This window comes from Chiloscyllium plagiosum, unplaced genomic scaffold, assembly GCF_037043375.1.
Source record: "Chiloscyllium plagiosum isolate Xiang-an unplaced genomic scaffold, Cpla_swu_hap1 HiC_scaffold_39, whole genome shotgun sequence".
NCBI lineage: Eukaryota > Metazoa > Chordata > Chondrichthyes > Orectolobiformes > Hemiscylliidae > Chiloscyllium > Chiloscyllium plagiosum.
This window is the reverse complement of record NW_028270177.1, coordinates 16,091,353-16,212,908: the sequence shown is the minus strand read 5'-3', so window position 1 is coordinate 16,212,908 and position 121,556 is coordinate 16,091,353. Positions and strand designations below refer to the sequence as shown.

General features: G+C 42.8%; 1 protein-coding gene across 2 annotated transcripts; it reads left to right on the top strand.

Moving 5' to 3' along the window:
- The first annotated feature begins 1,490 nt into the window (after window positions 1-1,490).
- On the top strand, window positions 1,491-119,555 carry igdcc3 (immunoglobulin superfamily, DCC subclass, member 3). Of its 2 annotated transcripts, XM_043677044.2 has the most exons (14): window positions 1,491-1,627; window positions 8,340-8,645; window positions 63,446-63,590; window positions 64,986-65,116; window positions 77,145-77,282; window positions 85,646-85,804; window positions 97,410-97,575; window positions 105,229-105,476; window positions 107,808-107,972; window positions 108,744-108,932; window positions 109,628-109,735; window positions 111,706-111,844; window positions 112,410-112,620; window positions 113,880-119,555. In XM_043677044.2, exons 1-14 carry the CDS (start codon window positions 1,555-1,557, stop codon window positions 114,087-114,089), a joined length of 2,388 nt encoding a protein of 795 aa, XP_043532979.1. In that variant the 5' UTR covers window positions 1,491-1,554; the 3' UTR covers window positions 114,090-119,555. The 2 variants fall into 2 exon arrangements, with proteins under 2 accessions (XP_043532979.1, XP_087837368.1); XM_087981242.1 differs by lacking the exon at window positions 107,808-107,972.
- The last annotated feature ends 2,001 nt before the right edge of the window (window positions 119,556-121,556 follow it).

The following is a 121,556-nucleotide window of genomic DNA, read 5'->3' as shown; positions in this document are numbered from 1 at the left end:
TCTCTGAGCAATTAGGGACGGGCAATAAAAGCTGACGGAGACAGCGATGACTTCATCCTGTGAATGATTTTTTTCAAATTGGGATTGTTTGTTCTCTGAACAAATCCATTAGTAATAGCATGAGAGCAAGGGCAGAAAGCTGATTTATTGTAATAATATATACGATTCAATTTTATTTATAAGACAACATCACAAATCCTGTAAGTCCCATGTCCATCCTTTCATATAACCTGTGAAGACAGGGTTAATCGGAACTTTCAGAATTAGCATTGGAGATGTAGCCAATGAAGAAAGCAATTGCAGGGCTTTGGGGAAAAGGTGGGGGAAGTGGGCCAGCATGGGTATGACGGCCAAATGCCCCCCACCCCCATCCCGTTCAATCATTACAGAATTCTTTTTTCAGGCCCAGTACAAGTGTTTTAATAACAAGTAGCGGAATGCCGACAAATCCCTCTCCCAGGCACTGCCTTAAAATAGTCGTACAATTGAAATTCGCTGGTTGCCCCTCTAGATACTTCAAGTCACTGCTTCCGATATCGATGCGGATTTGAAAGTTCACAACATGCCCTGGAGGGGAATATCACAGCAAAAAGAGACATTTCGGAACACTGGGAGAACAGAATAAGGCTCATTAACACGCGTGGAACATCTTTTGTTTTTAATGGAGGTAATTGTGTTCCGCGGAGTTTGAAAAGTTCCATTCCGTGTGTAAAATACTCGGACTGTTGTCATAAGAAAGACCACAGCTTTACCCTTCAGTTGAGAGTTATCTTGATACTCCTGCCTTACAGTGTCTCAGAGAGAGATTTTTAAAACAAAGTAGACCACAACCTCCCTCTGGATTCATAGAAAACAATTTGCGTTTATATAACGCTTTATTCGGTCTACTTTTACATTCCAAAGTGCCAAGTACACATCACTAGACACATATACATACACTGGAGCTTGAAGACGTCGTTCTAATTGTAAATGCATCCTGACAAAACTGTAACTTTAAGCCTGCCTAATAACTTTCTGGGGTTTGGAAGTGGGGGTTGTGATGAATGAGAGACGATATCCTTCCTTCCTGCCCCGGGCACTCAGCCCGAGTTTGTGACCCTGGATGTCAAAGTGGCCCCGGGTGAAGTTGACTCTATCCACGGCAGAGCTCTGCGCTGTTTGTTCCCTTTCAGCCCTCGATATAAATAAAGAGCGGAGCTCGCTGACCTGTGGATTCAGGCGAGTGCACATGGGGAGCCCCGACAGTATGTATGTTTGTTTGTATGCATGCATGTGTATGAGAGAGAAAGAGAGAGCAGCTCTGTGGCCGGAGGCAGCAATAAGGTGACTGCAGTCCCCCCCCCCCCCCCGGATGGTGGCCTCTCTCCAGAGAGAGAGTGTGTTTGTGTGAGCGAGAGGGAGAGCGCGGGATGCTGACACGCTGTGATAGATGAGCATTGGACAACACGGCGTAAGCAGATCCACCCCCCTCCTCCTCCACACACACACACACCGTGTGCCCTGCACTATGACTGTCGGTGTGCTCCTGGCTTGAGGATTAAAGTGAGGACTGTAATGGCGTTGACGAGCTTGCCTATGCCCTGCTGCTGTTGCTGTATCCTGGGCTCCCTCCTGCTCGCACTCGGGGGTGAGTAGTCTTGGCTTTCCACAAAGTTGCATTCTCTGTTTTATTTTCCCATCTCTTCTTCCCCGCCCTCTCTACCCACCCCCACCCCCCAAAAAAACACAAACAAAACAAAAAGAAACCCCTCTTTTGTCTGCAGCCGCAAATTCGCCCAGTGACCTAAGGGGGCAAGTTGGCCGAACGAGGCTGGTGGAGACGGGTCAATCCCGAAAGTGCCTCCCCACCCTCGCCCCAAGCCAGGAGAAGCGAAATGTTTGTTTCCGCCTCTCTCTTTTACTCCCCCCCGTGTTTGACAGATGGAGGGTACACTTCCGAACCATCTGCTAGTTTTAAGATAGAGATACACCCACCGACACTCTCTCTCGGACCCCTGGGGCATGGGTCTCCTTCACTGGAATCACACTGCTCCCCCCCCCCCCCCCCCCCACCGGGCTAGGATCGGGGAAAGGGGCTGATCGACCGTGAGCAGTACCTGCAGACTCAGAGTGGGCTGGGTGATTTTTAACCTGGGAGGGAGGATCCCAAAGCGAGTCAGGGGGTCAAAAAAGACCCATGCAATTTGCTGCGGTATGGGCAGCATCTTCCCCCTCGGGGGGAGAGAGAAACCCACCAGAAAGTCTTTTGTTTAGTCGCTGCTGGGGTTTTTTTGGTCCCAGGGAGGGCTCATTTTTTGCTCCTTCCCCCTCCTCGTCCTACCAAAAGTGGAGGGTAGTGGGGGAGAGAAGAGTAGATCTGGTACAGAAAATGTAGGATAGAGTAGGCGCCTGTGATTGGAGCTGGGCGGAAAGTTGTTTAATGTGCAGGGAGGTGGGGGGTTTTGTTCAGGATGTGGCTGCGGTGAGAGGCAGCGTGTGTGTGTGAGTTGAAGGCTGTGTGTGTAAACAAGGAGGCATCTCCCAGCCCCTGAGCGTGGCTAAACACAGCAAACAGCCGCTGCAAGGGGCTGGTGTTGGGAATGAGAACCCAACCTCTCCCCATCACACACACACACCCTCCCACGCAACACCCCCCACGCAACGCACCCCCCCCCCCTCCCCCCCCTCCCCCATCCCCTCTGTCAAATAGCACCGGAATAACCTGGTTTCAAAACAGTTTTGAAAATAATGTTTTTCAAAAGATCTGAAAGACAATTCATTCCAGCAGGAACGCCCCTTCCAACCTGCTTTTAGGCTTTTTTAAAATTTAAAGTTGCTATGGATACATGTTTAGTTTAAAACCTCGGATCACCAACAACACGTCGGAAGTCTTGCCATTTCTGCATCTTGGTTGAACTTGTTTCATATTGCAATCAACTTTACTAGCCCGGCGTCGGACTGGTTTCCTGGTCCCGGGCAACTCCAGACCCTGGGGCCGTCAAAAGTTGGAGGAGGTCCCGAAGGGGAGGGAGGGATTCTGGAGGATGTGGGGGTGGGTGCAGGGGGAGGGGAGGAGGTGCAGTGATACAGGAGGTGGGGAAGGGGCAGGAATTCAGGAGGGAGAGTTTTGCACAAGCCTATGGAGAGAGTTGAAGGGGTGGGGGCGAGAATGGTGAGTTGGGTGGGGGAAGGTTGGTGAGTTGGGAGGTGGTGAGGGGAGGGGGAGGTGGTGAGGGGAGGGGGAAGTGGTGAGGGGAAGGGGAGGTTGGTGAGTTGGGGTGGTGAGGGGAGGGGGAGGTTGGTGAGTTGGGAGGTGGCGAGGGGAGGTGGGTGAGTTGGGAGGTGGCGAGGGGGGGGGATGGTGAGTTGGGGGTGGTGAGGGGAGGTTGGTGAGTTGGGGGTGGGTCAGGGAAGGGAGGTTGGTGAGTTAGTGTGAGGGGAGGTTCGTGAGTTGGGGGGTGGTGGGGGAGGTCGGTGAGTGGAGGGGGAGGCTGGTGAGTTGGGGGGAGGGGATGCTTGATGAGTTGAGGTGGGGTGGAGGAGGGGAGGTTGGTAAATTGGGGGTGAGGGGGGAGGGTTCGTGATCTGGGTGTGGGAGCTGATGAGCTGAGCTGAGGGGTTTCTGCAGCATCCAAACTGGACGATGTCAGTGAAAGCGCAGCTGCACCCTCAAGCGATTCGAGGGTTTCTTTTTTTAATTTAAAATTCTGGGAACCACCCTCAACTAAGCTGGGGGAGGGAGGAAGAAGGATATCAGCACAGCCCCCGCGGGAGGGCTGGAATCCAGGGAGGGGATGGAGGGGGAGACAGTAAAGTGCGTGGCCGGTGACCCTCTTTGTTAAAGCACATGGTGCCAGACCCTGCCTCACTCTCTCCTCAGTTCAACCCCTCAAACTCTAAACCCCACAGAGACACTGTCCCAACGATAGCACTGCCTCACCCACCAAGATCTTGCACTTAACATGGTCCAACTTTAAGTTTCTCAACTCTCCCTCGTCATTCTATCCAGTTGTTTAGTTTTGACCTGCCTGACGAGAACGGAGCCATCTGAACGTAGACAGAACACAGGAGCTGTATGCACTGCCGTGTTTCTCAAGCACTTTCTGCTCCTACATCTGCGCCTGCTCTAACGCTTGCTGTACAATTATGCAAGTTACCACACTTCAAAAGAATGCCATTGACTGTAAAACATTTTCGGGCATCCTGAGGTCAAGGAAGCTGCTGCTATGTAAATGAAAGTCTTCCTTTTGTTAATCACATAAATAAAATTCAGTGGGCAATGGTGACGTGCTGGGAGCAACCACTTTGTGGTCCATGGCCACTCTTATTTAATGTAAGTCTGCAGTGAACATGCATTGCTAATAAATCGAGTTTGTGATTGCAGTTCTTTGCAAAGAATCACTGCATATCACAGGGCCTCGGGAGCACACTGTGCTGAGAGCAACAATGGGAGAGCACTACGTTGATAATCTGGTATTACGTAAAACAGGCAAACAAAGGATATAACCAGCAAAAACAAAAGCAGAAAAACCCGTTAACACCCAGCAATTATTTTGATTTAAGAGTCCACACTCAAAATGTTAAGCACGCTGTTCTTTGCACAGATGTTACCTGACATACTGAGTGCTTCCAGCATTTTCTGTTTTTGGGTCAGACTTTCAGCTTTTGAAGATTTTTTAAATTTAAAGGATAGTGCATCTCAGTAAAGGACTATAGGATTGTCAGTCAGGGACAGTGTCCAACAGGAGTGCATGCATTATGTGTAAATCCTGATTTATTCACATTCATAACCCTGAAGTATGATCTGTTAAAGATAACAATGGGTCCTATTCTACACAGTATGAGAACTCTGCTTGTGAATGTGATTCAGACCTAAAGAGAGGTTTAGAGATCATTCCAAAGTGACCTGTGACACTAACAGAATCTCTTAATTGATCTACCTTTTTCACTGTCTTTTGGTTTCAAGCACATGCCTTGTTAAAGATGTTTTCTGGAGATTGTGACTTTCAACCTGGTTGTCATCTTTTGCCTTTGGGCATGAGGGGAAAGGAAGGCTTCCTGGGTTTAGGAGCTGTTGTGTTAAATTGAGCTGCACTTCATGAAGATTATTCTGGAGAAGTGCAGTATTATAATTTTAGAGCCTTGTCTAAATCTGGAGCCAGAAACAAAACTCAAACATTGCTCTTATTGTTTACAGGGAAGAGAGTCTGAGAATGTACAATCTAAAGCTGGATATTAATTTTTGGCATATTTTACTGCAGTGCTGAGGGTAAAGGATTCTTGAGTATCTGGCATCTTGATGCCTTCTGGAAAGAAAAGTGGCCCAGAATTTTAGAAAGGAACAAGTTGATCATGTAGGACTCATATTTCTTGTGCTAATATCTGGCATAGGTACTTCTGTGTGTGAGTTGTGGAGGCTGCTGTGTTAATGGAAGTCACATCCACCCTATGAATGGAGGAGGTGGTGGTGATGTTGAGGGTGACACAGGGATTGTAGGGGTTCTTTCTAAATGACACTTTAACAGAACAAATTAATGTATAAGTATAAATAGGTGTTCAAATGCACTCCAAAGCCTGCAAGGTAATATTTTAAAAATACTTGAGCATAAAAAGACTCAGGAGCAGCTTTTCCTAACACAGTAAGTTTGAATGGGACTTGAAAAGGAATCCATCCTATCAATGTTGCGAGATGGGTTCAGAGATTTGTATGTACACTAAATTTACTGTCCAATTATGATCAAGCAATGTATTACACTTCAGGTGTTAGAGGGCCTTGAGCAGCGTTAAGACAAATTTGCACATTGTGATATTAATTTCACACATTGGTGAATAATTGCCACCAGTGAACTAAAATTCGGATTTAATCAGATATGAGGGGTCAGGCCCAATTAGTTTAAATAACATTGTACATTTCAAAGCCAAACACTGTTAGTCATATTTGAGCCAATTGTCATTCACTGGAATAAAACAGTGTGGTTCCTGTTCTCAAATACTGTATTTAATGTAAAGTGAGGACTAGTAACTGAGACATTTAGAGTGCTTTATCATAGATCATTTTTCAGCACTAGTGTCCAGTTGAATGCAAACTCTGGGAAAGGTTGGCCTGCAACAATTGGAAAATTATTATACAGAAAATCAAGATTTTGTTTTGGTTAGCATGAGCCAAGTCACCTACTACACAAATGTATTACTTGAAAGCAGAAGCCATAACTCAGAGCAGGTGATGAGGAGGTCTTAAAATGAAGACAGCACTAATAACAGCCAAGAGGGAACATAATGCATGCTGCATAACTGTACATGAAATGGGAATGGTGAACTGGTTCAGAGGACAAAAGAGGACACAGGATCTGGATGCAACCAAATAGGAATGCATTTTATTTGACATCTCTCAGGTTGCTACGCTGAGAGATTCTACCCCAAAGGAAGTTTAGGGAAGCATATCCCAAGTGAAGCAGCCACAGTCACACAGAATTCGATACCATTTCCCTCATCTATAAGATTAAAATGGCCATGATGGATAAAGCCAGTATCAGTATTCTCAATGCTTACTGAATAATGCAATTTGTTTCAGAGAAACTCTTCTGTATTGTCCACCCTTTTCTTGCATTGCTGCCGTTGTACAGGTCAACTAGTTCTTCGCTTATTTTATTTGAACAATTTTATCTAAAATTTAAAGCTGATGGGGATTAGTGTAGATTAGACAGCATTAATGCTATGTGCGCAATTACCTGCAGAAAACTATCTTAATTGTCTTTACATGCTGTGTGAAAGTAGGCCCGCATAGATCCTCACTGTCTGATCCACCAAACTTTATTGTGAAAACCTCACTGTTAAAATAAAGCAAGTTGTTGAGTTTAAGCATTACACTGGAATGCTAGCTCTTACGTCAAAGGGATTTAAACATCAGGCATGTTGTACATATTGAAAGCAGCCCCTGAGATTCCAATTTCAACCAGTCGAAATGTGGAGACTGTTTTCTTTCTAAAGGAATGTTGAACAGATTAGATTTTGCTGACTTAATTGGAAGAGGAAGTTCTTCTTGTGCAAGCAGCAAGAATGAAAACTGCTGCTTAAGGCCAGCCTTTAGTTAACTATATGTTTATAAAAACTGCTGTAATTGAACAACATTAGGCATTGCCATCCAGGAATAGTTTCTTTCTCATCGATTGCCTGAGCACTTAACACAAGGAAAAATGAAACACAATTCTGTTATTTTACTCCATTGTATTTGGAAGGTGATGCACATTCATGATAAAACAATAAATTTTTGACATTTGTTGTTTTCAAATGTAACCAAATTTTAAATATGTATATGAGGCTTCCCAAGAATGTCAGCAGATGTCCGTATCCAGGCATCTGTTGGATTGCATGATATGTGTGGAAGCTGATAGGTAGTATGGATGTCTGAGAGTGTGTGTGTTTATCTATGACTGTCCATGTAAGATGATAGGGATGCATGATCCAAACTGCATTCAGCCTGAGAACATACCCCAGTATTTGCATAGGTAAGTGCTAGGTTTAGGTGCTGCATAGATTGCAGTCGCATTCTGCAAATTACTAGAATGTCTGCAGATACGCACATAATGTTATCTGCAATGTCCTGCATATGTTCTTAATTGTGCATATAATGGTCTACACTCCAATCATATATATGCAATTATTTGTGCAATGTTATCAAATGTGTGGTTGCAAATGAATAATTTTAATCTTGCAGATTCATGCAGGGTTCATCTGATGCAGAAAGGTGCAATCATATGTGGATACGTGGATGCATAGTTGTTGATGTGTAAAGTTACATTACATACAGTTCCTAGTTGTACCCTTACCCCTGTGTGTGTGTGTGTGTGTGTTTATACACATACAACTCCTTATAGTCTAGTTACAAGTACATGCCTGTTGTAGTGAAGTCAGTGAGGAAAAGATGTAAACTGTGAACAGTTGCTAGTATAAGATGAATGCTATGCAACATTCCCAGTGGCTCAATAGTTAATTACCTGAGCTGATGTGGGACTGAGTCATAATGGCCTCTCGTTTTCTGTCTAAAATGTTTTGAGTTAACTGACTTCTATCATAGAAACAGAAGGGTTGCTACAATTGGCTTTAGCCAGGTTCTGATGTAACCTGTGAAGATGGATTCAAAGTTTGTTTAGAGTTGTAAGGCTCCCTGTGTATACCTTAATGGCTACATCACACTGAATTGTTGATTTTATTGTGGATAGTATTCCTCTAAATCTGCAATGTTTATCTTTGGAAAAGTTCAGTGGATTTGTTGTTATTCAATATTGTCATTGAAACTAAACGTGTAAAAGAATTGAAATTGGGAATGATGCTATTATTTGTTTTGTTGTTTATATTTGTAGATTTAGGCCATTCTTCAGAATTGACGTTCACCCTGGAACCCAGTGATGTTGTGGCAGTTGAGGCACATCCTCTGAAACTGCACTGCCAAGTGGAAGGAATGCAGCCCATTAGCAAGTCGTGGAGGAAGAATGGCGTGCTGTTGTCTGATAGTGAACACATCTCGCTGCTCGCCAATGGATCACTCTACATCACAAAATTTCAGAAGCTGAGGGAGGATGGTTCCTCTGATGAGGGTGAATATGACTGCACAGCCCAGAACCACTTAGGATTACTGGTCAGCCGGAAGGCAAAAGTGCAAGTTGCAAGTAAGTGAACTAATGTTCCTCCTGAGAAGGGAGGATTACATCAGAACCTGGCAGCATTTTGGTAAGATAATTCGAGAAGCATAGGAATTTTGTTACTAGAACAGACATTTGAATTTCTGTCTCTGTCTTGATGCTAGATCCATCTGGCTTCCCTTCCCCACAATATCAGAATTATCCACACTATTCCCAAATTCACATTCTTTCTCAAATGTTCACTTAAGTTTTATTAATTCATTTAATTTGAGGTGATGATCTACTGATATTATCTCTAGACTATTAATCCAGAGACCCAGATAATGTTCTGGGGGCCCAGATTCAAATCCTGCTATGGCAGATAGTGAAATTTGAATTCAATAAAAATCTGGGATTGAGAATCTAATGATGACCATGAAACCATTGCTGATTGTTAGGAAAAACCCATCTAGTTCACTAAAGTCTTTTACGGAAGGAAACTGCCATCCTTACCTGGTCCAGCCTATACGTGGCTCAAGACCACATCAATGAGGTTGACTCTCATCGGCTCTCTGGATGAGTTAGGGATGGGGGAATAAATACTGACCGAGCCAGTGATATCCATGTCCCGTGAATGAATACATTAAAAATAAATTGACATCTGCAAATTGTTCACTAACCACGGCATGTGCTTCAGGTTCAGCCAATTATAGTAATAACTGGAGCTAAAGTGTAATTTCACTACAGTGTTGAGTATGGTGGTGTCCCCATAAGATTAGGAAACCACCTCTGGTCAGCAATGACATGTCTCAGGGGTGCAGTTGCAATGAGTAGGTTCCCCTCCCCCCCCCATCTTATCCCAGTTTCTAACTTCCAGCTCAGCACCATCCTCATGACCTGTTCTACCTGCCAATCTCCCATCCCACCTATCCACTCCACCTTCCCCTCTGACCTATCACCTCCATCCCCACCCCCATTCACCTATTGTACTCTTTGCTACCTTCTCCCCAGCTCCCCGGCCCCCAACTCTCCACCCTGGAGGCTCCCTGCCTCTATTCCTGATGAGGGGCTTTTGCCCGAAACATCGATTTTCCTGCTTCTCGGATGCTGCCTGACCTGCTGTGCTTTTCCAGCCCCACTCTGATCTAGAGTCAGGCACAATGGGCTGAATGGCCTCATTCTCTGCTGTAGTTACTCAGTGACTCGATAAGAATTGGGACCTAATACATGACAAGTCAGAAAATGTCAGAATCTCCCAAATGGGATGAAGCGTTCTTATTGAAGGAAACCATGTTCTGAATTGTATCACAGGGATTATTGGATTTCATCCCAATGTATAATAGAGGCAAAATATGTGTAACAGTCGTTATATGTCATAAAAGCCCATGTGGCTCACTAATTTCCTTTAGGGAAAGAAATCTGTCTTACCTGATATGCCTGCCCCATCAAGGAGGCTGGCTCTAAGGGCCATCTCTTAGCGATGGGCAATAGTTGCTGGATGGACCAGATGGCCACATTGCATGAACAAATTCTTTAAAAATGTCTCTGAAGGTCATGGAAAGGTTTTGCTTCCAATTAAAGCAGTTCCAGAGAAAATTTCACATGGTGCCACATGGTAAATTCTCATCAGAGGGATTGGTGCAAAAGTGCATTTGCACAGAAAGATGGAAAGTAGAATGGTTATGGGGGGTGGGTTTGGATTGGTGAGGCACATTTGAGGGAACTTGAAAGGGAGAAGCCATATATTATCTGTGTTTACAGGATTCAGAGCGGAGTGAACCTCCAGTATCTCCCCACGGCTCAGAAAGCTAACATGGTCTAAACAGGAAAAGCAAGAAAATTAAAGCTTGCAAAACAAAACAGTATCTGAATATTTTCTGGTAATCAATGAATAGTGAGAAGCTAGGGGCAGGAGGTCTCAAGTTTCAACGTCACGAACTGCTGATCTTTAGTCTGGATAGTGGTCTATGAGAGTGACCACTTTGAAGGTCATAATCAACTAGGAGAAGGTGAGAACTGCAGGCCCTGGAGATCAGATTTGAAGAATGTAGCGCTGGAAAAGCACAGCTGGTCAGGCAGCATCCAAGGAGCAGGAGAGTCAACGTTTTAGGCAAGAACTCTTCTTCAGAAGATGAAGGGCTTATGCCTGAAATGTTGATTCTCCTGCTCCTTGGATGCTGTCTGACCGGCTGTGCTTTCCCAGCACCGCACTGTTCAACTTTGAAGGTCATGTTGAGTGAGTTGGAAGCTGGCACCGTTTCTATAGCTCTTTGTGGCCTGTCGTTGATTTCATGTGGGACTGTATTGCTGTTGCAGTAGTATAGCCACTTTAAAGCCTTTTTAAAAGAAATTGGCCTGCCCTGACACTAGAGTGTGTAATTAATTTACTGAAAGACCCACTTTTGAATGGAATGAAACCTGTCAAGGTTACCATTAAACTGCTGGTTATTTAAACCTGACCTGAATTGAACAGGTCAGCCATTAGAAGCTGACCAGTGTATTGACTGCTTTTTGACCATTACTTCATTGGATTTATTGTGTTCTATTTGTGGAGACAAATTGGCTTAATTGCATTTTTCTATAAGAGCTCAGGTACTTCAATTCCCTGGGAATTGAATGGCCAAATTGCACTAGACTTGAACTGCTTGGATGGCAGTCATATGCTAATAGCCACCTGATATTAGGGTTACATGATGTGAATTATCACTGGGATGCAAGTTATCAATAGGTGATTACTTACTGGTTGTCTGAACCATTTGCTCAGAGTTAGATCTGGATAGAGTTCAGAACCTTGTCTTCGTTGGTTTCATTTCATTTTATTTGTTGCTCCTTGGTGCTTTTTCTTTTGGCTCCAAGTGCAATGTGTCATTTTAATAGATGCTTCCTTAGATCAATCCTCTTCCCTGACCAGGTGAAAACAATGACTGCAGATGCTGGAAACCAGATTCTGGATTAGTTGTGCTGGAAGAGCACAGCGGTTCAGGCAGCATCCGAGGAGCAGTAAAATCGACGTTTCGGGCAAAAGCCCTTCATCAGGAATAAAGGCAGAGAGCCTGAAGGGTGGAGAGATAAGCTGGAGGAGGGTGGGGGTGGGGAGAAAGTAGCATGGAGTACAATAGGTGAGTGGGGGAGGGGATGAAGGTGATAGGTCAGGGAGGAGGGTGGAGATGATAGGTGGAAAAGAAGATAGGCAGGTAGGACAAGTCATGGGGACAGTGCTGAGCTGGAAGTTTGGAACTAGGGTGAGGTGGGGGAGGGGGAAAAGAGGAAACTGTTGAAGTCCACATTGATGCCCTGGGGTTGAAGTGTTCCGAGGCGGAAGATGAGGCGTTCTTCCTCCAGGCATCTGGTGGTGAGGGAGCGGCGGTAAAGGAGGCCCAGGACCTCCATGTCCTCGGCAGAGTGGGAGGGGGAGTTGAACTGTTGGTCCACGGGGCGGTGTGGTTGATTGGTGCAGGTGTCCCAGAGATGTTCCCTAAAGTGCTCTGCTTGGAGGCGTCCAGTCTCCCCAATGTAGAGGAGATCGCATCGGGAGCAACGGATACAATAAATGATATTGGTGGAAGTGTAGGTAAAACTTTGATGAATGTGGAAGGCTCCTTTAGGGCCTTGGATGGAGGTGAGGGAGGAGGTGTGGGCGCAGGTTTTGCAATTATTTATAAAGCTGCATTCTGTCAATTACAAGCAGCACACAGGTCAGCCATCTCCTAGAGTAGTTGAGTGAAGGCAAGCCAGATGAAGCCAATGCATAGCTTAGCATAATGACTACCTCTTCATTTGTTTGCCTCCACTTGTTTCCTATTAACTGTAGATGGTATCCTAACTCTTCGCATTTCACTTGTTCCTTAATGAAAAATGAAGAATCTGCGGGTAACTCAGTTTCAATGCAGCAGAGTACAGCCAAGAAATAGCCAAGTTAACTGGGCAGCTCACTCAGCCACTGGGGAGCAGATTAGAAAAATATCTTGGAACAATACAATTTAGTGGACCCTTCAGTGTTCCCATATTCTAGGGAATCCAGATCCATATTCAATGATGCTGCACCCAGCTGCCTAGTTTGATTGATTATAGCTACATTAAGAACATCCTTGCTCTTTGTGGAGGGATACATTACTACGCAAACTAACTGCACTATGGTGCTGCCCTATTCCATCACTTTCTGTTTAATAAATTAAAGAGGAGGTCACAAGGAACTGTATCATGTTCAACACACTGAAGATAACATCTTAAACAGTTTCCAGAAAAGACCAAAGAGGTCGGCTCTTGCCCTGAAAACCCACGGGGAAAATAAATATGTAATCGAGATGCGGGCTTGCGGAAATATTACTATAAAGAGAAATGAACTTTGTGGGTAAATAACAGAGAGATGCCTTTGGAAAATCTCTGGACTAAGCAGAGTTGGAACAAAACTCAAAATTCACAAATTACTACAAAGGGCTTACACTCAGAAAAAAAATTGTTGGTGTTTAAAAAATATGATTGCGTCTTAACCCTTTATTACATCAGAAAGATAATGGCATCCTGACTGAAGCCAATAGACCTGATTGACTTTTTTGGGATAGACTTCGTAATCTGGAAATACAGATAATGGACAATTGTGATTCTGTGGTAAATCCTGAAATTACACTTTCTGTGTAAAGTCTTCAACGTTTGTTTCAAATGAAGACCTCAACTGAGATGACACGTGTTTTCTCACTTGGTAAAAGAGTTGCTTTAGACCTGCGGAAGGAGAGTAGCTCTTTGAAATGAAGTGACTATCTTGAACACCTATCTCCCATTCTATACAGAGCCTTGCGTATTTTGAGATGGAAATGTGTTGCTGGAGAAGCGCAGCAGGTCAGGCAGCATCTAGGGAACAGGAGAATCGACGTTTCGGGCATTAGCCCTTCTTCAGGAATCAGATTCCAATTGGGCCATTCCTGAAGAAGGGCTAATGCCCGAAACGTCGATTCTCCTGTTCCCTAGATGCTGCCTGACCTGCTGCGCTTCTCCAGCAACACATTTCCATCTCTGATCTCCAGCATCTGCAGACCTCATTTTCTCTTGTGTATTTTGAGACTATTTGTAATCTATTTCCCTTGGAGCTGGTTGGACAATCTACAATCTTGTGTAATTTGATGAAACCGTCAGTTCGGTTCGTAAATCACAATGTGACCTCTGAAACACTTTCCTGATGAAGACCATTGATTGTATCACTCAATAAGGTAGATTTATCACTTGCAAGATGACTGTCCTTCTGTCTGCCTTCATAAAGGACAGCAGGTCTTTTAGTGTTGCTGCTGATCTGTTCTGTTGCCTTGGCATTCTGAGTTGATAATGAACCTCTTCCTGATGGATGGTGAACATTTACTAAGCCCTAGTGACAATGTCTTGTAATTTCTTTCCATTCTTTCCATGTTCCCATTGGTACTTGTATCACTTGTGCCTTTATTTTCTGAAGGTTCATGGAAAATGGGAAAATGCGGTGGTTTGATGGACTTTCATTTCACTTATAATTCTTGTGAATTTTGAAATCAGATTCCAATTGGGCCTTACTGCTCTATGTTCTCAAGTTGTTCACCTGGTTTCCAATGATGACACATAAATTCTTAGGAACAGGAACTTTACAAAGCAAACTTTGATACCAAGCCAAAGAAATAAATATTATAGAAAACTGACCAGGTACTTGATCAAGGAGGCAAATATGAAAGAGCACCTGAACAGAGTAAAAAGGAACAGAGAGTCAGAGTTTTAAGGAGGGAATTTCAGTGTTTAGGGTAGAGGCAGCTGAGAGTACAGAAACTTTCAGAACTTTCAGAAAGTACAGAAGCTGAAAGCACAGGTGGTGCAATAACCATTGGGAATGCTTAAGAGGTTAGAATTCCAGGAGCTTAGAGTTTTTGGAGGGTTGTAGGGCTGGAGAAGGTGACAGAGGTAAGGAGGGATGACGCAATGAAATGATGTGCAAAGAAGGATGAGAATTTTAAATTTTAACCAATGTCTCGTCTGGAGTCAGTTAATGTTGGTGAGAACGGTAGTAATGTGGTGGCCTGGTGGTAATATCACTGGACTGTTAATCCAGAAACCCAGGTAATGTTTTGCGAACCCCGGTTTGAATCTCACCATGACAGATGGATTTTGAATTCAATAAAAATCTGGAATTAAGAGTTTAATGGTGACCTGTAATTCATTGCGATTGTTGGAAAAACCCATCTGGTTCACTAATGTCCTTTAGGAAAGGAAACTGCTGTCCTTACCTGACCTGACCTGCATGTGACTTCATGCCCAGTGAAATTTGGTTGACTCTTAAGTGCTGTCTGGGCAATCAATGATGCCCATATCCCATGAATGAATATAAAAAATGACAGCATGGCATTTGGTGCTAGTCAATTCCCCAGCCAGATTAAATGGTCATTCATCTTGTTTGCTGTTAGTAAGACCCTGTTGTCTATGAAATCATCAGTTACTATGTTTCCAAAGTGTTCTGAGGATGAGTAAAGTCTTATGTAAATGCAAGTTCTTACTTTCCAGTTGCTAATTAATCCCAGATTGTATGCCCATTAAGAATTTTATTGAATCAGTTTATTTTCCCTTGTTTCAAACCAATCCGGGTATAATCCCCGCATACACACACTGCCAACTTTCTGCGTGGGATCGTTATCTGAAGCAGTGCTTTGTTCTTGGGCGACTGGGGGGAATGTTGCTGGACGGTGTACCAGAATGAGATGAGGCAAGGTTTTCACACATCACATAGAGCTGCTGCTTTCCAATGTGTTGCTCCAGGCAATTGATAAGGGAGGCAAGGCTCATCGTTAGTTCAAGTGGGAAAACAAAACTGCCATGCAGATAGCTCTTGACCTAACGTAGGTGCTGCAAGGAGGGAACAATGCTGAGTTCCAGCTCTGACAGCACACAGCCAAGCAGCTTCTGAACAGAGGCCCCAGAAACAGAGAGAGCAGCAAATATACTGAGAACAAGAGTTCTCAGGCTGATAACTTTGGTTTATCAGCCCTAAGTTGTAGGTGTCTTCTGTCTGTAACCACCCAGGCGCCTGAGTGTTTAGGGAACTCTGTGTTTTGTAATTGTTCTGAAATTAGCAGCTGTAAAGGTTTCAGAAGACATGTGAGGCGATATTAATTATTTTTAACAAATCTGATATAATGGCAACTTCTATTTATATAAAGCACCTTCTTTTACATGATAAATCATATCAAGGCTATTCGCAAACAGTATATAACAAAATATGACACCCAGCTGCATCAGGAATTATGAGACCAGGTGACCAATATCTTGGTCAAAAGGTTCAGGGTTTGGGGAGTGTCTTAAATGGAGGAGGTGAGGTAAAGAGGGTGAGCAGAGATGTAGGGAGAGTATTGCAGAGTATAGGGCCAAGCTAAGTGAAGGCATGGTAACCAGTGTGGAGCCGTTGGGCTGAGAAGATTGCAAATATGAAGTGGAGATGGCCCGACCCTGGAGGGATTTCAAACTGAGGCCCACGAAGTGATGGTCCTGTTTGTGAACACAGAAAACAAAGTTTTGGTTTACAATACAAAGGGCAGTGAATTCAAACCTGGGTTTAAATCATTAGGGGCTGTGCACTGGCTGTTAAATGCAAAGAGAAAAAACAGAAGTCACCAAGACAGGATGACAAATGTCAGCACTAAGGACATATACCATTGAACAAGTAAATGCAGAATGTGTAAGGCCCTAAAGTGTTTTTAGAATCCATTGCTCTGTTGGTCACCTGAGGTGCTCCGTGTAAGTGGAAAGCAGTTGTCCAAAGTATAATAAATGAGTTGTTCTAATTGTTTTAATCTCTGGGATATCATCAATAATTTGGTGTGGCATGGAACATCAATTTTTTCAGTGGAGTGAAGGGAGGTGGTGACGGTAGTTTGCAAGTGATATGGTGTGTTGAGGGTAAATTGTGCCATGTGCTGTCAGAGCTCTGATACTGATAGGGTTTGAGATTGCTTTGGGTTTGTCTGTACTTACACTGAAACCTCAGTTGTAAAGAGAGAAATAGCTACCCTCCCAGTCAGAGGACAGCAAGGGCAGAAAGGTGACCCGAGTTCATTTGGTTGGTGAACGAGATCACATCCAAGATGTGGTTTCTTCTTTCCACTGTTATCTCTTTGAAGCCTTTTTTTTCTCTCATTTAGAGGCCCTCAACACGTTTCACTCAGTTTGTCCCTGGGAAGCTATTTATCATCTCAATATCCTTACAGGAATAACTGTGGTCCTTGTAGGTCATAAGAGCAGTCTCTGACATTGTTCTCTCACAATCCAGTCACTAAGCAACCATGCTGTAGGGGAATGGGTCTAATTATCACCTCAGAAGAGCCCTTCTGCTTAAACTGTCATTGGAATGATCTGAAGTGGTGCAATTTGCAGTTGGATTTTTAAAGCCATTTGGGTTGAAACGAATCCACCGATTGAAAGCTTAATGTGGACCAATATCCGCGTCTTTTCTGTCCAAGTGGCACCTAGCATCTGGTTTATTTTTAGAAAAGCATTGCTTAAAAAGGCAGACAAGATGGCAGAAAGCAAAATGTTTGGACCAGCCTCCTAAAAAGTGAAAGAGAAATTGTCTGTTTTTAGGGCTCTGACACCAATCTAAAACGCAGGCCTATTCATATTCAAATGTTGCCATTCAGAGAGAGAGAATAGGCTTCACGTTAAGGAGTATACAATACATGCAGAGGCCCAAACTGCTGTCTCTCATGTAATCCTCACAGATGTGGGTAATCTATTCTCCAGTAGCTAGTCTAAAACACACTGTTGGAATGCATTAATTGCGGCAGGCTGTTTATTCCACTGTTGTGATGAAGTTCAGGGAGTGGGTTGACGGTCCCACTGTCCCACATATTCAAAGGTTTTACGTTTTGGAGAAATCATAGGAAAGTGGGTGGTGGCAGGGGGAGGGGGGGTCTATAAATCTGTCTTGAGACTGAGTGAATCTCACACTTTTATTCTGCTATAAATTAGAGTCGGTCAGCTCCTGCGAGATTGCATCACTTAGCTAGCTGTTGTAGAATTAAACCATTAGATATAAGTAGCAAGGGTAAATTTACATTGGCCAGCGTTGGGCTGAGAATATAGTTCCTACATGTGGAAGGAAGGGTTGAAGAAGGTGTGATATCAGATGCCATCCTTTTCCTTTGATACACGCTGCATCTAGATTTTCAGGCTTTAATGTCACATGTAAAATATCATCAGTATCATTGGATGACTCGTTCATTTTGTTCAGCAACATTGTCCTTTTCCAAACTCCTGAGAGATGAGGCTGTACTGCATTTATCTGCAGGAAGAACACGACCATTTTCTGTTTAAACTTGTTAACATTGTCCCCTAGTAAAACGGCAACTCATTCACTCACTAACGCATTGGATAGCACGACTATTTCCTCACATAAGGAATACATCCAAGGGGTCATGTTGACATTATCAGCATCAAAGGGTCGACATTCCTCTGGGAACTGTGGAATTCCTTTCCTGGGGCTGGACAGCTCTTCACGGCAGGCTGCTGTGCTCCTGCAGGGATCTGGGTTTCTGTGGAGCAGCTCTGGATCACACGCCTGTCAAAGGCTGGCATCTCTTCAAAGTTCAGTGATGAATGGGTTTTCTTTGTCAGCCCTAAGAGCCTCCTATTATGCGCCTTTGATGTCACATTTTGCACTTGCTGCTGTCACCGAGCTGAATGACTAATTTTCACAGGTCAGCAGAGAGTGACAATAGGTTTCAGTGTGCGCGAAGAAATAGCTGGAATTGTGATGAAAAGTTAGTTGCATTTAAAATATGCAGGATGAGAGAGAAGTCTGACTTTTACACTTGCAGCTTCCACGTTTGCAAAGATTACCATCAACATCTTGAGTCTGAACCCGACTGATGAGTATTTCAGCCATTGATTTCAAGGAAAAAGTTGGGTGCAGTGAATTTTTCAAATACTTCTTGCGGGGTGGAGGGGGAAGCAGGAGTCTGTTTCTGACACTAACTTGATAACAATGAACAGGGGTTGATCTTTTTGTCAGGTTTGCTAATCAAATGGGTTTCGTGGGTCGCCGAGAATGGAGAAGTTTCCAGAACACTGGCATTGACCTGACCTGAAGTCTGGTTTTGCTGTCCACAGAGGCTGCTCACTCTGCTGAGTATTTCCAACATGTTCCCACTTCTATTTCAGATTTCCAGCGCATTCAGTATTTAGCTTGTACCTGGAAGTTGCAACATGTTTGTTGGGCAGCATCTTAGTATCAGTACTGCATTCATTTATGTAGTTTCAAAGCATTAAGAAATGCTCAGACAAATATTTCCCAGAGGGGTACTGGGGTTGGGGGTGGGGAGAAACAAATTGCTAAACTGAAGCAGGTGGTTACAGGAAGTTTGAGGGGAAAAAACTTGCAATGAGGTGGTTTCTGAGGTCGCTTTTGATGGAAAAGAGAGAGATAGATACAGATTTTAAATTTTTAGAGTAATTGTAGCAGAGTGTGTCTTAGGTTCTTGTGTGCGCGTTTGTTTATTGGTATTTTAAATGTGGTTCATTTGTTATTTACATACTACTCCATGTGTAGCCATATGTGAATTGATATATTCGCCATGGTATAGCTGGTATGTTGCATGGCGTTGGTTGTGATCTGCATGTGGCCATTAGTATATTGGAGTATGAAAGTGTGAGTATTGTGTTTATTAGGGTATATGTTTGTCTGTGTTTACAGTCTATGTTTTGCCTTCCTGAGAAACTAAAACAGTGCCTCTCCTCACTATAGTGCTGAAATTTACATTGTCTTTCTTAAAAATGTTAAAGAGAAAAGTGCATTAATGCTATGAATTATCAAGACAATTCAGCATGGCAGAACCTACTGATGTTTAAAGTGCTGTCCTGCCAGACTTGTTGTAATGTCATGGTAATTAAATGGTTGAGGGATGAGACATACAGAGCAATAATAAATCAGCTGTGATTAATGCTGTCTGCTGGATTATTTGATTTCAGTTGGGGCAACACATTTAGCTTCAGTCTACCTAGACAAATGAAGAGAACAAACCAGCCATTGTTTATTTTTTTTTAGTTTCCGTCCAGTGACCTCTTGTCGGGGTACCACATATTGGTCGAAAGACCATTTTGTGACTGTCCTTCTCGGAGTGGAGGTATGTGGTGTCAAAATCCTCCAGTGTGACATGTTGGCTCAGAACCATGTCAGTTCACCATGACAGATCCATTCTTCAGATGTTTGAGTAAGGATGGCCGACACTTCTCACAAACTATTAGTTGTGACTTGGTTTATAGCAATGTTCCCTTGAAGCCAGAGGTTGTTTCATCAGCCAAACACTTTCTGTGACTCATGTCTCCTGGCATGATCTATACTGCTACAATGTGTTGCCTTCCTACAGTTTGAACATAGAACATAGAACATTATAGCACAATATAGGCCCTTTGGCCCTCAATGTTGCACTGATTTGTGGAACCAATCTAAAGCCTATCTAACCTACAGTATTCCATTTTCATCCATATGTTTATCCAATGACCATTTAAATGCCCTTAAAGTTGGTGAGTCTACAACTGTTGCAGGCAGTGCGCCCAGACTACTCTGAGTAAAGAAACTACCTCAGACATCTGTCCTATATCTGTCACCCCTCAATTTAAAGCTACATCCCCTCATGCTAGCCATCACCATCCAAGAAAAAAGACTCTCACTGTCCACACTATCTCACCCTCTGATTATCTTATATGTCTCAATTAAGTCACCTTTCAAACTTCTTCTCTCTAACAAAAACAGCCTCAAGTCCCTCAGCCTTCCCTCATAAGATCTTCCCTCCAGACCAGGCAACATCCTAGTAAATCTCTTGCGAACCCTTTCCAAAGCTTCCACATCCTTCCTATAATGCGGTGACCAGAACTGTACACAATACTCCCAAGTGCGGCCGCACCAGAGTTTTGCACAGCTGGAGCATGACCTCTTGGCTCTGAAACTCAATCTCTCCACCAATAAAAGCTAACACACCGTATGCCTTCTTAACAGCCCTATCAACCTGGGTGGCAACTTTCAGGGATCTATCCACATGGACACAGAGATCTGTCTGCTCATCTACACTACCAAGAATCTTACCATTAGCCCAGTACTCTTTATTCGTGTTGCTCCTTCCAAAGTGAATCACCTCACACTTGTCCGCATTAAACCCCATTTGCCACCTCTCAGCCCAGCTCTGCAGCTTATCTATGTCCCTCATCAAGGTCATTTATAAAATGACAAGCAGCAGTGGCCATAAAACTGTCGGTTACGGTACCCCACTAGTAACTGAACTCCAGGATGAACATTTCCGATCAGCCACCACCCTCTGTCTTCTTTCAGCTAGCCAACTTCTGATCCAAACTGCTAAATCACTCCTACCGTGGGGAACCTTATCAAATGCCTTACTGAAATCCATATGCATCACACCAACAGCTTTACCCTTATCCACATATCTGGTCACCATTTTTGCATCTGTCATCTTCCTGGGGATAGTTTCTGTCACTGTGCTGCAGTGGGTGTTTCTAGGTCTGCTTTGGATTGGATCTCATATTGTGTTGAGGTTTGTATCCAACCCCTGTCTGTTTTCTGTGCAGGGGTTGGTATCATGTGATGGTCTGCAGATGGTACTGCACTTTGCTCTTTGTTAATGTGCTCGGAGCTGTTGTTAATTTGCTCATTTAGTGTTTTCAAATTTTAAAGGGTGATAGAATTTGTTGTCTCAGTAAAATGTCGACATGTCTGATAGGTATACACTTGGAACGTTATGGTGGGGGCGACTGCATATGGTCAAAGAAACAAAACAGCACCAACAGTGAAATGCCTGTACTGTCCAAGTGATTTGGAGAAATTAGACCTGAGACTTATGTTCTTTGATAGAAAGAACTATCCATTTTCTTCCAACATATCATCTACCATAGAGATCACTGTAAGAGGCAGCAATTTGTTGGATCATTTTAAGATTTCTTTGAAATTCCTTTTTTTTAAATTCAAGAAAAATATGGTGATTTGGTTTATTTTGGGCACCTGAACTTCTATTTTGTTTGGTGTGCGTACATTCATACATGAGATTTCTTGATTTAGGTTTCATATATTACAGACCTCTGATTGACAAGAGTTCATTTTTTATTCCTTCATGCTGTTAGAAACACTGGGAGAGGGATTTATGTGATATCCTCAGTTCACCTATCTGTCTTGTTGACTGTCCATCAATGCAAAGTTGTCACTTCAATAAAGTACAAATCACTGAATTTCTGCCAACTTTCCAGGTTGGGGACGTGGTTATTTAGTGAGGTCTGAGACCCAATATATAGTGTTCATAAATCTCACTATTCTGTAGCATGTGACAGAATCCTGTGATTACATTTTACCGTGGCTAAAAAACAGTTAAAATTCAATATAATGAAACTACTATGTGCAAAGTGTCATCTGCTATTGAACAACTTGTAAATTCCAATATATTAAAATATCCATTCTCAGTATGACACTTAGTTGAAATATTTCCTTGTAATTCTTTAATGTGATATTCTAATAGGATGTCTAATGTTAATCTGGTCACTGAACTGTAATGGCTGTTGGTAACCTGACCTCATGGCTTTATATTATCTTTTTTACCCCACGCAATTATGAAAAAATACTTCTGAAGAATACATTTATTGTAATTTTTGTTCTCAGCAACGAAAATGTCCTCTGTGCAAATTAAGACACCAGACAAGCAAGTGTAAGCAATGCCACAGGTGAGCCACTAGTGATGCAGTAAGAGTGCAATACACTACCTCAATCTGAGGGATGCCATTACCAATGTTAATGGTATTTGCTGCATGAATTTATTGCTTCAATAGATACTGTCAGTGTGTGGGTGTTGATTTTCAACTTGCCACATGGGCATAAAACTGGAATTACTGTTGGTAGAATATTAAAGGAGTCAGTTTGTTTGTATTTCCAATGATGTCAAGCAATACTAAAAATAAGCCCTCGTTCTCTGGTTGATAATCCACCCCTCTGCTTAAAACCTGCTGTAGTTTTGGGGTTCATTTTGGTTTTTCTCCTTTCAGTATTAGAGTCTGTCCAAGTGCTGCGGTCAGTGTGTTGAAAGAAGATGCCTCTCAATGTTGGGAATGGGTGCCTGCAATTTCTGTGCTGGGGGAATGATGCAAAATACTAAGAACCTCCATTAGTGCAGTGTTGTGCTAAAATCGCAACAAGGATTTGAGCGAGCTCTGTGGAAGCTCTGTAGTTGTATGAAGTATTCTGGTGTTGGACAAGCACAGTATCCATCTCTGTAGCGGGCAATGTCTCTTTTTTTTGTTGAGGATACAGTATTCCAATGAAGGATAGGCCCACTATACTTCATTTGATTTTTATTTAGTAGCTAAACAGTAGTGGGCAGTCAAGATATGGACAGAAATAAGAAGAAAATGTTGGAAGAATTCTTTCAGACTCTAAGTAACGAGGTGATAATGCTAGGTTGTAGCATCCAAACAAGGTAGATGAGGAGTCCATGTTCAGTGTTACAAAATCTCTTAACACTGTACCATTACTTGCATATCCTTAAGTGTCCTCTGATATTGCCCACTGTTAGTCGACAAATATTTTTCTGAGATGCAAGTGTCTCTCTGTCATTATTCTGACAGTTGACGTAACAAGATTTAATGGGAATTATTAGAAAAATGGTGGTAAATCTTGACATAAATGCCTGATTAAAGCTCATCATAACAGAGATTTATGGGCTGGGATTATATATTGATGGATTTACAATAACATAGCATCAGGAATTCTAAAGATTGAGAGAGTTTGCATTATTCTCTTATCATGTTCTAAAGGAAACATTCATGTTTGAACAACAGATCGACTTCTCCAGGTGCTTAAAGGCCAGAGAGTTAGACCAAAAACAGAAATGCGCCAGAGGTTGGGTATTATGGCTGAAACACATACATTTCTGCAAAGAGGAGCAATTGAGGGGTATGATAAAATGGTGGGTAGATGGGGTCAATATGTGGCTCTCATAAACTTTTTTTTATCTTCAGAAAAGTGTTGTTCCAAAAATGTTTGGTGCTTTATGTTGTTTTGTGGTAACTGTAGAATGGGAATGAATTATTTAGATGCAATGGGATTCAATAAAGTGGCAATGGTGGAGTGAGATTCTATATAACTAAATGAAATCACACCATGTGACTTCAGTTATAAATAAAAAATAAAGATTCATTTTTATTTTAACACTTCTCAAAATCATTGGATGTCTCCAAGTGCTTTACTGCCAATGAAGTGATTCTGAAATATATCTGTGGTTGTAATATATCTGAAATATATCTGTGGTTGTAATATATCTGAAATATATCCGTGATTGTAATGTAGGAAATGTGGCAGTCAGTATACTCACCACAAATTCTGACAGAAAAGGCAACGTGATAATGACCTGATAATTTTTTTTTAAGTAATGTTGGTTTGAGAGACAAATTTAAACCAGCACCCTGAGGATAAGCCCCACCTCCTTTTCCGATTAGTGTCGTGAAATGTCGAAAATCTACCCAAGCAGATAGGGATTTTTATTTTAGTATCTCATTGGAAAGGTGGCACCTCACAATAGTGCAGCATTCCCTCAATATTGTACTGAATGTCAGTCACGATTTTTGTGCTTTAGTTGAAGTGGAACTTGAACCTTGAACATTGAGAGTGCTCCACTGATTCATGGCTGATACCAAATGGCCATTTACAATATGGCTGCTCTTCTTCACTGCTCAAACACTGACCCTTGATGATTACTTGCAATGTACTGTGATTTTTATTTTCAAATTTGTGCAGAGCGAGAGGGCTGGTCCCAAATCTATGTTCAGAATGGGAATTGAATCCCTGGCTGTTGGCATTAATCTCATCTACACTTAGCAGACCAGCCAACTGAGCTAGCTGGCCTCCAGTCTAGCTGCAAGTAATAGATAAATTAATTTGTATAATGCAATTGAGTGTGTAATTAATAGGGATGGCATACTGGGATGCAATTTGTTTTGTATATCGGGCTGCTGAATGGAAATGTGCTCTTGACCAGTTTATTGTTGGAAGAAGAAACATGAAAATCACAGCCAATGATATCTCATTGTCTGATTAAATTTGAAGGAAAATGGGAACAGGAATAGACTATTGGGCCCCTCAAACCTTTTCCACCACTCTGAGACAAGACCTTAAATGGTGTCCGTGTGTATCTGTGATTTTGTATGTCCCACAAGGGACAGCCATCATATACTCCATGCTAACTTGATACTTCATGGAGATGATGTCACTCTATGATCCTGTAATAAATGTGTGGAAAGTGATATTGCCCTGGAGACTTGCTCAGGATGAAATCATTGTAATGTTGATTAAACCTCAAATAGAGAGTGCCTCCGTTTTAAAAAAAAAGGCCCATCATGCTACACTTCCTTAATGTGATGCATTGGAAAATGACTATTTTTGACCAATTATACACAGACAATATTTGGACAGTCCTGTTCTGACAGAAGTGTGATTTAAAAATAAATATCCAAAAAAAGATTGAATATACAAAGGAGCCATGATCAAAAGGTTAGTCACTGTAATTCCACAAGGGAATTTGGGAGATATTAAAATATGAACCTCGTTACCATGTGTAGTTGAGGAGAACAGCATTGAAGGGGAAGGTAGGTAAGTGTGTAAGGGAGGAAGGAGTTTAATGATATATTGATAGAGTAGATGAAACTAGATGGGAGAAGACTGTCATGGTGACAAAGTGCCACCATAGAGGAAGGTGTAATTTGCTACAATAACACAAAATTTCATTAAACATCCAGCTAGAAAGGCAACACGTTGCTTTTTGACTAGCTGCTTGGTGGTGTCTTCTGAAATATTATAGATTAATGCAGTCAGAGGAGTTAGAGTCCTTTTCAAGATTAGTAAGATACTGCAGATGCTGGAAATCTGAAACAAACAGATTGCTGGAGAAACTCAATGTCTGTCGGCTTTTGTGGAGAAAGGAAGAGAATTAATATTTTAAAATTGCTCCTTTTCAAGCTTGGTGAACTTTTTTTTAATGGGCTGGAAAACTGTTGCTCTTTGAGACATCCTGGTACTTGGTGGTTGCCTTCTCTCCAGGGACTGCCTTCCCGTTGTTGTCTGGTGAGTCATGGCTCTTTATGGAGTTAGTACGCTACCCATGATGAAGATATTGTGGCACCTATGTGATTGCTGTAAGTGGCACCACTGTACTGTGATTCAGGCCCAAAGTGAATTTGAGCTTTGTGTGTGTCTCTGTTTCTGCTGAGAATCACAGGCCCCTACAGTGTGGAAGAGGCTGTTCAACCCATTGAGTCTGCACTATCCCTCTGAAGAACATCCCACCCAAATCCAGCCCCTCACCCTATCTCCATAACCTTGCTTTCACCATGGACAGTCCACCCAGCCTTGCATGTCTTTGGACTGATAGAGGAAACCGGAGCACCTGGAGGAAACCCACGCAGACATGGAGAATGTGCGAACTCCATACAGTCACTGGAGGGTGAAATCAAACACGCAACCCTGCTGAGTAGTAGTGCTAACCACTGAGCCACGACGTCAATCATTTGCTCATTCAGAAGGTTACAAGGGAATAATTCTTCAGTGAGTCCCATACTTCTCTCAGCAGCTTATCCTGAGATTACATTGACATTGACATGACTGTGAAATTTATAGAAAAATAGCAGAAGTGTATGCGCATATTTCAGATTCAAAATCCCATTGTCAGAATTTTGATCAAATCTTATGTCAAAATTTAACATCGGAACAATTCGCATAATCATTTTGAATGAAAATTCTGCTTTTGAACAGTTGCCTGTTATGAAGGAGTTGCACCCAGTGGTGCTTAGATTTTACAAAGGAACACAGAGAATTCTCATCACACAGCTGAATCCCATGGACCAGATACGACTCCAGTGGAGAGTTTTTCCCGATACACATTGATTCCAGTTTTGCTAACGTCTCTTGATGCTATACTTTTGTTTATTACCATTTTTAAAATCATTTCATCAAAAGATTGTTTTACCAAGGTGGTGCAGAGTCTTCAGTGTAAAGCTGGATTCTGCCATCACAAGGTACAAGAACTGACATTTTACTTTGTCCAATCATGGCGTGTGGGCATCACTGGTTGGGCCAGCATTTATTGACCATCCCTAATTGCCCTCAAGAAGGTGGTGGTGTGAGGTGCTGCTTTGAATAGCTGCAGTCCATTTGGAGATATACCCACAAAACGGTCAGGGAGGGTGTTACAGGATTTTGACCCAGTGAAACTGAGCAAAAAATACTTCCATGTCAGGATGGTGAGGGGCTTGGAGATGAACTTGCAGGTGGTGGTCTTCCTGTGTATCTGCTGCCCTCGTCCTTCTAGATGGTAGCATTTGTGGGTTTAGTAGGTGTTGTTTATGGAACCTTGGTAAATTGTTACTGTACATCTTGTAGATAGTACACTCTACTGCAACTGAGCATCGGTGGTGAAGTGGGTAGACGTTTGAGGTGTCAAATGCATCGGTTGCTTTGTCCTGGCTGGTGTCAAACTTCTTGAGTGTTGTCGGAGCTGCACCCACCCAGGTTAGTGGGGAGTATTCCATCACACTCGTGACTTGCACCTTATAGATGGTGGACTGGCTTTGGGGAGTCAGGAGGTGAGTTACTTATGTAGGAGTTTTAGCCTCTGACCTGTTTATGTATCCACTGTTATTTATGTGGTTAGTCGTCGATTTCGGTTTCTGGTCAATGGTAACCCCCAAGGGTTGACAGCAGGGGATTCAGCAATGATGATACAATTGAATGTTAAATGGCTATCATTGGATTGTCTGATGTTGGAAATGGTCATTGCTTGGCACTTTTGTAGCAAGAATGTGACTTACCATTTATCAGTGTAAACCTGGATGTTGTCTAAGTCCTACTGCATTTGAGGAATCACAAATGGTGCTCGACATCGTGAGATCATCAATGAATATTCCCACTTTTTTTTTTTAGATATTTTTATTAGAAATTTAACATTTTTACAAGTTTACAAAAATAAACAAAACTCTCAGATATAAACATTGATATACAATTAGCTCAAATATAGAATATTCCAACTTCTAATCTTAGGAACTCCTGTAGAGATGTCCTGGAGCTGAGATGCCTGACTTCCAAAAACCACAACCATCTTCCCATGTACCAGATACAACTCCACCAGTGGAGAGTCTTTTCCGATACACATTGATTCCGGTTTTGCTAACCTCTCTTGATGCTATACTTGGTCAACTACAGCCTTGATGCTTTACTGAAGGTTGAGAGTAGACTGAGGTGGTAATTGTCTGTGCTGGATTTGGAGAAAGTGAGGACTGCAGATGCTGGAGATCAGAGTCAAAACATGTGGTGCTGGAAAAGCACAGCCAGTCAGGCAGCATCTGAAGAGCAGGAGAGTTGATGTTTTGAGCATAAGCTCTTCATCAGGAATGTGTTGGATTTGCTCTGTGTGTTTGTGTACTGGACATACCTGGACCATTGTCCACATTGTCAGGTAGATGCCAGTTCATAACTATAGAGCAATTTGGCTAAAGGTGTAACAATTCTGGACCACAAGTCTTCAGTACTATTGCTGGAATGGTGTCAGGGCCTATAGCCTTGGCTGTATTCAGTGCCAGAATCTCTGTCTTAATGTCATGTGGAGTGAAGACTGGCATCTGTGATGATCTGAAGACCACTGGCTGATGCTTCACCCTTTCATTTTGTCTTGATGTACTGGGGTTTCCCATGATTGAGCATGGGGATATTTGTGGAGTCACCTCCTCCAGTGAGTTGTTTAATTGTCCACCACCATTCAAGTTTGGTTGTGGTGCAACTGCGGAGCTTTAGATCTGATCCAATAGCTATGGGATCACCGTAGCTGTGTGTATCAGTTGCTGCTTATGCTGTATGGAATGCAAGTAGTCTGTTTGGTAGCCAAGTTCATGTCTCATTTTATGATACAACAGGTACTGCTCCTGGCATGCCCTCCTGCACTCTCAATTGAACTAGAGTTATTCCCTTGGCTTGATGGAAGTGGTAGAGTTGGGGATATGTTGGATCTTGAGGTTGCAGCTTGCACTGGAGTACAATTCAGCAGCTGCTGATGGCCCACAGCATGTTATGGATGTCCAGTTATGAGCTAAAGTCACCTACGAAGTCTGTTCTGTTTAGCGCAGTGTTGGGTGCCACATAACACATTGGGAGGGTGATCTCATTGTGAATGTGAGACTTTGACTCCACAAGAACTGTGTGGTGGTCATTCTCTTTGATGCTGTTATGTTCACACATGCTTTGGTTCACCTAACTTTGGTTGGCAGGAGGTTCTGAAATGGTAAGCCACAGTCCTGTTTGGACAAGGTGGGCCATAGTGGTATAATTGTGCCCAGAGTCATCATGGTGTCCTTGCAGATAACATAGTCTACTTGCCCTTTGTAACAGCTCTGCCTTTGACTTGATGTCCTTTTTTTGTATAATTCTCTGAAACAATTTGGGACTCTTATTGCCTTAAAGCATGAGATTGAATTGAATTGAATTGAATTAGCTTTATTGTCACATTTACTCAAACGAGTACAGTGAAAATTACAGTACATTGCCTCATACAGCACCAACGAAGTTACAAAGGTACAGTTTCTTTACTTACAAGATATTAGAAAATAGAGAAATAAAATGTCCAGCCTTGCAGAACTAAAAATCCAGAACAGCAATCTTCCCACCCACCTAGTGTACAGTCACCCTGACTCCAGACTGCGCTAGGCTTCAGTGTGAGGATCACGAGGCTGGGAGATCGCTCCAAACTGCCACTCTGGGCTGAGAAGACATTACGCCAGGGACTGTGCCACCTGGCAGGGATGGCGCCACGCAAGGTCACCACAAAGGCTGGAGGCTGCTGTGCTGTGCCATGCCATGCTGGGAGAGAAGACAACAAGAAACACCAGGAGGAAGAAGAAGAATGGTTGGAGTGGATGAGCGCTGGCTGAAGGGCCCTACTCCAGCTTCATCCTGGACCAGACGTCCAATGTATAGTTGTGGCCAAACTTTTGTCTGCTTCATCTGTTTGGACAACCTTCTGCAGGCACCTCAAATCTCTGGTGACCCTTGATTAATGGAGCCTTGACAAGTTCCACTTTGCCTGCTGGCAAGAAACGTGGTCCAAAAAACAACCACCTCTCGCAAGCTAGCATACCGAACATTGATAGGCTGGTCACGCGTGCATCGCTGTGCTGGGATGGACATGTCACTCAATAACTGGACACCGGACTCTCTGAAACAGCTGCTCTACTCAGAACTCAGTCATGGCAGCAGATTCCCGGGAACCCACGGAGAGATGTTTTCAGAGGCATGCAGAGGTGAAGTTGAGGTGTCAGAGGGCACACACACACACCTTCAAACAACCCATCTCCCCAACCCTTCCAGCACCACCGGCCCTGTGTGTGGGAGAGACTACATTGGACTGATCAGTCAGCTCCAAACCTATTGAAGTGGAGTGAAAGCTGGTCAAACTCAATCCTGGGGGACTGCCGAAGGGAAGATGGTAACCACCAGCTGTTGTTCGTCTTCACCAACAATAACAAATTGAGCCTTCCCAAATATTGGGCACTAATTTTCCATAGAAACATAGAAAATAGGAATAGGAGGAGGCTATTTGGCCCTTTTGAGCCTGCTATGCCATTCAGTGTGATCATGGCTGATCTTCCAAGTTCATTGCCTTGTCCCACTTTCTCCCCATACTCTTGGATCCCATTAACACTGAGATCTACATCTAACTCCTGTTTGAAAACATTCAAATATTTTTGCCTTAATGACTTTTTGTGGCAGAGAGTTCTGCAGGCTCCCCCCCCTCTCTGGGTCAGGCTGTCTTTTATTTCTTGGGCCACACAGAATCGCTGACCCCAGCTGGAGAAACAGTCGAGTTCAGTGCAGCTGGCCTTTAATAGCTGGCTGAAGATCTGCTCTCAGTCCTAATGACGGAAACCTTTCACAGCTGGTAAAGGGTCATCTTACCAGAGGTTACCCGACATTAGTCATGTCCCAGGCCCGGAGATGCCCAGGGTTGTAGTCAGGATGTTTGTGACTGAGGAGGTTGCTTTTGGACCACATTTCTTGTTACTGAGGGCCATCCCTCTCAAATAGATGAGACTGGCACTGTCCCTGGAAACTACGTGGAGGCTTGCACAGGATTTAAACAGGTCCATCAGTGTTGGAATAGAAGGCTTTCTGAAACGAATTTGAAGCCTGAGTCTGGTTGCAACAGAACCTGTGGGCTGTCCGTCCCAAGCAACTTGCCGGATTCATCCATTCGAGCAGTGAGGGCAGTCCTCAGAGGTGGCTTCTTTACACAGGGCACAGGAACAAAAGGAAAGGCCTGTCTGCATTTGAGGATTCTGAATAAACCCGTTATGGAATTACATAGCATCAACACCAGCCTGAGCGAAGGAAGCGTGTTTAGGGGAAAGGAATACTTAAAAAGGCAAAAAAAATCCGACATCAATAAAACAAATGCATTTTTACCGAGTTACTTTGGTTCTAATGGTGCCTGAATTTAATGAAGAATTTGAAGTATTTGTTTGAAACTTAATGCTCCAGAGGATCAGGTCAGATCAGGGGGCTGTAGAGAGAGTGGGATAGATCAGCGTCACTCTGCTGATTTTAGACCACCCTGATTAGCACAAACAGATGAATAAAAGCACGGAATTCCAGTTCGGTTTTCAAGGATCCTCTGGGGAATTCCTGAATAATAGAGAGTAAAGGTCACCAAAGGGTAGGACAGAATAAATCCTCCTGTTGGCTTCCTGCAGTCGTGTTAGCTTTGGTTTAAGGATCACAGAGGAATGCTGGGCCACAGCACAGTGGTCTTGTGCAGTTGTTAGAGAGGCACATCAATCCCAAGGGAGCTGTACCATCATCCTGAAGCGACCTGGGGTTGCTGCCAGTAGCAATGGGGCTATTCAAGATGGTGACAGGCAGCCTTTTAAGAGGCCCTGCCTTTTGAATTGTCGGCTGTTTCCCTTTCCTTTAGATGGAAGGTTCTTGCATTTAAGCTGAGACAGGTTAAAAATTAAGGCACGAAAGAGATTGCCAGGGTTTCACACTTTGTCAGGGTCTCGGAGAGGGTTCACACAGTCTGATTGTTTATGCCTCTGAATTTATGGGTAGCAAGCTGCAATTTCCTGTGAGCAATATGGCTTTCAGGGCAGCGCAGTTAGTACAGTGCTAAAGTAATGAAGCCATTGAGTTTAGTGCAGGCTTTGCCCTAAGGAGACAGGATTTCACAGACTATTAATCTGATGTGGGTGTAAAGCTCCTTTGAATGACATTAGGGAATTCACCACATTTTAATCCAGGTGTGAACTGCAGGGAGTGATTTTTAACCATTGTGTTTTGTGATTCGGTAGATTGCAAAATATTATGAAAGCTATCAAGGGTTCTGAGGGGCAGATGGGAAAGTGCGGCTGAGACCACCATGAGGTCAGCCATGATCTTGCTGAGTGGCAGAGCAAACTCAAGAGGGCCAAGTGATCATCTCCTGCTCCAAAGAGAGGCAAGTTAGCTTCACGCAGCACCTGATGGGCAACATTGCAAACAAGTTAAGGATGGTTAAAAATCATTCCCTGCAGTTCACGCCTGGACTAAATGAAGGGAACCCCACAAATGTAACTGAAATGGGCTTTACACCAACATTGGATTTCTGAAGATTTTTAAAATTGAGAACTTGCTGAAATGGCTACTGGGTAATCCTTCCCTTTCATGCCTTCCCTGTTTCTCGTTAACAAATTCAACTTTGAGCAGCATCTGGGAGCCCTCAGAGGCCCCTTTTTATCGCACTTTTCTTTTTAAAAATCATGAGAGAGCTAAAAGGCTCAGGAGGCGGGGATGGAAGTGGTGACCTCTCTCGCAGCAGCAGAGCAGGAGGTCACGGCCTTTCCTCTGAGATATTCTCTCATAGCCTGGGGGGAGGGCGACTTTGACCCCTGCTTAACCAAAAAGGCCAGAACTCTGTAACCATGGCGGTGACCTGGCCTTCACAGCTCCTCATTGTCATTGTGCAGCAGCTGAAAAACAAGTCTCAAACAGAATGAAGTTAAATGAAAGCATTTTGATGCATAACCAAGTCATTTGTGTGTGTGTATTTATTTGAGAGAACCCTGTGTGTGCGCATTTGCATGTGGGTGTTTGAGAATATGTGCGTATTTGGGAGTGTCTGTATACATGTGTGTGTTGAAATGCATTTCCATCCTCCTTGTAACAAATATTTTACCAGATTTAATGTAAATGGTTTTGGGAGAAGGAACTATTCAAACCTTAAGGGTAAGATGTTGTTTGGGGAATGTTTAATTACTGAAGTGCTTTTGTGAATTTGATGAAAAAGAGTATTCCACATTGCCATGTGTTTGAGAGATCTAAACACCTTCCGAACTTGTGAATCAAAGAAAGGATCATATCCTTATTTATGAATCTCTGTTGCTTTGATCTCGTGAAATTCTGTCCTGCAGAGGTTTCTGATCCCTGTGCTTAATTGTAACCAGTGTGACAATTTTATTTCTTTCCCCTAACATTACCTCCAGAGTCTGTTTTCTCCATTCTCCAGGGAGCAGCCTGGGTCATCAATACTCTCTTTCGCAGCCTGTTTCCTTTCGGGGCAGTCTATGTCATTACAACCTCCCCCTTACCACACATCATCCATCTGGAAGTGCACAATATCTAGGTCATTGAATTGAACCATCTGTTTCCTTCTTCCAGTCCCAGCTTGATATCTGAGGCACTTACTGATCCCAGCCTGGTACAGGAACATTTACCAGTCTGGCATGGGTGCTTTATAAATCCTAGTCTAGTGGAAAATGGCACCAGTTGAATTTGATATGATAACCTACTGGTATTTCAGTCCAGATCTGGCACTTGAACTGTGCAGCTGATTTGATCAATTCCAGTCCGATCAAGTCTGAACCAATTTAATTAATGAGATTAGAGCGGGGTGGGGGAGGGGTGGGGGGGGAGAGGGGGAGAGATCCTAATTAATAAGAGCTTATTTTGTTGTGGATGCTGTAGCAGCCTATTTCTGGGATTTGGTATTACAGAGAATCATTTATTTTGGCTCAACATTTTTTTTTGGTCTCTTGCTATTTCCAAAATGCCCTTATTATTTTGAATCATGAAGTTGATTAGCTTTGCTGGTTTCTTCTTGTCAGTACGACTTGTGTTCTGAGATTGCTCCCAAGTGGTCACTGATGCCAGACTTGGAGGGTGTGGGTCTGGGGCAAAGCAGAACAGGAAGCCCCCAAAAGAGTGCCAGGTGTTGGCGCCATTCTGGGGAGTGCCTGAACATAAGAACAGCTGTATCTTAAAACGAAGTGAGGCTCGGAGCTTACACTCTGCTCGCTGGTATTGTGATGTCTGACTGCATGTGAAAGGTTAGCAAACAAGATCTCCATCCCCCACACCCGTTCAAAAGACAAATCTTGTAGAAGGTGAGAACTTTTACAAAGAAACAGAAAAAAAAAATCCTGCAATTTATCAAAAAGAAAAGAGTTTTTTTTCCCCGTCCCAGCCATAGTCTCATCTGCTGCTTTCTAAACATTTGACTCCATGAATAGCAGCAGGACCCTTAAGGTCAAGTAAAGAGGCCCAGTCTTGGAATGTTTTCTCCGATTTTATATTTTGAGTTGCTTGACCTTGGCATTCTCATTCAGGGTAGTGAAAGGGGTTGGTGGGGTGGGGGGAGCGATGTCTTAGCAGTCTTCATCTCTAGATTGTTGTGACCAACACCACATGGAGGTACGTTTATTTACATATTTACAGAAAGGGATATTTGAAAAGACATGAGCAAGAGTTTTTTTTTTAAATTCTTTAGTGTAATTGGCAAAGCTGCTAATCACCACATTCTCAAGGGCATTAAGCGTGAGCTGAGCCACTGCAGTCTGTGTGGCATAGTTACACTCACTGTTAGAGAGGGAGTGCTGGGATTTTGACCCGGTGACACTAATGTATTGATGATCTGGCTCCAATGCAGGACAGTGTTTGGCTTGGACGGGAGATTGAAAATACTGGAGCTCTGTTGCTGCCCTTGTCCTTCGAGGTTGGAGGGTTTGTGAGGTGCTGTTGAAGGAGCACTGGTGAGCTGTTGCAGTGCACCTTGTAGTTGGTACCACACTGCTGCCAATGTGCATCGATGGTGGAGAGAGTGAATGTTGCAAGTGCTGGATGGGATGCCAATTAAATGGGGCGCTTTGTTCTGGATGGGGTTGAACGTGCCTGAGTGTTGTTGGAGCTGCTGCTGTGGAGATTGGTGATTTGCTGAGCTCACTGTCATACTTCTCCTATTCATTATTCTCCAGATGCCGCCCCCTAGTTCTTTAATCAGGTTGAATGGTGACACTCAGCAGTGAGGTACACAAGGAGAAAGATTAGATGTAATTTTGCATTCTGTTTCTGTAGCTCACTGGAATAGATTTTAATTGCAGCTTGCAAATAATTATTTTCGTCAAATAAGTTGTTTGAAATACATATGCATGTAAAAAGTGCTTTCACATCATTCCACTGTGCCCTATTATGTTGCATTACAGTTCTATAGTACACCTGTTATCACATTTTCACTCCTCTGTCATATGGTAACTACCCTGTTACATCAATAATATTGCACCAAATTATTCTTCTGTTACAATCATGTTCTATCACCCCTATTATACAGTACCAGTTATAGCCCTTGTATACTGCTGTCATTATGTTCCATTATACTGCTCCCATTATGCTGTCCCTGCTACATCCCTCGGGCAAAGGGTTGTTATGAATGGAAATTACTTGGTGTGGAGGTGGGCTGCTTACTGGTAGAGTCCCGCAGTGATTTCTGCTGGGAGCACTACTCTTTATCAAATGTATTAATGATGCAGATGAAGGTGTAGTGGGTATTGCTTGTGAGTTCATGGACATAAAAACCTTGGAATAGTTTGAGACCAAGTTGGATATTGTTTGAGTACTGTCAGCTTTTATTCTAAATGGATGAGCTAAATATGGCCCTCACCCTTACAAGGAATCTGTTAAACAGATGAGGAGCAAATAGAAAATATATTACCTCATTTTCTAAAGATATGTGAATGGTGAGTGTGTATAAGAAATTGTCATCTTGGAGGCAGAATTTAATGGTGTTGGTTAATTAAGAAAGAGGCAAAAACAGTTAGAAATTGAGCAATTTTTCAAACTCTTGGATTTAAAATCTTTGTTGGCTGTGATTATGTATCATGCATTTTAAAAAGATCACTACTCTGTTCTCGATAAGAGAAAAGTAAATTTGCATCTTCTACTTGAGTGGAGCTCTGTGTAATTAGCAAAGTACAGATTTTAGTTTCTCTGTCAATCTATTGTGTAATGACATTGCTTGGTGTAGCACTGAACAGTAAAGATTAACAAGCCTGATATCTCTGTCCCAGTCTATGTGGAATTTCTTTAGAACATAGGAACAGGAGTAGGCCATTCAACTCCTCGAACTTGTTCCACCATAGATCAAGGCTGATCCCTGACCACAGTCCATATATGTGCCTTTGGCCATTATCCCTTAATATCTTTGTTTAACAAAAAAAATCTATCCCAGATTTAAAACTAACAACTGATATAACATCCACAGCTGTTTGAGAAAGAGAATTCCAAACATCTACTACACTTTGTGTGTAAATGTGCTTCCGAACATCTCTCCTGGACAGTTTGGCTCTGGGTTTTAGGCTATGTCCCCTTGTTCTAGAATCACAAATCTGTGGAAATAGTTTGTCTTTATCCACTCTGTATTTTCCTGATAATTAATATCTCGGATTTGACCGGCATCCTAGAACAACGTGATGGGTAAGTTAACAGAGTGGCTGCTCCTGATTGATTGTTATGTAGTGATTCCACTGGAGTCTGAGAAGAGGTTAGAATTCAGTTGTGATGTTTTTTGTTATTGGAGAGCTCCTAGAGATAACTTTAATTTGCTGAGTGGGAAAAGCATGGGATTGGATAAAAGTTCTCTTTTACAACCTGCTCACTGACTTCAATTGAGAGCAACATTGAGAGGTTGCAAAACCAGCATTGTATCCAATCCTCCCAGCTTCCTGTGTTTGGGGGGGGGGGGGGTGGCACAGGGGATTGGGTGGAGATAGGGTTGGGGGAGGGGGATGATGTTAGTGTCTGATTCCTACCCTTCTCAAACATAAATGGCCAATTTCTAGAAAATTCTGGAAAGTTTTCTAGAATTTGGAGCTGGCCTGATGGAGGTTTATTGTTTTGCCTGGCTTCCTCTTCCAATATTCTGGATCAGTGGTGCTGGAAGAGCACAGCAGTTCAGGCAGCATCCAAGGAGCTTCGAAATCGACGTTTCGGGCAAAAGCCCTTCATCAGGAATAAAGGCAGTGAGCCTGAAGCATGGAGAGATAAACTAGGGGAGGGTGGGGGTGGGGAGAAAGTACCTGGGAGTTGCAGTGGGAGAGGGAGGAAAACTTCTTCAAGGCAGGCATCCTTGCAAGAGGATTCGCTGTCTTCCAATACACCCATTCAACCCAGGAGTTTCTCCTTCCTTTGGATCATTTTGGGGCAGGTTTATTGGGAAGTGATTGATGGCTTGGAGTCTTTCTACAGACTGTTGTACTCCAGGTACATCTCAATCACAGGTTATCAATGGGGAGAACATGATCCATTTACTTCTGGTGACTGACAATAGCACAAGATTGAGTGTCAGAAACAGAGTCTGGGTGACTACATCTGCATCGCCAACAAAGCAAGAGTCTAATGCGCATCCTAATTGCCGTTGAGAAAATGTTGGAGAGCCACTTATTTGAACTGCAAGTTGGTACATCTGCAGGGAGAAAATTTCATGACTTTGATCCTGTGATATGAAGGAACTCAATATAGTTCCAAGTCAGGATGCAGTGTGATCTAGATGGTATCGTGCAGTTGGTAGTGTTAGCTTGTGTCTGCTAGCCTTGTTCGTCTAGGTGCTGCAGGTTATGGGTTTGGAAGATCTATTTGAAAGAGGTTTTGGCGAGTTGTTACAATGCACCTTGAAGATTGTATGTAGTGCTGCCCTTGTTTGTGGTGATGGAGACTGTGAACATTTAAGGCTGTATCAGTTAGATGAACTGCTTTGTCCCAGATGTTGGTGAATTTCTTGAGTATTGTTGGAACTGCACTCATCCAGGTTACTGGGAATCAATCTGATGCACTCCTGAGCTGTGCCTTGTAAATGGTAGACTGGCTTTGAGGAAACAGGAGGTGAGTTAGTCAATGCAAAATTCCCACACTCTGGCCTGCTGTTGTAGCTATAGTATTTGTATGCTTGCTGTGAAGAAGAGTCATACTGGATTTGAAATGTTAACTGTGTTGAGTTTTTCCAGCATTCTCTGTGTTTGTTTCAGATTTTTAGCATCCACAGTATTTTTCTTTTATTTATATAGTTGGTGCTATTCCATTTCTGGTTAATAGTAATCCCCAGGATGTTACTCGTGGGGAATTAAGTTATGGTAATACCATTCATACCAAGGTAATGCATCTTCATCCTCAGATGGCTTAGGAAATTTGACATGACCATAAGGACCCTCACCAACTTTTGTAGATGCACCATTGAAAGCAATCTGCCTGAGTGCATAACAGCCTGGTACAGCAACGGCTCTTCCCAGGACTTTAAGAAACTACAGAAGGTTGTGTGCATAGCCCAGACCAGCACGGAAGCCAACCTCCCATCCATGGACTCTATTTACACCTCTTGTTGTAGCAGAAAGGCTGCTAATATCATCAAAGACCCACCCCATCCCAGTAATGCTCTCTTCTAATGCCTTCCATCAGGCAGAAGATACAGAAGCTTGAATGCAAACATTAACAGGTTCAAGAACAGCTTCTTCCCTGCTGTTTTTTGACTGCTGAATGGACCTTTCTAACTTCAAATAATGTTGATCTTGCTAATGATGATCTTGCTTTGTGCACCTCCTGTGCAGCCATAACCTTGTATTCCCCATGCTGTCTAAGCTCCCTATTATCTGTATGTCCATGTTTGCTGTAATCTGCCTGTACAGCTTGCAAAACAAAGCTTTTCATTGTACTTAGGTACATGTGACTCCAATAAATCAAATCAAATCAAATCAAAATGAATGTTGTGGGGAAATGGTTAAATTCTGTCTTGTTGGAGAATGGTCATTGCGTGACACTTATGTGGTGCAAATATTATTTGCCACTGGTCAGACCAAACTCAAATGTTATCCACGTTTTGCCAAAAGCAAACATGGACTGCTGCAGATCTAAGAACTGGTGATTGGGACTGAACACTATGCAATCATTCCTTCTGACATAAGTTAGTATAAAGTAAAAAGAGGGAATATGAAAGCAAAGTTTTGTAGTTTTGAGCCCATTATTTCCTTCGTTTAGATACAATTCCCTCTGTGCCCAATGAACAGTGAAATCATAAATATGTTCCTCATTAACATGCTTATGATTCTGTAACATGCAGTGCACAGAGGAAACCTTCCCCCTTTAGTTTTGTTTCCGTTAGCCACTGGGGAGAAGTTTAAAACATTCCTGAGCAGTAGCAGTTTAAGACGTTAAGACAGAGCAGAGGTCCATGTGTGTTTATTTTATTCTTAGCTCCTTTGCAAACCACCCTGACTCTTATAAATACCTAATCCCACCTGCCCCTCTGAAGAAAAATCAAGCAGCTCTCTTCCCTTTTATAAAGTCCTGCATTTCTCTCTCAATAGATATAGCTGTAATTCCCGTTAAAGCAGTTATTTGAGACCATTTCTGAGAGTTTGTTCCACCTCTATTAATCCTGTGTGAAAAGAAGTTTTCATTATTTTCTTACCTTGCCCGCCATTCGTGAATTTAATTCTGCCCACCCACTGTCCAAGTTAAAGAACAACTAACTATATAGCCTTCTCTTTACCTTTTAAGAATGGTGTTAATGAATGGGGTGTTATGGAAGATCATGTTAGCTGTGCCTCGTCTTCATCTTGCATATGGATAATGCTGCACTATCCAGTGAGGTCTGAGCAAGACATGTTTGACACCTAAACCTCAGTGATACCAGCATGGAGCAGTTCCGTGCTGTAAAACCACTAATCATCCAAACAAAGGACCTCATATTGGGCAAATGGTGTAATTACAGGGATTGCGATGACTGAATAATTGGTTATTTCAAATAATTAGTTAGGGGGCTTTTTATTTTGTTACTTTTTATGAAATTGGGACCATTCCTGTTCTGTTTGTGATGAAAATACGGCTGTTTCAGAAAACTTTTTAAAAGGATTAATTAGTGATATCTGCATCCCAGCCTTCGTTTAATTGAACCATGTTATTTCAAAGCACCGCCATCTTTCACAGAAACTTGTTAGTGGGTGAGATGTGTAATATATGCTGGCCTGAAAACGTACAAACTGCTAGACGAAGAAAGCATCAGATAAGAGGGAGCGTAGCAGATATGTCTTGGGTTTATACATTTAGGTTTTATGCTTGTGTAAGGCACATTGTCACTGCCAGACAACCTGACTAAACTACAATCATAGAATCCCAACAATGTGGAAGTGACCCATCGAGCCCACACTGACCCTCTTGAAGAATATCCCACCCAGACCTAGCCCCCTACACTATCCCTGTACCCCTGCATTTCCTGTGGCTAACCCACCAAGCTTCCACATTCCCTGCGGGCAATTTAGCATGGCAATCCACCTAACCTGCACATCTTTGGACTGTGGGAGGAAACCGGAGCACCTGGAGGAAACTCACGCAGACACTGGGAGAACAGTCACCCCTGGGTGGAATTGAACCGAGATTCCTGGTGCTGTGACGCAATAGTGCTAACCACTGAGCCACAGTGCGACCCAAGCTAATTGTGATGTTGGCTTACAAGAATATTTTTAAACGCTTGCTAAGCTGAACTCAGCAGAGCAATTAGTATCACAGAATGTCCATAGTCCTTGTGTCTGATGGGATTCTGTTGCCTTGTTCTATGGGACCTGCCTAGACAACAGTATCATATAGCCACAAAAACAGAAATTGCTGGAAAAGCTCAGCAGGTCTGGCAGCATCTGTGGAGAGAAATCAGAGTGACCATTTCAGCTACAGTGACCCTTCCTCAGAACTTCAGACCTGCTGAGCTTTTTCAGCAATTTCTGTTTTTGTTTTTAATTTCCAGCATCCTCAGTTCTTTCCGTTTTTATTTAGTGCCATATAGCTCACTAAAGAAACAATACAGCTTTCAGGAGCAATACACCAGTGTTCTGTCAATACGGGCTTCGGTGTCCCAGGGCATTAGAGATCCCATAACCTTGCCAGTGCAAGCCATCATGCAAGAGATGTTCAGTAGCTGAGTGTGCTGTAACCACAGACTTCCTGCTCATGGGGGGATTGGCTGATCATTTCAGATGTAACACTCCAAATTCTATCTAGGTAAAGGTAAAGTCACCAGGGACCATGACAGTGCTTGTTCATTGGAGAGAGATGACTGGCAGTAGCTTAAACCTGAGGGTTATCATGCATCAGCGAGGGGAGCGCTTGAGAAGGAGGTGCCTTCATGATAACCTCAGCAGGAGTGGGAATTGAACTGATACTGTTAGCATTACGCTGCATCACAAACCAGACAGACAGCCAACTGAGCTAACTAACCCCCAACTCTATCTACAGGAGAGCCTTTTATCCCGTAGCACTCTAGGTTCAGGTTCCTTCTGCAGTCAGTTACCAGTCAGCATTCTGTGTTGGGTTTCTGTACGGGACGGAATCAATTATATTATAACTTGATCTCACGAGTATGAAGGAGTCCACCACCAGCCTTGGGGAAGCTCTCTCATTCACCTATTGCTGAAAATGCCAACGCAAGAAGTTTTTTTTTTGAAAAAAGAACTTTATATACATACATAGTCACTAAAGCAGTTCAGCCCTGTCCAGTCTTTGCACATGGAGAACAAACAGGTACTGGAGTTTCACTTTCCTGACAGTTCCAACAAACAGACCTAAGGAATTTCTCACGTATGCAAGTTTTTTATTAATTTCAAAAATATGCTTTATTAATAAAAAAGCCTTTTTATTTATATACACGGTCACAAACGCAGTTTTTGGTTATTTGCAATAATAGAAAACAAGCAAACCTTGCAGTTTGACTCTATCCACCAAACAAATCCAAGGCCCCTCTCATCACTGCTTTTTTAAAAATTTCAAAAATGTTCTTTATTCATTAACAATATCTTAGTCACAAACACAGTTTGATTTTGGACGATGGCACATAAGAAAACATACTTATGCATACTTATTTTTGCTAGTGCAGCTTACATCCTTGAGGAGTGGAAAAGCTCTGCCCTGAATTCATCAGCCCTTTCTCTTTAACTCCTTTGAAACGTGGCGCCCGCTCTCCCCTTGCCAACTGCATGCATCCCTGAGTCGATTTCATAGCATTGGTGCTCAGAGTGAGGGGTCTTGGTGATTGAATCTTGCATCTCTGTGTCCTGCCATTGTTTTATTTCTCTGAACTGTACTTGTGGTTTTAGCTTTATTTCACAGTTGTAATAGATCCCATCGGTCTGAACTGTCTGTGTGTGTGGAATGAGCGAAGAAGTAGCTGTTTAAAAGTCGAGCAAGCTGTTTGCTTGAGGAAAGGATAGATCATCACCTGTGCTGCAGCTAAAATATGATGGATGAATAAAGTCGATAATGAACAAGTTATTGGATGTACCATCTACTTAATTAGAAAGGTCTAATTTACTGGGCTAGATTCATTAGTACACTCTCCCAGGTACAATGCAAGCCAAGGAGTCCAGGAGAATTCTCCCAGGAGTGAGACATTTAAATGAATCTGTGTGTGTCTGTGTGTGTGTATGTGTGTGTATCTGTGCAGATGTGGTTCCTTCTCTGTGATTTCCCCTGTGTTCCTGAAGTCAGCTGGTTGCTTAGGGGGCCTCTGGTGAGCTGCCTGACCTGGCGCCAGATGGCAAACCAAAGCCTGCGTGAGCCTCAAACCCGGGGCCCTGACATTTCCATTGTGCACTGTCACAAAAGAGAGCAGTTTGTCTTCTGTATCCAATTAATTCAGTGTTGGGAGAGTAACTGATAATCTCAGCGGTCGTGAGGCTGTTTAATTTGCTATCAACATGAAGGTTTTCAGAGCTGAGTAATGCATTAGTTACGTAAAACTATTTGTCGACCCCTGTATGGGTTTCAACTCAGTTATGATGTGTTGCCAGATTTAAAATTACTATTTTCACTGCATTAAAAAGGGCAGAATGCTTGGAGCGGGAACTGACTGTACCATACAAGCATGTATGTAATTTGCACTGTAAGTAGGGGTAGGGTTGAGAGATTTAATTTGCACCCATACAGAAATTAGCCGGAGGAGTTTGAGCTGTAATGAGAAACCATAGGCTTTTAAATTGTGCTCCTTGGACCCTGGGGGTCAGAGTGGGGGAAGGGTAAGGGTCAGTGACAATAACCCAGGGGAGTCTACCAGGTCGTGAGATTGCTCTGCTTTGTCCTATGATCTTTTGATATGTCTGGTTCTGTTTATACTGTATTGCCCTTTTCCAGTTGTTCTATGCATACATTCATTTAGTGTGACTTTATTTTGCGCAGCCAACAATGGGGCCATAACTCCATAAGTTAAGGCATGGATCTTGAGAAGTTTGATGTTTTTAATTAATTCTTTGTCTGCTGGGGATGGGACAAATGTGAATTGCGATTAAATGAAAGTAGTCACTTCACTTAAAAATAGGGAGGGATTCAGTGTGTACAAATGTGTTTGTAACCCCTTAAATAATGTTTTTCTTCCACTCTGAGATCACTCAATGTCTTTTGAAACTAAAGTTTTAAGATGTTGGTCCTGGTTTCACGCAGGGTTATGTTTTGGTGAGCCTGATAGTCTTCCATGAGCCCCTCAAAAAAGGGCTGGTGAGATTATGGAACTGTATAAAAGTATAGCCCACAGAGACCATTCAGCCCATTCTATCTGTGCTGGCCAGTGGGTGGGAAAACACGAGTAGGTGAGGGTTTACGTTTTGAGCATAAACCCTAATCATAATGGGCTGGATACATTATCAGAACTTTACCTGAAGTTCCACCCATACATGGCCAAATGAAAGAATGAGAGTAAGAACGGTAGCCAACATGTAAAGGTATGCCAAAATCACCTACTGGCATGTAAGTAGTAAGTGAACATAGTAAGAACATAAGAAGTAGGAGCAGGAATAGACCATCTGGCCCATCGAGCCAGCTCCGCCATTCAATAAAATCAGGGCCATCTTTATTGAGGACTCAGCTCCACTGACCACCTGCTCACCGTAACCTTAATTCTTTTACTGTTCATCTGTCTTTGACTTAAAAACATTCAATGAAGTAGCCTCAGTTGTTTCACTGGGCAGACAGTTCTACCAATTCACAACCCTCTGGGTGAAGAGGTTCCCCCTCAACTCAGTCCGAAATCTGCTCCCCAGTATTTTGAAGCTCTTCCCCCTTGTTTTGTGGGTGGTAATTGGTGCAGCGGGTTGTATTAAAGACAGAAGCTGAGGGTGAGGTTAGAGTACTAATACCAATATTCATCATCACCAGTAATCATTACAGGAGAGGAAACTGACTTGAAACTGATTTTGGGGCATTCTCACATATTGGCTGCCATCCTTATTTGCATTTCTTCAGCTGGCCATGTATGAGTGGAACTTCAGGTAAAGTTCTGATATGATACCCCATCCATTATGATTAGGGGCATATAAAAAACAACAGTAGTGGATGTGGGGCGATGGTCAGATCTCAGTTCTGACAATGTCAGATTGGGTTTTCAAGGTCAGAGGTCAATGGCTAATTCAAAGGATATTGAATGATGCCAACTGGACAAGTCACGTTTTAGGGTGTGGGACATTGTCAGATCCTGAGGATACTGGTCAGTGTTGAAAACTGTGCACCTGGTTGACATCAAAGCCCAAGAATCTAGTGACATAGTTTTGATATATTTGCGATTCTCATTGATCTCAAGAATGGAAGTGTAGTACAGACTTGCTTTTGTATAGCGCCTAAATTCATCACTTCAAGTCAACCCTAAGTATTGAAATGTAGTCAATCTTGTAGCATAAGTGGCCTCAGCGAGCTCCTGCAGACAGCAATGCAACAATCACCAGATAATCTGTTTGTGTGACCTGGATTTTGTTGCATCTGCCTGAGAGCTGTGGGGAGGTGAGGTGGGCCAAACTCCGTTTTTCGCAGCTCACTTGAAAGGTGGTAGTGCAGGACTCCCCTGAGCAGTGCAGTGCTGGGTCTGCCTGAATATTATGCCCCCCACCTCCAGTGAGGGGCAACCCCATTGTTGCGAGTGTCGTCCAGGTTCCCCCACCAGCGGCACTGAGACTGGCGTTGGCCCTTGTTTTAATCACAATTACAAGCCCTGCTACAACACATGGGAGATACTGCTGTTCAGCTTCCAGGCTTCTGTCTCAGATATGACTTTACGAGGCTGACACAGCACACGTTCAGTCAAAGGTTTGGTGATGGAGAAGATGATCTCTGAAATGCCTGGGATTACAGCTGGCCTGCCGCAGGACTGAGTTTTGAAACATGAATAATTTGGCAGGCTGCCAGGCACAGAGGAGGGGCAGAAGGGTGTGTGTGTGTGTGGGTGGGGGCTTTTCCCGTGCTGAGCTATTTACAAGTCTGAGGGCTTCTTTCAGCGTGACTCCGAAGTTGGCCCCGTTCCTGGAGAATGTCTGTTGATGTGACTCGGGTTTCCTTGGAGCGGAGCCAAGACTTTTCCAGCGAGAAGTTGCCGCTGCGGCTCCCAGCGGTGGGTTTGTGTGTGTGTGTGTCGGGGGGACAGTGTCACGGAGCGACTTGCTGTAGACCGAGCCAGGGAACTGCTTTCCAGGAAAACGCAGCCATCGGAATGACTAGAAGCACTGTAGCCTCAGCGAGTAGCCTCGAACGCAGCCCGTCCCCACCCCAGGCTGCTGCCAGCTCCATGGTCTCGCACTTGCTCCCTCACTCTCCCCCACCCCAAGCCCCTTGTATAGCCATCTCTGGGAATTTCTGCTCCCCCCCCCCCCCCCCCTCCCCGAACTTCAGTCCTACATTACGTGATCACTGCTAATCTTTCGTAGCCTTTTCGTAATCTCTACCTTGAAAACCAAAGACCACCAAGACTGTAGAATAAACATCATAGCAGTGCTCCATTAAGTTCATTTCGAGTTATTAGTGTTTCTCAACTGCTTCTCCCATTGGTTACTGGTTCGAGCAAAGCCAGAGGGAAGAGTCACTTACAGTGTAATTCTTTAGAAATTGGTGGGTATACTGGAGCTCGGTTTTGATGTGTACAAAGTTTTGTAACGTGAACGGAAAAAAAGTTTAAAAAAATGTTAATTTTCTTTTGGGTCGTTATTACTCGATGTAAAAATTTTGATGAGCACTCCACACTAACTGCCTCAGGATTTTTTCCCCAAAACTCTCCCCCTCCATATCGATGGTGCTGCATGGAAAACAAGAACTTTTGCTGAACTGAGCAATGTAACTGAGGCGCTCCCCAGGCAATCCCATTGGCTAAAGGACAGGCAGGTTACTCCCTGCTCCCCCGCCTTCCCAAGCGAGGGGTGTCAATGGACAAGAACCACCAGACTTGTATTGTAGCCTTGCTCCTGAGAGTGTAGCAGACACACTGCCTGACCCTACTCTGACCTCACACACTTATATACTTGGCTATGGAATTTCAAATAGGGGTTTGTGGTACTTCAGTGCCCTAGACTCCCACATGGACAATGTGTCTTATGTAGTTTTCAAGTCTGCTTCGGGCGGTGTGGGGGGTGGGAGGGTGGGTTGTGATGCAGTGGCAGTGTCCCTGCCTCTGGGCCACGAGGCTCTGGGTTCCAGTCCCTATTTGCTCCAGAGGTGTGTCCCACCAAGTCTGACTGGGTTGATTAAAAAGAAATCCAGTCTGCTTTCTGCTGTAGACCTGTGACATTTTGGGCTAGATTTTCCAAAGGGCGATCAGAGTGGGGGCCTGATCTGGGGGGAGATGTCAGTCCGGGCAATTGACATTTCTGTGACAGCTTGTAATTATCAATTGGATGGTGAAGGGGGTGGAAATGGGAAATCCTCTTGCCAGCAATTACTGGCACATTAGATTATTTAAGGAGTTTATTAAGAGGTTTGTCCAGTGCAGGTTGGAAGTTTTAAACTTTAAACTTGCTGAAACCTGAACAATCTGTTTATATTGGTGCATAGATGGCAAATTCACATTGGGATTGAAGGATGTTTCTTTTTCAATGTTCAAACTCCTTTCCAGTGATGTAGTTGTGCCAGTGTGAGCACTGGGCCTCCATTACTCCTTTTCACTCCATTGGGCGCTGTTGGTCCCTGTAAGGAGTTCCTAACTTTAGTGGACAAGGATAGCTGCAGCCACCAATAAGGCTGCCATCTGCCTTTGTCCTGGGTGCCAGGTTGGCTGCTGTCCCCTTCCAGAGGCACTCACCACTGTACTTGGGCAATGGTCCCACCAGCTGCCCAATGGCATTGAGAGTGCAGGGTAGACACTTGGAATTCATCTGGATTTTAAAATTCCTGATCCCATTTTGAAAATCTACCCCTTTATTCTGCAAGTAGTCCCACCAGTCATCTGCTCAGCAGTTCATACCAAGCTCTGCTCTTTATTATAATTTGGCTACTGCTAACCACATTTGCATCCCACATAATTTCCGTTTCAAAACTAAAACATTTTGCTTCTTCCTTTTAAATCTCCAATGTGAAAGCCACATCTAGGGCAAAAAAGTGCTACATGATTTGATGTCAAATTAGGAGGGCCATGCAAGAGAATATGCCAGGATTAGATGATTAGATTAGATTCCCTACAGTGTGGAAACAGGCCCTTCGGCCCAACAAGTCCACACCAACCCTCTGAAGAGTAACCCACCCAGACCCATTCCCCTACACCTACCTAACATTATGGACAATTTAGCATGGCCAATTCACCTGACCTGCACAGCTTTGGACTGTAGGAGGAAGCCAGAGCACCCGGAGGAAACCCACGCAGACACGGGGAGAATGTGCAAACTCCACAAAGACAGTTGCCCGAGGCGGGAGTTGAACCCGGTTCCTGGCGCTGTGAGGCGGCAGTGCTAACTGCTGAGTCACCATGCTGCCCTGAACAAATTATCTGTCAGGTTTCCAGCATCAAGATTAGATTCCCTACAGTGTGGAAACAGGCCCTTCGGCCCAACAAATCCATACCGACCCTCCGAAGAGTAACCCACCCAGACCCATTCCCCATATTCACCCCTGACTATGGGCAATTTAGCATGACCAATTCACCTGACCTGCACATGTTTTGGACTGTGGGAGGAAACTGGAGCACCCGGAGCATACCCATGCAGACAAGGGGAGAATGTGCAAACTTCACACAGTCAGTCACCCAAGGCAGGAATTGAACCCGGGTTCCTGGCGCTGTGAAGCAGTCGTGCTAACCACTGAGCCACCATGCTGCCTTAAATGTTCCCACACGCCACAGATAACATTTAAGTAATGCAGTCCATTCCTGTTTGTGAATGATAGTAGGGAATAAACAGGAGAAGACTCCATGGGTATCTCCATCCTCTGGGACTGGGGTGCCCACCATGTCGGTGACTTGTATTTGCACCCATGTTCAGCCAGAAATGCAGCCAAAAATACCAGGCCTCCTCGCATAAACCTGTCATATTCTCTGTGTCAATCTATGGCCTTTAATCCATCCCTTGCATCATGACAATAGTCCCTGTTGCCAACTTAGTGCCAACTCATGCCAATCCATGGAAACCACCCTTTGCCCTTATAAATAACGTGTCAAATCACCCAGTACTTCATGTGGACTAGCCTCATAACTCATGCTGAGATAAAATCATATCAACTTTCAATTTGTTTTATGAACACACTTATTCAGGAAAGAATTTAATTACCTAAAGGACATGAGATCTCTTCTAAATTGCTCCTCACTTAAAGATATTGTGGGATCATGTCCAAAGGTGTACCTGACTTCTCTAAAAGGGTACTGAGCTTTTTGAATTAATCCATAAAATTGGACCTGCTCCTATCCCATGTAAAGTTTAAAAAATCATACAATGCCGGGTTATAGTCCAACAGGCTTATTTGGAAGTACTTCTTCATCAAGTATCTAGTGGGGCAGGATCATCGGACACAGAATTGATAACAAAAGATCATAGTGTCATCCAACTGACGCAAGATATTAAACAAACCTAGATTGCTGTTAAGTCTTTTATCTTTTAGAAGGGGTTGCAGGTTTTGCTTCATTAATATGTAAATTCCAGAACTTGTTTTAAGTCGCATTCCTGAGGTAACTTAAGGTTTTATAAAAAAAAAGGTGAAATCTCAGCTCAGACAATGCGTTAATGGTATGAGGTTAGAGTCTGTATGTATTCCAATCTTGAGCCAGACCAGTTCTGTTTCCAAAATAGGAATTTATAAAATGTCACATGGATTGATTGCCTGCAGATTGTGTGTGTTTTTGAACAAAAAAGAATGTATCCGCAAATACAATTCGTGTGTGTGCCTGAGAGAGGGAGAGAGTCTGAGAGTTTGTGCGTGAGTGTGATGGAGTACAGTATATGCCTGTGAGAGGGTGCTCTGGGATTTCCATATTAATGAATCTGAACCTGCAACCCATTCTAAAAGATGAAAGACTTAACAGCAATCTAGGTTTGTTCAATATATAACATCAGTCGTATGACACTATGACCTTTTGCTATAAATTCTGTATCCTATGATCTTGCCCCATTGGCTACCTAACAAAGGAGCAGTGCTCCAAAAGCTTGTACTTTCAAATAAATTGGACTATAATCTGATATTGTGTGATTTGTAACTTTGTCCACCCCTGTTCAACACTGGGCACCTCCACATCAATAATCCAACGTAAATCTATGAATTTCAGACAGCCAGGTCACCAGGTTGTATAGAGGTGGAGTCAGCTGCTCATTTATTTGGGTAGCTACTTCTGTGAAATGCCCTGGCATTAAGTGCGACCCTTCCTTTTCTTTCCCCAACCCTGTGGAAAAAAAGGGGCAAGATTTCCCATTTTCACTGCACCTCATTTTTGCCATGACGGAAAATCTTGTCAACATTGCGAAAAATCTAGGTCATAGAAACCAAATGTTGTCCGAATGAATAATCAACATCAATTTCAAATCGAGAAACCAAAGAACCGTGGGTTACTGAAAATCTGAAACAAAAACAGAAATTGCTGGAGAGATTGAACAGGTCTGACTGCATCTGTAGAGAGAAAGTTAATGTTTCAAGTCTGGTGACCCTTCTTCAGAACTTTTTCCAATTCTTCAGATCCTTCTTCAGTTTCAAAATGGTTAGTCTTGCTTGATGTGCCTCATTGAGTTCTGAGCTAACAAGGAGAGTGGACAAAACTGTAGTTTTGGGACCACATAATGGACGAATGAATAAGGTCAGAGTATGTGGAGTCAGAGATAAGTAGCAGAATGGATAGCTGTCTGAGCAAAACCAGACACAAAGTTGTAGAGTCCCACAAAAATTAATATTGGAAGAAATCTCTTTTTCGCAACTGATATCAATAATTTAGGCTTCAGAATCAAAATCATAATTTATGAACAGCACCAAATTTAGATGATGGCAACAAATAACAAGAAGACTTAATATGTTTGGAGAATCAATATATAATTGGGTATTGAATTTCAGTACAGACAAGGCATTACATTTCAGTAAGGAAAATAAGGAGGTCACTTATTGCTTAGAAAATGACACAGTTCAATAAGGGCATAACATAAGCAAACCAAGTTTATTTTCAAAGCAATAGAATTAAAAAATAGAGAAGTTCTGCTGACCTCGCACTGACCTGCCCTTGGACCACACTTGGAGTACAGTGTGAATTTTGATTGCCATATTATAAAAGGATAGAGAGGCACCGGAGTGGGTGCAAAAAAGAATTTACAAGGATGATCTCAGAACTGTGAGCATGTGCCTAACAGGAAGGGATGGACAGGCCAGGATGCATTTCCATTCAAAAGAGAAGGCTCAAGGCTATTCTAAAAGAGGTCTTTACACTTATAAGAGGTCTTGGTTGGATAAGTACTGAGAGTGTGTTTCCAATTAAAGCAAAGGGCAAAGCTACAGGCCATCAAGTTAACATCAGTCAATAAAAATGCAAGAATACAGAAGAAACTTCTTCAACCAGAAAGTGGTGAGAAAGTGAAATGTGCAACTATAGGGAATGGTGGAAGTGAATATAATAGATGCATTTAAGGAGAAGCTGCATGAGGATGTAAGGGGGAAGAGTATTTCCTGAGTCAGGTGGGGAAGGATGTGACTAGACTTGAGTGGAACCTAAACACTGACATGACTTGGTTGGGCTGAATGGCCTTTGCTATTTCATATATCCTATATAATCCTGGTCTGTTCTTGATCAGTTTGCAAAGGTGGGTCAATGAGTGCAAGTGATGGAACATTGTTTGTGTCTGTCCTTCAGACCTTTAGCTGGAGAAAACTGCTGAGTGAGCTGCAGGGAAGAAAAAATACGAGGGAATATAAAAGTAGATGAAAATCGGCAAGATGTTGCTATGTGATTTCTAGGTAGTCTTGACAGAAATCCAATAGGACATCATGCATAAGCAGACTGGGATGTGATTCCTGTAAAAATGTATTGATTATTTGGATGGTGAAGGTGTACACAAAGACTTTATAATGAGCACAAAGCTTTTGCATTTTTTCAGACTTTTATCTCCGAGTACTATGGAGGGGAAGCTTAACACATATCCATTCTTGTGAAGTTTAATCCCAAAAAAGACCAGTTTCAGCCTTCTCTCCCAAGTGATATTTAGTTTGATCCTGTTTTTTCAAGCAGCTACTGTGTGAATCAATTTTACTTAGCTATTCCTTCTCGCCCCAGCCCCCACCACCAGCACTCTCTGGTCCTTCTCCCCAGTGAAACCTTAACTCTCTCCCATCTAGTTCATAGTTGATGTTACCTTAGTCTACAAATATACATGATTCTGAGGTGCTTGACAGGGTAGATACTGAGAGAATGTTTCCTGACTTAGGGGAATTATAGAACTGGAGGCACAGTTTAGATCTAAAGGGTCTCCAGTTTACGATGGAATTGAAAAGCAATGTCTTCTCTGAGAGTGTCACTAACCTTTGGAATTCTCTACATTAGAGAATTGTGGAGGCTGGGTCATTCATTGAATGTTCAACCCTGAGTTAGATGTTCCCTTTACAAGTGAGTTGAGGGTTCTGGGGGAGTAGACAGGAGAATGGAGTTCTGGCCACAATTTGATCAGACATCTTCTTGAAGACAAATGGTCTACACTTGCTCTTATTTCTTAGTGCTAGGTATAACCACATTTATAAGCATAACGGCAAAGTGTGTGGTACCTCTTCAAAAGAAGATTGTATTAACAGTCCAGCATTCATAATCCCTGTACAGGATTTGAAATGGATTCATCTGGCTCTGTAATCTCATTAAGACTCTCGTATCTGGGATAGATCAGAGAGTCTCTGAAGATCCATTAAGATTATGATCAGTAATACAATTAAAACTACTGTATTGTTTTTATGGGTTTTGCTAAATTGCTGTGTAGCATTGCTAAAGTAATAAATTTTGTTAGTTGTGCTCAGTAAGTTGAATGTTCTCTGAAAAGTACCTGTTATATCTATGTATATTAAAATTAATATTAACCTCAGAAGTGGTGAGCAGTCATTGAGACCACTGAGCTGGTGTGTTGTTGTGTAAGTGTGTCATGAGCTCTGGCATATATCAAAGTTTTAAATGAGAAATGGCATGTACTACAAAGTGCTTTTGCCTTGCCAAATCTGGGGAAGGTCAGAGCAAATATTGTGCTCAAGTTTGTGGCTGAAAGTGTATCATCTCTGAGGATTGGAGTATATTTAAGTGTAATGCAATGAAATGTGGATGGTATCTGAAAATATTACAGCAAGATACACCGGAGAGTTACTGTATAGTGAAGTATGTGGGATTTATTGAAAGACAGTAAAGTCAGTCTGTGAGGCTTATTGAACAGTTACATAAAAGTGTGTGGGATATTTTAGAGAGTGTTAAAGTGCTGTCTGCCCATTATGTTGAAGAGTGTCACTGAAGTAAGTGATATATTGAAAACTTACAATATTGCATATGAATTATATTGAATATACTACATAGAATATACATGAGTGGGTATAGTGAAATGGAGTATTGTTATAAAGTATGTAGGGTGCAGTACAGCCTTTAGAAAATAAGGAGCAGAAGTATTCAGTCTCTCCAGTCTGCTCTGCCATTTTACATGATCATGGCTGATCTCATCTCAGCCTCAACTCTGCTTTCCTGCACACTCTCCATAACTCTTCAACTCATTACTAATTAAACATCTGTCTATCTCCATCTTAAATTTACTCAAATGTCCCAGCTGCCTCCACATTCTGGGATCCTGAGTCCCACAGAGTCAAGGTCCTTTGACAGAAGTGATTTCTCCTCATCTCTGTTTTATATCTGCTACCCCTAATCCTAAATCTATGACCTATCTTCCAGATTGTTGCAAATGAGAACATAGCCTCTCTTCGTCTACTTTGTCAATTCCCTTTCGCATCTTATATACCTCAACTGGATCTTCACTCCTTCTTTGAAGCTTCAGAAATTAGGCCTGATCTGCTCAATCTCTTCTCATAAGACAGATCCTCATTTCTAAAATCAAAATCTCGTGAACTCTTCTGAACTGCCTCCAGTGCAACTATTGCCCTCCTCCATTAAGGGGATCAAAACTGTACGCAGTATTCCAGGTGTGATCTCACTAATGCCTGTATGGTTGCAGTAATACTACCCTACTTTCATATTCTACAATTTATACTCTGAGAAGATTATTTATGGTAGCTTTGTCATAATTTGATCTCTATCAGTAGATATTAAATGGGAGTGCAAGTTGCAGTTCAGTTAGTCATTACCATGAAACCCCTGTGATTTTCTACACATACAACTTGTTTCTCCATTCTAGTATGAAGAATTGAAGCTAGTTCAGATTGACCACTTGTTCCAGTTACAATTTAAATAATGGGTAGGCTCATATCGAAGCTCATTCGAGCAACATTGTCCATTGCGGCAAACAGGTAATGTGGTCTGATATTGAACAGCCTCTGATGAAGAATGATGTTAAGGCACAAATGCAGCTTTCTTTTAAGCTAGTGAGAGCCATAAGTATTGATGAGAATGTTTTTCAAGGATTTATTGTGCTGATTTAGTATTACCCAGACAGATTGAGGCAAATACATTTCCCTTCAACAAAACATAGATGTCCTTTTTGTTTTTGAATTGGAATAATTGTTGAATAGGTACCACTTTAATTTATTTTTGCTTTCTATAATTTTTTAGGGTTTGGGTCTTGTGACAAATCATGAACATCAAATTATTTTGAAACGTATCAATGAGAGAAAAACAAACTTGCATTTATGTAGTGACTTTCACAGCATCAGGATGTACTGAAATGTTTTAAAGCCAAATACGTAATTTTGAAAGACAGTTATTGTGAAGTAAATATGGTAAATAATTCATGAACAGCAAGCCCCAAATATTATGGAAGTAATTGGTTGAGGGATACATGTTGGTTACAACACCGGGAGACCTCTTCCACTCCACTTTAAATTGTGCCATCAGATTGATTACATTCAGTTGAGAAGGGATCACAGTTTAAGGTCCAATCGGAAAGTTAGTATCTCTAACTGCATCTGGACGCATCTTCCCACTCAAATGCGGGTACTGTAATGGAGCCAAGGCTGACAAGTTAATGAAGATGGTGAATCTTTCAATGACAAGGCATTTCACCTTGCACAGATTAGAGGAGCCAGAGGACATGACTTGCACCCAAAGGGAGATGCATTCCAAACTGAAATGTGGGTTCAGGTAGGATTTTACAGTTTGTAGCAGGGCAAAGCAGGGAGATTAGGGAACGCTGGATCACAGGGAATGCTCCCACCTTTGCGCCTGTCCCCAACACATCACTAGAGTGAACCAAGTGCCAGCCAGTCAATCAACAGCTGCCTGATGGGAAGGTGGCCAATTAGCATTGGGAGAAAAAGTTCCATCCTCCTCAACTGGGTGCCCCATCCTCCTCAACTGGGTGCCTGGGCTGGGATGTCAGGCGTGAGTGGGGTCAGTTCTTAATGAGAAGCTAGTTACAGTCAAACGAGATGAAGTCTTAATAACATTGAGCCACTGTGACCTGTGTGCATGGTCCCATTTGCTGGTTTTTTCATTCACCCATGTGATGCCTTCTCATGCTTGGGGTAAATCTCTCCCACCCTTCTTCCCCTTGTGACCTCTGCAAAATGGAGTGGGTGATTAGAAATTGGAGCCAAAAGGGTCTTTGGCCAAGCTCAATGGCTTGTTCAATTTTTTGTTTCAAAATGGCTGTGAGCTTCTGAATTGGGTGTCTGATTTTCACATTATCGAACTTGGAGATAGGAAGATTCACACCGAAACGTCGACATACCTGCTTCTCCGATGCTGTCTGACCTGCTGTGCTTTTCCAGCTCCACGTTTTATCGACTCCACATTATTGCAGATTGACAGAGTGATGTCAGTTTGATAACCTGATCTCACTATACTGTATTTTACATAAACACAGAGGATAGGCCAGCCGATTTGTAGCTGTAAACATTCAACCCAATATTTCATTGCTGAAGCAACACAGCAACCTGCATTGGGAGTCAGTCGGAGCAGCTCGCATTGATCAATTCAAACACAGACTTGATAGATTTCTTTCAGGAGATACTATTTTGGGATGCAGTTTCTGAGTAATTTGAGTGTGCTTTGTGGGGCATGCTTGAGAGGACCACGTGACTTTGGACCAATGGTTTCAAAGTTCACCACGACTGGAGTTTTCACACATTACGTCAATTGTGATCTAATTGATCAAGATTCATCCCTGATCAACAGCTGCGTTCACATTGCATCCTGCGGCTCCCTGGAAGGAAAACTAGATGAGCATTTTCTGAAGTCACCAAGAAATGTTTAAACCTATTTATTTGTACATCATCAAATCCTGAATCAGTAATTGGAAACAGACGGTTAGTATTAGAGTCATAGAGATGTACAGCACAGAAACAGACCCTTCGGTCCAACCCGTCCATGCCAACCAGATATCCCAACCCAATCTAGTCCCACCTGCCAGCACCTGGCCCGTATCCCCCCCAAAACCCTTCCTATTCATAGACCCATCCAGATGCCTCTTAAATGTTGTAATGGTACCAGCCTCCACCACATCCTCTGGCCCTGTTGCTGGTTGGAAGTCTGGGATTTGTGACATGGTTGTGATAGTTAGCAACGTCCATGCAGTCTCTCTGAAAGAGTTAACAATAGACCTTTCCTCATAAGTGTTAACTTTTCCTTTCTGATTTGCGTATCGACTTGTCTTTTAGACCACTTGGCATTTAAAATCTATTCTGATTCTGCTTCAGCCTTTGTATCCTGTAAGACATCCCACATTCTAACAACTCTGTGTGTGAAAAATATTCTTCTACTCTTGCTGAGAGATTGAAGAGGAAATTGTGATCATTCATCTTAGCTACTGCTTCCCTGCTGTTGGATGATCTTCAGGTTCTGATGCTAATGGCCCATAGCTTTATCCTGCGTTGCCTTCTGGTGCAAGGCCTTGCCAAGATACATATATAATCGTGTCAAATAATCTAGGTGTATTGAAAGTGGGAACCAAAAGTCTGACAAAATATAAAATCTGCAGAAACTCAGTAATCTGTACCCATTCATACAATATTTGACTGCAGTCAACATTGTAAAATTGCCAGTAAATTTTCACGGGCAACTCAAAACCAGAGTGGGTGATAAAAATGGTGTATGGCACTGTAAAGTGAGAGAATGGCTAGCTCTTGTATCCAATGTTTTCAGAACTTCCTTGGGTTACTTCCAAATAATGCATTAATAGGTTAAATTGATGCCATTGTACATTATCACCTTTCCCAAATCTGTGGTATGCTAATGACCAATTCTTTTGATACTATACTGTAACAGATTAAGTTAAAAATCACACAACACCAGGTTATAGTCCAACAGGTTTATTTGGAAGCACAGCTTTCGGAGCGCCGCTCCTTCGTCAGGTGGACTATAACCTGGTGTTGTGTGATTTTTAACTTTGCCCACCCTAGTCCAACACTGGCACCTCCAAGTCATGGGACCAGATTCAACAACTCTTAAAACCTTACTTGCATGGCAAAATCCCAGTTTTCCTCAATCTGCTCTATTGCTAAGGATCACAGTCTAAAGATGCTGGGTAGGCCTTTTCAGACAGAGATGAGGAGAAATTTCTTTACTCAGAGTATGGGGAACCTGTGGAATTCTCTGCCACAGAAAGTGGTAGAGGCCAGAACGTTGAATGTTTTCAAGGAGGAGTTAGCTATATTGCTGAAGGGGTCAAAGGATATGGGGCGAAAGCAGGAACAGGGGATTGAATTGGATGATCAACCAATCATATCAAATGATGGAGCTGGCTCAAAGGGCCGAATGGCCTACTCTCACTCCTAGTTTTAATGTTTTTATATTGCCACTTCCCAAAGGTCAACAATTCTCAACCTATGTGGTGCCATGAATATATCTATGTATTATTTCCATCTATCTATCCACCCTTTCAAATACATTACTTTTACGTTTTCTTTCTCCTCGGCCCTTATTATTCTTTCCCACGTTCACCGTTACAGTATCCTCAGTGAAGATTTAACTTAATTAAATGCAAATGTTGAAAAGACAGAATATATTACAGGAGACGTCACCGAGGTGTCAGTATCTCTCCGAGATCTGTGTTCCACGGCTGCTCCTCTGCGATGCTGTTTGAGGAATTCATGTTAATTTGATAGAGCAGTGAGCTGTTGTCGATTGCATCCTGGTCTAATTAGCTGTCAGCTTTCTCGCCCATGAATGGCAGATTGTTTCTGAGCATTGTTTTGCCTTTTATGGCTCCCCCATTGCAGAAGCTTAAAAATATTTCAGAACAGTTTTCAAGGAGACTTGCTCTTTGTATAGGGGCTGTTTTCACAACTGAAATGCTGACTGGGCCTGCTGTTCTGTCACTCTGCATATATTTCATTTAATGCCTTACTTCATCCATTAATTATCTCAGAACCTCCTGTGCCAACTGTTAGTGATCTATGAAGCACTGGAGATAGATGTCTGTTTCGATCAGTGTTACAAGATAGACAGGTGGTTCATTTCACCTCTACCATGAGTTTATTTTTCCTCCACCCTCTATCAAGAGATGACATCTCTCATTTATGTTGCTTAGGAAAGAGCTAGAGAATTTCATGTTTTGAAATCCAATGAGAAAGTGGCCAGTTCCAAGTAGCCATTGAGCAACAATTTTGAGTTCATTCAAATCCCCACACATTCATGTTACAGTTGCCCTTCGCACAGACCATGAGAAGACAATTTCCCTTTCACCACGGTTGCTTTATATCTTTACATCTGATTACTAGATCATAAATTCCTTTCAGTCTATATTGCCAAGTTTCTATATTTTCATCACAATGATTATTCAACTCAAATTTACACAGATGCAGTAGATAATCAGGAAAGCAAATGGAAAGTTGGCCCTTATTTCAAGGAGGTTAGAGTATACGAGTAGGGAAGCCTTACTGCAAGCGTAGCAGGTGCTGGTCAGACCATGTCTAGGAGACAGGTCATTTTGCTATAATGTGTGTTTTATCAGCACAAATTGGCTGTAACGTAATTGACAAATTGTGGACATTTTTGGATAATGCAAAATTTCTACTGAATGAGTATAGTGATTTTTCTATTAGTGATTTTGTTTAGCAGTTTTCCATAACGTGATTTTCTATAGCACGGAGGTGCAGAGCAACACATCTGTTGCATTATCGCAGAATGACCTGTACTGTGAGCAGTTTTGGTCCCTTTATTCAAGGAAAGATATCATTTCATTGGAGTCAGTTCAGAGAAGGTTCACTAGGATGATTCCCAATATGGATGGATTGTCTTATGAGCAAAGGCTAAACAGGTCGGGAGTGTACATACAGCAGTTGAGAAGAATGAGAGGGGATCTCATTGAAATGTAAAGGATTCTTTAGAGGGTTAACAAGGTGAATGCTGCAAAGATATTTCCTGTCAGTGGGAGGGTCTAGGACTAGAGGGCATAGTCTGAGAATTAAAGGGTGCCAATTTAAGACTGAGATGAGGAGAAATTTCTCCTCTCAGAGGGTTGAGGGTCTTTAGAATTTCTTGTCACAGAGAGCTGTGGGAGTGGAGTCCTTGTGATTATTTAAAGCCAAGGTAGATAGATTTTTGATCAGTCAGGAAATCAAGGGTTGTGGTGGAAAGGCAGGAAAGTGATTGTGTTGAATAGCAGAGGGGTCAAGGGGTCAAATGGCCTACTTGTGTACCTATTTCTTATGGTCTTAACACTATCGGCAGATCAGTCCTCTTCCTCCATGATGATTGTCTAAGGTCCATCTATACTCCGTTTCACTCAGAACCTTTTTGTAAATTGGCTTCAGTGCAGAGTGGACTGCATAGAAGCTGAAAAATGCCTGATTCTTTCAGACAAAGGCTGACGTTCATATAACTGATAGAGAAGTCTCAAGTTGCTTTTCCAAGGAGATGTAGGATGGAAGAGTTTGCATATATATATATATATATATATATATATATATCTGACATTCTTCACGTACAATGGATTGCTTTGAATTGTGGTCAATATGGCCATGAATGCTATTGAAGTTGATATTTTGCACGTAACAGTGTCAAATGAACAATGCTAAGATAAGGCGATGCTGGTTGAGAGAAGGACAGGGCATAGAGCATATAACAGTAGAGCACAATACAGGCACTTCAGCCCTCGATGCTACTCTAAGATCAGACGAAACTACATATCCTTCATTGTACTAACTTCCATGTGTCAATCCAAGAGTTGCTTAAATGTCCCTAATGGATCTGACTGTAGTACCATTGCTGGCAGTGAATTGCAAGCACCCACCACACTCCCTGTAAAGAACCTACCCCTGACATCTCACTTAAACCTTCCTCCAATCACCTTAAAATTGTGCCCCCTCGTGATCGCCATTTACACCCTTGGAAAAAAGTCTGTGGCTGTCCACTCTATCTGTGTCTCTCAACATCTTGTACACCTCTATCACATCACCTCTCATCCTTCTTCGCTCCAATGAGAAAAGCCCTAGCTCCCTTAACCTTTCTCCATAAGGCGACCAGAACTGCACACAATATTCCAAGTGCAGTCTAACCAGGGCAGCATAACCTCACAGCTCTTAAACTCAATCTTCCTGCTCATGAAAGCCAACACACCATACGCCTTCTTAACAACTGTCATCCTGGGTGATAACTTTGAGGGATCTATAGACATGAACCCCAAGATCCCTCTGTTCCTTGACACTGCCATCAGGTGACATTTCTGCTTGGCTTGAAATTATGCCTGGCAATTGTTCATATCCAGCTGAACCAGAAAGACTAGCTTAATGGCTCACCCCATGGATATCACTTTTGACAATGTAGCATTTCTGCTGTCGTATCTTGGGGATAACTTTACATAACCAGCTGATGGGGAAGAAGTTCCTAGCTGGAAAATATAAAACAAAACATCAGGTGTCTGCTGAACATGACTTTCCAATATTAATACACCATCATAACTTTGTGAACAGTGCATGGGTGAATGTGCTGACAACAGAATATAACCAGCAGCATCCACTAGCAAGATCATCTTGTGTGTTTGTAATACCCGTGCAGTTTTAGCCTACCACCTCCTTACTCTCAATCAGATAAAACACTTAGGCTGTGTTTCCTGACCATTCTGTAAAAAGGAGTTTAAGCGTGGATATTGACAGAAGTTGACAGTTGAAAATTGGGTCCTTAAAAGGATTCTGTAAGAAGTCAACGTGTTCCATATTGCTATTTGTTCCTCAAGTTGACCTTTCTTGGTCGGTACTGATGTGTCCTTAGTTTAGCCTTTCAAGGCCTTTCTTAAAATAATTATAATTCAATTTTACATTACATGACTGTTTACAGGGAGCCTTTGAAATTGTTTTTTGTTCAAATTAGGGGCTGATGTGGATATAATGCTGTTAGTTTAATAGAATTAGTCTTTCCGTTTATGCTGAATTCAATCAAAGGCTTGCGTTTTCACTTGCTGTTGGTGAACTGCCTTTCAGGATAGATCTTTATGCTGCAGGGCAACTAACATTTTCACCATTGATCTGCCAGCACACTCCCAATCATTAAATGCCCCAGGATAGAATAAAACATTCTCAACTATTCTATGTCTCAGATAGATTTAAACATTCCCAATCATTGCATCTCTCAGGAATGAGTTATAAAGATTCCTGATCATTCTGAATCCCAGGATAGCATTATAAATGTTCCCAATCATTGTGTCCCAGGATAGATTTAAACATTGCCAATCATTCAATATTCTAGTATTGGGTTATAAACATTACCAACCACAACTGTTCCAAAGACAAGGTCATGCACATTTCTTCAAGAGTATAAATGGAAGATGATACATGTTGGCTCCTACTGAGGACAGTAAGTCTATCAATCACATTTTGAGGCCATTACTACTTCAGCCATGCCACTTTGACTAGGTGCCCATTAGTCCCAAAGAGTTAGTACATTGGAGAGTTAAAGTGATAAATTGAGTGTGGTGTATATCAGATGACAATAGTGGGCAGTGTGTTGTATACCCAAAGGTTTTACAGTGAGTGCTATGCTTTGTTCCTTATAATAAATGATGTGTGTATGTTGTCTTCATATTGTCTTCCCCAATGTGGCTTAATGTCTCAAAGCCAGTGTTAATTATGCAATGTTTCCCAGTGTGTATTTTCTTTATCCCAATGCTATTTGATGTATTTTATCCCAAACCTAGAATTTCACAGTTAAAAATCACACAACACCAGGTTATAGTCCAACAGGTTTAATTGGAAGCACACTAGCTTTTGGAGCGACGCTCCTTCATCAGGTGATTGTGCCTGATGAAGGAGCATCACTGATGAAGGAGCGTCGTTCCGAAAGCTAGTGTGCTTCCAAGTAAACCTGTTGGACTATAACCTGGTGTTGTGTGATTTTTAACTTTGTACACCCAAGTCCAACAACGGCATCTCCAAATCATGACTAGAATTTCACAGTATTTTCCATCCGTACCCCAGTACTCCTGTGTGTAGTCTGCGCACAAACGTATTGAAATTTTTATCTGATTTGGAACTCTTATAATATCTCCATAACTCTGAGACCTTGCTAGTTAAAGTATTTAATTCTTTATTGCCTATACTTATTGTCACTGTAACTGTAAGGGTGCACCCTTAGCCATTCACTCGTAGATATGTCACTGCCAATTTGCTGCAGTGAGGTGCCTGCATCAAAGAAAAAGGAGAAAGAAAATTAGTGTTTTGCAAATATTTTTGATGAATTTAAACTAGGAGTTGTATTTTGCTGACTGCCTCACTCGAGATACTTGTCTGCCCTGCTCCAGGTCACCTCTACCCCACACCCTGGCACACTGACTCATTATTCCCCATCCCTAGCAGTGAGGGAACAAGGCAGCGAGTGGGGAGGAGGCAGTGATGGCTAAGGAGTGGGTCACCAGAGGGGCACTGAACAGAAAGGGGTGGTGGGGGGCGACTGAATTGACGAACAGGGAGTCCGGGAGGGGCTGGAATGCAAATGGAGCTCTAAGTAGGCAGGATGGGGTTTCTGAGGGGAGAAGGAGAGCAGAGTGACGGAGGCTAATGTACAGAGTCAGCTTCTGGTTATCGGTGATGCTGGCTGTGCCATCTTCCCCCAGAGCAGTGGCAGGAGAAGGTTTGCATTCTCCACTGGTTAGCCTTCACCATGGCAAGCAATAGGAGAGAGTTGCCATTGCTTTTTCAGTGAGTGTTTCATCTGAATTGGGCTGTTGCCGGCAGTAATGGACCTGGAGCAGGGAGGTTTGCGACTTATAAACCGCTCTCTTGCGATTCTCCAATTTTTTCAATGTCCGTGTCCTAATCTGTTGGAAATGATTGTTATTGAATGTTCAGTGAACCTGTATGTAAAGGTTGCCACTAATCACTGAACTGCAACTCTAAAGGCAGTTGCCATTATCTCATAGGTGTTTATAATCTTTGTAACTTTGATCGTCACTAACTTTTACTGCAGGGCCTCTGATAGGGAGAGTGAAGATTTTTACATGTTTTCGTTTGGGCTTTGTTGGCTGTGTCAGCATTTATTGCCCATCCCCAATTGCTCTTGATCTACGTATCTTGCTTCACAGAGCAGTTAACAGTCAATCACATTGCTGGCAGTCTGGACTCACATGGAGGCCAGACCAGGTAAAGATGGCACATTCATTTTCCCTCAAGAATATTAGTGAAGCAGATGGGTTTTTGTGTTATATGATCGTCATTAGTCTAACTTTTGATTCCAGATGTTTTAGAAATTGAATTGAGATTTTACCATCTGCCATGATGGGATTTGAACCCATGTTCACAAAACATGAACCTGAGATTCTGGATTACTATCCCAGTGATACTACCACTGCCACCTCCAGTGACCCTCTGAGACAGCTGTAACTGAACGTTGAGTGGCCATCCTTTCTGCTGTCTAGGCCCAGCGCTGTGGAATTTATTCCCTAAATCTCTCTGTAATCTTTTGAGACATTCTTTAATGCCTACTTGTTGAACAAGCATTCGGCCATCTGCCCTAATACTACCTTGGCCTTTAAACAGTCTTTTGAAGTGCCTTGAGACATTAAAGATGCTATAGAAATGTTACTTCTGTTGTATGATGGGCTTCCTGTTGAAAGGCTAATGTTGACATATGCTCTTTCAATGTATGAAGCATAAAAGGCATAGCCTGTGCATTCCCACTTTTCCTTAAGGTTTCTAATGGTGATGTTTTTCTTCATTTCCCCCCCAGCTCTGTCTCCATTTCATGTACAGCCCCAGTCGATGGTGGTGGAGGAAGGTGGTGTTGCCAGGTTTCAGTGCCAGATTCATGGTTTACCAGAGCCTTTGATCATGTGGCTGAAGAATCGCAGGGCTCTTGAGGCGAGTGATGACAGGTATTGTGCTTCCTAGACCTTGCTATCCCTGTTCCATCAGCAAGTTCTCATTTACTGCGATCAATCAGATGGACATTTTCTTATTTCTTTATAAATTTTGACCAAAAAATCAAAATAGGAACTTCACAATCCTCGAGAAAGAGTGCACATCCCTTCAGAAACTCAGTCATCCACTTAGAGTCTGAGCAGTCACTTCAGAATCCTACCATCCATTTATAGCTTAAATGCCTGAAGAAAATTGCATGGGTCTTCACAACTGGCAGGGTGCAAGGGCGCCATTTGTTGGAAGAAATTGTTACTACATCACCTTGTATTTGACTCTTCAAAGTGGAAATTATTCATAAATGTGAAAACTGAGTGGAGCAGTCTTCAAAGGACTTGTACCTCGTCAGGGAGAGCCTAGGCATCAAGTGGTCACCTAGTCTGAGATAGTGTGGAATGAGTCGCCTTAATATTAGGCAGGATAATATAGGACATGACATTGGGGTTGGAGATTGGAATGATCATTTGGACCTAACATCAATAGGAACCATTCAGCAACAGAAGGGACGAATCTTTGGTTTTACAGGGCACTGAAAATCCATTCCTTACTGTTTATTTTCCTCTTTGATGGGATGGGATGTATGAGGAGAGATTGACGAGGTTAGGATTATTTTCACTGGAGTTCAGACAAATGGAGGAGGGGGGCGAATCTCATAGAGATTTATAAAATTCTAACAGGAGTAGACAGGGTAAATGCAGGGAGGATGTTCCTAATGGTGGGTGTGTCCAAAACCACGTATCACAATCTGAGGATTCGGGGTGGACCATTTAGGACTGAGATGAGGAGACATTTCTTCACCCAAAGAGTGGTGAGCCTATGGAATTGATTAATACAGGAAGTAGTTGATGCCAAAACATTGAATGTATTCAGGAGGTGACTAGATATAGCACGTGGGGCAGATGGGGTCAAATGTTATGTGGAGAAGGCAGGATTAGGCTATGGAGTTGGGCGATCAGCCATGATCGTGATGAATGGCAGAGCAGGCTCGAAGGGCCGAATGGCTGTCTCCTGCTTCTATCTTCAATGTTTCTATGTGACCAGTTGCTCTTGAGAAGGTGGTGATGAGGTGCCTTCTTGAACTGCTGCAGTCCATATGCTGTGGGAACACTCGAAATGCTATTGGGGCAGGAATTCCAGGATGTTCATTCAGCGACTGTGAAGGGGCAGCCAATTTAATTCCAAGTCAGGATGGTGTGTGGCTTGGAGGGGAACTTGCAAGCAGTGGCATTCTCATATATCTGGTGTCTTTGTCCTTTTAGGAGGTAGAGGGTTTGGACAGGACAGACTCTCTCCACTTTAGAAAGAAAACTCAATCTCTCACTGTCCAACCAACTGCTGCCTTTATCTTTCAGATTCACCTTTCTGCCAACGGGGGTCCTTCAGATTACACGAGTGGGTGAAGAAGACAGTGGAATATACCAGTGTGTGGCAGCTAACACTGCTGACACAAGACATAGCGAAGAGGCCAGTCTCACTGTGTCAGGTTGGTGCTGTTTCTCTCCACGCAGAGTGCTCAGCGGAAAATGTAACTCATGCCGCCAACTGCAGAGACTCCTCCTTGTCTCTTGAACACAGGCAAGCAAAACTCTTCTGAGAAATGAAAGGAGTCGAAAAATGCATGTAGACCTGCCAAGTCTCAGGCACAGCTGGCAGAGGGACGTTGTGGTGCGGTCCATTGCTTGTGACTGCTTGACCACGGTCTGACACGGCCCAGAGCTTTGAGCTCTTCAGCACAGCTGGTGCTGTTTGCTGCTGTGACATTTGCATTTTTTGTGCGTGGCACCATTGCAAAGCAGTGTATACTCAGGACCCTTCAGACACAGGTTACAGTCGGGGGATGGCTTCTTTGTGAGCTACTTTTACAGGAGGATTCATATTGGTTCTGTCAGAATGCATCTCATCAAATCTGCACTTACCTAATTCCCTGGGGTATTTGATTTGAGAGTAGTGCTTAATTGTTTCTAATATTAGAATTTCAAAGATGAGTGCAGCGCATTACCAAGTCATTAATATTCATATTCTGGATTCTCTGCCTGGCCCAGCACAAACACCATGGTTCCACGTGGCTTAGAAAACTGTCGTCTTACATTCAGTATTACATGAAGACCCGCTTTCCACTGCTGAGGTTGTCAGAACAGAAGCAGCAGAAAACGAACTTTATAATCACTGGAGGAAAAGAGCAGTGAAATGGAAGCGGTCAGTACTGTATAACTGAATACTGCTCGGTGAGAACAGCACTCTCCCACACTCCTGTTACACAAGCTGGTGGTTTATCCTGTGCTCCTTCTCTCCTTTCCCCAGCTTTGCGATACCAACTGTGACCCATGAGTACTCCTCTCACACATCCCAGGGGATTTCATATTGACCTGCGCCTGCTGGTTCCTATAGCCAGCGACCAGTCCAACGTAAAATGGCCAAATGTTTCTAGATCAGGCAGTGATGAAGATGTATTTTTTCTGATGGGGTCTAAGTGCACACTGCTGGAATTGGGATGTACTGATGACCATGTAAGCTTGTTGGTTTTAGACACATTCCTTGGTCTTTGTTGTGACTTTACAAACCTTTGCAACGTTCAAGATGAACCTCATGACAGTCAGACCCCAATAAATTAGAACCTCCTCTCTGAGAATGGCTTGCATTTATATAGTGCCCTGCATGTCCATCAGGCATCTCAAAGTGCTTTACATCCAATGTGATACCCTTGACGTGCAGGCACTGTTCAAATGCAGGAAACACAGCTGCCAATGTGCACACAATATGGTCCCAAATCAGCAATGTAATAATGATCAGGTAATATATTTTTGTGATGGCTAGGATACTAGGGATTACTTTTCAGAATAATGTCATGGGATCTTCGATGCTCACCTGACAGTAAATAGGTCTCTCTCTCTTTTACACACACACACACACACACACACACACACACGCACACACACACGCACGCACGCACGCACGCGCACACACACACACACACACACACACACACCCCCCCCCCCCCCTTTGGTGCTGCCCGAACCCTTATACCCAGGTCTTTAGGTAGGACTTGAACTGAACACCCAGTACTATCCCCAGTTCTGATCGTCCTACTATAGGAAGGATATTAATAAGTTGGAAAGTGTTTAAGAGAGGTTTTCCAGGATGTTGGTAGGAACAGGGGGTTTGGGTTATAAGGAGAGGTTGGATAGGCTGGGTCTTTCTCCACTGGAGGTAAGAGGTTGAGAGGTGACCTTTATGAAGATTTATAAAATCATGAGGGACATGAATAAGGAGAATGTCAAGGGTCTTTTCCCTAGGGTGGGGGATTTCAAGACTGGAGGGCTTATTTGTAATGCGAGAGAAGAAGGATTTTAAAAAGACATGAGGGCAATCTTTTTTTACACAGAATGATTTGTGTTCGGAATGAACTTCCAGAGGAAGTGGCAGATGCGGGTACAGTTAAAACATTTAAAAATCATTTAGATAAAGTATGTGAATGTCTGAAGGGATATGGGCCAAACACAAGCAGGTGGGACTAGTTTGGTTTGGGATTATGGTCGGCATGGACTGATTGGACCGAAGGGTCTTTTTCCTTGCTGTATGTCTCTACGACATTGTGACTCCAAGGTAAGAGTGCTGCCCACTGAGCCGTAGCTGATATTAAACTTCAGCAGTAAACAGCAATGAGCTCTTATGGTGCAGGTTATATCTGAACTGAATCTTGAGATTGGGCAGATCCAAGATCTGTCAGCATCCACTTTTCAGCAGGACTGAGCAATGATTTGGAGTTAGGAGATTTCTTTCCCCTTTCTAGCTTAGTCTAAAGCTTTCCTCCATTTCCTCTGCCGAGGTCAGTGCATGCTACCAGTATTGTCTTTTAGTCTGCCGACCCTTTATGAGTAAAATACACCTTCCTCCTTGTTTTTGCATAGTGTCATAGAGTTATATAGCACAGAACAGACTCTTCAGTCCAACTCTTATGTACCAACCAGGTATCCTAAATTAATCTAGTCCCATTTGCCAGCATTTAGCCCATAACCCTCTAAACCCTTCCTATTCATGTGCCCATCCAGATATGTTTTAAATGTTGTAATTATACCCATCTCCACCATTTCCTCTGGCAGCTCATTCTATACACACAACACCCTGGGAAAAAAACCTTAGCTATTCACCCTATCCATGCCCACCATGATTTTATAAACCTCTATAAGATCACCCCTCAGCCTCTGGAGCTCCAGGGAAAATAACCCCAACATATTCAGTCTCCCTCTCTCTCTCTCTCTCTCTCTCTCTCTCTCTCACTCTCTCTCTGTCTCTCTCTCTCTCTCTCTCTCTCACTCTCTCTCTGTCTCTCTCTCTCTCTCTCGAGAAAACTCAAACCCTCCGATTGTGGCCACAACCTTGTAAAACTTTTCTGAACCCTTTCAAGTTTCACAACATTCTTCCTATAACAAGGAGACCAGATGTAAAAACATTATTCCAAAAGTGGTCTAACTAATGTCCTTTCCATGGCCTGGCTTGTCCCCATCTACAGCCCAACAATCCTTTGAAATTTGTGTGATCCACCAAATCTAACCTCTTCCACATCCACTGATTTAATCGCTCCCAACATTGATTTTATTTTCAGCTCTAACAAAACTTCAGCAGGTCTGGCAGCATCTGTGGAGAGAGAAGAACAGAGTCAATGTTTAGGTTGCTGAGCTCTCCTCAGAACTAGAAAGGTCATCATGTAGCCTCCTTCTGCACAGATATTGCCAGACATGTGACATGTGAGGTGCTGCATTTTGGGAAAGCAAACCTTAGCAGTACTTATACATTTAATGGTAAGGTCCTAGGGAGTGTTGCTGAACAAAGAGACCTTGGAGTGCAGGTTCATAGCTCCTTGAAAGTGGAGTCGCAGGTAGATAGGATAGTGAAGAAGGTGTTTGGTTTGCTTTCCATCATTGGTCAGAGTACTGAGTACAGGAGTTGGGAGGTCATGTTGCAGCTGTACAGGACATTGGTTAGGCCACTGTTGGAATAATGCGTGCAATTCTGGTCTCCTTCCTATCGGAAATATGTTGTGAAACTTGAAAAAAGGTTCAGAAAAGATTTACAAGGATGTTGCCAGGGTTGGAGGATTTGAGCTATAGGGAGAGGCTGAACAGGCTGAATAGGCTGGGGCTGTTTTCCCTGGAGCGTCGGAGGCTGAGGGGTGACCTTATAGGGGTTTATAAAATCATGAGGGGCATGGATAGGATAAATAGGCAAAGTATTTTCCCTGGGGTGGGGGAGTCCAGAACTCGAGGGCATAGGTTGAGGGTGAGAGGGGAAAGATATAAAAGAGACCTAAGGGACAACCTTTTCATGCAGAGGGTGGTATGTGTATGGAATGAGCTGCCAGAGGATGTGGTGGAGGCTGGTATAATTGCAGCATTTAAAAGGCATCTGGATGGTTATATGAATAGGAAGAGTTTGGAGGGTGGGGATATCTGGTCGGCATGGACAAGTTGGACCGAAGGGTCTGTTTCCATGCTGTACATCTCTATAACTTCCTGCATTTTCTGTTTCAATTTCACATCCACAGTGTTTTTCATTTGTGATATTCAGCTGCGTCAGCCCTAATATCTGGAATTCTCTTCAAGAAGGGGAGTAGGGATAACCCTAGTAACTATAGGCCGGTGAGTCTCACTTCTGTTGTGGGCAAAATCTTAGAGAGAATTGTAAGGGATAGGATTTATGAACATCTGGATAGGAATAATGTGATCAAGGATAGTCAGCATGGTTTTGTGAAGGGCAGGTCGTGCCTCACAAACCCTATTGAATTCTTTGAGAAGGTGACTAAGGAGGTGGATGAGGGGAAAGCGGTAGATGTGGTGTATATGGATTTTAGTAAGGCGTTTGATAAGATTCCCCATGGTAGACTACTGCAAAAAATACGGAGGTATGGCATTGAGGGTGAGTTGGAGGTTTGGATTAGGAGTTGGCTGGCTGGAAGAAGACAGAGGGTAGTAGTTGATGGCAAAGGTTCATCTTGGAGTGCTGTCACTAGCGGTGTTCCGCAAGGATCTGTTTTGGGACCATTGCTGTTTGTCATTTTTATAAATGACCTCGAGGAGGCGTTAGAAGGTTGGGTGAGCAAGTTTGCGGATGATACGAAAGTCGGAGGAGTTGTTGACAGTGAGGAAGGATGTGGCAGGTTACAGCGGGATATAGATAAGCTGCAGAACTGGGCAGAAAGGTGGCAAATGGAGTTCAATGTAGCTAAGTGTGAGGTGATTCACTTTGGTAAGAGTAATAAAAAGATGGGGTACTGGGCTAATGGTCAGATACTTGGTAGTGTGGATGAGCAGAGGGATCTTGGTGTCCATGTACACAGATCTTTGAAAGTTGCCACCCAGGTAAATAGTGCTGTGAAGAAGACATATGGCGTACTGGCTTTTATTGGTAGAGGAATTGAGTTCCGGAGTACTGAGGTCATGTTGCAGTTGTATAAGACTCTGGTGCGGCCGCATCTGGAGTATTGTGTGCAGTTTTGGTCGCCATACTATAGGAAGAATGTGGAGGCACTGGAACGGGTGCAGAGCAGGTTTACCAGGATGTTGCCTGGCATGGTAGAAAGATCGTATGAGGAAAGGCTGAGGCACTTGGGGTTGTTTTCATTGGAGAAAAGAAGGTTTAGGGGTGACTTGATAGAGGTGTACAAGATGATTAGGGGTTTAGATAGGGTCGACAGTGAGAATCCTTTTCCACGTATGGAGTCAGCTATTACAAGGTGGGCATAGCTTTAAATTAAGGGGGGGTAGGTATAGGACAGATGTTAGGGGTAGGTTCTTTACTCAGCGAGTCGTGAGTTCATGGAATGCCCTGCCAGTAGCAGTGGTGGACTCTCCCTCATTATGGGCATTTAAGCGGGCATTGGATAGGCATATGGAGGATAGTGGGCTAGTGTAGGTTAGGTGGGCTTGGATCGGCGCAACATCGAGGGACGAAGGGCCTGTACTGCGCTGTATTCTTCTATGTTCTATGTTCTAAATCTCCCTGTGCCCTCCGCCCACAAGATCACTGATTAAATTTCAGGTTGTGCACATCAGGCTCCTGGGAGGAGTCTTCGGGCATTTTGTTTTACTGTGTTAAAGGCAGCATGTAACTGTAACTTGTTGCTGAAATGAATTCGCCCAGTGTGGAGCAGGAAATCCCTGGGATCTTCCTTGGACAGGGTGATATTGAGCAGGGTATTTGTCAGCTCAGGTATCAGGGAAACACTACTCCAGCAGCAGAATGGAAGAGATCTGTCACAGCCAGTGAGCTGCAGCATCTACCAGTCTGTCCCTGAAAAGGTAACACTTCGCTCGTGTACTTGAGGCCAGATTCTGTTGTGTTCAGTCAGCCTATGAAACTGCATTTTATTGGAACGTACTTTTGAACTTTGTGTTGGATGAGCAACAATAACGAAAGCCCCAATGTTTCAATCAGCTGCTATTCGTCTGCAAGAATTCAGAGAAAAATGGATGAAGGTGGTATTGGCATTTATTATTCAAGCCTTACTTGTCAACCCCAGGAGCCTGTAGACTGAGTTAAACATGCTGACGTCTGCTTATTGTGCTCCCTAGGCTGTAGCACTTCAAGCGGCGTAAATAATTCAGATGATTCAATGGGCTTGACAACAATGTGATTTTAATTTACCCACGTGAAGATTCTACAGTTTCATTATTTTAAAGCGCCTACTGCAAATGTTAGCAACCACTTCCAATCATTACCTTCCTAGTGTTTGGTTAGATTGATTTGCAGTGTCTCAGATTTCATTTATCACACCTCCTGACTCCAGGAGGATGGGTGAGGCACCGTGTCCTGTATTTGCTGTTTGGCTTGGGTTTTTGAATGGGTTCAAGTTGTAGAGGGTGCCTGCTAGTAAGGCAATGAATCCGTATATCAACAGGTAGGGAAGGTGATGGCCCAGTGGTATTATCGCTGGACTGTCAATCCAGATAATGTCCCAGGGACCAGGGTTCAAATCCCACTATGGCAGATGATAGAATTTGAATTCAATGAAAATCTGGAATTAAGAGTCTAATGATAACCATGAATCCATTGCTAATTTTCAGAAAAACCCATCTGGCTCACTAATACCCTTTAGGCAGGGAAACTGCCATTCTTACCTGGTCTGGCCTACATGTGAGTCCAGACCCACAGCAATGTGGTTGACTGGATGTAAGTTTGCTCCCTGAGCTGGAAGGTTCATTTTCAGATGTTTCGTCACCATCCTAGGCAACATCATCAATGAGCCTCTGGTGAAGCCGGAGTTATGGTATTATGACTTGCTTTCTATTTATATTTTTAGATTTCCTTGGGTTGGTGATGTCATTTCCTGTGGTGATGTCATTTCCTGTGGTGATGTCATTTCCTGTTATTTTTCTCAGGGGGTGGTAAATGCGGTCCAAATCAATATGTTTGTTCATAGAGTTCCAATTAGAATGCCATTCTAGGAATTCTCGTGTGTGTCTCTATTTGGCTTGTCCTAGGATGGATGTGTTGTCCCAGTCGAAGTGGTGCCTTCCTCATCTGTATGTAAGGATACTAGTGAGAGAGGGTCGTGTCTTTTTGTGGCTAGTTGATGTTCATGTTTCCTGGTGGCTAGTTTTCTGCCTGTTTGTCCAATGTAGTGTTTGTTACAGTTCTTGCATAGTATTCTGTAAATGACATGAACATCAGGATACATGAGCATGACCAAATGACATCACTACAGGAAATGACATCACAACTCAAGGAAACCTAAAAACATAAATAGAAAGCAGGTCATAACACCAGTGCTTCACCGGAGGCTCACTGATGATGTTACTTAATATGGTGACAAAACATCTGAAAACAAACCTTCCCGCTCAGTGAGCAAACTGACATCCAGAACCTCAACCTGAGCTACTCGCTCATGTGGTTGACTCTTAATTGTCCTCTGGGTAATTAGGGATAGACAATGAATGCTGGCCCAGCCAGTGATGTCCCCATCCTGTGAATGAATAATTAACCAAAAAGATAGGTTTACTCCCACCAGGTGTTGGTAGGGCAATCCGAGGAAAGGAAAAGGTACGATAGGGAAGAGGGGCTGCTAGTTATTGTGAGTTCTGGGACCCTGACATAAGGACTGAATAGAGGAACGTGCCCTTGAGGTGTGGGGGGTGGTGGAGGAGGGAGATCATTAAATTCTACTCCTCCAAGTGTAGGACTGAGCGAGTGGTATATCATCAGAGATACTCATTTTCAAATGGGACATCAACTGTGAAACCCTCTCGCTTCCTCAACTGAATTTAATGGCTGCCATGACACTCTTTTATAGCTGTTCCCAAGATCTTGGTTTTTCAATCCCTCAATCACCAAACAAATTATCTGGTCAGGGACACGTAGGAGCATGCCTGATTATCTACTGCAGTACCACTTTCTCAGTCTATCTCCACATCCCTCAATGTCATTGCTCTCCAGAAATCTCTTGATCTCTGTCTTGCTGACGCTCAGTGACTAAGCTTCCACAGCCCTTGATTGAAGGAATTCCTTCTCGTCTCAGTCGTCAGTGGCCTGCCCCTTCTTACCTTGTGCGGGAGACTCACCGGCCTGAGAAAACTTCTTATTTTTTCCACGTCCTGTGAGAATTTTGTAAGTTGCAGTCTCTATTCATAAAGCAACCCTGCCATCCTAAAGGGTAATCTGATGAACTCAAGTTTATCTATCTTCTCATAAGGGGTCAAAGCTGTGTACACATAGTACTCTCAGTAAGGCCTCACCAAGGCTGTACACAACTGTAGCAAGACATTTGTGTTCAAAGTACTTGAGTACTCCTCTACTTAAATCCTCTTGTAATGAAGGACAACTGTGCATTTGCCTTCCCAATTTCCTCCTGCATTTGCATGCTACCTTTTAGTGACTCATGACAAGGACATGTAGGTCCCTTTGAACACCTGCATTTTCCAGCCTTTCTCCAGTTCAGAAAGATTGTAGCTTTCTGTTTTTGCTCCAAAGTATTCAAGTTGTATTCTGAAGGTTCCTTGCATCCACCTCACAAGTATTATAAAAGGATGTGATAACTGAACATTTAGAAATGAATGGTAAAATTAGGTAGAGTCAACATGGATTGACTCACCACTTAGGTTTTCACATTTAGAAAGACCATTGATCCCAATATCCAAATCATTTGATAAAGATTGTGAGCAGGTATGTACCTAGCATGAATTGTCGCAATTCTGCATTAGTAAAAACCTCTCATTCTCTATTTATTCTGCTGGTCTGCTTTCTTTGAACCAATTCTCCACCCAAAATAGTTTATTTTTCTCCAATCCCATGTGCTGTAATGTTATTTACTGAACTCCTGTATGAGATGTCTTCAAAAATCTTTTGAAAATCTAAATACACCACATCTGTAGGCACTCCTTTATCCAGGTTACAAACAATATCCTCAAAAACTCCTGAGTTTGAAAAAAACATGGCTTCCCTTTCATAAATCCAGGTTGACTCTACCTAATTTTACCATTCATTTCTAAATGTTTAGTTATCACATCCTTTTATAGTAGATTCTGACATTTTCTCCACTTCTGAAGTCAATCTAACAGGTCTGTAGTTCTGCTTCCTCCCTTCTTAAATAATGAAAACGCTGATGTTTGTGGGAGCTTGCTGTGTGAAAATTGGCAGCTATGTTTCCAAACTCACGAGCACATAACAAGTTTTAAAAAACCTTAAATAAAAACCAATAGAACTGCGGCTGCTGGAAATCAGAAACAAAAGCAGAAATTGCTGGAAAAGCAACTTTTTCCTAGCTATCGTCAGTTCTGAAGAAGGACCACTAGACCTGAAACATTAATTGTGATTTCTCTCCACAGATGCTGCCAGACCTGTTGAGCTTTTCCAGCAATTTCTGTTTTTGTTTAGAAAACACTTACTGGTTGTAAAGCATTTTAGATGTTCCTGAACTCATGAGAGTGTTACAGAAATGCAATTCCATCTTTATTTCGATGAGCCATATTACTGTGTTAGTCTGTGCTCCCTTAGCTTCTCAGAAACAAATGTATCGTGACCAGTTACCTTTTTTTTATTTCAAGAGAATGGTTTTCATAACCTGCTCCTCCCTTTTTTACTCCTTATGTTGCTGAGTTTTGGAATTTTAGGTTGTTTAGAATGAGTGTTGCAGCTGTTGGATAGAAAGTTGTTATTCTTGTGGTATAAGTGCACTTTGGGTTCAAACCAACTCCCTCTGTTCCCCTCCCTTCCTCACACAGGGCTGGATGACTAGTGCAGCAGTTTACCGTTTAACCATAGTAACTGGAAAATGATAAATGGAAATCTGACTTGCTGCATTCCTTCCAACTGATCAGAACTGAACATTCACCTTGAATTGTGAAGATTCAAGTGCCAGTCTTTTCGCCACCTGAAGCTCTTAGACATTTCTGCTGCCATAGCATTTTATTTTCAGACATCGACATTTGTGTCAAGTGATATAACATTGAGTTAACATCTTCTTGTTGAAGTATTGCTGAGGCCACTTCTAGAATACTGCGTAAGATTCTGATTGCCCTTCTGCGGGAAGTATGTTGTTACACTTGATACGGTGTGGAAAAGATTTATAAGGATGTTTCCGGGATTGGCGGGTTTGAGTTATAGAGAGAGGCTGGGGCTTTTTTCACTGGAGTTTCAGAGACTGACGGGTGAACTTAGAGATTTATAAAATCATGAGGAAGGTACAATTGCAATATTTAAAAGGCATCTAAATGGGTATATGAATACGAAGGGTGTAGAAAGACATGGGCCAAGTGCTGGCAAATGGGACGAGGTCAGATTGGCATGTCTGGTCAGTGTGGATGAGTCGGATTGATGGGTCTGTTCCGTGCTGTACAACGACTGAAGATGAAAACAGAATATTGGACCCAGTGCTCATCCTCATTCTTTGTTGATTTAATCTATGTTTACTGACTTAAACAGTATCAATGACCAATTCCTTTGTCAGAAGCTCCTCTTTGGCCAAGCACACGCAAAGAAGTAAACCCCTGAGAAGGGGTTTTGATTGTGAGCACACTGAGTAAATCTCTGTCATGGCTAAATTTGAGCATTCTCACCTTAAAGTCACAATGTTCTGAGTTCAATTCCCACTCTAAGACTTGAGGAAAACATCAAGGCAGTCATTTCAGTGCAATGCCAGGGGAGTACTTGGACCCAATCTCTTATATTGTGATAAAGGTTTATAAAATAAATACTATTATTGGGGAACTTAGACACAAAAGTGGCAGAAACATGGATTTCTGGTTGGAATTCTCTGATTTCTTTAAACTTGAACAGGGAGTTCAGATCAGCCTTTCCAAGAAAGCATGCAATGTAAGCTGTGACTAGGTAAGCTAACTGTTAAGATAATCACTGGGTAGTGCTTCTTTAAGCAGCCATGTTGCAGCTAAGAAGTACCATGTGCATTCACATCATCCTCCACTGTATAACCTCTGCTCTGGTTTAAATATGCCATGCATAGAACTCTGAAACCTGCATCAGAACAACTAAGATTAAAGTGAACATTGTTGCTGGGCTCTTTATTAAATGGAACATTGACGACCTATAGAGATAGATGGCTGGTAGCTCCAGGCAGGTTGAGTTCAGGAGAAAAGATCTATTCTGGTAGGAGGGCAGTTTTCAGTTTGTGGATGTCTTCAGGCCATCAGGGTGGAAAAGAAGTCTTAAAAACTGTTTTAGCAATTCAAGTAGACAGGGCTGGAAGAAGCCTTTTTCCTGGAGTTTGGTGATGAAAAATCAGTTAGCCTGCCTGTTTGTCTCTGGGAGAAACACAGAGAATCACATCTTGTGAATATGCAGAAAGTTGCCAATAGGAAGGTTTGTTACCATGTCAGTTGAGTAAGAAAGAAGAGTGAAATTTGGTGTGATACTTCACTGGAGATGAGTGTCTGTAAAGGATATTGCTGAGTAAAGAGGGTCAAATCTTTCTGGTTTACTGATCATTGTAAGGTATTTCTAAATTTATCTTAAATGAGTACACATATATGTAGCTTTGTTTTATTTATTTTCTTTTGTGTATTAAACTTGTGTTCTTTTTGTGAAAGGTACATTGGCAGATTCACACGAGTATGTTCAGTGACTGAATTCACATGGTAACCAAACTTCAAAGATTAAACTTACGATCTATCATTTTGGAATCTAACTTGTCCAATACTACCATCAGTTGAGATCATAAGAGACTGAAACATTGAAGTGAGGCATCAACTGTCTGCTCCAATGAAGAGAAAAGATCCCATCATGCTATTTCGAAGAAGAGCAGGAGAATTAACCATGGCATCCTCCCCAATAGAATCTCTTAACCAAAACCATAAAAATGGCTTAGATGTTCATTATGTTTGTGTTCGTGGGGTCTTGCTGAGCACAACTAGGCTGCTGCATTTCATGCATTAGTGATTACAGTTCAGAATTGGCTACAAAACCTTTGAGACATCACATGGTCCTGAAAAGATGCTATATAAATGCAGGTTTGTCTTTTTTTCCCTCTTTGCTTGTTACATATTGCCTTTTGATTCTTTCCTCAGGATCTCACTCAAATGTTTATAAGGAACCAACAATCCTGGTTGGCCCTGAGAACCTCACACTCACCGTGCACCAAACAGCCGTCCTGGAATGTGTTGCGACCGGAAACCCTCGTCCGATTGTATCCTGGAGCCGTCTCGGTGAGTTTGAGAACGTCAGTGATTCCGTGCTGGGGCCTTTTGGGGTTATGACTGAGGCATGCCTCTCTCTAGGGAATGGTTACATTCGGAGGAAGGTTTATCAAGAAACGCCACTGTCAATAAAACAAGATTTAATAGAAAGGGAGGAAAGAGAGGTGTAGAAACTCTGCCTCAGATTCTTGTGTTGGGATAGTGTCAGAATTGCCTGGGTAGCAGAAGAATCCCTCCTTCACTCTATTCTAGTACTGCGTGTGGAGAATGAATTTTTCATGTTGGATTACTTTGGGAAATACTTGATGATTTAATGTGTTAAGCAAAGGATGAGGGAGTATTGATATCAAACTCATCCCAACAGCAGCATTACGGTCACTAATTATCATGAATAATCATGTATTTGAACAATGTGATGGGAGACGAGAACCAAGTTCTTTGAAAGGACTGGATTAATAGTGAGTCATGTTTGTCTTTAACAGTCGTGCTTCATAATTAGACAAAGCTTACTGGAGTGTATCGTTAATTCCTTCCAGTCACACATGTAGTGATTGACCAGGCTCAGAAAGGGAGATCATGTGATTTAATGGTCACCTTTACAGACACACAGATTACCAACATTGCAGCATGTCAAGGTCAGAATATATTAGAGTTGGAGAACAGTGATGTGCCCCCATCAGTGTGCAATAGAATTACTTAGTTACAACCCACTGTGGATTGACCCTGAGCAGTGTAGTTGCCCAGGTGCATTCATGTCATGGTACCTATATCTTAGGTACATTGACCTTCAGTTATCTCTGCACTTGCTTATTAAACCTGTACCATCAGTGGATGTGCATTGATTATTTCCTCAATGTATCATCCTCAAGATATTTGTGGAAGTATCATTATATTGACGTCAATTTCTCGGCTTGTGTCCAGTTTTGTTGATATATTCCTTTCAGCATGAAATGGATCCTAATTGTCTTCACTGGAGCTCCAAGTCCAGGCCTCAGATGATAATGCAGTCCTTGAGGTTTTATTGAGACATAATGACAGTTCAGGAACATGCAGGACCAAAATAGAGTAATAGAAAATCCTCATCAACTTTCGGTGTTGGTTTACTTGTAATAACAAGCAACTTTATTTCTCATTGGAGAGTAGGATCCTCCAATCAACTGTCATTCTGGTCCTAGTCTTGTACTCTGTGATTTGACTCATACCTTACTCATTTCTGTCTCCAATATCAATGTACCACAAGCTGAGTGAATGAAGCATTTGATTTCCAGCATGAAGCATGAGCAGTCTTTATCAATGGTTTATTCTGGGCCGTAAGTCGCCAAATATTTCAGGATTTGTGAAATTGTGGTTCATACTCCACAGACCAATCCTGGACAGTGCAATTGTAATGCAAGAGGTACTATTCTATTTGCCTAATAAAAACTGGCAGAGTATAAAATAATCAACACTCAGTATGTGATTCACTACCTTCCACGCTTCAGGTCGTCAACCAACCGAGATACACTGATTGAGACACACAGGTCAGATTTTTACAATGCCGAAACACTGGGATAAACACACTAAGGCAGATGCACTCAGGCAGAAATACTGGAAGGTGTAGAGACTCAGAAGTATTGACCTTGTTATTTTATTCTGCCCCAGCACGCTATGATGCACTGGAGAGTGTTGAGGAAGGGAAGGGTTAATCCATCACATGTGCAAAACACAATCCTGAACCACTCTACATGGTGCTGTTTTTACATGAGTGTGTCTCATGGCGTTTGAGTGTCTTGCCCTTGAGAGGCAAGAGTCTTTATTAACATTTTTAAATCCGCTTTCTACATTGAAATGGGGAGCCCAGTTCAAAGTTCACTAAAGCTGCATTGGGGTCAGGAGACCCAGCAGTAACATGTGAAGAGGATAAATGCCAGCTCCACAACATAAATGCATGGTCCAGCACTCATTGCTGGCCAAGATGATCAAACATTGCAGGAAGATTCTAGAACCACCCTCTCACTCTACACTCTGTGGTCCAATGCCCTCTCTAACACACGGATCGACCTTAGCCATTCCGAGTGGCAGGAATTCCAAACTGCGTGTTTTTTTCCCTCCATGCCAGTTTGATTTTGTTGTAAAGCAGGAGGTAGATCCAGAGAATGATGGTGAGATCCTGCCCAAGATCTTTGGTAGATTCTTTCATTCTTTTCACTCTTCATGCCTCACTGTAAAGATCAGGACTATGCTGAGAATTATATACATTCCTTGCCTGTTGTGGTGATGAAGAGCTTCCAGTTCCTCAGCTCTGCTGGAGAAACAACTATGGTTTCTGTTTCTGTGCTTCAGAAATTGTTGTAAGCTTTGGAATTTACCAATAAATAAGATAACATCAAAATATTTAAAAGTAAAACTTTAGATCAGATCAGCTGAGACATGAAGGACTGGAGTTCAAACCCGGGATTCTGTTAATCCAACTACCGAAGAAATTTGTTAGAGGAAGATTTGAACTCAATCTTCTCATAGCTATTAACTGACAATGATAAATATGAACTGAACAATATTTTCCTAAACTTGGTTATCTCATGTGTTGATTGAAATTCGAATCTGATTCTTCAAGCTGATTTCTAATAAAATTGGGTTTCTAATAAAATTTTGTTCCCAAAATAATATTTCGGGCTGAGAGCTGTTAATGGTGCAGTACTAAATTAAAGGTTGCTGTAATGGTTGATGATGATATAGTTATAATGGGGACATTGAAGATATCATTATAGTGGAAGCACATTTATAATGTATAATGCTGTAATTGAATTGACTAAAATATGGTTCATATTATAATATGATTTTGTTTCTGTGCCACATCAGATTTATGTTTTCTATCTGGTCACTAATCTATACAGTTTTCCAAATGAAAGATCCTCCCTGAAGATTGTGATTTTTTGCAAGTGTAGGACAGGATGTATGGCATAAAGTACGCTATACAATATATGTGTGCATGTGTTCTATATTATATTTAATATTAAAAATGAGAATTTTGCATTTGTGGAATTACTATATAGTTGAGTTTGGAGATTCTTATAAGACAAGGCACTTGGTGATTTGCTTTGTCCTCTATCCTTTCACACTAATTCGTGAATCTGAAACCAGGCTAAACTGAAGACTGAAGAGGTTTGGTGTGAAGTGAGATGTGCAGTTTCCACATAGTTCATTCGACTTTGATCGGCAGCGCACGGCTGCACCACTGTGCCACAGATTTGCTTTAAACAGTTGGTCGTGCAACTGATGCTGGAGAAGGATTGCTATTGGATAGAGTAGGGAGAACATTTCTCACCGTTGCAACATTGGCTGGTTGCTTGAGTTTAGAATCAAGTCACATTCTTCTATAGTCTCGTGCCTCGTTGGTAACAATCGGTACGATTGTTAACCTCTGAGTGGTAGAGTTGCAAGTTCAAGACCTAGTGTAGGTTTTGCCTGATAATTGGCCTGTCACCTTGGTGCAGAGTTGAGGGATTTATGAATTACTGAAGATGCTGATTGTCAGGTAACATTTTAAAATAAAGGCATCTAGTCTTTGCTCAGGGAAATGTAAAGAGGCATTTGATAGGTTTATGAACATAATCTGTTTAATTTTCTTATGTCAATGCCATTCAAAAACAAACCAAGCAACCAGTTCATTTGCTGCCTCCATCGTGACAGTGACTGTACTTCCAAATACAACCCATCCATTGTAAAATCTGCTGTGGTGTTCAGAGGAGGCGCTACATGAATGCAAGTTTAATCCTTATTGCAGTTTATCACAAGTGGTGCTGATCTGGGAGTGATACTGAAACTAAGGTCAAGTCATTTAACCTGCAGTAGATTAGATTAGATTAGATTAGATTCCCTACAGTATGGAAACAGACCATTTGGCCCAACAAGTCCACACCAACCCTTTGAAGGGTAACCCACCCAGACTCATTCCCCTACTCTATATTTACCCCTGACTAATGCACCTAACACTATGGACAATTTAGCATGGCCAATTCACCTAACCTGCACAACTTTGGACTGTGGGAGGAAACCGGAGCACCCGGAGGGAACCCATGCAGGCATGGGGAGAATGTGCAAACTACACAGACAGTCGTCCAAGGCTGGAATCGAACCCAGGTCCCTGGCGCTTTGAGGCAGTAGTGCTAATCACTGAGCCACTATGCTGCCCATTGTGCATTATGCAAATACATAACATGCTTGATTGGGAGAGGCTGTTACCTGGCAGGAACAAAATGGGTTCAGGCCAAATGAGACTGAGACTGTTTCATTCCAATTTGGATTAAACTGACCCACTGAGTGGTAACTGGAGAAGAAGCTGTGGAACATTCCTCTTAGTGAGTTACTTGCTTGTGTGTTCAGCAACCAGATATTCAGCTTTAATGGAAATTGGATGTGCAAAGCACCTGGCCAGTAGGTTTGCATAAAGTTGGAGGGAGATTTCTGAGCTTTACCCAAGTTAAATGAATATAATTTCAATGTGGTGCATGTTATTGTTTGATAAAAGCAGGGGCAGTTGGCTGACCACATTCCAACCTTAGGAAACTTCAGTCCAATCGTATTCATAACATCTATCACTCCATTTGTTTCCAAGTGAGAATGAAAAAGGTTGCTGCGAAATGAGATATCAGTTCAACTGTACAGTCAAAATGATAACATGCACCATGCCCACAAGAACTATCTATTAGCTTGAGGGTTTAGGAGTAGATTTATTGCGTGCCTAATGATGGATTTCAGACTCGTCAGCATTAATCAACTTCACAAAGTTAAGGAAAGAACTTGCCTTTATGTAGTGCCTGTCACAGTCCCCTGACATCCCAAACCATGTTAAAACCAAATAAAGTACTTTTTGAAGTGTAGTCACTGTTATAGTATAGGAAACAGCAGCCATCAGGGCAGCACAGTGGCTCAGTGGTTAGCGCTGCTGCCCCACATTGTCAGGGATTCAGGTTTGATTCCAGCCTCGGCTGATTGTCTGAGAGCATGTCCTCCCCATGTCTGTGTGGGTTAGGGTAGATTTGCCATGCTAAATTGTCCATAGTGTCCAGAGTTGTGTAGGCTAGATGGATTAGCCATGGGAAGTGCAGGGCTGCAGGAATAGGGTTAGGGAGGTGGGTGGGATGTCTGGGTGGGCTCCTCAGAGGTGCAATGTGGATTTGATTGGCTGAATGGCCTCCTTTCACACTGTAAGGATTCTATGATTTCTGCACAGCAAGCCCCCAAAAACAACAAGGTAATAATGAGTAGAGTTTAGTGATATATGTTGAGGGATCAAATGTTGATTAGATTATTGGGGAGAACTACCCTGCTTTTCTTTATAATGGTGCTGTGGGATTTTTTACATTTACCTGAAAGAGTAGGAGGGACCTCTCACTTAACCTCTCATCCAAGAAGTAGCACGGGAGGCCCCTCAGGGTTGTGTGGTCAGTCCCCGGCTCTTCACCCTGCTGACACACATGACTGTGCAGCAATGCACAGGTCAGATCACATCATCAAATTCACTGATGACACGACTGTAGTGGGTCTCATCAGGAATGGCGAGTCAGCATACAGAGAGGAGGTGCAGTAGCTAACGGACTGGTGCAGAGCCAACAAACTGTCTCTGAACATGGACAAGACAAAAGGGATGGTCGTTGACTTCAGGAGGGCATGGAGCCAACACTCTCCCTTGGACATCGATGACTCCCCTGTGAAAATCGTGAAGAGTACCAACTTTCTTGGCGTCCACCTGGCAGAGAATCTCACCTGATCCCTCAACACCAGCTCGACAGCCAAGTAAGCCCAGCAGCGTCTCTACTTTCTGGGCAGGCTGAGGAAAGCCCACCTCCCACCCCCCATCCTCACCACATTCTACAGAGGGTTCATTGACAGTAGCCTGAGCTGCTGCATCGCTGCCTGGTTCGGGAATTGCACCATCTCGGATTGTAAGACCTTACAACGGATAGTGAGGGCAGCTAAGAAGATCATCAGGTCTCTCTTCCCTCCATTATAGAAATTTACACCACACACTGCATCCAAAAGGCTAAGAGACTTGTGGAAGACCCCTCACTCAGACTCTTCTCCCTCCTGCCGTCTGACAGAAAGTACTAGAGCATTCAGTCAGTCACAGCCAGACTGTGCAACAGTTTCTTCCCCCAAGCCATCAGGCTCTTAACACAGTAGGATTGGATTTGTTTCCATCTGAAATTCTTTGCGCGACTCAGAATTGCTGCTAGAACAATGTCTATTAATTATCATTCTCTTATTACACTGTAATTTGCGTGTTTTGCACTTTACGCCATCCTGTGTATGACCGAGTAGTTTGTGCTGTCCATGTAGCACCTTGGTCCTGGAGGAACACGATCTCGTTTTTACTGTATCAGTTGTCTATGGTAGAAATGACATAAAAAATACTACTCTACTCTCTCTGAGACTGCAGCACTCACTCAGTGTGGTACTGAAGTATCAGCCAAGATTTTACACTTAAGTTTCTGGGCACAGCCTGTACTGGGTCAGCCTCTCGATACTAAGGTGCTACCCACTGAAGCAAAGCTGGTGATTATGCTAAAAGAACAAAGAAAATTTATAGTCCAGGAACAAGCCCTTTGGCCCTCCAAACCCGAGCCAATCCAAATCTATTGTCTAAACCTGTCGCCCATTTCCTAAGCATCTGTATCCCTCTGCTCCCCACCTACTCATGCATCTGTCCAGACACATCTTAAATGAATCTACCGTGCCTGTCTCTACCACCTCTGCTGGCAACACATTCCAGACACCCACCATCCTCTGTGTGAAGTACTTACCGCGTGTATCCCCCTTAAACTTTTCACCTCTCACCTTGAAAGAGTGACCTCTCGTCATTGAATCCTTCACCCTGTGAAAAAGCTTATTTCTATCCACCCTGTCTATACCCTTCATGATTTTGTAAACCTCAATCAGGTCCCCCCTCAATCTCCTTTTTTCTAGTGAAAACAAATGTAACCTATTCAACCTCTCTTCATAGATAGCACCTTCCATACCAGGCAATATCCTCGTAAACCTTCTCTGCACCCTCTCCAAAGCATCCACATCCTTTTGGTAATGTGGCAACTGGAATTGTATTCTAAATGCGGCCGAACCAATGTCTTGTACAATTTTAACATGACTTGCCAGCTCTTGTACTCATTACTCCCTTCAATGAAGGCAAGCATACTATATGCCTTCTTGACCACCCTATCCACCTGTGCAGCCCCCTTCAGGGTACAATGGACCTGCACTCCCAGATCTCTCTGCCCATCAACTTTTCCCAAGGCTCTTCCGTTAATTGTATAATTCGCTTTAGAATTAGACTTGCCTAAATGCATTACCTCACATTTGTCTGGATTGAACTCCATCTGCCACTTTTCTGTCCAACTCTCCAGTCTATCTATATCCTCCTGTATTCTTTGACAGTCCCTTATGCTTTCTGCTACTCCACCAATCTTTGTGTCATCTGCAAACTTGCTGATCATACCAACAGTGCCCTCTTCCAGATCATTTATGTCACAAACAACAATAGGATAAACAACAGTGGCCCCAGTACTGACCCCTGTGGAACACCACTGGTCACCTTTCTCCATTTCGAGAAACTCCCTCAACTACTACTCTCTGTCTCCTGTTGCTCAACCAGTTCTTTATCCACCTAGCTAGAACACCCTGCACACCATGTGACTTCACTTTCTCTATTAGTTTACCATGGGAAACCTTATCAAATGTCTTACTAAAGTCCATGTATATGACATCAACAGCCCTTCCTTCATCTATCAACCTGGTCACTTCCTCAAAGAACTCTATTAAGTTGGTAAGGCATGATCTCCCCCACACAAAACCATTCTGTGAAAAGTGAAGCCACTGCTTGCAAATAGAAAAAGTAAAGGTTTTGTCAACTCCATTTTACCTAACTTCAAGCACAATGTAACAGCTCAAACCCACAGTCTCACTCTGTAAAAATCTGCATCCTTTGTTCCTCAGTCTTTAGAGAATTCTGATATAACCTGAACAGTTGAAACTCTCAGTCATGGATCCGAAACAGCGCAGAAGATACTTCCATAGTCTTCTTTTTGAAGCAAAAACACTGAACCATTCCATTGTAATGTTTGCACCTTTCATTTCTTCACATCTCTAGGTATTTCTTCTTCATCTAAGTTTTACCAGTGACAAAGTCATGGTCCCTTCTGTATAATAAGCCCAAATGTTTAATATCCAAACTATTTCCATCAAGTCAGCCTTGTATCAAAAATACAAATACAAAACTAATCCCTGCCTTTCTGTAATTCCATGCTGGATTTGCCAGCAAGGTTTTATGCAACAGATGGAACGGAATTGTTTTCCCACAAACTAAATTGCTGCTAATCTCTAAATATCTGTATCCACAGACGGCAGACCAATTGGTGTGGAGGGAATCCAAGTGCTGGGCACAGGAAATCTCATGATCTCTGATCTATCGGTGCAGCATTCTGGAGTGTATGTCTGTGCAGCTAACAAACCAGGGACCCGCGTGAGGCGTACTGCACAGGGCCGACTGGTGGTCCAAGGTAAGGTAGCAGGTTTCCTTGCAGGAGGTAGCAATAGGGATTGGCTCCTGCCATTTGACATGACTTGCGATAGAGAAACGTTTCTCACGTTGCCGAAATCTCACCACCGAGGTGTTTGTGGGTCACAAGTTCAGGAGGTGGGGGTGTGCCAGTTGAGATGGAATATTTCTTCAGCCGGACAGGGGCGAGCCTGTGGAATTCTCTACCGTAGAATGCGATTGCGTTCAGAACATTGAGTGTTTTCAATGTACACAAGAATGTAATTGTTGTGTTTAAAGGAATCAAAAGGAATGGGGAGAAGGCAGGACGAGTTGGATAATCAGCCACGATCATATTGAATGGTTGCCAAATGATTGGTGCAGCTACTATTTTCTGTGTTTCAATGTTCTATCTCCAGATGTGTTTTACCTGTGGCCATGTGACTTTGTGTACGGGAGGATGGGTTTTTATTAATTTGTTTCTCCCCCTTTAGCATTGTCGGCCTCCACAGGTTGTACACTATTCCTGGTGGACGAAGCCAACAGGAGACCAGTGCCGGGGCGGGGAGGCTGTGCACAATGGATTGGGTCATGAGCTTTCCAGTTTTGGGGTCAGTTGTCCCAAGCGCAAAGGTGGCCATCAAAATGGTCACTTGTGCGCATGGGACTGGCTGACTTGCTGATGTTTTTAACTCAAAGATACCCAGGCGATTGTCAGCTGACCGCTCGGTGGCACTTTACTGTAGCCCAGAGTTGTGAGCTCAGGGCCTAATGAATATGGTGACGTGTGGAAGGCACCAAACGATGCTTCTCACTGACCTCAGAATCCTCAGCGTTAAGAGGCGCAGACCAGGCTTAGGGAGGGAGTCCCCCACTACACAACAATAAACCACGTCCTTCTTATGGAACTTGGGAGATCATTCCTCCTGTTCCTGGCTCACCAAGTCATTTTAAATGTGCCACCTCGGTACCTTTTCTGGTGTGTCTACAGATAGCCCCTGGACTGAATTTTAACACTATGCCCATCCAGTTCCCCTCATGATAACGATTGGGGTCTGGTGTAGACCTTAATGACCCTGCTCCTTGGCGTGCTCTGAGACAGGGATGATCAATTCCATAAAAAAAAACAAAAGAATTGCAGTTGCTGGAAATCAGTAGCAAAACCAGAAATTACTGGCAAAACTCAGCAGGTCTGGCAGCATCTGTGGAGAGAAAGCAGAGTTCTGGATCCAGTGGCCCTTCTTCAGAACTGATAGAGGCTAGGAAAAAGTTGTGATTTGAAGGTGCATGTGTTGGACTGGGGTGGACAAAGTTAAAAATAACACAACACCTGGTTATAGTCCAACAGGTTTATTTGGAAGTGCTAGCTTTCGGAACACTGCTCCTTCGTCGGGTGGTTGTCCATAAAAGTTGGTTTTTATGCAGAAGGAAGACTGGGCTAAGGAGTAAACAACGAAAGGAGATGAAATCCAAAGAGAGAGAAGAGCAGTTGGATATATACAGGACCGGATAACAATCAGCCTGGGAGAATGAATAGTTGCTAATGGAGACTGTTAGTGGCTAACAATGGGTTGTTTGTAATAGTTGACCATGTGATAACAATGCCTTGTGTTTTGGGCAAATGTGCTCATGCCTTAAACATATTGAAATCGATTCAGAGACCAGATGGCTGCAGTGTCCCCAAGTGGAAAATGAGATGCTGTTCTTCCAGCTTGCGCTGAGCTTTGCTGGAGCACTATAGTGATCCTAGGCCAGAGATGTTGGCCAGGGAACAGGGTGGTGTTTTGAAGTTGCAGGCAACTGGAAGCTCAGGGTCTTTTTTGCGGACACATGGAAAGTGTTCTATGAAACAGTCACCCGGTCTACACCTCGTTTCTCCAGTGTAGACGAGACTACTTTGTGAGCAGTGTAGACTAGATTGACTGAAGTGTAGGTAAAGTGCTAGGAGGTGAGTTTGGGCCCTTGGGTACTGAGGAGAGATTAAGTAAATGGGCAAGTGTTATACCTTGCAATGGACAGTGCCATGGGGCTGTGGGGTATTGTTGGGAGTGAGGGAAGAATGGAACAAGGTGTCCTGGAGGGAATGGTTCTTACGGAAGGCGAACAAGGGAGAGGAGGGGAATATGTGTCTGATGGTGGCATCCTGTTGGAGGTGGATGCTGGTGGGATGGTATGTAAGCACAAGGGTGACGTTATCGCTGTTGCAGGAGGAAGAGAGGGGGAGTGAGGGCTGAAGTGTGGGAGATGGGTTGGACCTGGCTGAAGGTCCTGTCAACTGCAGTGCTGGGGGATCCTTGGTTGAGGAAGAAGGTGGACATTGTGGAGGCTATTTATCGTATCCATGCCCCTCATAATTTTATAAACCTCAATAAGGTCACCCCTCAGCCTCTGACACTCCAGGGAAAACAGCCCTAGCCTACTCAACCTCTCCCTGTAGTTCAAATCCTCCAATCCTGACAACATCCTTGTAAATCTTTTTTGAACCCTTTCAAGTTTCACAAAATCTTTCCAAAAGGAAGGAGACCCGAATTGCACACAGTATTCCAACAGTGGCCTAACCACTGTCCTGTACAGCCACAACATGACCTCCCAACTCCTGTACTCAATACTCTGCCAAATAAAGGAAAGCATAGCAAATGCCTTGTTCACTATCCTATCTTGGAAAAGGCCAGAGGGAGGGGTCCATGTGGAGGGTGAGTGTTGGAGATGGGCAAAGGGGTCTGTAGGATAGGGAGTTGTTTATGTTCAATTCAATTATGGCTAGCCATTTAGACCTCCCAAAACAGTAGGCAAGGTGTACATTACTCGTAGATTCAGGTAATGGTTAGCATTCCTTACAACTCTGTCTTGCTTTTGGGCTTCAGTGGACTGTAAGCCAATGCTCAGGTACATGTGGCTAGAGATATGAGCATTAAAACAGCCCTGAGGCTCCAACATCACAATGGCAGCAGTGTTGATCATTAATGCAGCGTAGCCCCAAGTAGTTCCATGTTCCCTGGTAAATCGAAGGGAATGGAAGCTGGCATTAATGATACAAAAGCTATATCTTCGGTAGATAGCATCAGCAGGCAGGGAAAGCAGAGTTTAAAATAAAGCCAGAGGATTAATCTTGATGTGATTGCATTCAATGATGTCAGCTACAGTTCTTGCCCTGGGGAGCCTGTGTTCTCAGCACTTTAATCACTCGACATCGACTGATTGTACACTGACCCCAAAATTTACAGCTCTGCCTTTACAGACTAATAGACCCGTGCCCCAGTGTGCATCACTGTGAGTTTACCATTAGTAATGAAGAGTGGATTTCTGTAAATGGGTCTCATGCTGGTCTTCACCAAGGGCTTTCCACCACCATTGACTGTGTAGACAAAAAGAATCTTTGTTGTTTTAAATACTCAATATTTCAAATTCTTTTGAGTTATCTAATTAATAGATATGTGTATTTTAATCACATGAATAATTAACGGCTATGAATAATTGAACCTCGTACATGAAGCATGGCAGAGACATTAATAATGCAGCTGCTTTACCTCTGCTGCTGTGCTGCTGGCTTTTGCTTTGTAATCTATAATATATAGATGTGTTTAATAAAGCGGGATTGCTTAAAGGGATTCAGGAGCAGCCCCTCTTACCTCCGAATGCCTGTTAAAGTGGTGCTGGAATCAAATGAAACTTGCTACTGACCAAAGCCCATTAGCATTGCCAAGCCCAAGGGGCAGTTTTCAAACAAATAGTGCTGTGATTAAACACAGACGGACATCACCTTGCTGGAGCAAAGCAGGTCACCACTCGGGCAGCATGGGGTGAAAACAGTCACAGCCTGACCCCCCCTTTCAATCTTCACCTTTGCATTTATAACTTTTCATGATGAGGACCGCATTCCATCCCTGGTTTAGCTAATGCTAACCATATACATGTTGGCAGAATATGGAAGATATTCTCTGATGGCAACACAATTGAAGCACACGGAGAACAGGGACTTGTGTCTCTTTAGTTCCATTAGTGGATCATCCTGCTGTGTGCCTCAGGAATACATGATCATGTGCCCAGTCACTCGGGGACAGTGCGTATTAGGGGCACCTTGGAACAAGACTAGATGGATCGTGATACATTACACAAAAATAAATTCCTTCAAGAAAACTTATCCAAACAAATTGGTCCTGGTACATTAGATTTGCATGGCATTGTAAGGGAGCGCTGTAATGATGGTGATGTGGGGGAGCTCTGACATGGATGTGGGGGAGCACTGTAATGACACGGACGTGGGGGAGCACTGTATTGACACGGACGTGGGGGAGCACTGTATTGACACGGACGTGGGGAAGCGCTGTAATGACACAGACGTGGGGAAGCGCTGGAATGACACGGATGTGGGGGAGCCCTGTAATGACATGGATGTGGGGTAGCCCTGTAATGACATGGATGTGGGGTAGCCCTGTAATGACACGGATGTGGGGTAGCCCTGTAATGACATGGATGTGGGGTAGCCCTGTAATGACACGGATGTGGGGTAGCCCTGTAATGACATGGATGTGGGGGAGCACTGTAATGACACGGATGTGGGGTAGCCCTGTAATGACATGGACGTGGGGTAGCCCTGTAATGACACGGATGTGGGGTAGCCCTGTAATGACATGGATATGGGGGTGCACTGTAATGACATGGACGTGGGGTAGCCCTGTAATGACACAGATGTGGGGTAGCCCTGTAATGACATGGATGTGGGGTAGCCCTGTAATGACACGGATGTGGGGTAGCCCTGTAATGACATGGATGTGGGGTAGCCCTGTAATGACACGGATGTGGGGTAGCCCTGTAATGACATGGATATGGGGGTGCACTGTAATGACATGGACGTGGGGTAGCCCTGTAGTGACACAGATGTGAGGGAGCCCTGTAATGACATGGATGTGGGGGAGCACTGTAATAACACAGATGTGGGGGAGCCCGGTAATGACACAGACGTGGGGGGGAAGTGCTGGAATGACACAGACACGGGAGAGTGCTGTAATGACACAGATGTGGGGAAGCGCTGTAATGACATGGATGTGGGGGAATGCTGTAGTGACACGGATGTGGGGTAGCCCTGTAATGACATGGATGTGAGGGAGCTCACTGTAATGACGGTGATGTGGGGGAGCGCTGTAATGACGGTGACGCGGGGGAGCGCTGTAATGACGGTGACGTGGGGGAGCGCTGTAATGACGGTGACGCGGGGGAGCGCTGTAATGACGGTGACGTGGGGGAGCGCTGTAATGACGGTGATGCGGGGAAGTGCTGTAATGACGGTGACGCGGGGTAGTGCTGTAATGACGGTGACGCGGGGGAGTGCTGTAATGTAATGGAGTCTGGATAGTAGGGAAATGGCTGAGAACCTAAACAGTTACATTCAACTTATCTTCATGGGTGAAGATATAAAGTATCTGTTGGAAATAATAGGCACCCATTGAAGTTGCAAAATGGAGGAAATTGAAGTAATTGGTGTTAGTAAAGAGCTTGAACTCAAAGTTCCCTGATTGAAAATTTCCTGGACCGGATCAGCTTCATCTTAGATTGTTGAAAGAGGTGAATATAGACATTTGGATACATTAGTGGTTATCTGTCAAAATTTCTAACTTCAGGAGAGAATGTTGTGGATTGGAATGGAGAAATGTATGCTTCCAGGTTTTCAAGGGGGAAGAGGGAGCATGGTGAACTACAGACCTGTTGGTTTAATGTCAGTGATTGGGCAAATGTTATAATCCATTATAAAGGGTGTTATCGCCAGAACATTTAATAAAAAATGGTTAAATCAGTCAGAATCAAAGTGGATTTATCAAAGGGAAATCATGTTTGATGAAAGTGACTCGGTTTTTTGAGGATTGTAGCATTGATAAAGGAAAACCATTGTATGTGATATATTTAGATTTTCAAATGGTTTTAGATAAGGTCCCGAACAAGAAATTAGTAAATAACATTGGAGTGCATAAGACTGGAATACAGTTGTATGGATGGAGAATGGTTGACAGACAGAAAGCAGAGTGTAGGAACAAATAGATAACTCTCAGCGTGACAGGCTATTACTACTAAGATACTGCAACGATTAGTACAGGGTTTATACCTGTTCACAATCTAGATCATCAATTTGGTTTTAAGGATCAATTGGGAACTTATTGAAATGTATCATATTATGATATAATAATAATAATAATAATATAATAGATAAGATAGAAGCAAGAAAGTTGTTTCCATTGGCAGGTGAAGCTAGAGCTGTTAGAAAGGCATAGCCTCAAAATAAGAGTGAGCAGATTAATGTCTGAGTTGGAGAGGAATTCCCTGCCCAGTGAAGCAGTTGAGGCGACCTCGTCAAATGTTTTTAATGCAAAGATAGATTTTTGAACAGTAAAAAATTAGGGGTTATGGTCTGCAGGCGGGTAAGTAGGGCTGAGTCCACAAAAACATCAGCCATGATCTTATTGAATGGCGGAGCACGTTTGACGAGCCAGATGGCCTACCCCTGCTCCTATTGCTTACGTTCTTCTGTCTCGCCAAACTTTCTGAAAAGACCAGACCGGTGGGAGCTACATTGTGAGGAAGGTACAAGGAGGCTCCAAGAGGACTTATAAGCTGAGTGAATGGGTCAGAAAATAGCAAAGTATAAAGTGAATTAAGTGTGCTTTTATTAATATTGGTGGTGTCAAGAGAATGCGGTAATGATGGCAGGAGTGTGGTAATGACAGTGGCGCTGCGAGAGTGCGGTAATAATAGTAATGTGTAGGAATTTATTTTGGATGTCTCACCACTCACCCGGATCAAAGTTCTTTCCCTATTACAGCAGCTATGGATCTTGGAGTGGGCTTGTCTAATGTCAATTGTCAGAAACTGTGGGATGAATTTAATAATGTTCTCACTCTAAAAGTAAGCCTGAAGTGACACGCAACGTGTCACCATATTCTTTGTTTCTTTTGCATTGCATCACCTTCCAGTTTTACTACCCCATTAACCCATGGGAGCTGGATCCACTATCATGGACCTACAGCCAATATGGAGACGTGGTGTGTTAATATCGTATGGACAGCGCCGTTGGGAGCAAGTTGACAGAAAATAAAAGCTCGAGTGGAACTCAGCGGTTTTTCTAAGAGCCGTGACCACACACATTTACTTGTTCCTCCTGCAGCTAACTCTGAAGAATACAGATGTTGGAATCTGTGCATGTCAGTAGGATTGGTTTCTGATGACAACATGCGTTTTATTAATAATTCTGTTAAGCAGTATGTGTTCAGTACACTGAAGTCAGTGAAGAAAAGGTCATGCTGGGTCTGAAGGATGCAAACAAAAAAGAAATGAATGAAAATAGGACTTGGCAAGTTGCCAGGGTAGCATGGCCTATTTCTGTAAAAGTGAAAATTGCTTGGAGTAGGAGCTGGCTGGAGACTGTCGACAGCAGCACCTTGTAATTTTGCTCAAAGTGCCCTTAATTCCCTTTTGAATTGTTTTAAGCTGTTTGCCAGATGAACCACTGTATTGGGTTTGAATCTGGAGAGAGGATAAATGACAAAGGAAGCCAGAGGAGAACAGGCATCTCCTTCCCTTTGCAAAGAGGTGAAAGATGTCAGTGTGTTTGGAAAAGAGTGGGACACGAGGAAGAATGTGTTTGTAGATAGAAGAGGGCAAGAGTGTCAATGAAATGTTAGCCATAGAAATGCAGATCTCTTTAAATATAAAGCAGAGCAGCTTGAGTGTTGGTTGAGAACAGTGATGCTCTTTGGACTTTGTATGTGAGTGAGATCCAGCCCCAGAAGGGAGTAGGCCTCTGAGCAGGGAAAGGTGGAAACGAATGTGTGCGCTAAACTATAAGTTTACAACAAAACCCCTGCAAATCTCTGAAATTCTTTTCCTACCGAGTTCAACATGTGGATCTCGGTCTATTAAACATCAAGTACTTTTGAGTTGGTAAATGTGCATCTGAGAAAGGAAGGGCTGAGAGAAACTGTGGAAAGGGGGCAAATTAGAAGTGATAAATGGTTGTGTCAGGAAAAAGGTGATATGTAGTTATAGATGTCTAATCCTCTCAAGAGAGAAGGGCAACATGTGTATGGGAAAAGGAGGACTATGAATGAGAAAAGGAGCGAATGAGATCATGTCAGTGGATGGAGGTTGATCAGGTAATGATATGAGGGAAAGAGCTTATATCAAGTATTAATGACTTTTGCCAATGCAGCATCTCATGGGCACAGTGTGAGCTCACCAGAGCCTTGGACTGAATAGCAGTCCCAATGGTTGAGGATTAAAATGACATTTGTAAGGATCTCTAAGTGGGGATGTGGAAGGACTGGAAGGGAGTACCAATGTAGAAGATCCTTCCTCAGATACAAACCCCAGAGAAGATATTCTGCAGAGGTAAGGTTGAGGCAAGTCCACATTGGTTCCATAGCCAAGAGAGCAGATTGTGGAGACAGCCTGAATTTCCCTTGCAGACTCCATTTCTGTTGTGTGTGTCTGAAGCTGACAAACTCTCTGGGGTGAGGACAGTGTGTGGAATCCACTGATGCTTGGTGAGAGCTCACAAAAAGGGAGATACATGAAGAGCTGTGACAGATTGTTGGGTAAAGAGAACCAGGCATGGCCAATTTCATGATTTGGTGCATGACCTGCTTTACCAGGTAAGGAATGTGCCAGCCAACTATTGACATAACATCCCATTCACACACTGTGTAAACATGCTCGCCATCAATGTCCAGGACACTGTGCAGCACCTCCCACAAGCCTAGTCCTTCTGTGAATTGTCATTCCATTTCCTGGAGGACAATCTTACATGAGTGGATATCAAATTTGAGTTTGTCACGTTTGTGAAACCCAGAGGTTCAATGCTGGTCAAATAGAGTCCAGGTGTGTACTTTTCACGTCGGAGTTTTAATCTACTCAGATTTTGCAAACTCCAATAACGCCGATAGCTTCCTTTTCAGATATTTTCCAAATCACCCTGTCTAGGTATGTTATCATAGATCTCTGGAGTAGAACCTTAAGCCAAGGTCTCCTGGCTCAGAGGAACGGACAGTATCACTGTACCACAAGATGCACTAATCTTCTCACATCCCCTCCCCCATCCCCATTATGTATTCCCAATCAAATGCTCACCCAACTATTCTTCAATTAAGAAATAATCCTCCCCCTAGCTCCATTTGGTTTCCAGTATCCCTGTCAGACCTGCGTGGATTATAACAAGTGTACAGTGACATTGCTTAGTGCTTTGGTCAGACCATGTCTTGAAAATTGAGCTTAGTTCTGATGATCAAAACAGAAGCAACAACCCAGATCTTGACAATGTCGTGAAGAAGAACAGAAAGTCTTATTTCTCATGGCAAAGGGTGGAATAATGAGGAAATATTTCAAAAAATCCAACTTTTCAGCTTTGAAGATGTCAGAGGAGTCCTTTTGGAAATATCAGGTATTCAGGAGATTGGAAATACGTAACTGGAAGGACTGATTCGAGTTAAACAACAAGGACAGAACAAGGAAAGGTAAAGGACATATTAGAATGGGTGTCCCAAAGCATTTCTTCATACAGAGTGATTAATAATTAAATGGTCTCAAATTGACTGGTTAAGGTTAATATTAATGCAAAAAGCAGTGGGGTGTGGGACTGTAGGTTTCCATATGTTCCTGGAAGAGAGTTAATTGGTTCCCTGATTGTGTCGTCATTCGGTTTCAAGAAACACCCATATGACCTGGAAGTCACCATGTGGTAGAATAGTAAAACAGCAAAGGGTAAATAGAAGGCTAATTGTATTGTTGTCTGTGTTTTCTATTTGGCAGTTTAAAAATTTAGAGCATCCTGAGAATTCGGACAAAAGGGGAAAAACAAGATAATCTCTGAATGGAATGGTTTTTTTGCTTGGCAGTTTTAGATCGAAGCTTGATGCTGATGGATGACCAGAAGAATAGAGCAGAGACTATGTGATGTAGCTGGAAAGAACAAATGGTGGGAAAAATGAAAGATGAGGAAATGTGAATTGGACCTTGTGGTAGCTCCAACGCTCCTTGAGATCACCAGTTTAAAGGTTTCAAGAAGGGAGTCTTTAAAGGTTTTGTAACACCAGACTGTCATGCTTTGAGAGAGACAGGGTTTTCAGATGTGTGCTGTGTTGTTAGTAACTGACTTCTTATGGAATAAAGATGCAGTCAAATGCATCTTGAGAGCTGAGATTTTGGATGATAAATGAGAGATCCTATGAAATGAAGAATGAGTTAGAAAGAGTGTGAATTGCATGTGGCGCCACATTTGTGTGAGATGTAATGCACACAATTTGTAATATAAAAAAATTCACCCACAATCTTTTGACAGTATCTTCCAAACCGACAACCATTTCCAGCTAGATCGACAAGGGCAGCAGGTACATGGGAACACCGCTAACTGCAAGTGCCCCTCCAAGCCATTCATCATCCTGATTCGGAACTATATCGCTGTTTCTTCACTTGCTGGTTCAAAATCCTGGAATTCCCTCCCTTAAGGGCATTGTGGGTCATCCCACAGCAGGTGGACTGCATCAGTTCAAGAAGGCAGCTCACCAGCACCTTCTCAAGGACAATTAGGGACGGGCAATAAATGCTAACCAGCCAGTGACACTCTTATGAATAGAAAAAAATATTCTGCACCTGTTAGTTAATGTGCAAATAATGTTCAGTTTAATTGGTTTGTTATAGTAACAGTTTTCAAAAGTGATATCGTGATATATCAGTTTTCTTTCTAATAGTTCAGTAGGGAGTGCTTTGTTTTAAAAGCTGTCAGTCTCCTCAGGAGTTATAAGCACACTCAGAAAATACCCTTCCAAACCTTCCCTTTGTTCTATTTGACGGGTCAAGGAATGTCGAGTATGAACATAATTGGAGGAGGAAAGTAGATTTTCTCAGTACATGATGGAAAATGAGAAGAATGGTGAGAATTAAGTCTGGATGGCAACACTAATGTTCTTAATTTACACGGTGCCACTGAGCTCCCATTACCAGATGCTGCAGTAACAATTTGCTTTTATATAATATCTATGACAAAATGAACAGTCCTAAGGCATTCCGCAGGACATAATCAGACCAGAAGTAACACTGGGCCAAAGAAGGAGTTGTTCGGATAGATAGATTAAAAAATCGGCCAAAGAGTCAGGTCTTTTAAAGGTGGAAAGAGGAGTACAGAATGGAGAGGTTGGGTAGGGAATTCTGCAGCTTTAATGCCTAGATGGCTGAAAGAAAGGCCATGATTGGTGGGGTAAAGGATGTAGAGGGTTCAGAATTGGGAAAGCTTTTGGGTTCTCACTGGCTTGTAGGGAACGGAGGAGGTGACAGAGACAGGAGAGGTGAGACCATGGAAGGATTTCCAACCAAACTAGGAGACAATGCAGGTCAGTGAGCACAGGAACAATAGATTTGTGAGTCATGGTGCAATGTAGAATATGGTCTTCAGGGTATTGGAATAACTCTTGGAGAGGTGGGAGATCATGGGAACATCTGAAGGTAACATGAATGTGGATGAGGATTTAAGCAGCAGTTGAGCCGAGACATTAGTGGAGCTGAACAATATTTGTGCAAACTGTACGTTTTGCGGTGTTTTACCTGTTGATCTAGTAAGCTGAGATACCTCTTCCTGTTTTGTATTCCAGCACCTGCAGAGTTTGTACAGTACCCACAGTCCATATCCAGGCCAGTTGGAACCACAGCCATTTTCAACTGCCTGGCTCAGGGAGAGCCAATCCCACAACTTACTTGGCTGAAAAACGGGGAAATCCTCGCCCCCAGCGGACACATCAAACTGAAAAACAACAACAAGTGAGTGCCAGCCGAAAGCAGTATGCCATTCACAACCTGTTACTTAAAGATTGATTTCAGGAATGCCCCTTATTCTGTAGCTATGCCCCCTTGTTTGTTTTAATTGCCCACTATTAGAAACATCTCCTCAATATCTACCCTGGAAAGCTCCTTCAGAATCTGGCGTGTTTTAATAAAATCATTCTTCTCAACTCTAATGAATGAAGGTCAAACCTGTTCTAACATTCTTGATAAATCAACCCCTCCATCCCAGGAATATGTCCAATGAATCTCTTTTGAGCGATCTCCAATGTCACATATCTTTTTAAATACAGGGACCAACACTGTACAGAGTACTCCAGGTGCAACCTGACCAACACACTGTAAAATTCTAACAAAACTTACCTGTCTTCAAACTTCAATCCCCCAGCAATAAAGATGAAAATTCCATTTGCCTTTTTAGTTACTTGCTGCACCTCTGCAACTTAACATCTTGTGTTCATGCAAAAGAACATTCCAATTCCTCTGTTTTGCACTAGATACTTGATCCTCAAAAGCTATTTTTTCCGTCTATTATTTTTACACCCTGACTATATGTCTTAAACCATTTATTATTCTTAATCACCAAAATATTTAACCTGCTTGATGTAATTTTAAATGTTATTCTTATTGTTATTCTTCAAAACAAGTATGTTTTCTCAGTTACAATTCAATCCACAAGGGACTGATTTTAGTATTCAGGGTAAAAGCATTGTTGGTGCTGATTGTGTTTCCACACCCACTGTCCGTAAATTAAGACGATTAAAGCACCTAATCAGAAGAGCAGGCTAAACAAGATAGCAGCTGAGTGAATGGGTCACAGGGACATTGCAGCTAATTGTTGGACTACTTTGATTAGTTCTGTCATCGGTACCTCCTGTGCTCTGGTAAATCAGGGTGATTCCAGGTCAAGATGGAGTTGGCAGTTTTGTTGGTTTTTAATTTGTATAGTTTTACCCACAATCCCTTCTCCTAAAGACTAGGGGAGGCCAAGAGGTCCAGTACTCCCCAGGGTTAAGAGATATTTCACTAATCTGAAAGGTTCACAGTCCCTTCGATCTCTGTCACATGTGCGTGCATTTTGTAAGTCATGCAACGAACACTATTTAATTCTGGAAAGATATCCTTCTCCCAATCCTGCTATTCGAAGCAGGATTCTCTGGATTTTCTTCCGACTGATATTGGAAGGTGGGATGGAGGGGGTAAAGTATGGGAAGTCATTCCCGAATCATCTGCAAGGTAAACGCCAACTCTTGACTGTTTCTCTGATTCTGTTGCAATCAATCAATTGATTGATTTATTTTCTGTTCCAATGATGTGTACTTTGACAGTGCCTGATGGGGAAACTCTCCTGTGGGATTCGAGGCCAGTCTTCCCAACTCAAGCTAAAGCCCCTTCATTTAAAGTCCCCAATTTTATTTTGTTTTCCAGTCCCAGAGCAATGCCTTTTGAGTTTGAATCCCTCTTGCTTCTCGTGTCTCAGCCCTCTGTGCTGTGGTTCTTTTGTCTGGGGAAAGACACATCACTGGCCTGGCCTTACGACCTTCTGATAATCAGTCATGCTGATTGCCTTGTGTGCAAGCTAAGAGCCTTTGAATGTTTTTCTTTCAATAGATTGGAACCTCTTGTATATGAATATATATGTATCTCTCACTTTGGTGTGAATGTGTGCTGGCACTAGCCCTGCATTGACTTTCCCTCGGCAGCTGTCGGTCCATTTTATTGGACACAAACCCTTCACAGGCATTTGATGTAAATTACAGGAAACAGTCAGACACTCTCTATCCTTGCTACATTTCCCAGTGAGGTGCAAATGGCACTGAGCCTTAATGAGAATTTAAAAGGAAGCAATTCTAAATGTAGTGGCTATTTCAGCTCGGCATTCTTATTCCAAAGGATGATAAATGCTATAGCTGTCAAGAGTTTGCTCTCAATATCTAGCGTTGAATCGATTAAACCAACACTGAGTACAATGTCCTAGAAATGTGATGGGTTTAGGTACAGCGTGTGCAGCTGCGTGTTTAGTTTGATGGCAGGTCCTGCAGGCACTTACTAATTCTGGAAGTTCACCAGCTGCCATACTGGGCAAGTTAAAAACAAAAGCCCCCCAGGACAGTGGGCCTGAAACATTCAGGGGGCCTAGAGCCTGGTAGGAACATCAGAAACAGAGGCAAGGACAGACCACTCCATGCCTTGAGCCTTCTCTGACATTCAACAGCTGATCTTCTACCTCAAGGGCATTTTCCAGCCCTATCCCCGTATGATATCTTTCATACCTGGACATCTACCCACCCATCACACCATAAGATATAGGAGCAGAAATTAGGCCATTCAGCCTATTGAGTCTGCTCTGCCATTCAATCGTGGTTTATACATTTCCCAACCCCATTCTCCCACTTTTTCCTCATAAAACGTGATCCCCTTGACAATCAAGAACCTGTCTATCTCAGTCTTAAATATACTCAATGACCTGGCCTCCACAGCCTTCTGTGGCAATGAATTCCATAGATTCACCTCTCTCTCTGGCTGAAGACGTCCTTCCTTATCTCCAGTCTAAAACGTCTTCTCTTTATTCTAAGGCTGTGCACCCGGGTCTCTCCTACCAATGGAAACATCTTCCTAACATCCACTCTGTCCAGGCCATTCAGTATTCTGTATGTTTCAATTAGATCCTCCTCATCCTTCTAAACTCCATTAAGTATAGACCCAGAGTCCTCAAACGTTCCTCATTTGTTAAGCTTTTCATTCCTGGTGACGTTCTCATGAACCTCCTCTGAACACGGTCCAAGGTCAGTGCATCCTTCCTGAGATATGGTGCACAAAATTGTGCACAATACTCCAAATGTGGTCTGACCAGAGCCTTATGGAGCCACGGAAATACATCCCTGCTTTTATATTCAAGTCCTCTCAAAATAAGTGTCCTCATTGCATTTGCTTCCCTAACTACTGGCTCAACCTACAAGTTTACCTTCAGAGAATCCTGGACTAGAACTCCCAAGTCTCTTTGCACTTCAGACTTCTGAATTTTCTGCCCATTTAGAAAATAGTCCATGCCTCTATTCTTTCTACCAAAGTGCATGACCTCACACATTCTGACATGGTACTCCATCTGCCACCTCTTTCCCCACTCTCCTCACCTGTGCAAATCCTTCTGCAGCCTCCCCGCCTCTTCAATGTTCCCTGTCTCTCTACCTATCTTTATATCATCTGCAAACTTAGCCACAATACCCTCACTTCCTTCATCTAGATTGTTAATGTGTAAAGTGAAAAGTTGTGGCCGCAACACTCAGCCTTGTGGAACACCACTTGTCACCGGCTGCCATCCTGAGAAGGACCTTTTTATCCCCACTCTCTGCTTTCTGCCAGACAGCCAAGCTTCTATCAATGCTAGCACCTTGCCTCTAACATCATGGGCCCTTATACTACTCAGTAACCCCCTTTGTGGCACCTTGTATGATGGATGTACTTGAGGAATAAACCACTGGAGTAGAGAATTCTAAAGATTCACTAGCCATGAAGATTCAGTGAAGAAGTTCTTTCTCTTCTCAATCTTAAATGGCCTCCCACTTATTCTACAAGCATACAAACAAGGTACAAGTGTAAGCCATTCGGCCCTTGGGCCCATCATTCACTAGGCTCTCTTTTAAGTCCAACTCTACATTTCTGCATCCCTTCAATAACCTTTTATCTCCTTGGTAATGAAGAGTCTATCTATATCTTACCATAAACATTGTGAGAGTGTGTCTCTCTTATTTTAGAACCCACTCGAGCTCCCAGCAGTGGAAGGATGCTTCCTGCATCAAGATTGTTGAGCCTCTGTAAGGGTTTTGTGTATTTTAAGCTTACAGAAACTCCCTTGCTGAAATTCAGCTGCCCTGAGTGAAGCTGCCCTGAAGAAAAAGCACACAACCCCTCAGCTCAATACCTTGCCACCAGCGTGCTGTGACCCCACGGTAAACCCCCCCCACCTCCCCAACAAATCATGAAGTCTGATAAAAGGAAAGGAATTCTTTTTACGTTTTTACATCACAGGATGGTTCAAGAGCTGTGTCTCACGCATAGATAGGCCTCCCCAGTGAAGAGAGGAAATGGCTGTCTTCAGATGGAAAGTAGTGAGCTGATTCACTGATTCAATATCTAACCCAGGAGCGGGGAGGGAGGACACTGACAATGGACGTTAAAGGAGTCTCTTTGATCTCTTGTCTCACTGGAGTTTATTAATCCCATCAGGATGAAGCTTTCAATGGGAAACTCCCGGAGCTCCAGGAAGCCTCTGCATACAGGCAGACCTTTCTATTTCAAAGTAAAATGCCTTTCATTTGAATGTGGATGCCCTGATTGAAGTGTGCAGTGACGAACACGTGTCCACTCCACACAATGAAATGTTCACGTCTATTAAGTTTGTTGGGAGAGGGGCCTACACATACCTTTCATATTATAGGCTAGCACGGAAGCTTCTCAATTGTAAACTGAAGTGATCTGACAAGAGCTTTCATTAATATTCTTAGAGTTGTTTTACAATCAATGTCTGGTGTGTGTTATTTGGATTTAAGATTAATTTTACAAGTGACACAATTGAGTTTGGATTTTCGTTTATAAAGTAATGCAGATTTCTGTTGAATTCAGGATCCAGTTCTGTCAGCAATTGTTAAGTATCTGGGGAGGGATTTTCTTTTCGGTAGCTGTTTGCCTTAGATGTGGTACTTTTAATTTCTGCTCTCTTAATGTAAAACAAAATCACCATTAATGTCAGATAAAAGAATTTTGGATGTTTCTGAGACACTGACCCCCCCCCCCCCCTTTGGATTACCACAGCTGGGTCTCCCATTCTACTGATGGTACTTTAGTGGAAGATTCACATGTGAACAGGAATTGGTGGCATTATAGTGTTCCAGCATGATAATCTTCCCACTTTCACAGAGGCAGACAGTGGCATTTACTGTTCCGAGATCCTCCTTTTCCCAAGGCTGACAATATCAAATAGACCTCACATTTTGTCTCTTACTCAGCTGTAGTTGTCATTGGTGCAGTACAGGCCAGCTCGTATGACTCCTGTTCACCAAATCACAGAACAAATTGTGTTTTCAGTGGGAAGGTGGAAGAAGAAAATCCAACGGGTAGCAGTTACAGCGGTACACTTGGCTTCAGGATGTCAGAGAGAGACATTAGCCATAGTTCCACCTCCCAGGCATTAGCTAGTATTCCCTATTAGGAAGTGTGCTTTTGTTGGCATCAGAGAAGGAAGAACCGTGCTTGAGTTTTGTACTCTCTGGAGTCCGCCATTACATTGTCACCTCAAAGGATGTGAGTGAAGTATCTGTTAGTTGCCCACACCCATGGAACAATACTCTAGTCTGTGCCAGTGCTTCCACTCCAGTGAAAAATACTGGCAAAGAGGATATTGAACAGTGAGACACCATTCTAATAATCCTGATTAAAAGTCGCAGTCAAAACTGTGGGCTCAATCAGTTAGATCTGTCTCCTGACAGTTCAGCTGCACACTCATAGTCTTCTCCAAAAGTAAGTTCTGCAAAGCACTTTAACTTTTCAGATAACACCCATTTGCAGAGTTTGGCCTCAGCATAAACACCTGGAGTGCACCTTATTTATTTACCAAGATGAGGGTCTATGTCAGAGTCAGAATACTCTGCTAAAGATTGCTTTAAATAAAGCTGCACTTATTGTCTGTTATAAATCACAGATTAACCCAACCCATTAGCTTCCAGAAATAAACCAGTCTGTAAATGCGGTAAAGGGCTCTCACTATTCCATCAGTTCTTGCAGTGTTGTGTGGGGGAGTTCTTCCTGGACAACGGAAATGGCACTCACAATTTACTGAGCATTGTGGAATCTCACAGGCTCCTGAATCGGACAGGCTCTGACTCGCAACACATACTGAAGTATATTAAGAATATTCTCACATGCTTGGTGCTTGTGAAATATCTCAGTTTGGCTGTCAAAGCCCTCAGCCACTCTCTCAAACTGTCCCCTTCCGCCCAGTGAAAAATGATTCATGATGTTTGACCTCGATTGGTATCTGAAGAAATCTTGATGAGGAATGTAGGTATTCATTGCTGGCTACTTCAAGTTTGAATCTCTCCAGTTTATTGCCTCACCCATAGCCCAAACCAAAAGATATTTGATAAGGTAAAGTCAGTTCTGCGAGAATGCATGTTTCTAAGGTGCGAATTGGCTTTAATGCAATTGAAGAATTTAGTCCGTTATTTGTAGAATACGAACTTTTCTTGCCTGTGTTGGCTATAATACGATTCCGGCTCCAGTAGTTTAAATGCAATGGCTAATGTTCGCTTTTCTTATAATGCGAGATCGCATGAGAACAGAGCTTTCGCGTTATATTAGAACAGACTGTGCTGCACATGTTGCTGGTTAATCAGGTACGAGTGAATGGTATTGGAGATAGTCTGTTAGCATTGATAGAGGATTGTGGTATACTGGTCGTGTCCCTACCTCTGGCATCCAGAGTTCAGTGGGTAAGTCAAATGGAATGTTGGTCTTTATTTCAAAGGGATTGGAGTATTAACAATAGGGAAGTATGGCTAAAACCTGGCATTACCTCGATGATTATGAACAGTTTAGGTCCCCTTATTTAAGGAAAGATGTGCTGACGTGGAGGCAGTCCAGAGAATGTTCACTCAGTTGATCCTGGTTATAGAGGAATTGCTTTATGAGGTTGTGTAAGATGGACTTGCACTTGTTGGAGTTGAGAAGAATGAGAGGTGACCTTATTGAAGCATTAAGAAAGATTCTTAGAGAGCTTCACTGGGTAGATGTGCAGAGGCTGTATCCCCTTTTGGAAGAGCCAGACCCCAAAGAGGACATAATCTCAGAGTAAGGGGTCACCAAGTTAAGAATTCCTTGAGTTAAGATGAGGGATTTCTTCTATCAGTGGGTGATAAATCTGTGGAATTCTTTACTGCAGGGGCATGCCAACCAGAGTCATGAAGAATATTCAAGGCTGAGATAGATTTGTAATCAGTAAGGGAATCTGGGAGCATAGGAAAAAGGCAGGAAAATAGAGTTGAGGGTTGTCACTGGAGCACACAAGATGGACTGATTTGCCTACCTCCGCACCTACATCTTAACTATTTTACCAGTTCTAATGCCTCTCCACCACTATCCATCTCTGGGATTCTCCTTATGTGATTCCACTTCCAGTATAGGTTTCTCTCCCAATAATCATCCAATCCCTTGGCCTCTAATCTGGAAACATGGCCTCAATGTTTAAGATGCATTCCAATGAAACTCTTGATATCTCTCCCTGCTCTGTGTTGTATTAGCTGACTGCACTGATAGTAGGGCCTTCACAGTTGCCTTTAGCAGCCCTACTTTAAATTGGCCAGGATTTCCCCAACAACAATTTGCTTTTCAATGGGGCTGCTAATAAAGATTCCCCTAGCATTGGACGAATAGACTGCAGCATTCAGTCTGAAGGCTCACACAAGATAAATAATTGCACAAGGTTGGTTGGTGCCAATGGAACTGTACATAAAGAATAAACATCTTCAAGAGCAGCAGGGAAAGAATTAAAGGACAAAAGAGGGAAATTGATCAAGGCTCTGTTTTGGTTTGCAGGTTGTATGATGCACTTTGATGTGATTTTCTTTCTTTTCCTAGTACGCTTACAATAAATGGAATTTCTCCGGAAGATGAAGCAATCTATCAATGTATTGCTGAGAATGACGCAGGATCGACCCAGGCCAGTGCACGGTTAACCGTGCTGTGGGCAGAGGGGCTTCCAGGACCCCCCCGGGAAGTGAAAGCTACAGCTCTGTCTGCGACAGCCATTCAGGTGTCCTGGACTGAACCGTCTGAGAATACGCGGGACATTATTGGCTACGTGTTGCACATCAGAAAGACTGCAGGTAGGCGACTGAGTCCCTGCTTTTACATTACCCATTTGATTCAGTTACTCAGTTTATGTAGCAATGCCATGGGGAGGCATAACCAATGCAAAATGTATTGGTATATCCAGCAAATCTTCTGTGCACAATCATTGCAAGACAGTTCATTAATCATTTCTGAATAGTTTCAAAATAAACTTATCACACGCTTTTCCAATTTTCCCAAATGTTGTTTATTTTTCTTGGATGTGGGCATCCCTGGCTAGGCCAGAATTTGTTATCCATCCCAGTTTGTCCTTGGGAAGGTAGTGGTGAGCAGTGTTCCCTCTAATTTTCATAGAATCCCTACAGTGTGGAAACAGGTCATTTGGCCCAACAAATCCACTCCGACTTTCCGAAGGGTATCCTACCCAGACCCCTTCCCCTACCCTGTTACTATGGCTTTCTCCTGATTAATACACCTAGCTTCCCTGAACAACCCCAATTCACCTGACCTGCATATCTTTCGACTGGGGGACGAAACCGGAGCGCCTAGAGGCAACCCACACAGATACAGGGAGAACGTGCAAACTCCACACAGACAGTCACCCAAGGCTGAAATCGAACCAGGTCCCTAGAGCTGTGAGGCTGCAGTGCTAACCACTGGGCCCACCCCACTTTTCTTACTGGCTGAGGCCCATGCATGGCAGCCACATCCGGAACCTGAAGTCAGTGCCCCGGCAGGTGTGCCAACACCAATGGCCGTGCGTGGAACTTTAATGTGGCATGCACACAGCTGCTCAGCTTAAAGACAATGTTGGTGATGATTTGCCTTCTTGAACCACTGCAGTCCACATTGATTTTTATTCATTCCTGGGACAAGGATATTGTTGGCTTGGCCAGCATTTATTCTGGGGACCTGGGTTTGAACGCAGGTCCCCAGAACACTACCTGGGTCTCTGGATTAATGTCTGCTAAATACCACTAGGCTTTCACCAATCAGAATATCTCAACCATCTATGATTTCTCTAAAATGTCGTGTATCTTAAAAACATCCACAGTACTGTTAGAGTTTCAAGGTTTTAACCAGTGACAGTAAAGCGTTGGTGATAAATTTCCAAATCAGCATGGTTTCTGGCTTAAAGGGGGATCAGGCAGTTGTGGTGTCCCTGTGCAACATCTGTATATTCTGTCCACAGGGAAGGACTCATCCAACTCCTCAGTATCAAAGACTTCTGCATAAAAGTCCTGTCCATTGATATTTTTAAAATCAGTGTCTCTAGGTCCCAATTTATTTGTTTTTGTAACTGACCAAACCTCTGCCTTCAGGTTAAGGTATATTCTGCACTAAGCTGTCTGTGGAGTGCGTAATATAACTAGTAAAATCCTTTGCAACCCTTATTCTTCAGGGTGAACTATACAAACCAAAAGAGTTGTTCTGTTCTGAAATTAGAAACTGCAAAATATTTACAAGTGAGGAAAAGACATTCACGTCTCGGTTTGTTTGACCAGACGGGTTAAAGTTTCCCTATCACCAGGCTAGTTCTGGTTTCTCTTCAATATTTAAATCATTTTTAGAATATGTAGCTTGCTTAATTTTTTTCCTTCCGTTATGCATCTACTGCCCACATTACATTTGCTCTGTTGTTGCATTGCACACATGTGTTTGACACATACATTCTGTAGTTTCTAGCACTGCCTCTTGTCACTTCACTTTCCCTTAACAGTATCCCCCACCAAAACAAAAGTTCTGGTATCATCAGCAGATTTCCCCGTTTGATTGAATTTCTGAACCTGGGTCACTGTGTCAATAAGGAACAGTGGTGAAGTCAATACTGGGTTACCTCTCTCAGTATTTACTCCCTTTTAGATGAAAGCAGTTTGGTTTCCAACACTTCGTGTCATATCTTAATGAGTCCTAAGGTTTACTGCTAGTATTTTCTTTGTAGGATCTTTGCTAAATGTCTGTTTGAAGTTCAGTTATATCATGTCCTAAGGCATTCTGTAGTTCCTATTTCCTAGAACAGGTTGAGAAAGTTGTTAGACTGGATGCTTGCTTGTAAATCTCTTGGATAATTGCTGTCTTTCTACGTTATTGTAGTGCATCTTGATTTGGTGCTATCAGCTATGAGACGTGCCAGACCTTGCCTACCAACAGACTGCAGGTTTTCTGATTATGACATTAAGTTCCAGTCTTATTTCAAAGGCTTTAATTTGTGGAAAGTGGCCCTTTCTCCCCAAATGTTTCAGACCCAACTTAGGCATGACCAATTAACTTGTTGAAGTTGATTGTCTCTTGACTGATTACTGATGTAGAGTAAGGCGCAGAGTTTGCCAGGCTGTGCTTCCTGATCATCTTTGTTGGTTTCGTAGACCCAGTTGAGATGGAGTACCAGGAGGCTGTGAGCAAAACCACCTTACAGCAAGTGGTAACTGATCTGCAGCCATCGACTGGCTACACTTTCTATATAAAGGCTTACACATCACGCGGTGCCAGCAAGCCATCTGAGCCAGCTACCTGCAGCACACGGGGCGAAGGCAAGTAGCACCGAGCGAGAGTATGTGATCATCTCTGAGACACACATTGTAGAACTCGGAATGTTTCACTAACCTTTTGACACAGAAATATTTTATTTTGCATTACTGAGGCATGTCGGAATTGCAGCTATTCAAAGCTGAGGTTAAATCCACAGTAGTTAAATTCAATTTAGGATTGTTCACAAGGAGACCTGAGTGAGCTTATTTTCACTTGCTTCATTAATGTTGCTGCTGATTGAAGTGATGAGGTATTAAATGTTTCCCATTTTCAGGCCAGGCCCTGGAAAACCTGAGGACAGGTTTTTTAAAACTAAGGACAGGCTTGGAATTTGTGGAAAATTGTTGAACTGGAAGCAAGGCTTTGGTGTGGAAGAGAAATGTGATGAAGTATCAAAATTACATTAGAAAATTCCTCAGAGCAAGTTGGAAAACAAACCATGCAATGCAGACCGACTGCCTTATCAATATTATGTAAAAATGCTGCTTCCTTCCAACACTGGGGTCTTTCTCTTGAACCAAAGGGAAAAGATGACCAAGCACTTGGGAATTTGAACATCATCTTAACAATAATTATCATTTTCCAGGATTGAGACACTGGCCTGCTTGTGATTATCTCTGTGATATCTTCCTGATTGCTGTACAGTGACATACAGACTTGGAGATGCATGAGCTGTTTGGTAACGGGCAGGAGTTGGTAACTATTTTTTTTGCAATGCCCACACCACCAAATGCCGCCATGTTTGACAATACCCTGTCTTTTTGATGTTTCAGTTCCAGCAGTACCAGCTCTTTTCATTAAAGTTTTGAACAGTACAGCCATTCAGGCAGCATGGGAATCCAGCGCTAAGCTCGGGCAGCTCGAAGGGTTCAAGTTGTATTATCGCAGGATTCATGGAGCACACTTCATCGGGCCTGTACTCCTTCCGAGCAACGTGACATCATACAACATAACTCAGTTGGGTAAGAGGACTGTTTTGATCATCACCTGTAAAGGGCTAGGCAGGGGTTAATATCAGGAGAATAAAAACCGTCCCTGGGGCTTTGTTGAATCTGTACTTGAATTTAAATTGATTTTGGAGACCTCGGGCAACTGTCTGTGTGGAGTTTGCACATTCTCCCCGCGGGTTTCCTCCGGGTGCTCCAGTTTCCTCTCACAGTTCAAAGATGTGCAGGTCAGATGATTTGGCCATGCTAAATTGCCCATAGAGTTAGATGGATTAGCCAGGGGTAAATGTAAGGGAATGGGTCTGGGTGGGTTGCTCTTTGGAGGGTCGGTGTGGACTTGTTGGGCCAAAGGGCCTGTTTCCACACTGTAGGTAATCTAATCTTCCCAACTGAAGACATCCATGTAATTTGAGTCACGCTGGGCTCCAGACAGGCCGGAATGGAGCACAGATTGGCGAAGTGATGTTAGCGTTGTCAGTGTGCCCTCAAGCCCACAGTGTCCTTTGAATTTATCTTTGAATTTGGCTTTCCATCTTGGAGTGTGGGTTTAATAAATGTATTCAACAGATAACATCAGGAGTGGTTCTAGAGTGACCTTCCAAAAATAATAACTTGATGAGATGACCTCTATCTATCTCTCTCTTTCCTACATTGTAGCCGTCTTTTTTTTTGAAAGTGCATTTGTAAAACCAATTTTTCTTTTGTACAAGATCCAATGATTGCCTATGAAGTGAAGCTTCTCGCATTTAATCGTCATGGAGATGGGAATTCCACAGTCCGCTTTGTGGCTCTGCAAGGTGCTGCTGAAAGATCTGGGGGTGAGTACACCAGGCCCTGAATAAATCGGACATGAACTTGAAAGCATTGCATTGGGGAAGGATCTGCTGAGGCTATAGCTGGGGCAAGTCAGCAACCAAATGTTTCTCAAGGAGTAAAATTTACTGAAACATCAGATTGGTCAGCACTGACTGTGTGGACTTTGTTCCAGCTGATGTAGTCACATTAGTAGCACCGATGAATGTTTAGGAGTCTATGGCACTATTTGTGTAAGGTCAGAACCTATATCCTGGCTGGCATCTCTTTCTGTATCATCTAATGGACCTTGACCTTATTTCTGTTTATGGCTTACGTGATTGACAGCATACAAAAGAAAGTGACACAATTTCATGTCATTCATTGAGTTAAAGCAGTGAATCTAAAAGTGTTGCCTGTCCAACGCTATGGCTAAGCCAAGCTTAAGAACAGGCCAAGCCCTTATCCTGACTAATTATGTGGGGTCCTGCAACCAGACTGGCTTCCACTTATGCAGCACAAGTCCTCAATGACAATGTAGTTTTATAAGCCAGATTCAAAGGGCTAGTGACCATCTGCTGAGTCCAGTGTTCCTATGTTACAAGTGCTTTGTTTCACTGTTAGACCCGACAACTATCAGATGAAATTTCTAATATTCAGGGGCTGAAAACATCAAAGAGGAACCAGCTGAACAGAATGCAACATTGAGACTGAAGCTCTCCAACTAGGATGCAGACATCACCTCATTGGTGTCTCATTAAAATTAGCAACACACTTCCCATCAGATCTTGTTTCATGGGATGTGGGTGACACTGTGCAAAGTTCACCATTGGTTGACCACCTCTAAATACATTCGATTTGAATGGCTTCTTAGGCAATTGAAGCAGGCAATTAAGAGTCAGAGATGTTGTGGATCTGGAGTCACATGACAGTCAGACCAGAGAAGGTTGGCAGATTCCACCCCCCCAACTTCAGGATACAGTGATGCAGAGGGATCTGGGTGTCCTCGTGCATAAATTGCAGAAACCTAATTTGCATGTACAGCAGGTAATAAGGAATTTTGGTATTTATTGCAAAAGGAAAACAATATAAAAGTGGGAAAGTGTTGCTGCAGCTGTACAAGGCTTTAGTGAGACCACACCTGGAGTATTATGTACAATTTTGGTCCCCTTACTGAGGAGGGATGTAGTTGCATTGGAGCAATACAGAGGAGGTTCATGAGATTGATTTCAGAAAATACGGGTTTAACTAATGAAGAGAGATTGAGCAGTTTTGGTTTGTGCTCTCTGGAGTTTAGAAAAATGAGGAGATGAGGAGAAATTGTTTCTCTTAATGGGTGGTGAATCTGTGGAATTCACTACACTAGGATGTGGTGGATGCTGGGACATTGAGTAAATTTAAAGAGGAGATAGATTTTTAATCATAATGGGTTGAAGGTTTCGGAGAGTGGGCGGGAAAGTAGAGTTGAGGCTAAGATGAGGTCAGTTGTGGTCACATGAAATGGCCTGTACTGCGCTGTATTCTTCTAGTAGGCTTGAGTGGCTTCTCCTGCCCGAGTTCTTATGTTCTAAGAAGGCAATGTAGTCTCTCAAAATAGGGTTGAAGAAAAGTGAAAAGAAGGATTAGAGGGCACATAGCTCAGATTTTGTGCATCTGTAAATTGTTGGAAGAAGGAAAGACTCAGCAAGGTGAAATGTTTCTGAAAATGTTACAAGGCTGAGTCTTGATGTTACTGAGCCAAAAGAGCATGTGATATGGCATTTAAGACAGATGACAGAGAAAAGGATGAGAGGGACAATGACCATAACAATATTAACAAAATCGAGATGAAGGCTGCATTATGGAGAAGGGTTGGAAGCCACAGATGAGGAAAGAATTGTCACATCAGGATAATGAGCTGCTGCTTGTGTCTTGTCCAGGAGAGCACAGGAGCTGAGCACTCATGCAAGACAGGAAGGCTCCTCATATCATTAATGAAAGGCCTTTTGTGTTACAGTTCTGAACACTCCTTGTGACTGTTTGAAAGAGGAACACAGCAGCAAAACATCGACAACTGGCATCATCATTGGAACCCACATCGGTGTCACCTGCATTATCTTCTGTGTTCTATTCCTGGTTTTTGGATATCGTGGGAGGTATGTGCTGCAAAGAATGTTCTGAGAGAGTAGCCTCCTGTGGTCCTTGTACTATTGAAGGTGTAAATGTTGAAGCATACTAATGAAACAGAGATTGTATTGAGCACTGGCAAGCTGATGTGTATGTATGTGTTTGCGGACGAATGTGCAAAAGCATGTGCGTTGTGTGCTTGTGTGCATAAACCAGCCATAATTCATGATGCAAATGATCATGCATGGAAGTCTTAACATTAACAGCCAAATGTGCAGCATTCCTTTTTGTTATGTACATACTACAAGACAACTTTGATTATCCGAATGACACGGGCGGGGAGCATTTTGTTTGGACAATTGAATGTTTGGATAACACAGTTTACCCAAGCATTGGGACCTTGAGATCTTGTTCAGATAATCCGAAATTTGAATAATTGAGGTTATACTGTACATACTTACGGGAGTTTTGATATAAATGATCTGTGTAGTACCAGATATGAGTGAATGGTTTTGCTTTTATCAAGAACTCTACTGAATCCATATTTTCATGAATTAAGAGCTAAACCTGCCCTCTGGGACTTGTGTTTTCTAGGTTGCTAATGTGTAAAAATGTTGAGGAGCGTCTGGCCACCCCTCAGGCTCCATCCAGGGCCCAAAGAAATTCACAAGGGCTGGTTCTGAATGGTGGACCGCAGAGAGGTCGGGAGGAGTTCGCTGCCAACAGGAAGATGGCTGACATTAATGAACTGGAGCGACTGTTCCCTGCGCCAGGTCCTAGTGACCACCTCCACAAGGGAAATCAGGTAAGACCTCCTCACAAGGATCAACTCCAAGACATTCAATGTTACCGTGTAACACTCATGGGGTTTTGATGGATATATGAGATTAAGACTCTGAATGTCCTGATCACCAGGCATGAGAATGTAGGGGAGGAAGTTTGTACAAATCCCAGAAACATTACTTTCTTCCAGCTCGTTGCTGCTGTTCTGCTGTGCTGTCCCAGTGATCTAATGGGAGGTGGGCTTCAGATTGTCATGGGTTCTTCCTCCTATTAATAAAAACTGACTCACCACTCATGACTTTGGGACTAGTCAGTTTGTGAACATGTGGATGGGGCCGACCATCTACGCAGATGTCCATGAGGTGCCCAGTTGCCACAGATGACTGCTCGCAGTATGTGAATGTCTTGGACCTTCCTGGAGGGTCACTTAGGAGTAGATTTGAGCTGTATCCAGTATCTTTAGCCCTTGCCTTGGCAATGTCTTCAAATGGAGCTGTCTTACTGTGGAAATGGAAAGGTCTGTAATGATGCATGTTTCCATGTTCAAATATGGACTGGCTGTAACTCAATAAAGTGCCCCTTTATGTGCATCTGGCCTCAGTAACTCCTCTGAATTAACACCAGATGCCACCATGGAACAAAATTAAAGACGTTTGCGATATTTCAACAACTTGGTATGAACTGTCCAGTGGATTTTTATCAACTTCAGTAAATCCTTTCACCACAAGATAAATGACAATCATACCAGAAATGTGCTAACCCCACAACATTTGGAGATTACATAATGGAATATAGGCCACTTGGACAGATGTGCAGTTCCTGAGTTTTAGGCTTGATTTCCTTCAGGTTCATCTGTGTTTATCGGTCTCACTTTGGAGATTAAACATGTGGAGGAGTGTCCATGGTGGTACAGATTCACTGTGTCCCTGACTATACTCTCACTACTTAAAATAAACTTAAGCAATAATCTGCCTTGCCGTGGAACTAATTTGGCTCCCTGAAACTTAGACATACTCAAGGTATACAGATTGTGTAATAAATCAAGACAGCAAGAAAGTACACAATCATGGAAAAAACATAAAATAAACCATGTTCTGAGTTCCTTACTGCACGGTAAAGCTCAGTCCGTAAACATTTTTCCTCTCTGTATTCAAGGCAAAGGTTATTGGTGAATTAGGAGTGGGGCATTAAGCTTTTCAATAATTATGTCACTAAGTAACTTCCAGTTATGTCTTGGCATAATGTTATGTTTTCTTGTTTTTCTCTCTTTGTTCCCAACAGTCTAATAATGTCTCCCCCATTACTGAAGAACAGCCCAGTTTGATCTGCCAGAACTCTGTGTTCCCGCTGGATGAGTTTGTTGTGACTCAAGAACAGCACACTACCTTTGAAACCTCTGTTGTTCAATGTTGCTTAGACCACCCTGAACTAAACGTTAATCAGCTCAGCTTCACAGGAGCAAAAGACAGTAGTTCAGTCACCGCAGAGTGAAACTTTGAGGGAACCCAAGTCTCATTGCCTCCCTGTAGGCTTGTGACTGGAACTCATGTTGATATTCATCGTTTTCCTGTCAACTGGCATCTACACTAGGCCTGTCAGTCTCAGGTCAGCTCATGCATTATGGATTTGGTGGAAATGAAGTCTGTTTGTATCCTCAACAAACTCAGGCATGTTGTAATGAAGGTACTTCAACTGGTGTAGTTTATCTATGAAACTTATCTAATGAGGATGCATTTCAGGCCCTCACTTCGGATTTTCACCATTTACAAACACATATCATCATGTTGTTGGCTGGCTGCATGTTAGTCTTGCCTTCTAACCATTTCTTTGATGTAAACAGCTATCAGCATCAGTTTAGTAAGATCCCAACGGCTCTCTATGCAGGGATTCGATGAATTTCACATTGTATTCATCTCAGGTCACAAGTTCCATCGTTTCAGTTGTGGATCCTCAACAGACAAAGTGACTGCTGAGGCCTACGTGTAGAACGCTAATGAGACTTGGGGAGAAAAAACACAACTCAAAGAAAAGTTTGATGATTGAAAACTACCTCAGCCGCATTGAATGTCTTCTAAGAAAACTGCTCAAATTGGTATCTTCCTTTCTGCAAAGTGAAATCGCATTTGGTCAGTACAGATGCAGTACTACCTCAAGACCTCACTCATCTGCCATTTTCCCTGAAGAAGAGGAAAGAAAGCACTTCCAAATATAAAGAGAAACATTCTACCTCAAATTTTATAGAACTCCATTCTATGTTGTGGGACTGTTTTCCCTCCATTGGTGTACGTGGTGATTTTAACCAAACTCCCTGTCTGCGTAATGCCGAGGCGTGGAATTAATGGTCGTTACTTTTACGTGTGCTACACTGTATATAGCCACGTCTTATGTGTTTGCATTATTTTTTACTTTACAAAGGTGTTTATTCGCGTTGATTGTCTGCAGTGTTTATTAGAGAAATATTTTTTATCATTGTTCCTCACTTGGGAACGTCACCAAAGACCTGCTTTTGAAGAAAATTGAACAAGGCTCTGAATTTCCGATCAGCAGTGACCACATTGCTGTGTAGATCCTGCTGTAACTCTCATACTGTGTCCGTTAGGTCAGAGCACACACAAAACAGAAGGACAGCAATGTAACCAGTGTTTTGAGTCAAACATTCCCAGCCCTGACTCATGCCAGACCTCCCAGGATTTCAATAACATTCAAAAGAATCCATAGCTTTGGAAAGGAAAGTTTGTGGCTGACATCAGCCCTGGCTGGATTGTTCTTATGTATTGAAGGAAATGGATGAGAAGCACTCACTTTAAATGTGGTGTGCAAAAAAAAAAGGCAACCTCTCCTCAATCAAGCAGCATCTCACCAAGGACGACCTGGTCAGAGGAACAATATCAAGAACCTTCCTTCGGGAAAGAGAAATGGTATCTGGAACATTCCTCCAAAGCGTGCAGAGAAACAGAGAAGTACAAATCACAGATGTAAAGGCAGGAAGGAATTATGAGAAACCCCTCCACAAAGGAAATCTTGGTCTAGGCTGTGTTGACTTCCATAATGACAGTCTAAAATGCAGCAGTGCTTTTGTCTGAATCTAAACTTCCTTCACCTTTGGATATCTTGTAAACTTGCAGTCTTACGTTTCCACATATTTTGTTGCCCTTGTTCTGTACTCTGTCAAGGTAACTGTGATCATTACGGACTGCAGTGTCCGTGTTTCTAGATTTCACCCGGGTTGCTGTGATATCCGTGTTTCTGTACAACTGTTTGCTCGTGAAAATTGTTAGTTTTTGTGAAGCCTTATTGTGCAGTTTAATTAGATGGTGGGCAGTCAGTTATCTACCTCAGTATTAACCGCCTGATCTTTCTCCTGAGCTTATTCTCTGCTTCTTTCTGTTGTCCCAACACAAACCAGTGTCAGGATTTAATTTTCATCCTCACTCTGGCTTCCACTTGCCAACATATTTACTTATTGTAGAAATATATGAAGCCACTTAATGTGAGATTTTGAACAAAACAACAATACCTACCTGACAGTCAAACTAGAATGAGGTTGCTAAGCACTGACTTTCACTCAGAGTTTTGCAGCTAGGCCTTTGAGTATTGCATTAAATATTAAAATCCTTTGATCTTGGATGATGGACTTTGGAAGTTCCACATTTTTAAATTGTAAGGAGATTTGCCCCAATGATTCTCCAATCCTTTTAGTGAGTTCAGTGAATCAAAGAATCCCTACTGTGTGGAGCAGGTCGTGTGGAGCAGGTCATTTGGCCCATTGAGTCTATACTGACCCTCTGAAGAGCCTCCCACCCCATCTCTGTAACCCTGCATTTCCCATGGCCAGTCCACCTTACCTACACATCCCTGTGAGCAATTTACCACGGCCAATCCACTTAACTTGCCCATCTTTGGACTGTGGGAGGAAATCGGAACACCTGGAGGAAACTCACGGGGGGGATTTGTGCAAACTCCACATAGACAGTTGCCCGAGGCTGGAATCTAACTCAGGTCCCTGGTGCTGAGGGGTAGCAGTGCTAACCACTGAGCTACCATGCTCCTACATTATCTTCAGTCTTGATTGAACATTGGGATGGACAAAGGTTTGGCATTGGGGAAGAGGAAAGAGTAAATGGCAACAAGCTAGCTGTATTTTGTTTGTCATGCCTTTGAGAGCTGCTTTCTTCTTGTATCAGTGCAATACTGAAAGGCTGTAGATATGGGACCTGTTCTTTCAAATACATTAGAAAGCTGAGCCCTACAAGTGGAACGAGTGGCAACGGGTAATTATCATTGCTACAGTTTCAACCATGAAAATGTAACAAAGTACAAGGACAAAATTTAGGAAGGAATACCAATGAAGCCAGACATGGGGATGTGCCAAGTTCATGAGGGGGGCAGGAATGGAGAAGAGATGGCGTGGTGTGCATCCTGTACCTTTTGCACACACAGTGTGCTGTGCTCACACTCTCAGACTCTGTGTGACAAGCTCTAGTTTGTTGACATGTGGATAGTGTTCGATTTTATTTACACTCCTTGACAACGCAGCAGGGTGACGGCTATCTCAGGGAAACATCCTCACGATTCTTTTGTAGCTGAATGCAGGGTAGCTTTGCGATGACAGGGTATTTTCAGACTGTTAGATTGGAAGTATTTATTAGTGAGTCTCTCCTATTTTGCTTTCTTGTCGACAAAGAAACACTGGACACACCCTTTTTGAGTGGTCCATAGTGAGCTTATGCTCTTCACCAGTACACTCCAGGATGCTTAAGGGACTGAAATTGTAATTGAGAGTATATAACAAGATTTAAATCATCTTAAAATAGCTTCACTATAGGTAGAAACTTTGGTATCTGAGAGTTTACACCCAAGGTAATTTTGAAGAATGTTTTGCCACACAAAAAAGTGTATGAAAAAAAACCAGCAAGTTTTATTAAGAGAATTTTTATTTAAATTACTTGAAATGGATTCCTTCCATTTTAATCCTAAGATTGGGGCTGCTTTCTAAATTATACCAGGAGCAGACTAGGTAATTATTACAACTTATAAATGACTGTTTCTGTTATTTGAATGGAGCTAATGTCTCTCCTAAAATAGCAGACTCAGCAGCCATGCAAATACATGGAGTGTTTATCTGATGGCATTTAACTGCAAACGTTTACAGATCAGGTAGAAACTGGCTACTCACAAAATTGCATCAGGTACATATTCACTGTAAAGGGATGAAATTTTTTAATGATAGTTTATGATATTTTTTTACACACTAATTACTCTGTTGCAGCCACAATAATGATTGTGTGTGAAATGTGTCTGAAGATTCTTTTCAGAAATGCACAGTTTGTTTCTGCCAATGTGATGTCTTATTTTCAGTATTATAAACACATTTGCTGGGGTTTTTGAGCGTACTTAGATTTAGATTTTTTAGTAATATATTATAATTTTTAAGTCACAAATGTCTACACAATGTTAGCTTGAATATAGATTTAACAATAACCATGTGGATAATACTGTTACAAAACCTCTTTAGTAACATGGGTCATTTTTGGTCTAAAATCAAATTTGCCCAGCACAATGAAAATCTTGGAGCTTATTCTTCTTACATTAAATACATCACATTTCCTTTGTGGTGTCCAGTCATGAAGGACAAGCACTAAACTCATGTCTGTTTCGCAAAAGTATGGTTTGATATCTTTTAGGTGCTGCGTAATACCGTGTACCAAAAACAGAGCCGAAGAATTACTATGGACAGTTTTAACCTGACCCACCCACAGGAAAAGAAGTAGGATTGGTTTGGACTCTGTTTGATGTCCCACAATTTTACACTCCATTGAAGTCAACAGATCGTTAAAACAAGCAGAGTCTAAAATGTGCATCCAACTGGAACCCAATTCTCTCCGACTGGGCATGTTGGCTGAAAATGACCTCCAGTGTTTTTGTTTACTTTAAATACAAATGTTAATTGATTTTGGAGGATCAGTTCCCCAAACGTCTTGCAGCACAAATACTATTTTGCTGTCTCAACAAGAGGATCATCTCCTCATCACTAATGCACCATGTTATATCACTTCTTCAATCTGGGGACCTCATCTAAAGGCGACCTTTCTCTTATATGGATCATTGAGCTAAGTGCTCTCTTTGAAATTCAACCACAGATTGACTATGATCAATGCCCTCTTGAACTTAAAAACTGATTTGTTGATTTTTTAAAGGATTACCAAATATCCCAATGTCAATTCATTTGGAAGAGATTTGGGTGGGATGGTTGGGGAATTATCTTGTTGATATCAAGGGAAGGTGACTAATATCACACACATGTCGATTTGTCAAAAGGATGGGTTTGGTAATTCTACCTGTGTTGGGGGTGAAATGGCAGGAGCTCAACTAGTGGTGGGTTTAATCCCTACTTATCTCAAAGTTAACTTCAACAATGTCTTATTAACATTTCTGATATGTAATGATATACAGTTCCCAGAACAATAATGGTGTAATATTCCATTCATTATATATGAATCGTAGGATCCCTACAGTGTGGAAGCAGGCCACGCATCCCAGGTCATGCACTATAAGAACAAAGAAGATACCGACTAACTGGTGTAAAGACCTGGGCTGCTGATGTATGATGCTGGAGAGCAAAATAAAGAAAAGCAGATGTAGTTTTTTTTGTTTTGAAATTGTCTCCTGCTGTCAAAATGTCATCCCTGGCTGTGTGAACACGAGGTGTCAGCTACAAAATGTCAGCAACACCAAATCTCATGTAGGCGCTGGTCCAAGAGTGTGCGGTCCTTCCCTACCCAAGCTCAAAGCACTTTCCTCTCCTATTTACTCATTGTTCCTCGTGTGAATGTTCAGATTCCCACTGATCATATGATTGTTGACTTTGTATCATAACAGATTCTTTTGTTTTTGTAGATCAGATTGTTTAGTGTGTGGAAATAGAATTACGAAAAATAAAATAGTGTTAGTCAATTCAATCTTAAATGCTGTTTGTGATTTGATAAGATGGAAGTCGTGTGAAATTGCTCCTATCCAGGAGTGTAAGGTATTAAAAGTGTTAGAGATGGAAATGTGTTGCTGGAGAAGCGCAGCAGGTCAGGCAGCAGCTAGGGAACAGGAGAATCGACGTTTCGGGCATTAGCCCTTCTCCAGCAACACATTTCCATCTCTGATCTCCAGCATCTGCAGACCTCATTTTCTCATTAAAAGTGTTAGACAAGAAGACACAAGCAGAAGTAGGCTATTCGGTCCCTCAGGTCTATTCTGCCCTCCGGTGAGATCATGGTTGATCTGATCATCCTCATCTCCCCTGTCCTACCTTTCCATGTGACCTTCGCATCCCTTACTGATTAAAAATCTATCTGTCTCAGTCTTAAATATCTTTTATTGTCTGTAAGCAAGAACTGATCTCAGTGAAGTGACAGCTTCACAAAGCATTCAAATTTAAACCATTTCTGCAAACCTTACAGTCGGTTTCAGTTGACCTGCCATTTATAATGTCAGTATTGACCTATGATTGTTCAACAGTTGTTCTGTCATCAGCGGGTGAGGATGACTCTCTCCCACTCTTCAGGTGAGTCTGTAGGTGACTCTACACTCCAATGGGGCTACCACAGGCTCTGTTACACAGGGGACAGAAGGTGGTCATGGGAAGGGGTGGGTGGGGCGTCGGTGTGGCAGCGCGCTCCTTTTCCTATTTTCCTCTGGCTTCCACTTTCTCCCGACGGCAAGTCTTGAGGAGCTCAACATCTTCCTGGATGCTCCTTCTCCACTTTGGATGGTCCTGGGCCAGTGATTCCCAGGTGCTGGTGGGAATGCTGCACTTCGCCGGTGAGGGCGTGAGGGTATTCCTGAGATGCTTCCTCTGTCCACCTGGGACTTGCCTGCCGTCCCGGAGCTTGGAGTAGACACTCCCCAAGCAGGTGCTTTACAGTTGTTCTGTACACAGCTCCTCACTGTGTGTTTGTATGTGTGTGAGAGATAATTGATCTGACAAAGTGTACAAATGATCTATGGTCAATCCAGGCCACGTAGGCCTTGCCATACATTGCTTGGGAGTGAACCTAAGACCCCCTGCCATTTGTTCAAAAGTGAGTACAGCATTTTATGTAAAGTGGGTGGTCTGTCCCCCACCTTACGGTGGGTAGGTCAGGTGTCAGGCAACCTGTCTGCCCTTGGATCTATTAAGCTGTCTAAGTCTTGTCTTTTCCCTAGGAAGGGGAATTTCAAGACCAGTGGGCACACAGAGGGTGGTTTGCATGTGGAATCAACTTCCTGAGGATGTTGTGGATGTGGGTACAACATTTAAAAGACATTTGGATAAGTATGTGAATAGGAAAGCTTTGCAGGGATATGGATCAGGAGCAGGCAGGTGGAATTAGTTTAGGTTGGGATTATGTTCAGCATGGACAGGTTGAACCGAAGGGTCTGTTTCCATGCTGTATGACTCTATGAACATTTAACTGCGCTAGAAGGGCCCCAATCCATCTCTGCTGTAATTTTATAATCTCCAAGAGTAGGTAAATAACCCAGCTACTTCCACCGCCCAGACAGGAAGAAGCAAAGAGGCACCTGTTTTTGAGGGAGGCAGTAGTCCTATGTATTCCTGCCCCAAGATGTACCTCCCACTTTGTTTCCAAACCTCTTCCCACCCACCCATCTCTCCCCCCCCACCTTGATGGATCTCCTAGACAGACCACCAGCAAATGTATTCAAGTCTAGGAGACCACCTCGCACCTGTCTGGGGACTCCTTGCAGTCCAAGCGTTGGCCACTGCTCTCTCCTGGCATTGGTGGGGCTACAGAGGCACTAGCCATCAGATTGGCCCGAAGCTCTCTGGGGCAGGATGTCCTGTCATTGAGTTGGGGAAGGCTTGGAAGTCCACCACGACGAAGTTAATTTTGCATCAGTGTAAGGCACCTGGTTTCTAGTTGGTGCGAAACCAACAGACGTTTTAGTGGGGGATAATCCACAAAC

Excerpts from the sequence above, each read along its gene's own strand:
- igdcc3 (XM_043677044.2), top strand. The coding sequence starts at position 1,555 with ATGGCGTTGACGAGCTTGCCTATGCCCTGCTGCTGTTGCTGTATCCTG. Across the intron at positions 1,628-8,339 it reads CCTCCTGCTCGCACTCGGGG|ATTTAGGCCATTCTTCAGAA; the intron begins GTGAGTAGTCTT and ends TTATATTTGTAG. Across the intron at positions 107,973-108,743 it reads CTGCAGCACACGGGGCGAAG|TTCCAGCAGTACCAGCTCTT; the intron begins GCAAGTAGCACC and ends TTGATGTTTCAG.